The sequence below is a fragment of the Emydura macquarii genome, unplaced genomic scaffold (genome assembly GCF_026122565.2).
Source record: "Emydura macquarii macquarii isolate MOO-44397 ecotype Brisbane River unplaced genomic scaffold, CSIRO-AGI_Emac_v2 contig_3305, whole genome shotgun sequence".
In the NCBI taxonomy this organism is placed as follows: Eukaryota; Metazoa; Chordata; order Testudines; family Chelidae; genus Emydura; species Emydura macquarii.
Window position 1 is genome coordinate 3,946,336 of NW_027133442.1, and position 144,179 is coordinate 4,090,514.

General features: G+C 43.7%; 1 protein-coding gene across 1 annotated transcript; it reads right to left on the reverse strand.

The window, feature by feature from the left end:
* Positions 1-17,387: 17,387 nt before the first annotated feature.
* On the reverse strand, positions 17,388-114,760 carry ZC3H6 (zinc finger CCCH-type containing 6). Its single transcript, XM_067532833.1, has 12 exons — positions 114,275-114,760; positions 74,514-74,697; positions 67,085-67,207; positions 62,374-62,629; positions 54,850-54,965; positions 50,518-50,634; positions 48,543-48,656; positions 45,912-46,019; positions 44,984-45,237; positions 42,282-42,799; positions 35,903-36,139; positions 17,388-19,791 (listed from the first exon to the last, which is right to left on the reverse strand). The coding sequence occupies exons 1-12, from the start codon at positions 114,364-114,366 to the stop codon at positions 18,287-18,289; spliced, it is 3,624 nt and encodes a 1,207-aa protein (XP_067388934.1). The 5' UTR covers positions 114,367-114,760; the 3' UTR covers positions 17,388-18,286.
* Positions 114,761-144,179: the final 29,419 nt, after the last annotated feature.

Consider the following 144,179-nt stretch of genomic DNA (forward strand, 5'->3'; position numbering starts at 1 on the left):
CGGCATCGACCACCAAAGTCCCTGGGGCAGGGTGAATATATACAAAATCAAAACCCTCCTTGGGGACATAGTATTTTCGCTCGGCGCCCTTGGAGGTGGGGGCCACCGAGGAAGGGGTCTGCCACAGGGCCTTAGCCAACTTCATGACCCTGTCATGCACTGGCAGGGCGACTCTTGATGGGGGGGTCCTCCTCCTCCGACATTTCTTTGAGCTCCAGGTTAAGATTGCTCTCCACCCTTCTAAGAAGGTCCTGGTGACCCTTAAAGTCATAAAGAGGAGCCCTGTGGTCCCTGGCAGCCGCATCATCCGGGGACGAGGAGGAGGATTGCAGGAGGGGCCCCATAGAGGGAACTTCCTCTGGGTCTGAACCCTCATCCGAGGGGTGGCCCTAGTCCTGTTGGCTGAGAGGGGGGGCACGGTTGGGCCACAGAGGATTGGACTGAGGTGGTACCCTGTCCCACCTGGGTACCCCAAGGCCCCAGTATGGCCACTGCCAGGGGCCTTGAGCCCACGCCGGAGCAGGCATGGACGTTTGCTGGGGTCGCCTTAGGGTGGTGGCCCCGGGACCCAGAGCCACTGGACCTTCTTTGTGGCTCTTGGGTGGTGACCGGCCCCGCGATGATGAAGATGAGGGCGACCGCCGGTGCCGACGTCTGCGGGACGAGCAGCTGGAGGAGCTAGATGATGCTCGTCTCCTCCTCGAGCTCTTGCGGTGCCACTTCCCACCTCGGGACAGGGAGTGGTGCCGTCGATGTTGCCGCGGCGCCGACTGCGAGTGTGATTGGCTCTGTGGTGCTGAGGCGAGCCGTGCCGAGGCAGTCGGCGCAGCAGCCGGTGCCGAGGCTGTCAGTGCTGGAGTGATCGGGGTCGTGGTCGGTGCCGAGGCGATCGGTACCTGACGGCGGCAAGGACTGCCTGGAAGGGATCTCGCCCAGTGCCGTCCCCACGTCAGACTGTGCACTGGGGTTGGAGATTGGTGCCAGGCCGGGCTCTGTACCGGGGCATGTGAGCTGGAGCTATGATCTCTGCGCAAGGCGGAACTGGAGTGGCGTCGCCTCGTGCGTGTACCTCTCAACCGCCCTTGGTGCTGTGGTGTCAAAGAGCTCGATGACTCGGAGTTGGAGCCCGCACTCTCGACCCTCCTTGACCGTTTGGGGGGAGACCTCGACTCCTGTCTCCTCCACCCACCGGGGGCACCCAGCGCGGGTTTACCCGGAGACACCTGCCCTTGCACCCTTGGCCAAGGGGGGGATGGAGGCGTGGGCATGCCCATGAGGGCACGTGCTGCTGCGAACGCCTCCGGTGTCGACGGCCCTTGCAGAGGCGCTTCCCCACCCCCAGGAGTCGGGGGAGGCCCTCTGCGAGGAGATGCTGGTGCCGGAGTACTCTCCACGGCACGTGGCTGGGGCATCTCCTGGGTGACCCCCTGCTGTACCGGTCGCAGGGGGAAGTCCATGCGGGCGGCCTCGGGCTGCTTCTTCTTCTTCGGCACCGAAGTCCTCGGTGCCGGTGCCGGCGGAGTGCTCCGCACCGAGGAGATGCTTGGTGCCGCCGGGGATCGGGATGGTTCAGAGTCCAGGCGAAGCGCGGACTCCATCAATATCGCCTTTAGCTGGGAGTCCCGTTCTTTCTGGGTCCGGGGCTTGAAGGCTTTACAAAGCTTACATTTGTCCTTTCTATGCTGCTCTCCGAGGCATCGGAGGCAGCAATTGTGAGGGTCACTCACAGGGAAAGCCTCAGCACAGGATGTGCAGGCTTTGAAACCGGTGGAGCCAGGCATGGCTCAACCGCAAGCCCCTAAGGGCAACACTTACTTAACTCGAACAATAAACTGCTAAAGGGTGCTACTTGCAACAGCAAGAGGCAAACGTTCCAGCAACCGTCACAGGTGGAAAGAAGGAACTGAGGGCCTGCAGGGTCGGCGGTGCCCTATATACTGCAGCATGAGCACGGTACTCCAGGGGGCGCCTGAGTTGACCCTACGGGGCTCGCTAAGGGGAAAAAAGTTCCAGGAATCTGTGCATGGGGCGCGCACACACCTATAATGGAATGGATATGAGCAATCACTCGAAGAGAGAACTTCCTTCAGATCAATCTCTTGTTTCTGCAGCTACCACAGGATGGCTATACAACTCCCGGGCTGCACTGATAGTTACTGTTATCACTACTAACCTTCAGTCTGATCTTGCTTACAGATGCACATGGACCCCCAAGAAGGGACCTCTGTTGAGGCCCCTCATCAGTGGGAAGGGATGCCACCACCCACCGTGCCTCTCCAGTCCTCCTCCTCTTCCCCAGACGAGGTGGTCACGCAAGGACACTTGGTGCCCCTGGATGATTTCAGGACGCATCAAGAGCTTCTCAAGAGGGTGGCTTCCAACTTGGGGTTGGAAGCAGAGGAGCTGAAGGAGGCGCCAGACAGTCTCTTAATGTCCTGGCAGCTGCCACCCCAGCCCGGGTTGCCCTCCCTGTGCATGAGGGGGTATTGAAGATGGTGAAGGCCCTGTGGCAGACCACTTCATCAGTGGCCCCAACCTCTAAGGGGGGCCAAGAAAAAATATGATGTCCCGGCCAAAGGATTCGAGTACCTTTTCACCCACCCCTCTCCCGGTACCCTGGTGGTAGATGCAGCCAACCAGTGGGACAGGCAGGGACAGCCTAGTTCCATGCCAAAAAACAAAGATAATAAGATATTTGACCTGTTCAGGAGAAAGGTTTATTCGACAGCAAGCCTGCAGTTTTGAATTGCCAATCAGCAGTGTAGAAGATCCCCTGGTAGGGGGCGGCGCCGGCGGCTCTCCCTCGGTGTCAATCCCCGAGGGAGGCCACACCTCCCGGCGCCTACACCCTTTGGGAGTCCAAATTAAAGGGCCTGCCTCCGGCCCTTAGTAGGGCATTCCTTGGGTTCAGGCTGCTCCTAAAGGGAAATAATCTCTTGTCCTCATGGGCAGTCAAACAGTCTAGGGCCCGGCCCTCAGCCAGAGACAGGCCAGCAGCCGGAAAAGCAGTCTCTAGCCTCAGAGGGCGAGGAAACAGTCTATCACCTAGCCCTTTGGCAGGGCAAGCCAGCAAGCACAGTCTCGAGCCCTGGGCAGGACGAGTAAGCAGTCTATGGCCTGGCCATCCTGTAGGGCAGGCAGACAAACACAAACTCGAGCCCTTGGCAGGGCAAGCAGCAGTCTATAGTCCAAGTGGGCAAGGAAATGGTACAAGGCCCAGGCCCTTAGGCAGGGCAGAGGGGCAACAGTCTCTAGCCCTTAGCAGGGCGAGTAAGTAGTCTATACCCGGCCCTTTGGCAGGGCATGAAAGGCAGTAAGCGACAGGCTTTGGCCCTCAATGGGCATTCACCCCAGGTCAGGGTAGGAAGGGGGGAAGGGGATGAAGGCCAACCCGTCTCCACTGCGTCCCAGCCCGGTGCCGTCAGTGACGGGGTGTCTCGTCACTGGGTCAGCGGGGCTCCGGCCGAAACGCGCTGACTCACAGCGAGCACAAGCTCAGCCGGACCGTAGTTGGCTTCCCTGGGCTTCTTCTCCTCCCACCCACTCCCTAGAATACCTGTGGCCAGTTGTCTCCCTCTGGGTTGCTGGGGTAGACGCTGAGCAGGACTCCAATGAGTCCCTCACCATCGACCGGCGGCAGGTCTGGAAACGGTTCGGGGTCCTCTGCGGAGGGCAGTTCCTCTAGGTCCCAGGATCCATGTGTCCCTTCTGGCTCACTACGGGTTGGTAGCTCGGGCAGCTCCTCCAGGTCCTCAGGGCCCCATGCAGTAGGCAGCCCTGGCAGGTCCCTCAGGGCCCCAGGCAGTAGGCAGTCCCAGCAGCCCCTCCTCTGGATTGTAGGATCTGGGGGTCTCCGGCAGCTCATCCGGTTCAGTCAGCTCCTCCAGGTCCTCAGGGCCCCACGCCATGGGTAGATCTGGCAGCGTCTCCTCTGGATAGCAGTCGGGTGCGACTGTAGGCTTGAGCACCAAGGGAGAGGCATCCTTCTCCCTTAACTGCTGGGCTCTGACTGAGCGGGCAGACCTGGGTTTTATAGGTCTAGCCTCACCTACCTGCTTCTGGTCAGCTGTTGCCTTCCTGGATTCCAACCCCCAGGGGGGTTTGGCTCTCCCTCGGTGTCAATCTCTGACGGAGTCCACACCTCCCGGCTACAAGCAGGCTCTCCTGGGCAGGTACAACTTCAATCTCTGGGACTCGCTAATGCGTTTTGTGGACACTTTGCCCCAGGACCAGGCGCTGGACTTTAGCACCATCCTGGAGGAGGGTGTCACGGTGGCCAGAGCAGAGCTGCAGGTGTCTTTGGATGCAGCAGACTCAGCGGACAGAGGCCTGGCCTCCGCCATCTGCATGCACAGGTGCTTGTGGCTGCAATCCTTGGGGCTGTCCCAGGAGGTCAAATAGTCCATCCAGGACCTTCCCTTCGACAGATCAGCCTCGTTTTCAGACCAGACAGATGCGAAGTTGCATGGTCTGAAAGACTCAAGGGACACACTCCGCTCCTTGGGTCTTTATAAGCCCCAGACCTCTAGGCACCAGTTCCGTCCTCAGGGGCCAGCAACAGCAGGGGTACCAGCCACAGTGGTTCATGCCCTACAGACAGAAGGACAGAAATAAGGGGTCTAGAAGATGTCAACCAATGCCAGGGTCCTCCTCAGACCCCCAGCAACAGTCGTCTAGGCAATCTGGTAATCAAAGGCGGTCATTTTGAAGGTTCACCCAAGGGCGGCGTTCCAGCCTGTTCCCCGGATCCCTCCCGGCCCTTCTTGAACCGCTTAGCTCCCTTCCTGTCCAAATGGACCAAAGTCACTTCAGATCGCTGGGTCCTTGGCATAGTTTCGGCAGGCTATGCCCTCCAGTTTGCTTCTACCCCTCCCAACGACCTTCCTTCCCCATCCCTCTTCAGGGACCCCTCTCATGAGCAACTCCTCATGGAAGAGGTAGAGACCCTTCTCAGCCAGGGGGCTGTAGAAGGGGTTCCACCGAACCTGAGGGGAAAGGGGATTTACTCAAGGTTCTTCTTCATCCCCAAAGCAAAAAGGGGTCTAAGACCCATACTACACCTGTGTTGTCTCAACAAATATCTCAAGAGGCTGAAATGTCGCATGGTCTCCCTTGCCTCCATCATCCACTCCCTGGATCCAGGAGACTGGTATGACGCCCTCAAGCTAAAGGACGCCTACTTCCACATTTCTATCTTCCCCAGCCATAGGCGTTTCCTCCATTTTGTGGTGGCTGGCTCCCACTACAGTTTGCAACGTTGCCCTTTGGCCTTTCCTTGGCCCCGAGGGTGTTTATGAAAGGTATGGCAGTGGGAGCGGCGCACCTGAGGCACAAAGAGGTCCAAATTTCCTCCTACGTGGACGACTGGCTGATCAGCGGCAGGTCCAGAGCAGTGTAGATCTGACATGTGCCACTGGCTGTACCTGCTAATAAATGAGCAAAAGTCCACATTAACCCCAGTGCAGTGGATAGAGTTCATCAGGGCGGTCCTGGACGCATCCCAAGCCAGACCTTTCCTACCCCAGCCACGCTTCGAGGCGATGTCTGCCGTCATTGCTCACCTGCACCTCGGCCTGACGACAACAGCCAGGCACTGTCTGCAGCTGTTAGGCCACATGGCAGCCTGCACTTACGTGGTGAGGCTGGCTTGCCTAAGACTCAGACCACTTCAGTCATGGCTGGCCTCGGTTTATGCCCCAAACAGACATTCCCTGGATCGGGTGGTCACAGTCCCCCGCACATCCTGGCTGCACTAGACTGGTGGCAGAGTTCCCGGGCAGTGTTGAGGGGTGTGCCGTTCAAAGAGCTAGTCCCCTCGGTCACTCTGGTATCAAATGCCTCGGACTTGGGGGGGAAGGGAGGGGGAGCCATATCAGTGCCAACCTCGGCACACGAGTCTGGTCGAGGCAGGAGAGGTGCATGCACATTAACATGAGAGAGTTACAGGCTATTTGATTAGCCTATGGAGTGTTCTTCCACTTTACTGCGGGCGAGGTGGTGCAGGCACTGACAGACAATACAGCGGCCATGTACTACATCAACAAGCAGAGGGAAGCCCGTTCCTCAGCCCTCTGCGAGGAAGCCATTTGTCTGTGGGATCTGGCGGTGTGGCACAATTTTCACATAATAGCCTCTCACCTCCTGGGAGTGAGGAACAACAAGGCGGACTGCCTCAGCAGGTCGGGGGGGCTCTCACCAGGTGGACCTGGTCGCATCAGCATGGAACAAGAAATGCCCGCAGTTCTGCTCCCTCTGTGGTCTGGAGGCCGGGTCACTCTCTGACGCCTTCCTTCTGCAGTGGTCGGGGAGCTTCATGTATGAGTTTCCACCCATTCCTCTCCTTCACAAAGTCCTGCTGAAAATCAAGAGGGACAAGGCAGACTTTATCTTAATGGCACTGGCTTGGCTGCGCCAGCAGTGGTTCAGCATGTTGCTGGACCTATTGATCGCCCCCCTGCTGGAGCTTCCGAGATGGCATGATCTCCTGTCCCAGGATCACAGTCGCTTGCTACACCTGGACCTGGACTCCCTACATCTCACGGTGTGGAGGCTCCGTGGCTGAGCGCAGATGAGCGAGTCTGTTCGACGCAAGTCCAGCAAATCCTGCTGGGTAGCAGGAAACTTTCCACGCAGGTCGCATATCGGGCAAAATGGAAGCAATTTATCTGTTGGGCAGAGTCCCAGGGGATTTCGCTTGGGTTGTCACCAATACAGGTGATCCTGGAGCACTTGTTACAACTAAAACTCCAGGGACTAGCTGTGGCCTCCTTCTAGGTCCACCTAGCAGCTATATCGGCGTTCCACCAGCCTTTGTTTTCTCCCACCCTATGACAATTAGGTTCCTGAAAGGGGTGGAGAGGCTCTATCCACAGGTCCGTGACCAGGTGCCTCCCCAGGAGCTCAACCGGGTCCTCTTGTGGCTCATGGGGCCCCCCTTCGAGCCCATGGTTACATGCCCTTTACTGCTGCTGTCATGGAAGGTGGCCTTCCTGGTGGCCATTACCTCAGAAAGAAGGGTCTCCGAGATTAGGGCGCTGACCTCGAAGCCTCCTTATATTGTGTTCTATAAAGACAAAATTCAGTTGCGGCTGCATCTAGCCTTCCTGCCTAAGGTAGTTTCCCAATTTCATTATAACCAAGACATTTTTCTCCCTGTGTTTTTTCCCAAACTGTTTGGAGGAGGAGAGGAGATGGCACACACTAGACGTCAGATGGGCGTTGGCATTCTACATCGAGTGCATGAGACCGTTCCGGAGATCTACACAACTCTTCATCGCGGTGGCTGATTGGATGAAACACTCACCTGTCTCCGCCCAGCGAATCTCATCGTGGATAACTTCCTGCATCGAGTTCTGCTATGAGCAGGCGAAGGTGCGACTTCCAGGGATGATTATAGCCCACTCAACCAGAGCTCAAGCTGCGTCTACAGCCTTCCTAGAGAGAGTGCCTATGTGAGACAACTGCAGGGCCGCTACCTGGTTGTCTGTTCACACCTTCAGATCCCACTAAGCCACCGTCCAGCAGGCGTGGGACGACGTGGGCTTCGGCATAGCAGTGCTGCAGGCAGTTCATCTGTAACTCCGGCCCACCTCCAATGCATTGCTTATGAGTCACCTGCAATGGAACGGACATGAGCAAGCACTCGAAGAAGACGGTTACTTACCTTGTAACTGTTGTTGAGATATGTTGCTCATGACCATTCCACGACCCACCCCGTCCCCACTGCTGGAGTTGGCAGCTAGAAGGAACTGAGGGGCCAGCAGCGCCTTATATACTATGGCATGTGCATGGGGCTCTAGGGGACGCCGGAGCCAGCCCTACGGGAACTGCTAAAAGGAAAAAAGTTCCAGTAACCATGCACGAAGGTGCGCACACACCTACAATGGAATGGACATGAGCAAGCACTTGAAGAACCAGCAGGCTGCCAGCTGAGCTCCTCCCCCACCACAGGGGACTGCTTCGCCTTCCCTGCTGTGGGAGTGCTCCAGCAAGGCTCCGTGATGCTGTCTCCCCCTCAGCCAGCCTCTTCCCTTGCCAGGACCCGGGAACAGCAAACTGAATTTTTTTTTAGCACATAGCTGAGCCGCAGCTTTGTGCTAATTGGGCTGCAAGGGCCTGGGGGCTGCATGTTGAGAACCGCTGCTCTAGGGCCTGATCCTTTTTATTTCGATCTGCTTAAACTTTGTCAGGGGATGTTTAAGTCCCAAGACTGAGGTGTCCAGGTCCACCTGGATTACCCAGCTCCTTCTCATGGAAGAATTTGAACACACTCTGCACATGGACTCTCTATTGGACTTTAACCTATTGAACTGATCCTGGAAGGACTTCTACAAATCAGCAGCTCACCATCTCTGCTATGAAACTGATCTAAGAACTTTATTCATATCTGTATATATAATGATTTTTTAACCATAATAACTTCTCTTTTAAAATAAATCTTAAATCTCAGAATTGGCTGTAAGTGTGTATTTGGGTAAGATCTGAAACATTCACTGACCTGGTGGGGTTAATGTGTCTGATCTCTTGGGATTGGTAGAACTGTACATGTGGTGAATAAAATTTTAAGTAATCCTCACCATATCAGAATTGGGTGTCTGGGTGGGAACCAAAATCTGGATTACTTAAGGAGAACCATATTTTAGCTTCTTGGTAACCAGTAAGCTATTGCAGAAGCTGTTTTGGTACTGGCTTGGTGAATCTAATTATTAGACTAAACCACAAGTTTTAGGGATCGTCTGCCCTATTCTTTGCTGTTTGCCCTGATTAAGCATTCTCAGTGTGGTCCCTCCAATGACCACGTTCTCAATATGGGAAGTGCATTTAGCTTATGGAAATGTCTGATATTGTCTTCTAGAGTTTAACAGCCAGATCCAGCATGCTCTCTTTTTGATTCTGCTGCACATCAACTCCACATCTGTGTTTTTCTGGCATAGCACATACTTGCCCCAGGCATGCAACATCTCTGTTGATGAAGCAGGCTCTTGGGCAAGCGTTTATCTCTTTAACATGTTTGAAGCACTAGTAATAGCCAACAATAATCCAATATCTTTTGCTACTGTGTACAATTAATATTATCCAATCACCAAGCAGCTTTCACATAATCAATGTAGCATCTGAAAAAAACAAGAGAAATGTGATTAAATTCTGCCAAGACCACACTGAGAATCAAAATCAAAACCAAGAATACATTCCTTGTATGTCCAACTATAAAAAACAAGGTTACTTACCAGTAACTGTTGTTCTTTGAGATGTGTTGCTCATATCCATTCCAATGTAGGTGTGTGCGCGCCCCGTGCACAGATTCCCGGAACTTTTTTCCCTAGCAAGCCCCGCATGGCCAGCTCAGGCGCCCCCTGGAGTGCCGCGCTCATGTCGCGGTATAAAGGGCGCTGCTGGCTGCGCGGGTCCCCAGTCCCTTCTTTCTGCCAACTCCGACAGTGGGGAGGGGGTGGGTTTGGAATGGATATGAGCAACACATCTCGAAGAACAACAGTTACTGGTAAGTAACCTTGTTTTCTCTCTTCGAGTGATTGCTCATATGCATTCCAATGTAGGTGATTGCGTAGCCGTACCTTGGAGGAGGGTAGGAGTTATCGGTGACCTGCTCTAGACAGCACGGCTCTGCCGAACCCTGCGTCTTTCCTCGCTTGTTCCACGATGGCGTAATGCGACGTGAACGTATGGACTGACGACCAGGTCGCTGCCCTGCAGATGTCCTGCAGGGGAACCCTCTCTAGAAAGGCTGCGGAAGAGGCCTGGGCCCTAGTGGAGTGCGCTCTCACCGGCCCTGGGAGGGGAACTCCTGCCTGCTCATAGCATGCTTTAATGCAGGTAGTAATCCACTTGGAGATGCGCTGGGTGGAGACAGGCAAGCCCTTCATCCTATCCGCCACAGCTACGAAGAGCTGTGTCGACTTCCGGAAAGGCTTGGTCCTCTCGAGATAGAAGGCCAAGGCTCGCCTGACGTCCAGCGAATGTCCCCTCCTTTCCTCCTCCGACCCATGGGGTTTTGGGAAGAACACAGGAAGGAAAATGTCCTGGTTACAGTGGAACTGAGACACCACCTTAGGCATAAAAGCCAGGTGGGGCCTCAGCCGGACCTTATCCTTATAAAAAACCGTGTAGGGGGCTCCGAGGTTAACGCCCTCAGTTCGGAGACCCTTCTGGCCGAGGTGATAGCCACTAGGAAGGCCACCTTCCATGACAAGAGTAGAAGGGAGCATGTAGCCAAGGGCTCGAATGGGTGACCCATCAGCCCGTTAAGGACCAAGTTGAGGTCCCAGGGTGGCACCGGGTCCCGCACCTGAGGGAAAGTCCTCTCCACCCCCTTAAGGAACCTCACCGACATAGGGTGAGAAAACAGGGAGCGGCCCTCCATGGGTTGGTAGAAGGCCGAGATGGCTGCTAGGTGGACCTTGAGGGAGGCCAAAGCCAGGCCCTGCAGTTTAAGCTGCAGTAAGTACTCCAAGATGGCCTGAATAGGGGAGATGCTAGGGTGTAACCCTCTCGCTTCTGCCCACCCCGAAAACCTCCGCCACTTAGCTTTGTATGTTACTTGCGTGGACGGCTTCCTGCTGCCCAGGAGGACCTGTTGAACCTGCATGGAACAGGCTCTCTCTCCCTCCGTCAGCCACAAAGTCTCCAGGCGGTGAGGTGGAGGGAGGCCAGGTCGGGGTGCAACAATCTCCCATGGTCCTGGGAGATCAGGTCGCACCGTCTGGGTAGCGGAATCGGTTCGGTGATGGAGAGGTCGAGCAGCATGCTGTACCAATGCTGCCTCGGCCACGCTGGGGCAATCAGGATAACGTCCGCCCTGTCCCTCTTGATTTTTAGGAGGACTTGGGGCAGGAGCGGGACAGGGGGAAAAACATACATTAACTCCCCTGTCCAGGGAACCAAAAAGGCATCGGACAGAGAGCCCGGCTCGCGACCCCTGAGCGAGCAAAACCTCGGGCATTTCCTGTTCTCCGCTGTAGCGAACAGGTCCAGACGGGGAGTACCCCACCGTTGGAAAAGGGAAGCCACTATGTCCTGGTGTAAGGACCATTCGTGGCGGGGAGAAAAAATCCTGCTGAGGCGGTCCGCCTCGCTGTTTCGTACCCCCGGGAGGTGAGAGGCAGATAAATGAAAACCGTGTCTCACCACGAAGTTCCAGAGGTGAATGGCTTCCTGGCAAAGTGCCGAGGAGCGTGCCCCCCCCGCCTGTTCATGTAGAACATGGCTGCCGTATTGTCCGTAAGGACTTGGACCTCTCTGCCCCTGAGGAAGGGGAGAAAGGCCTTGCAGGCCAACCGGACCGCTCTGAGCTCGCGCACATTGATGTGCAGAGCTCTTTCCTCCAGAGACCAAAGCCCTTGGGTGCCCTGATCGTGAGAGATGTGGGCTCCCCAACCCCGATCGGATGCGTCTGTGATGAGCGTCACAGATGGGGCGGACTCTCTGAAGGGGACGCCCATCATCACTTCCCTGGGGTCCCTCCACCAATCGAGGGACGACAGCACCTGTGGGGGAACCAGGACCACTCTAGTTAGAGAATGCCTGTGTGGTACATACACCGAAGTCAACCACGCCTGGAGGGGTCTAAGCCTCAATCGGGCCAGTCTCACTACATATGTAGAAGCCGCCATATGTCCCAACAGCTGCAGGCAGTGCCTGGCTGTCGTCATGGGGGACAAGTGGAGATCCGATATTATGGCTGCCATCGCCTCAAATCTTGCTTGAGGCAGGAAGGCTCTGGCTTGTACTGCATCTAGCCTGGCTCCAATAAACTCAATACATTGTACCGGAGTGAGTGTGGACTTTTGCTCATTGATAATCAGCCCCAGTCTATCACACAAGTCGCGTGTGAGGAACAGACTATGTCTCACATGGGCACTCGACCTCCCCCTGATTAACCAGTCATCCAGGTAGGGGAAGACTTGAACACCTTTACGGTGCAGGTGGGCTACCACCACAGCCATGCACTTAGTAAAAACCCTAGGTGCTGAGGAGAGCCCAAAGGGTAGGGATCGAAACTGATAATGGCGTCCCGCTACCACAAACCTCAAAAACCGCCTATGGGCCGGTAATATTGAGATGTGGAAGTATGCATCCTTCAAGTCAAGGGCGGCATACCAATCCCCTGGGTCAAGGACCGGAATGATTGTGGCGAGAGAGACCATACGAAACTTCACTCGCCTAATATACCTATTTAGGCCACGGAGGTCCAGAATGGGCCTAAGGCCTCCCTTCGCCTTGGGGATTAAGAAATACTTAGAATAAAAGCCCCTGCCCTCCTCGGCCAGTGGGACTTCCTCCACTGCCCCCAACGTGAGGAGCGACCCAATCTCCTGCACCAGGAGTTGAACCGAGGCCGGATCCCCAATGGGGGACAGCCTTGGGGGGTGTTGGGAGGGGAGGTTGTAAGCTGGAGGGCGTACCCCTTAGCAATCACCTCCAGGACCCAGCGGTCCGTAGTGATGGCTTCCCATTCTGAAAGGAAAGGGCGAAGCCTGTCCCCAAACGGCCGACCAGGATCCCAGAGAGAAGGAAGAGTACTACCCTCCTGCTCTGGGTCAAAAATGTTTATTAGTCTGATTACCCCCTTTTGCAGGCCCCTGCTGGCCCCTCGCAGAGGACCCCTGGCGGCCTCCCCTGCTGGGACCGCGGTAGCGCTCACGACCCCTCCTCTGCTGGGGTGGTCGAGGAGCCGGCCTGGGCGGGGGCGGTGGTTGCCCTTGGGCCTGCGGTCTGGACTGCTGCCTGGAGGCCTGAGGAGTATACAACCCCAAAGACTTCAGGGTGGCCCCAGAGTCCTTGAGGGCGTGGAGCTTGTCGTCTGTCTTTTCCAAGAACAGACCCAGGCCATCAAACGGCAAGTCCTGGATAGCCTGCTGAACCTCTTGAGTGAGGCCAGAGGCTTGAAGCCACGAGCAGCGGCGCATCACCACCGCCGAGGCCATTGCCCTACTGGCTGTGTCCGCCGCGTCGCTAGCCGCCTGCAGCGCAGCGGTAGCCACCGCAGATCCCTCATGCAGAACCGTGGAAAAATCCGCCTCCTGGTCAGGGGGCAGCTGGGAAGCAAACCTCTGCATCGAGGCCCACAGGTTCTTATTGTACTTCCCAAACAGGGCCTGGTGGTTCGCTACTCTAAACTGCAGCGCCGCAGTAGAGTAGATCTTCCTCCCGAACAAGTCCAGCTTACGGCCCTCCTTGTCCTTAGGGGTGCTACCCTGACCCCCTGACGGTCCCTCTGGTTGGCCGCATCAACCACCAGAGAACTGGGCGCAGGGTGGCTGTACAAAAATTCGAAAGGTTCCTTGGGGACATAATACTTTTGTTCCACCCCCTTGGAGGTGGAGGGCAGGGAGGAAGGGGTCTGCCAAAGCTTCCTCGCTATCTTCATGACATTGTCATGCACTGGCAAGGTCGCCCGGGAGGGTCCCAGGGAGCCCGAGGGCCCAAAGAGGGAGTCCTCCTCCTCAGACATGAGCTTAAACTCCATGCCCAAGTTCTCAGCAGCCCTCTTGAGGAGGTCTTGGTGGGCCCTGAAGTCAAACAGGGGCCCTTTACGGTCCCTTGCTGCTGCCTCATCCGGTGACGATGAGGAAGAGAAGGGTAGGGTTGCGGAAGAGGGTCCCTCCCCAGGGTCCGAGTCCTCCGAACCCTGCTCATGAACCTTAGGGGCCGGAGGGACTGGGGGGGCCACCACTGAGTGGAGTGACACCGAGCCCTGGGGCATAGAGGCATTCCAGGGTCCCCAATACGGCCACTGCCAAGGTCCCTGGGCCCACCCCGCGGCCTGCAGGGAAGGCTGATGCAGCCGCACCGCCTTCATGTCACCAGAGCCCCCCGTGCGTCGCTTATGCCGCCGACGCGTGGAGCGGTCCGATGAGGACGACGTGGACCGGTGCCGACGTCTGCGGTGCCGGCGATGAGAGGAGGACGGGGACAACGACGACGACGCACCCGATCTGCCCCTGCGGCGAGAGGACTTGCGATGCCGCTTGCCCCCTCGAGACCGAGAGCGGTGCTGACGATGGTGACGCTGAGGGGAGTCCCGCCGTCCCAAGTTCGGTGCCGGTGCCATCACCGGTGCCGTTAACTGCCATCATCGGTGCCGGCTGCATGCCATCATCGGTGCCGGTTGCACCGGTGCCGCCGGAGCCGGCAACAGTGCCGAAGCAGGCGTCGGTGCCGGGATCAGCGGTGCCGCCAGATGTGAGTCGCTGCCTCTCGAAACGACCGACAGTGACCTCGATCGGTGCCGGGACGGGCTCCGCACCGTAGATCGTGAGCCCGAATCCCGGTCCCCGCTCAAATCGGAGCTGGATCTGCGGCGACGGACTCGGGACCGCCCACGGTGCCGCGGTGCCGAGTCGCTCGACGACCTGGAGTCGGAGCTCGGAGGGGAGCCGACGCTCTCCACCTCCCGTGACCGTCTGGCAGGAGACTTAGATTGGGAGCGTCTCCAACCACCGGGACCACCCAGCGCGGGTTTGCCCCGAGACGCGGGTCCCTTGTCCCTCGGCCGAGGGGGGGACGGAGGCGTGGGCAAGGCCATGAGGGCTCGTGCCGCAGTAAACGCCTCCGGCGTCGACGGCCCTTGCAGGTGCACTCCCCCACTACCAGGAGTCGGGGGAGGCAGCCCGCGCGGAGACCCCGGTGCCGGAGTAATCTCAACGGCGCTTGGCTGGGGCGTCTCCGTACTCCCTCCACCCTGCGCGGGCCGGAGGGAGATCTTGGGTGCGGCCGAAGGCCATGCCGTCTTCTTGGCCACTTTAGAGGCCCGCGGCGGTGCCGAAAGCGGTGCTGGTGGGGGGGCGCTCCGCACCGACGACACACTCGGTGCCGACGGAGACCGGGACGGCTTGGAAGCCGGACGGAGCGCCGACTCCATTAGAATCGCCTTTAGCCTCGCGTCTCGTTCTTTCTGGGTCCGAGGCTTAAAGGACTTACAAATCTTACATTTGTCTCGACGGTGTTCTTCTCCAAGGCACCGGAGACAGCGGTCATGCGGGTCACTAATAGGAAAGGCTTTAGTACACAAGACACAGTTCTTAAAGCCTGTGGACCCCGGCATGACTCCGAGCAGAAGAGGACCCCGTCCGGGGTTCTAACTTATCACTACAACTATGAACTAACGAACTCTATAACTACTACTATAACAAGAAACTTTGAAAACAGTCAAACAACTAGGGAATGAGCTACTTGCACACAGCAAGAGGCGATAGTTCCAGTAACCGTCACAGGCGGAAAGAAGGAACTGGGGACCCGCGCAGCCAGCAGCGCCCTTTATACCGCGACATGAGCGCGGCACTCCAGGGGGCGCCTGAGCTGGCCATGCGGGGCTTGCTAGGGAAAAAAGTTCCGGGAATCTGTGCACGGGGCACGCACACACCTACATTGGAATGCATATGAGCAATCACTCGAAGAGAGAACAAAATTATTTGCCAATTATGACAATGTTGTTAAAATGGCTGCCAAAGCCAACCTGATGAGTTGGCAGTGGCCCCAAATCTGAAAATCTTTATTAGGTCATCCCCTAGGAGAGTAGCAAAGTTCATGCTTTTGTCACAAAACCCACAATTCAATCATATATCTCTATCTATATTTTAAACACAAATCTGATCAGCTAATTTAAAGACCTCAAGTGATGGCAAATCCACCACATCCTTAGGCAAGCTGTTTTGATGGTTAGTTACACTTGCCATTAAAAACATTTGTATCTTATTTCCAGTTTGAACTTTGCCAACTTAAAATTTGAGCCATTGGCTCTTGATATTCCTTTATCTGGTATTGAAGAACCATCCGATACCTTTTCCCTGTGTAGGTATTTACAGCCATGGTAAGTTTGGTAAGTTAAATAGGCCCGGGTTCTTAAAAATCTCTCACTTTAGGGTTGTTATCCTCAAATCATTCTGGAAGCTCTTCTCTGAACCCTCACTAGTTTTTTAACATCTTTTTAAAACTGCGGGCACTAGAGCTGGACACAGTACTCTAGTAATGGTTTCATTAATGTTATACACAGAGGTAATATCACCTCCCTATTCCTGCTAGATATTCTCTAAGTATAGTGTTAGCCCATTTTGCTATAGCATCACACTGCAAGTTCACATTCAGTTGGTTATCTACAATAATCCATAAATCCTTTTCAGAATAATAACTTTCAAGAATACAGTCCCCATCTGGTGATGTGACCTGTATTCTTTGTTGCTAGATGTAAAGCCTTGCATTTGGCTGTACTATGCTGAGCTTAGCAAGCACTCCAGGTCACTCACCTGTAAAAGTAATTATTTTTAACAACCCCACCAATCTTTGTGTCATCTGCAAACTTTATTAGTTTGTATTATTTATCTTTTTTCCAGATCATTAGATATGGCACAGCACTGGGTCATGTAGGATTCCACTAATTGATAACTCTGAAATAACTTTTTTTTTCCAGATCTACGAGCAAGCCAGCTTTTAATCCATTTAATGTGCGCCATATTGATTTTGAATAGTGCTACTTTATTCATACAGCATTTGATTCAGAAATTAATCAGAAAGTCAAATTGAAAAGTGGAGTTCCCATAAGCAATGTTAACTCCACTACATAGCACATATGTAATATTTCTCATCAGATTGTCTTCCTGATTCTTCCAGGTTTTGTTCATGAAGGTACGATAGATATAGAACCTGTCTGGAATATTGCTTTCACACGGGCACAACAGACACTTACAATGGTCACCTGTGACCAACATTAAGGTGCTGCTTCAGCCATGACACTACCCATGACAAAATGGAACTCAATGGAAATTCACAAAATGGAAAAGAAAAAAAAAGTCCAACGAAGAGGGGATATAATGAAAGGGAGTAACCCAAGAAGGCTGGAGCCACAATAACTGCAGCAGAGAAGGCATCAAAATCTAGTTTTTAAACAGAACAAAAAACAATCTAACTAGCTACATAACAACTGAACTATATATAAAAACAGCCCAAAAAGAGGAGCAAAAGACAGTGAGGAGAGCTGTGATCTGAGCAAGCTACACCATGAGTGGTCAAAGAAGAGTCATGACACTGCCGACACTCCATATGGAATGTGTCGTGCATAGCCATCCGGATATTTTTAGTTTATATAAACAAACCCAACCCCACCTCACAAAAAAACCCAACCCTCTCTCTTCTCTTACTAAAGATTTGACTCTGAAGCCAGGACTCAGCTAACACACCCTTTGGAGCTAATGAGAGTTTTGCCTACAAAAGGACTGCAGGATTGGGACGCAAGTTCTTGTGTCAGTTGAGTATAATACTGCAAGTCTAATCATCACCACTGCTTCAGACTTGTTCCATTACTGTTTTCCCTGTATTTAACTATCTGGTATTTTGGCAGGCGTATCAATTTAACAGTGACTACCAAACTTTGATAGTATCCTTTTTTAATTTTTTGTTAAAAATGTCATAAAGACACAATGAATACAAGTACTGCAGTTACATCAATACAAAAAAGCAATACAAATTAAGCAGCTGAATACAAAAATACATTGAAATACATGAACACCAAAATGAAAGCTATCGCACTAATTCAGAACTGTGTATGAATGAAAAATTAAATAAACTTTTTTGTATTAGACAACTTAAGTATTCTCCACTTTAACAGTAATGTTCTTCTAGTTATGTACTTCACAATTTCTTCTATATACAGTATAGAATAAAATACTTTAAAAAGATATGACATTTTAACTCCTCAATATGTGATAGGTATCTTTTACACTAAGAATATTGACTGCATGAATAAAAACAATGCCTTACACATCAACTGCTCTGAAAAGGAGGATCAACATTTTCCTTTCACTTCATTTATGTATATATCAGTTAATAGGTTTGGCTTGATAAATAAGACAATCCTTGTCTTAGTTTCTATCACAGTAATGTACATCATATTGCTTGAATCTATACAATCATACAAAAGTGGCAATCATATCTGTTGATTATGAAAGAGACAGCTTACACATATACAGCTCTTCCAAGTTGAATTCTTAATGACTTATTTACAATGAAAGTGCTTTTATCAGATCTAACATGATAAAGGGTCTTTTCTACATGTCAATTATTAGTCTCCCTGAAATTGGAAAAGTATAATATAGAAAATACCACAGCTTTGCAAACACTATAGCATACTGTGAAACTGCATGTGGTTCTGAGATTAGCAGCTGAAAAGTGTTGATAATTATAATTTAAAAATAAATAAAGCAAATAGGTAAACCAGTTACAAAACGGCAGAAAACTGCAATATTCACAACAGTAAAAAGACTTAATAAATCAATTGCTAACAAAATGGTGAAGCAGTTGGATCAAAAGTCTTGAAAACATCTTTTAGTGACTTATCATCAGATTCCCCACTTGGATCGTTATCTTGCATTTGATTTACCTGTCCAGGCTGTCTAACTTGCCTTGGATCACTATACTGTGGTCTGATCAATCCTGATAAAGCTTGGATAGGAAGATTATGCACTGCTGGTGCAGTACTGGAGTGCTTAGCCTGAGATTTATTGATGTTGTTTGCTTTTTCTGAATTGGCCTCTGCTGATCCTTCTGTACTTTTTTCCATATTTGGGAGAGACTTCTGTGGCAACATGTCTTCTGACAGAGTGGATTCATTTTTGCTAGTGTTTTTCAAAATACTTTTTTTCTGGTTCTCTCCATTCTCTCCTGAATTAACTGGAGCTGGGTCTAATGAAGATGAACTGTGGTCTCTTGGATCATACAAACTAATTCCACTAAGTATCGAGCTTGGAGTTCCCAATCTAACACTCGCTGATGATAGTTTGGGTGCATAAGGAGGCAGAACGTCCGGGTCAGATTTACAAATTACAGCTTCTGAGGACTGTGATGAACCAATACCAGATTTGGCTAGACGAGGGTCAAATTTTGGAGGATGAGAATCCTTTGTGATTCCCTGGTGAGTATCTGTACTTGATAGTCTGTGGAGTCTGGGATCAACATTTTTTTGTAAGCGAGGATCTCCTAATTTGCTTGAACTACTAGCATGCAAATCTGCAGATTGATCCAAATAGCCACTTCTGCTTGTTACATTATTTTTTGCTTTTGCTGCCAGTCTGGGGTCAGCTGGCACTGCATTTGGATGGGGATCACTTTTTAAATTACGTAATTTATTTAGCCTCTGGTCAGCTATAAGTGGAGGAAGAGGTAAATTAATTGAAGACACTGGATCAGGTTTAGGCAAGGGTATTGGAAGTAGGTCTTCAGGAGCCCATACAATATGTTTAGCAAAGTTTGGTTTGGTCAGGATAATATCCATTTTAATGTGGCTAAACTGTCTAAGCTGAGATCTTGGATCCCTTAACGTTACACCAGGTAAAGGTTCCAAAGGAATGAGAAAAGCTCGCTCTCTCAATTCTCGTTCTGTATCCTCTTCATCATCATCCATTCCTTTTTGTTTGACCTTAACTCCAGTGTGTGCATGATGTAAATTTAACTTTGTTCCACCAACAGATGAGCCTGCAAGACCACTTTCATTAACCTTTAACATTCTGGGATCCCGTGCAAGCCTTGGGTCAAAAGATGATGACTCAGTGGGTTTCCTAGTATTTGATCTTGGAGTGGACCTCAGTCTTGGATCAACAGCCTGGTTTCCTGTGCCTTTTTCTTTAGCAAGTCTTGGGTCAGTAGGAATAATAACCATATGTTGTTCTGTGGAATGTTGTTGCCGATTCCTAATATTCTCAGTTTGTTTCTTTAAGGTTTTTAATATTGATTTAACACTGCTTCCCTCTTCCTCTTCACTACTGGAATACCAGTTTACGTTATCATCTAAATGAAAAACAAAAATCGGTCAAACAAATTATCACTGTCGATACAACAGACTTTGCATTTTCTGAACTAAGTATAATTTCTTAATAACTGGCTTTTGTCTGACGTTAAGACTTAGCGAAATAAGATAATAGCAACTATAAGTTAGAATCACATATATCAGTTTAATTAGTGAAAGTGAGCAAAAAATACTAGTTATAATAACTTGAGAGACTAAACACTCAATTGCTGCATTCTCTTCTCTTGTACACCTCTCCCAATACTTTTGTGAGAAAATAACTTTTCCTGTCAACAATTCTGTTTAACTTAAATTTATTAAAAATGTATTTTTAAACACAAGTCCTGATGCAAATGACCTTTATTGTTGGTTGAGGGTGGAAGATACTGCTTGCTGCAGTCTTAAATGGTAAAGTGGAAATGCTGAACTGCTGCTCTATTTCCCTTTGATATTTGCAACCCAAAATGTAAGGGATTCAGGGAGAAAACAGGAGAGAATGGGAGATAAGGGAAGGTATTTAAACACTATTTGATTATAGAGGACAAATTATCAACCACTACTGCAGTTAATGGGAAGCCCTCTAATTGTAGCCTGATCTCCCAGCCAATCAACATTGCCTCAGTCATATCTGGATTAAGTTTCAACCAACTGACTCTCAATCCATGGCCCAGTCTCACCCAGACACTGAATAAGACCACTGGCTGTTTTGGTCCAGTCAGATGAACTCAAGGCAAAGTGGAGTTGTATTTGTATACTGAAAGCACCATAGCCCATGTTCCCTTACTAAATCTTATAGCTCCATATAAACATTAAACAATAGGTAGGACAAAATGGAATCGTGTGGAACTCCATGTATAAGCACCCTAAGAAAGGAGGAGCAGTTTCCTACTACTGCCTTCTGAGGATGCTCTACAGAAAGAACTGAGTCACTCTAAAGCAGCCCATCTGCCACTCCTGTGATTTGCAGGTTAGTCAGCAACACTTCATGATCAACAGCCCTGAAGACAGCTGATAGATTTAATGCCAGCATAAACACTATCTTCATCCATTGCCAGGAAGAGATAATCTACCAATGCGGTCTATGTCCTAGACCCAAGATCGTACCCAGATTATCATGGAGGTCTGAGATCACTAGATATTAGGAGCCTGCCACAACCTTTCTAATAATCTTAAACAAAAATGTAAGACAGGACACAGAGTGGTAGCTGGCCAATTTGTCAGCATCTGCTGATGGTTTCCCAGGTAGCAGCTGTACCGATCCTTCTTTAACAGAAGCAGGTAATCTGCCCTCCCTTCAGGGAAGCAAGAGTCAGAGTTTAGGGCCAGAAGAGACCACCAGATCATTTTTAATCTGACCTGCTGTAGATCACAGGCCACCAACACCACCTAGCACCTGAAATTAGATCAAAAGATTATAGCCCATAGGAGACTAGACTATTATGTGCCACAGAGAAACAATATGAGGTCCTGAGGTGCAACAATTCCCAAGGCACCTGCAATAGCAGGGAAATGATTAAGTGAGCTATATCCAGATAATCCCTGTAAAATGACAGCATCAACACTCTGCAGAGGAAAGTGAAAAAATCCCCAAGGTCACTGCCCATCTGACCTGGGGGAAAATACCTTCCTGACCTCTGTGAAGGGAAAAGAAGATGGGGTCTCTGTTTCTTATCAGAACTGATCAATAGAAATGGCTGCAAAAGCCTGAGATTGAAAGTGCCTTTCTAGCAGAAGTTTAAATCTTAGAATGTTAAGGGTTAACAAGATAGTTATGGAACCTAGACACCAGCAGGAATGGAATGCAGAGAAAGACTTTGTAACTTGGATACGGAAAGTTGAAAATACTGAGCTAAGAAAATTCCTAGATAAGTAGTTTTTTTAGTATGTATGACCATGGAAACTGTGACGTATAAAGACCTGTTTGTGTGAAGCTATAAAAGCTGTTAGGATTTTATGTTAAGTTGTCGCCCCTTACATCTGAAGGGACCACCTTCTTTACGTAAAGAATAAACTCTGACTTTGCTAATCTGTTGTTTGGCTAATAGTGGACTATCCGCTGGGCAATGGACTTGTAAGTAAGGACCCCTGAGTTTGGGTTCTTCCTCACCTCACATATGGCAATCAGCTAGACCCTGAGCATATGAGCAAGAACCTACCAGCCAAATACCTGAATGCTTGGTGCCACCTCAGAGCACTGGTCCATCCTGCCTAGTGTCCCATCTCCAATGGTGGCATTCTCTGATGCTTCCGAGAAAGGAGACGAGACCAAACCTTCCCCCTCAAAATATACTGGGAGGGAGAACCCCTTCCTGACCCCTGCAGATGGCTGTCTGAAGCCCTGATGCATGAGCTTTTAGGAACACATGACATAAACCAGGCGTGAGCCCCAGCGCTGCTAAGTTCTGTCCCCCAACATCACAAGAAACTCCTTCTTAGGCCTTGTCTATCCTACAGAGTTTTGTTGAGAAAAGTCCACTTTCGTCAACAAAACAGTGGAGGTGTACGCACTGAAATGCTCCTCCAGCCAATATAACTCTCCTGCTATGCTGACAAAATAAAACCAATTCGATGAGCGGCACAGAACGTTTTGCAACATACTTAGAGCAATGCAGCGTCAGTGTAGATACTGCACTTGGTTATGTTGCCCTAATTTATGTTGCTCCAGGAGGTGTCCCACAATGCCCATCACGATCGGTCTGTTCAGCGGCTTGAACTCTGCTGCCTTGAAGATACACAGATATGCGCCCCTCCCCTATTTAAATGCCTGGGAAATTTGAAATTCTTCTTCCTGTTTGCTCACCATGCACAGTTCACACAACGTCTACCCAGCTGATTATGCTGGCAGTATGCATCAGATGCTCTCCTGCATGAAGCACACCGGAGCTGTTGGCTCTGCTGAGTATATGTAGAGAGGAGGCTGCGCAGTTGCAGCTTTGCATAGCCATAGAAATTTTGATATTTACAGGCTGATTGCAAGTAACATGAAAGAGAAGGAGCATGAGAAGGACTTAGCAGTGCCATGCTAAAAACAAGGAGCTGTGGTAGGCATACTAGAAGGCAAAGGAGGGCAACCGTTGCTCTTGTGCAGTGCTGAAGACATGCTGCTTCTATAAGGAGCTGCATGCCATCCTCGGTGGCGACCCCATCTTCACCGCCAAGAGCCCCGTGGATACTTTGGGGGGACTGGAGGCAGCAGCCAGAGAACTCAACCCTGATGATGAAGTGGTGGACGAGGAAGTGGAGCTGGAGGCTGATGTGGAGCACACAGCAGGGTCATCCAGTGGCATGGCGAGTCAGGACCTCTTTTCCACTTCAGAGTGGTCTAACCAGTCCTAGCACTCCGGCTCTGGAGCACAGGATGAAGGAGAGGGGAGTTTTAGTGAAAGCTCATTTTGCTTTGATACTGCATGGAGACTGAGCTCTCATGTACTTTGTTATATGGTACAGGAGGGATAAGGGACAGAAATTAAGACCAGAGCCTGTCCATCTATGCAGCAGGGCCACGGTGGAAAAGTTTGTTAATGTACATGGGGATGTCCTGGGAATCCTCCATAGAGATCTCTAGGAAACTTTCCTGTAGGTATTCTGCAATCCTCTGCTGAAGGTTCCTTGGGAGAGTTCCCTTGTTTCTCCCCTGCTGTAGGAAATTTTGCCACGCCACCCGGCAATTATTTCTGTAGGGACCAGAGCGGCATATGGAGCCGCTCAGAAGCCATACACATGCAGGAGATGCACCCTTGCATGCTGGCTTACCCTTAGGAGTGAGATACCGGGTTCAACTGTCCTTGCCTGTAGAAAAGGGTACCAATATTCAGAATAGGTTCCCTAGCTGCTTATAGTAACCCCCTTTGCAAACCATCCTTTGTCCCTTCTTGCCCATTTCCCTCTGCCCACTGCCTCCTCCCTGTGAACTCACCATATTTGGGACTCATGCTGACCTGTGTGCTGGCCAAAGGACAGTGAGAAATAGGTGTGTGTAACTTTTGTGCTTCATGGCTGTGAGTGCACTCACAATACTGTCTCTGTTCATTGTTTTACTTTGCCTTTTGCAGATGTGCCCCTGAAGACTCACTCCTCCACACTGAAAGAGTGTCTCTGACAGACAAGGCGCAGAACCAGGAGGAATAAGGAGGATATGTTTTGCAAAGTGCTGCAGTCAACAGATGCAGCACATAGCGAAACAAGAGCGTGGAGGGAGACAATAATGAGAGACTCAGGCTGGATAACTAGGAAAGGACACAGGAACAAGAGTGGATAATAAAGCTCCTGGAGGGCCAAACAGATGTTGAAGTCCCTTATTAACCTTCAATCTGAGTACATTCATTCCAGATCATCCTTCCAACCACTACAGAACTCTGGCCCATGCCCTTCCCAAACCACTCATCGCATTCCTCGTGTTCCTGGTTCCTCACAGTACCCGTGCACTCCATGCTTAGGGACTGGCTTCCCAATGAAAACTGGAATTACACCAAGCAGTGAGAGCCCTAACTGCTAGACTGTCATGTCCCCTGGCTGATCAAAAGTTTGTGTTTGATCCTGTTATAGTAAACTTGAGTCTTTGAAATTAAATGAGTATTTATTTGTGAAATACATACATACACCGCTCAGTGCTAACACTGAAACACAGTGGCTACAGGTTGGAATATTTGCTCCTTGCAATTAACACTCAGGAAGCAAACACTACAGGAGTAATTTAAGGCAGCAAGTAAAACATTGGCTGGCCAATGTATTGCACAAAGACACACTACTGGGAATCACTGTTAAAATGCTCCTTCAAAGCCTCCCTGATTTGAATAGCCTCTCGTTGCACTCCTCTGATTGCCCTTGTATGCAATCCAACCCTGGGGAAACTTTTCCCCCTTTGATTTGCAAATATAATGGAGAATGCAACAGGTTGCAATGACCAGGGGAATATTTTCCTCACTGAAGTCTATGAGGACCAAAAAGACAGCACCAGCACCCTTTTAATCACCCAAACGCGAATCCAACGATTATTCAGCACCTGCTGAGCCTGTTGTTGAAGCACTTCATGCTGATGTCCAGGTTCCCGGTGTAAGGCTTCATGAGCCACGGGAGCAAGGGGTAAGTGGGGGTCTTCCAGGATCACAATGGACATTTCCACATCCCGCATTGGACTCTTCAGTCTGGAAAGAAAGTCCCAGCATGCAGCTTTCTATAGAGTCCAGTGTTTTGAAAGATGCATGCATCATGTACTTTCCTTGACCACCCTGCATTGATGTAAGTGAAATGGCCCTGGTGATCCACCAGCGCCTGCAAGAGTAGCTAAAAGTAGCTCTCTTAGTTGATGTACTCCGTCACAGGATGGTTGGGAGCCAAAATTGGAATATGCATTCCATCTATTGCCCTTTTGCAGTTAGGGAATCCCACTGCCTCAAAGCCATCAATTATTTCCTGCACATTATCGAGAGTCAGAATCCTTCACAGCAGAAGGCGATTAACAGCCCTGCACACTTACATCACAGCAACACCCACAGTGGACTTTCCAACTCCAAACTGATTTGCGACTGACCAGTAGCACTCTGGAGTTGCTAGCTTCCACAAAGTGATCACCATTCGTTTTTCCACAGTGAGGGCAGCTCTTATTCTGGTGTCCTCGCACAGCATTGCTAGTGTGAGCTCTGGAGACATTTCATTAAGGTGGATTTGAACATCCAACAGTTCTGCAGCCAGTGCTTGTCATCCCATACATGCATCACGATGCGATCCCACCACTCAGTACTTGTTTCTTGAGCCAAGGACTGGCAGTCCACTGTGGCAAATTGTTGCATGAATGCCAGTAGCAATCTTGAATTATTTGTCTCCATGGCAGACATCAATCTTTGTCTCATAGCTCTTGAAATACTGCAGGACCAGCCACATTGTGTTCATAACGCTCATCACCACAATGATCAGCAGATCATGATCCATGCTGTCAGGCAGAGACGGAGGGTGCACAGTTTACAGGGGCTGTTAAAAAACGGTGAGAAATGAAGAGAGAGGCCCATGGAACCATAGGACAGAAAGAACAACATGATGGGATGGCGAACACATCCCCAAGATGCATTGCAATCCATTCCCATAGCTCCCAGTGGCAGAGTGTGGCAAGTTGCACAGTGGGATAGCTACTCACGATGCAGTGCTCTCTTTGTCGATGCAAGAGTAACAATTGTGGACGCGCACAGCCGACAAAAGGAGCGATGTATGGATGTGTTCAACCGATGTTATTTAAGCAACTTATAATTGTCGGCATAACTTAAATTGATGTAACTCTATAGTTTAGACATGGCCATAACAATCACACTCATAAAATTGTCCAGCTCCCTCATAAAACTGATTAAGTTGTTTGCCCCATCCTCCTATTGGGAGATTATTCCATAACCTTACCTCTTTGATGCCTAGAAACCTTCTAATTTCCAGCTTCAATTTGTTCATGGCCACTTTATACCCACTTGTTCTTGTGCCAGCATTGTCTTTTAGCTTAAATAGCTTTTCTCCCTCCTTGATGTTTGCCCCCAATGTATTTATAGACAGCAATCATATCCCCTTCTCGGCCTTCTTTTTGCCAGACTAAACAAGCCAAGCTCTTTCAGGGTCTGTCTACTCTGCAGTTAAAAACCCATGGCTGGCCCATGTCAGCTGACTCAGCTTGTGGAGTTCAGACTGTGGGGGTGTTACATTGCAGTGTACACTTCAGGGTTCAGGGACCCTGCAAAGATTTTAACTACAGTGTAGACATACCCTCAGTCTCCTCTTATAAGATAGGCCATCCATTCCCCTGATCATCCTAGGAGCTCTCCTCTGTGCCTGTTCAAGAAAGATGAATTCAAACTGGAAAATGAGTGACCAGAATTGTACACAGTATTCCAAATGGCATTGGTAAGACCTCTTGTACAATGGCACTAATGCTTCTTCATCTCTACTAGAAATGCCTTGCTTGATATATCCTAGGATTAGATTTGCCTTTTTCACAACCACATCACCTTGATGGCTCATATTATCCTGTGATCAACCCACAAAGCCTGGTGTGCCTCCTCCTCTGTTGCTTCCAACTGATGAGCCCCCAGCTTGTAACTGAAAATCAGGGTTACTTACCAGTAACTGTTGTTCTTCGAGATGTGTTGCTCATATCCATTCCAATATAGGTGAGTGCGTGGCCATGCACTAGTTCCTGGAACCTTTTCCCCTTGGCAAGCCCCATAGGGCCGACTCAGGTGCCCCTGGAGTGCTGCACTCATGCCACGGTATATGAGGCGCCGCCGGCCCTGTGGGCCCTCAGTCCCTCCTTTCTGCCGACTCCGACAGTGGGGATGGAGGGTGGGTTTGAAATGGATATGAGCAACACATCTCGAAGAACAACAGTTACTGGTAAGTAACCCTGTTTTCTCTCTTCGAGTGATTGCTCATATCCATTCTAATATAGGTGATTAAACAGCCATACCTTGGAGGTGGGTAGGAGTCAGCGTCGAGCTACTCTCATGAGCACGTCCCTGCTGAATCCCACGTCCTCTCATCTGCTGCACGATGGCGTACTGGGACGTGAAGGTGTGGACCCATGACCAGGTCGCTGCCCTGCAGATGTCCTGCAGGGGCACCCTTTCCAGGAAGGCCATTGACGAGGCCTGGGCTCTGGTTGAGTGTGCTGAAACTGCTCCTGGAAGTGGCACCTTTGCCTGCTCGTAGCAGGTCCTGATGCAGGCGGTGAACCAGGCAGAGATGTGCTGGGTGGAGACAGGTGAGCCCTTCATCCGGTCTGCCACTGCCACGAACAGCTGCTTTGATTTCCGGAATGGCCTCGTCCGCTCGATATAGTAGGCCAGGGCATGTCTCATGTCCAGCGAGTGCCATCTCTGCTCCTCCTCAGACCCGTGCGGTTTGGGAAAGAACACGGGGAGGAAAATATCCTGATTATAATGAAACTGGGACACCACCTTAGGCAGGAAGGCCGGATGGGGTCTCAGTCGCACCTTGTCTTTATAAGAAAGTGTAGAGGGGCTCCGAGGTCAGTTGGGGAACACCCCAACTTGTGGAAAATGAAAGTCACCACCTCCAGGTGCAGTGACCAGTCGTGGCGGGGTAGAAACGACTTGCTGAGGTGATCCGCCTTGTCGTTCCTGACCCCCGGGAGGTGAGAGGCAGATATGTGGAAGTCATGCCTTACCGCAAAGTCCCAAAGTTGAATGGCCTCCTGGCAAAGGGCTGAAGAGCGCGCGCACGCGCCCCCCACCCCCGTTCATGTAAAACATGGCTGCTGTGTTGTCCGTGAGGACCTGCACCATCCTGCCCCTCAGGAATCTGAGGAACACCTTGCAGGCCAGGCGGACTGCCCTGAGCTCCCGGACGTTGATGTGGAGATACCTCTCCTGTGCCAACCAGAGCCCCTGGGTGCTGAGGTCGCTGCTGATGTGGGCCCCCCAGCCCACATCCAAGGCATCCATGATAAGAGTTACTGATGGTGACAAGTCTAGGAAGGGAACACCCCTCAGTACCTCCCCTGGGTCCCTCCACCAATCCAGGGAGGTCAGTACCTGAGTGGAAACCGTGACCACTCTGGTCAACGAATGCCTGGCTGACGCATACACCAAGGCCAGCCACGCCTGGAGAAGCCTGAGTTTGAGGCAAGCCAGGCTGCCATATGTTCCAACAGCTGAAGGCAATGCCTGGCTGTCATCGTGGGGGACCTGTGGAAATTGTCTATTATAGCAGCCATCGCCTCGAAGCGAGGCTGTGGGAAGAAGGCTCTGGCCTGGGTGGCATCCAGGGTGGCCCCGATGAAGTTATGCGCTGCACCGGGGTGAGAGTAGACTTCTGCTCATTGACGAGCAGCCCCAGTTCGGTGCATGTCGCATAGGTGAGTGCCAGGCTGTTTCTCACGTGGGCCCTGGACTTGCCCCGAATCAGCCAGTCGTCCGGGTAGAGGAAGATCTGAACCCCTCTGCAGCGCAGGTGTGCCGCCACCACCACCATGCATTTTGTGAACACTCTGGGGGTGGATGAGAGGCCGAAGGGTAGGGCCGAGAACTGGTAGTGGCAGCCAGCTACCACAAACCGGAGAAACTGTCTGTGACCGGGAAGGATAGTAATATGAAAATAAGCATCCTTTAAGTCGAGGACAGCATACCAGTACCCTGGATCCAGAGCGGGAATGATGGAGGCTAGGGAAACCATACGGAACCTGAGGCATCTGATTAATTTGTTCAGACGGCAGAGGTCTAATATGGGCCTCAGGCCCCCCTTTGCCTTGGGAATGAGGAAATATCCTGAGTAGAACCTCTTTCCCCTTTCCTGTGAAGGAACCTCTTCCACAGCTCTGAGAAGGAGGAGAGAGTTCACCTCCTGTATGAGGAGTTGCTCGTGAGAGGGGTCCCTGAAGAGGGACAGGGTAGGGGGAGAGTCCAGGGGGAAGGCCGTGAGTTGCAGGGCGTAGCCCCTGTGGACTACACCGAGGACCCAGCGGTCTGAGGTGATGTTTTGCCACTCAGTGTAGTACGGCCTGAGTCTGTGGGTGAATGGTAGGGTCAGATACAGTGGGACGGTGAAAGTGCCACCGTTGGGCGCACCATCAAAATCACCGCTTGTTGTTATGCTCCTTGGCTGGGCCTTGTTGGGGGCCCGCCGACGACCCCTGGCGGTCACGCCGGTTAGGCGGTCTATATCTGTCCCGATCCCTCCTGGGTTGAGTGGGTCTGGGAGGCGGCCTAGGGGCAGGCTGGGGCTGGCGTTGGGCTTGCGGCCGAGACTGACACCTCGAGGCCTGAGGGGTGTAGAGCCTTAACGATCTTAATGTAGCCCTGGAGTCTTTTAAGGCGTGCAGTTTGTCATCGGTCTTTTCAGAGAAGAGGCCAGTGCTATCGAAAGGCAGGTCCTGGATGGACTGCTGGACCCCTTGAGACAGCCCCGATGACTGCAGCCAGGAACACTGCCGCATCACAATGCCCAAAGCCATGGCTTTGCTAGCGGCATCTGATGCATTGCTGGCCGTTTGTAAGGCTTCCCCTGCCACTGCAGCGCCTTCCTCTATGACAGTAGCGAAGTTCACTGCTTGATCCTGTGGCAATCCCTGCATGAACCTCTGCAAGGAGGACCAGAGATTCAGGTTGTAATGGCCAAGGAGCACCTGCTGGTTGGCGATCCTCAGCTGCAGGGCCCCCATAGAATAGACCTTGCGGCCGAAAAGGTCTAGCTTTTTATTATCCTTATTCTTGGCGGTATTGCCCTGGGCCCCCTGCCTGTCTCGTTGGTTGGCGGCATCAACCACGAGAGTCCCTGGAGCAGGGTGGTTATAGAGAAATTCAAACCCCTCCGCGGGGACATAATATTTCTTTTCGGCGCCCTTGAACGTAGGCAACCCCAACCAAGGCAGGGGTTTGCCAGAGGGCCTCGGCCAGCTTCAAAACCCTCTCGTGCACTAGCAGGGCGACTCTGGATGGCCCTGCTGACCCTGACACACCAAAGAGGGGGTCCTCTTCCTAAGAGAGCTCTTTGAGCTCAGGTTCAAGTTGCTGGCCAGCCTCTTAAGCAGTTCCTGGTATGCCTTAAAGTCAGGCAGGGGTGCCCCATGGTCCCTGGTGGCCGCATCGTCAGAGGAAGACGAGGAGGATTGTGGGAGGGGCCCCGTGGAGGGACCCTCCTGAGGGTCCGATTCCTCTTCCGAGGAATGGCCCTTGTCCAGCTGGCTCGGTGGGGGCGGTGCTGGTTGGGCCACTGAGGACTGGACCGAGACCATACCCTGGCCCAACTGGGCCCCCCAAGGCCCGCAGTAGGGCCACTGCCAGGGCCCTTGTGGCCATGCTGGTGCCAGCAACGGTGCCAACTGGGAAGCCTCCCGATGGGCATGGAATCCTGAGCTGCTGGAGTGGTGTCTATGACATTTGTGGTCCCAGCCAGCCCTGCTCCGAGATGACGAGGAGGATTGTCGGTGTCGACGCCTGTGGTGCCAGCGGGGGGGGTGAGCGGCTGGAGCAGCTGGAATATGATCTCCTCCTTGCCGCTGAGGTCTTGCAAAGGCGCTTGCCCCTAGGAGATCGGGAGTGGTGCCGGCCGTGACCTTTCCTCCCTGGCTCCGAGGATCTTGACCGGTGGCGCGGTGCCGAGTCCTTCGGTACCAGGATCCTCGCTGGGCTACGGCCCAGGGATTGGGACCGATACCGTTGAGTCTCTGCCGGTGCCGGGAGTTGTGCCGGGGATTTGGACCAGCGTTGCTTGGCTGTGTCGTCGGGCACCGGGATGGGCACCGGGCTGCGTGCCGGGGACTGAGACCAGTGCCACACTGGAGTCGGTGCTTGCGTGTGAGATCCTGAACTGCAATCCCCACGAGAGGCGGAACTGAAGTGGCATCGCCTCGCATGTGAGCCTCTAGACTGTCCTCCGTGTCGAGGAGCTTGACAACTCAGAGTCGGAGCTGGGAGGGGAACCCACACTCTCTACCCTCCACAACCGTCTGGGGGGAAACCTGGACACCTGTCTTGACCACCCACCGGGGCCACCCAGCGCGGATTTACCCCAAGACACCGGTCCCTGCGCCCTCGGCCTAGGGGGGGACGGAGACGTGGGCCTGCCAAGGAGGGCACGTGCCGCAGCAAACACCTCTGGCGTCGATGGCCCTTGCAGGGGTGCTCCCCTACCCCCAGGAGTCAGGGGAGGCTCCCTGCAAGGAGATGCCAGTGCCGGAGTACTCTCCACGGCACGTGACTGGGGAATCTCCTGACTGGCCCCCGGCCCGACTGGCGGTGCGGGGGAGTCCTTGCGGGTGGCTTCCTGCCACTTCTATTTTCTTGGCACCGAAGGTTGCTGACAGGACGACTCCGGTGCCGGTGGAGCGCTCCGCACTGAGGAGACATTCAGTGCCGCAGGGGATCGCGTTGGTTCGGAGTCCGGCCGGAGCATGGACTCCATCAGGATGGTCTTCAAGCATCTCCTTCTCTCTCCTTCTGGGTTCACCGCTTGAAGGCCTTGCAAATTTTGCACTTGTCCTTGAGGTGCTGCTCCCCGAGGCAACAGAGGCAGCGGTCGTGAGGGTCGCTCACTGGGAGAAAGCCTTGCCGCAAGCGGCACAGGACCTGAAACCGGTTGAGCCAGGCATGGCCCAACCTTAAGCCCCTGAGGGCTATCTATCTATTGTCTAACTATACTACTTAACTATTCAAACTAAACTGCTATACTTAACAACTATTTACTAATTAACAATAAAACAATGGGGAAGCTACTTGCTGTTAGCAAGAGGCACATGTTCCAGCAACCGTCAACAGACGGAAAGAAGGAACTGAGGGCCCGCAGGGCTGGCAGCGCCTCATATACCGTGGCATGAGTGCGGCACTCCAGGGGGTGCCTGAGCCGGCCCTATGGGGCTTGCTAAGGGGACAAAGGTTCCGGGAACCAGTGCACGGAGCGCACACTCACCTATATTGGAATGGATATGAGCAATCACTCAAAGTAGAATTGACCTTTCAGCACAACCTGTTGCCTTTATCCACCTTATTATTATCCACCTTCTTCTTCTTCTTCTAAACCCCATCTTCTCTCATTTAAACTCCCATGACAATCTCCGCCAACAATGAATGTCATAAATCCCTATTGACCTTCATCATCTACTAAAGACACGGATCTTATGTATGTTATTACACAAAATGTTCTGAACTCCTCCAGTACATCACAGAACAACACTGGCCAAGTAGCAAAAATTGGACAATTGTTTTCTCAAGTCCTTGCCCTGCTCCCACATAGGCAGATTACTGCAAGTGAAATGACAGATTTTATCTGCCAGTAAGAAGAAAATTCCTACACTCAACACAGCACCTGAAAGGTGGCAACTTGAATTATCACCCAGAAAAATTCTGCTGACCAAGCCTTTGCACATGCTATGGTGGAGGCAAAGAAACTTCCAGAAGACATTAAAATATTCTTTATGAAACAATAAATTAACTTTGGCCCAAGACTTCCATCACTGATATTCTAACAAGTCTTTCCTTCTGCTTCAGTTGTATGGCTCTAGCATCAATCAATCAATCAATCAATGAATGAAGGTCATCTGTAAACTAATGGGCTACCTGAAGCTGAAGCTACTAGGGAAGAGAATGGTTAAGAACAGCAAAGCATTATAAAATTTCACCAAACTATCGATAGAATAAGCTGTTGGAGAAGCAATTTTCTGCCTTAAAATCCTCTGGGAATGCTCTGGTTCCATCATTTTCAGGAACTGGACCATGAAAACTGGTTCACTGCCCAGACAGGAGAGTTTTAAAGATCTTAAGGCCAGAATGGACTAATACTCTTGCCTGACTTCCTACATAATACTGGCTAGAGAATTTCATGATCCCTACCCAAGCCCAGTAACTTCTGGTTGAACTAGAACGTATTTTTAGAAAGATGGAGCACCAACAACTCCTTTAGTATGCTCTTTCAATGGCTAATTGCCCTTACTGTTAAAAATTTTGCATTTTATTTACACGTTGAATTGGTTATCCAACAATGATCTCTCAGTTCTTTTTGGATTCACTGTATTCCAGAATACAGTCTCCCATCTTGTAAGCAAAAATGGCATACATTATTTGTTCCTAGATGTATGACCTTGCATTTGGCTGAGTTAAAATGCATGTTTTTTGTTAGATGTGGGTCCCAACCTGAAACTGAAGGAAGTAATGGTTGGTTCATGACATAATTTCAATATCTCACTTTCCTACCACACCTATCCTAAGCACTAAATCCAAAATATGTCCAGGTGTATTGAGTTGAACCAACGACCTCTTGTGATAGTTATGGTGACCATGAAATCCTGAGCTGTTTTAGAAAAGTTGCCATCCATGTAGACACTAAAGTCACCAAGAGTCTTGGTGACTCCCAATGCCATAATGAAGAGGAATTTCATTTGCTCATGGAAGGACTCCACAGTCTAACAGGATTATCAGTACACTAGGACTAATCCCCATCTTCACTTCACAAGGTGAACACACTGTACTAGATCCAGTGATGGGGGTGGGTTTCGACCTACATTTCAGAATGGAAACAAACAACACTTACAGGATTATAATATAAAAAGAGGAATAAGCAAGTAGGAGACAGTGAATTTCTAATGTATAAAAGGTAATGTCTGACCTATGAATTAGTTTTAATTCCTTGTATGTCAGCCCAGCAGTGGGTAAGGATTCCTTCCCAGAGATGGAGTCAAAATATGTTTTTGTAATATCACTTCCCCCAAATTATGGGGTTACATTGGCTAAGAGCTGATTTAGACTATCTGAGCAATAAAAATCCAACTCACAAAACTGAAAAAAAATCACTCTAAAATTATAAGAAATAACAAAATCAACATTGTCACAACTCAACAGAAATCATAACTGTGCCAACAATGTCCCAACACAACAAAACAGAATGGGATGTTTGGAGTGGCAGAGGGAGATGTTAATTTTCTAATTGTTCATTTATTTCTGAAATGCCTCCCGATGCCAACCAAGGCAATTCCTTCACGTGCTCAAGCGGCAGAAGGAAGATAGTGTAGATGCCTAGAAAATATAAGAGAGTAGCACCCACTATCCATTGATGAAATCCACAGTAGCTACCACATTAAGTCTACAATGAAGTTTAATGTAACAGGACACCCAAGCTGTTGGTTTAAAACAAATCAAGACCAGAAGTATCAGAGTCTTTATGAAATGAAAGCTTTACTGCTCCAAGCTTTTTAGATGACTCAGTTTTGTTTTGAAACTCCCTTCCTTAAAAAGCCCATTAGGCAAAGGGCATGTGGAGGAGAGGAAAGAAGGGAATCTTGTCAGGGTATTGAGGAAAACAGAGGGAGTAATATTGAGACGCAGGGTATATCTATACTTCAAACTGGAGGTGTAAATTTCAATTCGAGGAGACATACCAGCACTAGAATATGCTAAAAATAGAGAGTAGCTGTGGCACTGAGCGGGCTTGCAACCCCAAGTATATACCTACCACAGGGTATGTACCTGGGGCTAGCCCCTCCTGCAAAAAACCTCTATTTTTAGCATGCTACTCAAGCCGAGCTAGTGCGGGTAATGTCTCCTCTAACTGGAAATTACACCTCTAACTCAAAGTGTAGACATACCCACATATCCATAAGGGCTAGCTGTTAGGGAGAGAGAAATTTTGGCCAAGTACAACAGGAGAGTAAGTATTCCAAAACAGATGCTTATACCACAACCTATGTAGGATCTTTTCAGGATCAGGTGATCAGATTTAGAGTACAGACCAATTGCTTACACATAGCCAAATTTTCTAACGAAGTATGATTTCACAGGTATCAGACTTCCCTTTGTAAAGAATTTCTATTTGGGGTCATTAGTCCTTGAACGATTGCCGGTTTCAGGTAATCCTGTATGTAGATACTGAGCTACTGGAGGAAGAGAATTCTTTTCCCATTTGACAGGAATGGAAGAAAACAAGTCTATAGAGACAAAGGAGTACTTCTATTAACAAGGATTGAGACTGCAGAGGGAGAGAGGAACAGGGAAAGAAAATGCAGAAGGACCTATCCTTCTTCAAGTCACTGGTATATTGGTTCATTCGAGCATCCCTGGAAGGAACAGCTAGACCCTCTGGAAGGCAGCAAGGCACCTAAATCTGATATATTGTCATCTCCTGCTCCTTTGCAAAATGGGCAAATGAAAGTATTCTGATAATAGCTGGCAAACAAGGCACATTGATGTAAATGGCTAATGCTGTGTGTTTTACATGCTGGCACAAGTTGCACAAGACTTGGAGAAAATGGTACCAATTTGATATCTGAACTCAGAAGATTTGATGTGCAAGTGATTGAAGGACTATGAATGGGACCACCATTAAGCCTCTTTTAAAAAGTCACTTTTTAGCATAGAATATTTTAAACTGGTAAGCAAATTATATTCAGAAAGCACTTTATTCACAAATAAATCTTTCACATTTCAGCTGAAAGGCAGCAACTCTTTAAAGAGCCCACAGAAAAACTGCAAAAGGTTAGGAAAAGAAGGAATAAGTTATTCAGTTGAAATTACAGGAGGAGCTAATAGAGGCATAGTGTAATTAATTAATTGAAATATTTGCAAAATAAAATGGGAATATTATACTAAACACAATATAAGATAATATTTTTGTTTAGAATGTAACAGTCAACACTACCTTCTTCCTTGCTCATTGCCCTCTGAGAGTGACTACTGATTGGTTCTCCATCTTCTTGCTGTTTTTGACTCAGTCTTACAAAAAGGGCTTTCTGCATTGCTGGAAGAAAATCTGGTACATTAATAACAGGTTTATGGCCTGTTTTACTGATGCGATCTGACTCATTTCCACTCTTATGTGAATCTTGAGCAATGAGGTGAGCCTGGTGATCTGTAAATTCTCCATGCCATGTTCCATCTGCATATACAATATTAAAAAAGAATCAGCTAATTTACTGGTAATAAGTAGCCAGAGAAGACTTTACATGGCAATATTAACTGAAATAAATTTGAGAACATTTATAAATCCCACCTTATAAGGGTTAATCTTTCAACTATTTCATACTGAAAGGAGGCTGAAAAATGACATACAAACTGCAGTCAGCTCTGATTTTTTCCCCAATAGAAAAACTTTAATTTGCAGGAAAAAAAATCATAAATTGTGACAAAATTTTACAATTCTCAAACTTTCAGATGACTCTTCACCGATCTATACACATATAGTGAGCTAAAATAAACTAGAAAAGGATACTGTCACCGTAGGCTAGAACACCTGTAAAAAAGGGTTTTAGCAAATCTAATGTGAATAGAAATGTGTTTTTATAGGAATATCTATCAAATGCTACATTAAAAATATTTTAAAATTGCAAAGACAAGCATGCAAAAAATTAGGAAACACTGAAATTAAGGTAACCACTGCAACCTTACCTCTGTCTCTTTGTGAGTATACTTGCATTATAATACAATTTTGTTCTAACACTAAATTCTGGAAGTTTTGAGAGGAGGATAAAACTTCTCTACTGCCTTGATAAATCAGGAAGATTGAGGGTCAAAAGCAGATTTTACCAGACAATACCTGCAGGGTTCACAAAACAGCCATATGAACCCACTTGTCCATTTTCGCTGCCCTCCAATTGTGAAAGAAGTGGGTGAGGCAATCACCCAAGTTTTAGGGGGCAGTGTAAAATGGCATCAACAGAGGCATGTGGCTCTTGAATGTTCTGTCAAAAGAAACGAGTGGGAAAACACTTTAATTCCCCAGGGCATTCTGTCTCTGACCTGAAAGTTGCTGTACTTCTTCAAAAAAACTCCAAAAACAGACTTCAAAGAGAAACTGCTGAGTTAGAAATAATTTGAAAACTTGACACATTCAAACTGGGTTTAAACAGAGACTTGGAGTGGCTCTCTCACTACCTAAGGTAAATTACTTTGCTCACCCATTCTCACCTCCTACTCAATGGTCGTCATTAGGTCTTAAGTACCGGACTCCACCTCCCCCATTGTTCTCAATGCATCTGGATATCTATAAGATGCCTCTGTGTTACCTATTTTCTGTATTACTGCATCTGAAGAAGAGAGCTGAAGTCTCTTGAAAGCTTATGTCTTCAAATATTAAATTTGTTAGTCTTTAAAGTGCCACAGAACTCTCGTTGTTTTTGCTGTACACAGACTAACACGGCTACCCCTCTGAAAAAGAAACCTTAGGTAGTGGGTGGGGTTGGGCTGCTGCAGTAGATGTGGAGGAAACTATATAACTGGATCTCTACCCTCTGGCATTTGCATAATAGTTTGTAAGAGTGCTGATGATAAACACTTGAGGGGGTGGTCTTGGTTTGTACACCTGCTTATGGTGGTTTTTCTTGGGAACGTGGGTATAAATGCCCAAGGAATGGAGAACGTTCTGGAGTCTTTCAGCAAATGAAAGGATTCATCAATTTTTTCACCGAACAGGTTAGCATTGTCAAAGGGTATGTCCTCAATGATATTCTGTACCTTCCTGGGGAACCCAGGGAGCAGAGCCATGACTAGGGCCTCATAACAGTTGCTGTAGATATCCCACTGCAAGTGGTGACATCAGCATTCACTGCAGCCTGAAGATGTTTTAGCTATCAATCTGCCCTCATCAAAGAAGGCTTGGAATTGGGCCTGTCCTCCTGAGGGAACTTGTCCTTAAAGTCCAAGAATTTGTTACAGTTGATGAAATCATACTTTGTTAACAGGACATGGTAGTTAGCAAGTCAAAATTGAAGGCTGATGGAAGAAAATAACTTCCTTCCTAGGAGGTCAAGGTGATTAACACCATTGTCAGTAGGCGTTGCCTTGGGATGCTGTAGCTTAAATCTCTCAGTAGCTGCTTGTACCACCAGGGAGTTGGGTGCTAGGTGTGTAAATAGGAACTCTGCTCTCTTAGCTGATACAAAGTAATGCCTCTCAGCCTGTTTTTAGGGGTGGGAGTGCAGGAAGCAGGAATATGTCAAACTACCCTGGCTGGTTCCCTAATAGCATCATTCAGAGGAAGGGCCAAACAAGTAGGACCAGAAGGCTGCAGTACATTCTGTATTAGAATCTATGCTGAGGATCCTGTAACTTCTTGGGTTGGATCTGGCACTCAATTGCCACCCTCTGCAGGAGCTACTGATACTGTGTGTGGTCATCAGGTGGAAATGGCAAAGGTAAGATGAGCCCATATCTGGCGAGGAGGATACATCCGTTGGAATCATTGGTCCATGTGGGTCCAGATCAATTCCTTCTTTCTCCTAGTCCAATGGAGTTGGATGGTATTAGCTAGGAGAGGGTGCATCCAGGGTGTGTAGCATAACGATCCCATGGACCCCATGAAGGATTGACCAGTGTAGGGGTATCACTGGTCCCCTGGATAGTCATATCAAAGTGGAGGATGGATCCCAGACCTTCAGGAGCCTCTGTCTGGGCTAGCCTCCCTACATAGAGGTGATGTTCTGTCTGGAGCTCCAACTGAGCAGGTAGGTTCCAGTTCAATCGGTGGAGCCGTCAGTGCTGGTGGAAAAATGCTTTGGATAGGCAGAATAATGGAGTATTCCTGTCTCTTCAAGGTTTCTTCCTTTGGAGTCATGAAGTCTCAGAGTAGGGGTGAACCCGAAAGGAGAGAAGATTATGATTAAGATAGAATAAAGATATCCTCTTGGGAAGTGTAGATTTTGGTCCATCCTTAAGTGTGGGGTGTTCTGATGGTCAGGATCAATGGATCTGGTGTGCTCCTAGTTCTGATGGATGTCAGTTTCTTATAGGATTAGACCAGTGCCAGAGCAGAGCATAAACTGGAGCTCTTTGATAGTGTTGGCGGATGCTGATCCTTGGACTTATGCATTGGAACCAAAGACAGGAACCAACAGATCCTTACTGCTTTGCACAATACCCTCATGTTCAAAAGTTTTGAGTGGATCTAAGTTGACTCATGCGCAAGGACTCACCCACTTGGATGGAGCCAGGGAGGGATTTCTTTGTTTATGAAATTTGTCCTTGTGGGCATACCTCACTATTGCAAGAAACCCTTGGTAATAATTCTTTGGACTTAGCAGCTCTAGCCTTGGCTCCAGAGCTTGTGCTCAGAGAGGCTCTGCCTGCTTAGGCAGTTTGTAAAGTGGGTGGGGAGTTTCCTCAGCTCGGATCAGACTGAGGTCTCACAGACTTCTCCATGGGATGTTTCTTTAGTTGACACTCTTGTCCCTCCCAGCTTCATGGAGGGAAGGAGAGACAAATGTTGCACTTAATGCAGATGTGAGCTAAGGCAGTAAAAACAACACTGGTGTTCATCATTCATGGAGGAGTGGGGGCAAGATATACAATTTTTAAACCCTAAAACTCTGGACATAGTCCTTGTCTGCAAGGAAAGATGCCCTTAGACAGGGAGGACTCACTACACTAAAACACTAAAGCTAACACCACTAAGAATAATAAAAGCAACTATTTATTTTGAAGAATAAACATGGAGGTCGTTTCAGACACAGGATTCTGACTTAGGCCATGAGGCTATACGGAGGAACTGGAGGGCACTGGTCCACACCATCCTGATATGTTCGGTTCAGAACACGAGGAGAATAACTGTGCATGTGCAGACCAACTGACAAGATTTGCTAGAAATGTCCAATCTCAGGAGCATGGTGCACATGTCTACCCATGTGAGGACTATACAAAGGGACTAGCACTCAAAAAAGACTTGAACCCTGCACCAGCAGATATTCAGTTGGCAGTAACTACCAGGGAGGACATATCAAATGTCACTTGGATAGGACAACCTATGTTATTTTGACTTATTTTTCTAATGTAGATAAGGCCTAAAATATCAATGCAGTTTAGAGCATCCCTGCAGCCAGTGTATTTATCTGAAGTATTTCCCCTAAGTCTGAACACTCTCAGAAGACTGTCCAGAGAACGCAGTCTTCCCTCTGGTATTAAATTGTATTGTTAACATAGGTGTGCTTGATTACAAGGTGATAAAGTGAATGGGACTTAGGCTCCTACGTCACTTAAGGCTTTTGAAAATTTCCTTCTTTTGAGTTTTTAACTAATTAAAGACATTGATTAGGATTTTTAAAAGTGTTTGTCACTATCCATTGGGTATGCTGTTATGAGTTTTGACAGGAACTTCAGGGATTTTTCTGCTCTTTCTTCTAGGTTTGCTATTCCTATTTATGCAATATATAGTCACAGTTGTACTATTCAAGTTTCCTTACAGTCCTTTCATATGAAGTTTTCACAATCAGATCAGATGCCACAGGAAAAAAAATCAGTTTCAGGCTGTTTGGATTTCTCTTCACTGGATAACAGAGGCTGGAACACCACATTAACTTGCTGTATCAGTTGCAGTATTTGCTGCTTTTTCAGAATCTAGATTCTCTTAATTGTGACAATTTTCAGCCTCCCCTTGGGGAATGAACCTTAAATGTCTGATTTCTCCTTATATTACTCGTCAGTCCCTATAAAATATGATCTTGGTGAAACTCTTCTCTCATCATTGTAATGAACATATTACTATAGCACTATACCTAGAAAAGGCAGCCTTCTCATGGCTCTCCATGAAATTGAGAAGGCTGCCCCTGCTCCCAGCTCTGAGTGGAGACCAGGCACCTGGGTGTCCTGCTCCGGAGATCAGCAGCTCAGTTCTCATGGGGGCTTTCATGACAGCCCATAGCAGACGTAAGAGATGCAGTGTCTATATTGACACTGCATTGCCCTAACTTAGCCAACAAATCCTAGACCTCTGGTTGAAGTAGTTTTATTATGTTGGCATAGCAGGGGAATTACACTGGTGGGAGGAGCATTTTAGTCTGTACACACCTTCACTGTTTTTTCACTTTTTTTTCACTTTTGTTGACAAAACTCTCTAGTGTAGACCAGTCCTTATTTTCAATTTCTTACTTCCTTGGTTTTGGAGAATACCTGCTAATTACCGAACCTTTGCCGAACCTCCATTTTTCTCTGGACATGCCCTCTCTATTCCCTAGGCCAGAGAAAAATATAGGAGGTGGCATATATGTCCTTAACCCCCCTTTAAACAGATGATGAATCAGGCAGCTATAAATTAAACCACATGAACAGGATTAATCTCTGAATAGGCAAGGTCCATTATATACTTTGACAGATAAATCTGGCCCCATGGTATGTAGTATTTTCTGTTAAGTGTGCTGCTTTTATACATACATTGCTAAATTCATACCATAAAGTACCCACGACAAGCAATAAGACTAAGTCTACATGGCTGTAGAAGTCTGAGATTTGCATATCCTGACTGACGAATGGCTACATCTAAACCAGTGATACTCAGATTTCAGTGGTTCAGGAGCCAAATTGGCATTCAACATTACCCAAAAGAGCCACAGTAGTGTGAATTCATTGTTTCATTTACTATAGTACTATAGATTCATATTTAAACAGTATGAGAGGGAAAATATTTAGTTTGGAGAGCCACAATCTGAGTATCACTGATCTAGACATTTGATTTACAATCTTCATGTAATACTTCTAAAATTTGTTATATATTATTCCTGTCTGAATAACTTACATGGCAAGAGACAAAGTGAGGTAATATCTTTTATTGGATCAACTTCTGTTAGCGAGAGAACTTTTCTCTCTCACCAAAAGAAGTTGGTCCAATAAAAGATGCTACTTCACCCACCTTGTCTTCCTCATATCATGGGACATGGCTACAACCACACTGCATGTTATATGGTAAGTACAGAACGAAGAGCTAAAGAAGCCAGAGGGAAGAAAATTGACCAGTTTGTTTAGTCTGGTGCATTAGAATTCTTGTAAATGCTAAGTTTACATGTACTAGTCCTAGTGTCTTTGCTTCAGTCAGCTATACAGAAGGGCTCTCTGCACAGATTTTTTTCTCTTTATTGAAAGTTCTAGAATAGCTTTTTTCAAAAATAAGGTTGTTTCACAATATTCTGTAAGGCTATATCTCAAACAGGCTAATTTTCTCTAATATTTCTCTCAATTCTTCTAGAGGTGCCGTAATACTTCAGAAAACAGAAACATGTCTCACTAAGGAACAAAAACAATTTTGAACACAAACTTACCTCCCGTATTATTAGTTGGCTGAAAGCTATGTACAGCTTGATGTGAATAGTAATTGTCATAGAAATCAGCTGGGTTCTGAATAGATTCATAATTTATATTCTGCTGTCGTTCACCAGGAATTTGCTGATACAGTGGGCCTGGTGGGCAATGATTCTCTCTGGGTATATTCATCATATGTCCCTGAACTCCTGGAGTACTGTATGGTGCACCAATGCCTGGTGGTGTTAAAGGTGGACCAGCCTGTGCTTGAACTGGCATGCCAGTTTGACCCTGTGGTCCTAAAAAGCCTGGTGGAACAGGCTGCAAAGGAGGGCTCTGTGGCATTGCTGGACCTTGAGGTCCTGTACACTGGTGATGCCCAGGAGAACCTGGATGCATTACCGGTCCATTATGTCCTTGTGATATGCTGGGACCAGGCCCTGGACTTGACCCTGGATTATACATATGCTGAGGATGTGGGTCATTTCCCTGAAACTGTGGTCTTGGTGGTGATGTGCTGTTATAGAAAGTTGGTGGCCTGTAGGTAGAAAATTGACAAGTAAACAACAAGCACATCTACATGCTACATAAAATCAGATCACAGTACATATAATTAATACATTTTAAAAAGGCAGTATTTTAAAAAATACACTTTCCTCTCCTTGCCAGACCTTTTTATAAATTCTGAATGACAACTCTCTTCCATAATATTTTACCCTGTCCTATGGTAAACAAGTCACTGCTTTACTAAGTATGATGTGGAACAGAATGATTGGCTTTACATCAGAGGAAGAACAGGAAGCAGCAAAATTTGGATTGAAAATAAATGCAGATATAACCAAGATTATAAAGGTAGAAAACTGGACAACACATGCAAATGTGTACATAGATGGAAAAGAAATTAAACAGGAGTTTTGCTCTCTGGGGAGTATGACAACACTTGAAGATAGCTGCAGTAAAGACATCCATGAGATTAGGAAAAGCAAACATCACTTTTGAAAGGATGAACATCATCTTGTCAACAGAGGTTTCCACACAAAACTAAAGGTCAGATATCATGCTATTGTATTGAGCATGCTAGCGTACAGAGCGGAGACTTGGCCGATGACAGTGGCTAACAAAAGAGATTGGAGGAGGCTGATCACAGATGGCTAAGGAAGACACTACACATTTAATGGAAAGACAAAACAACAAATGCAAGACTAAGGGAGCTGACAGAGCAGAACATATTAGGAAATAACATCAAAGAAAGAAAACTCATGTGATTGGGACATGTATAAGCAAACACTGAATTTGGTACCTATAGAAGGAAAGAGAAAGCTAGGAAGGCCAAGGAAGAACTGGAAGAAGACAGTAAACAAAGAATATAGAATGTGCTAGCATGACCTGGGAAGATGTATTACAACTCACGAGCGACTGTAACCAGTGGAGGAATTGGACTACCTGATGTGTCAGTTGCATAGGAAAAACTAAGGTCTAAGTAAGATCTATGGTAAACACTACAGCTTAATACTGCAAGATATCTTCTGTTCACTTTAACTTGCACCAAATGTCACTGATGTATGGATGTGAACAGCACTGGGAACTGTGTTTTCTTATTCGAGTTTTTCCATACTATAATGGCTTCCCTTACTGTTTTGTTCCCTGCGAACAAGAGTTCTGTGCAAGCTTGTCTCTTTCACCAACAAAGGTTGGTTCAATGAAAAATATTACCTTACCCACCTTGTCTCTCTAATATCCTGGGACCAACATGGACACAAAAACACTGCAGACAAATTTTTTTCGCCTAACAAGAGTATGGGAGTTAGAAAAAGCTGTTTAGATTCCAAATGTCAACAGCTTATTAGTGCATTACCTTCTCACCCTTGGAGACACCTGATCAAATCTTTTTGGTTCCAAGTAGATATGAGGTTTGCATAGCAAACTAATTCTTATAGTGAATGCCTGTCCACATTACAATCATCAGTGTGTGCCACAAATCCATTACAAATGGCCGTCCTGAACAGCCCATGAGTGGAGCAGCTGAATAGTTTTTCAGTCAATGCCAAGGTGTACTGGCAGAATTGCATATGGACGTTTGCGTAACACCTGCCCAAATTACCAGTTTAAAACACCCCAAGACCAACAAAGAAAGACCTGAACTCAAAGAGTTTTGAAGAAACCCAACCCACCCAGACCAGAGAAAACTTTGTATCTAACAATTAGGTCTAAGTTTTATGGGAGGCATCTGGGTAAGAGGAACAGCTCAGGTAAAGGGTACACAAACCTGAAAGGCAGTGACATCTGGCAGAGTTGGAATGGCAACAACAAAGACGTTGCACACAATTTCATCAGGGAGTTCCTTAATTGACTGAAGTCAAGAAAGAGCTGACTATAAAGAAGACTAGAGGGAGCTGGAGGCTTGTTCACCATGCAAAGGGAGGTGGGCTCAGAGTCATACAGAGGATTAGAAAAAACAGCAAAGGGAGTGAATTCCTTGCCTGTTTCTTACGGAAAGCTCAAGACCCAGGAGTAGTAATCCTGAGTCCAGGGTATTAGATAAATGAAATATATTATAATTGCAAATAGTGGAAATACTTCCCCCACACCATTAGATAGCAAATTCTGAAATCCTCAAGGCTATCAATTTCTTCTAAAAATTGTAGTGTGGTTCATTTCTCAAATGTTTATAAAGCCATTTTTCAGTCTTATGCGCAATTCTATAGACCATTTTAAAACCTACTTTTTCCCAATCTTGTGTGCTAAATCCACAGTAGGCTTCACAACTATCTCAAACAGAGATGGAATTTTCTTGAATTCACCAGAAGGATCTTGAAAATTTTCTGTATCAGACTCAGAAAATGAAAATTGCTCTGGTGGAGTTGGCAGAAGTCCCACTCCTGGAGGCGGTTTAGGAAGAGGAACTATGCCACGCTTCCTGAGTTCCTCCAGTTCTTTTTCATCTTCATTTTGTGGTTCCTCTTCAGTATTCAAAACCTAAAACAAAGCAATGCAGAGAAAGTCCTTATTGTACTACGTTTGCATTGAACTTAACATTTCATTGTAGCATTTCATTTTATATTTAAAAAGAATTAAGCTGCTCTGTAATTGTAGGTCTATTATATATTGTTTGCCATTAACATCAAATTCAGATGAATTCTAAATCCCACCTTAAAATTTCTTCTAGGTCACTGACACAAAACCAGGAATTAAACAGTTTCTGCAATATGGAAAGTACAATTCTAGGAGGTTCATTTCCTTTGATCAGTAACTTCAGATTGTGCAAAGCACTAATATGTTCTAAAATTCCCATAAAACATTTCCTGCCATATGAGTATACATTTAAAAATGAGAGAAATAAGGAAGTTCACAAAGAAGATGGGGTAGAGGAGAGTGAAAAAGAGTATAGCAGAAAAGTGAGATGATGAAGAGGAGAAGAGAGGTGAAAAAAATGATGGGGGAAAAAGAGAGAAGGAAAAAAGAATTCATTGTGTAGCATGTAATCACAGAGCCAAACTTTAGGGCTGCGATTTTCTAATGGAGCTAGGGATGTTAATAGGCGCCTATCTCCCTTAGGCCCCTTGAGAGATCCTAGCCTAAATTTATTCCATTTGACTACCTTACCACTAGAAATAATTTTCACTTATTCTGACAGTATAAACATTACTCACCTTATCTAGCAGTTCTTTTGTTTCTTTAGTTAGTGGAGCATGAGAAAACTTGCACTTATCTCCCTGGTAACATTTTGCTCCTGTATGATAGAACTTGCAAGGAAATTCATGTAAACAAAAATATTAAGGACTCTAACAGGTAGCAACATTTAATTTGCATAGTTTAGAACAGTTTTACAAATTAATTTTCAGTTAGACTTTCCCTGCTCCTAAATACTTACCATTTCCAGAATCGTATTTTAGGCATGACAAGACTAATAAGCACTGTTTAATCCCATTTGACACTGTATTCATAGCTAATTTATTATGTTGTAATCATTCTACTTTTGACATGATCCTAAATACTGTGATTAAAAACCAAAGGCCCTAATAGTGCAATGAAACAAAGAAAAGCAGCTAGACTGATTATATGCATTTAACCGGCCCCCACAAACAAAAAAACAAAATCTCTCAAGACCCCTACGAAAGCCTAATTTAAAGTCTTTATTAATCTTTTAATATATGCAATAACCTTATCTCTTAAACTAAAGCCAATAACCTCAGAAAAAGATGAAGTTCTCTCCTTAAACTATTTAATGTTTCCTACTGTAAGCGTCTCAATATAGTGAAGTTATATATTATTAGGTATAGTCTTTTCTTGAAGAAAGGGAAATGTGATCCTTTAAATGATATATTAATTATGACAGGGATTAAATATGGAGTTTTTTCCTGGACTTTAAATTTCCAGGTATTTATCTGTTTAAACTCAAAATTGTACAATTGTAGTATCAACAAATATCAAAATCTGTTTGTTTGTATAAAGAAACATGTTCTGGTCCATGTAATTTAGGGACAGATTATATGTAAGCATAGGGAATCCTCGCTGAAGTGGAGGGTTTGGGGGAGAATGGTTGAAACTGCAGCTCTCTCTCTCTGTATATATATATTCTTAGTATTATACAGTGTGTTTCTGCTCTAAAAAATGATCATCAAGAGTTCTTGTGAGGTTCCAGGTTTGTTGTGTACGATTTCAAATGTACTGTTTGCAAATAAATACTTTTTCTAATTGCCAGACTTACAAACTTACCCTAGCTTTTAAGTGTTAAACTATGTTCTTTCCTTGTTATGGATCATCAGTAGAAAAAGTTTGCAGGACAAATTATACCCTCAGCGACACTCATGCAACCCTGATTAAAACTCAGTAAACATTTCTGTTGAGGAAGCAATGAAAGAAAAGACTCCTGCTGCTCTTTTTTAGTTGTGTTGCTAAATGGAATGAAGAGCAGCAAAAACTCATTTATTCATTAAAGCAAGCTGATCTGACTCTGAATTCCCACACAAAAATCTTTAACTTATATTTTAGACTGGTAAGTGCATTTCAAAACAAGACATCCCATTATCTACATCACTAAAAACATCACACACTTAAAACTAAAGCAATCAAGATAAGATTCCATAAGTAAAAGCAACCATAACATACATTTCTCTCCCTCGTACATAAACCTCTCCATCCAAATTCAGCAGAAAATGTTTCCACTGATCAGCAACCAAACTTAACTGTTTGCAGTTAAAACAACTCCAGTGAATACAAAATATGAATCAGTGTTAACCATTCATCACACAACCACACATAAAAACTAATACCTTACTTTTATTCATGAAATAGTTGCATCAACTCTGTGGCTTTGTACTGGATATCCATCACAATCCACAGAAAATGATATTTTAACAATTCAAGACTGCAGGTCTAATTTGTTTAGTCATCTGTGCAATATATAAGCAAAGCAGGTGTACAGTGCTATTCAATGAGGAGTGTTTTATACTCACTTTACACAAGTGCAAGTATCCCATCCCCCCTCTTCAACTCCAAAGTGTTTTTGTTTGTGTTTGTTTTGGGGAAAGCCACCCTTTCCCCATCCAGCTCTTCTCCTCTCACACACACCGCCGTCCTGCCCCCTCATTCAGAAACAGGATCAAATAATGATGTACACCAGCTCTCTGTGCTAAGGAGGTATAGAATGGTCCTCAACTCTACCTTCTGCTCCAGACTGGAAGGACAAGTAGATCTTGAGGTTCTCATATCTCACTCTTACCACAGAAAGCTGGCTGCTGTGTTTACTAGTTCCCCTGAAGGAACCAAGAGGTGCCTATGGTGTTGCAAACTCCCAACATATGTCTTTATTGGATACCAAACAGACACACAAAATATGTGGTAAAAAGTAGACTTGTTTTTAAGAGTTCTCAGTTATATCTTTCAATACCACCTTAATAATAAAAAGGATTTAAAAAATGATATATTCTATAATTTTATCTTGTCAATGTTGCTTTCAAAAAACAAACAAATTCATGGGATAAAAGCTTATGAACCAAATGTAATGTTTAGATTTTTTTAATATATAATCAATTTATAAACCTCAAAAGAAAAATTGTGAAGAATCCATGGAAAATACCTAACTATGGTTAAATCAGTAGACACCTTTTTTGAAAAACAACTCTCTCTTTCACGCACATACCATCATCCACAAACTGTACTTAGAGCAAGAACTTTGCAAATGATATTTTACAATAAAAACAGTCAGTGTGTTTATATAAAGTGTCTAAAAAAAACCTTTAACTAGGATTTTAATTCAAATACAATTTTTCCCAAAGGATATTATGCAAATAAATGCAGTTCTCTCCTTTGGTACAATAACCCTGTATGTAAAACTTGCAGATCTCCTTTTTCTTCTCTATCTCTGCATCATGATCAAATTTACACTGGTCTCCCTGTAAATATGACAAAGAAGGAGAGACAAACAGATGATCAATTCTAAATGCTGAATCATTCAACTTCATATTTTAACAATGATGTTTTTATCCTGTTTATCCAGTTCTGAACTTTTCTCTATTGACAATAAGTGTTTAACAAGTGTGTCAGTTTTCTTCAGATTCCAAAAAGAAGGGGAGACAAAGAACATTTTAGCACAGGGCAGTGATTCTCAGACTTAAGTCCACAGAATATACGCTGGTGATTCATGGAGAGTAGGCTAGTCACATGGCACTGGTTCTTTTCCTTGATTCCATCTGGTAACTTGCATTAAAAGAAGCTAGAAATGGAGAGGTTACTCACCTTGTGCAGTGACTGGAGTACTTTGAGATGTGTCCCCTTGTGGATGTTCCACTTCAGATGTGCCTGCATAGAGGTGGCATGCACACTTGAAGTGGAGCACCCATAGTGATACTACTCGAAGAAATATTAAATACTTTCCTAATATTATTTTTCAATTTAAGCAAATGCTGTAGTTGTCGCAAGAAAATTATATGATCACAAATGCAAGGGGAGGTGGTTCATGTTATGAAAAAGTATTAGAATCTATTAGGGGCTGCCCATTTAGACACTATAAAAAGTCATAAACTGTATTACCTTACATTAGGACTAATTCCCTATAAAGTTTTACACAATAATAATTTTTGTAAGTACGTTCAAAAAAATAAATTAAGTTACCTTACAGCTATTTGTTTTATAACTGTAGGTGGCACTAAATATCCATCATATTGGGAACCATGGGATTTAAATACCATAACAGACAAAGCCATGAAAATGTTCAAGATATTTTATGGCTATCACCTTACATATCGACCAGGAATTTGGAAAAAAGCCTAATTACTTTTTTTTTTTTTACTTTGGAAGTATAGTAATTGAAGAAATAAGATTCATAATCATGAAAAAAGACACAAAATTGTGTACCTCCAAATTCATGGTGGAATTAGGAATAACTGACAAAAAACATTTTTGACACACACACACACACACACATCAGCTTGAGAGCAAATATGTAAATTTTTGCTAATTTGTTTCAAATTTCTATATTATCTCTTATAATTGATTGAAATATTAACTTTGGCATCAGAGGATTAAGATACATTGTATTATTTGTTTCAGAATGATGCGATACCAGCGTACAAAATCTCTACGTAATGGCAGGCTAGCATACCATGGATTATTTTTTGCTCACTAATATTCTAATTCAATTTCTTTTCTTCCTGCTTCCCAACCCCCTTCTGACTGCTGAGAGGGAACCTGTTTTTTTATGTCTGCCTTTCTTGGATGTTTGGGAAAACGTATTTTCCCCCCTTCTTAGGCTGGAGAGAGAAGTACTCTTTGTGCTCAGTTAAAGCAGTGATTTTCATTATGTCTCAAAATCTATAATATCCAAGAAAAGATTTTTTTTAAACCAGAAATGAATCACTAAATCTACCTACTAAATCACACCACATATGTCCAAAATTAAATATAAAAAATATAGATGACATATTATACTAATTTTGGACTGTTATATTGCTGAACACAGGTGTATTTATCATACTGTACCTGCTAATAAAATAAGTGATCAATAGTATATCATTTTATATAATTTACATTGCATAGTGAAAGGATATGTAGTTTGGTAGTTTTTCCTTAAAAATTTCTCTAGCATTTATTTTATTTATACTTCCTGGCAAAAAATATTATGGCAAAAAAAAAAAAAAAATAAAGTTACTTACAAGATGTTTTCCTGATATTAGCTAAACTGAAATAGAATGCCCAACCTTTTCCCCCACTCCCACTAGACACACATACATACACACATATAAAGTATATATTTACCTTAATACATCTTCCCTCAAGAAAATATTTACAAATTTGTTTTCCTTTATGTTCCACTGTATGTTGATTTATGAATTCCTGACTCATATTCACCCATTTCTTTACTGGTTTGCCTTCCTATAAAAGAAAATAAAGTATTTTAAATTAATGTATTATAATTGCTCATTTTAAGTGCAATTGCAAAACAACAATTACAACATTCAAAGCAGTAGTTTTCCCAAAGTGGGATAAAATGTCAAAATAAAATGACAGCAAATCATGACTTGAGTGTTCTCAGATTACTGTAAGCAGTTCAGAGAAAGGCTATTCTGCCACAAAATAAAACTAAATATGCATTATAAATTTTCTTGGATGTTCAAGTATTGTTCTGTAAGACTAACTAATGTAAAATTCTTGGGTGAAAATAGCAAGCTTTTTGTTATAAATTCAACAAATTTAGAATATTCTTTCAGATACCATAAAGATTTGTGTATCTGTTTTGCGAATGTATGCAGCAAAAAAAAAAAAAAGAAATCTTCCTCTGTTGTATGGGACACAGTAACTAATACTTATTGTATTCAATTATCTCAAGATAATAACGATACAGTTACAGTTAGCAGATGAGGGGTCAAATACAGGAACTAGGAGTTCCCTCAGGAACGCCAGAATACTAACAGTTAACAGCCAACCAGTCAGTATGAGCCAACTCTCAATCCTGATATGGAGTCTCCTTCCATTATGCATTTTAAAGTAAACTTTTTTAGTGGTTAGTATTTAATTCTTAAGGAGGAAAATCTGAAAAAAGACAAGAGAATGGTGCTGATGGGGCCTTCACCACCTTCTTCAGCGACTTTCCCAATCTCAGCACCCCCCTTTCAGGAAAGGATACCCCTCTGGCTGGGACTTTATTTTCCAACTCAGATTGAGAATAATCAACCAGGCCCACTACAGAACTGTTTGCCTCTATCCAATTAGGGGGGGAAGGCATATCTCAGGTGATCCTTCCATTACAGCAGGAGGGCATCTCCCTTTAAGTCCCTGTCTAAGGCTGCTCTGGAGCAGTATAGGGGAAGTTCCTTGCCCACCTGAGGCAAAAAGGTCCAAGGATGGTGAACCCCATTGGGTGAAGACCTTGTTGAGAACCAAACTGTGCATCTCCTAAAATTGTGGTCTGTGGAAAAATATCTGCTGAGACTGTCTGCTAAGGAGTTCTGCACCCTGGTAAGTATCCTGCTGAAAGGGTTATGTGATGGCTGATGCACCAGTTCCAGAGGTTGACTGATTCTATACAAAGAGAGCAGGATCTCATTCCCCGTTTGTTTTCTTTTATAAAGAGTTAATTATTATATTGTTTGACATTATTTGGACATGCTAAGATTGGATGAGTGGGACGAAGGCAGTGCAGGCTCAACAGACTGCCCTGAATTCTAGAAAACTGATATGCATTCTGGACTCCTGAAGCATCCAGTTGCCTTGAGCCATATGATCTCCCATATGAGATCCCCAAGCTAAGAGGGAGGCACTGGTAACGATGGTTCCTTCAGAAACTGGTGTGAGGAAAGGGATCCCTACCCGAACTTTCTTCGATTTTGTCCATCAGACAAAACTTTGGACAGAATTGTCACTTTGTTGTTAATGTTGCTTCTCTCTAGTGAGTAGATGGACAGAAGCCAGGCTTGAAGACAACAGAGATGAAGCCTGGCAAATGGCATCACGTGTGCATGCGCCCATGTGGCCAAGGAGGGAAAGGCAAGTTCGAGGTCTGAGAGTGGTCTGAAATATGAGGTCTGAGAGTGACCTGGTTTATGAGAGTGCCCATCGCCCAGAACCTCTTGAGAGGTAGATTAACTCTTGCTGTTGTCGAGTCCACTGCCATCCTTTGTGTAGTTTATGGACTTTGTGGGGGTCAATGTAGATTTCTCATGGTTGACACAAATACCTAGAAGTAATTAGATGGGAAAGGAATTGGGCTGCCAACTGGACTGCCTATCAGGAGCCAGTTGTCGAGGTATGAGAAGATGGTAAATCTTTCTTCTCATCCAAACTGCCATCACTGAAAAAACTTTTGTAAAGACCCTGAGTTCTATGGATTATATAACAGGGAAGACTCTGAATTAGTAATGGTCTTAACTGAAGAGGAACCTAAGAAACCTCCTGTGGGATGGGTGAATGTCTATGTGAAAGTATGGTTCTTCCATGTCAAAAGCCAGGAACCATGTGCCCTCTTCCAGAGAGGGAATTATTGATGCCAATGAGATCATATGGAATTTTAGTTTTTGGATGCATATGTTCAATTGTTGTAGGTCGAGAAAAGGCCTCCATCGCCAGTTCTTTTTGGGGACCAAGAACTGTCGGATCCGCTTTTCTGACAGTGCGGTTGGTGCTGGCCAAGAGGTGGCAAACAGGGCTTATGCACCAATCCTGGGTGTTTAGGGGTAGGGACCCCACAGGACCCAATAGTACCAGTAGGATGAATCAAATGGCAGGGTGGACCCAATGGCATAGGGTTGTCCCTTGGCAAATCATGCGTGGTTGGAGGATGGAACCATGATCTCGTAGGGCTTCTGTCTGGGACTGTCTCTGCCTGGTGCAGAAGAGACTCCTGAAGAGTTTCCGACACATTGGAAGAAAAAGCTAGATCCCAGATTACTAGTGGAACCAACAGTACCGATGGTTACATAGCAAGGCTCACAGGTAGACTGGGATTATGCCCAGAGTCCAGGAGTTAAAAAATTGTTTCTTGCCCTCATTTCTGTGAGTGATGAACATCAACGCTACATCTACTGCCCCAGGGGAAGAAAAATTCCATGGGGTGGGGAAAAAGGGGGAAAAACTAACTACATTATACTAGAGTCTAAAAAAGAGAAAAGTATTAAAACCAAACACAATATATTTATAGAAATGACACAGTAGCAGAAGAGATGAGGACACAGAAGATTCTGAGACAGACCGTGCATTGGTAAGAAGAAACTGCAGAGGCACTGGTCCACAGTGGCCCTTATATCTTCAGTTCAGAGCACGAGGAGCGCTATGGAGCATGTGTGGACCAATGGACACGGCTTACTAAAAAATTCCAGACTGGGTATGCATGGAATACACATAAGGACCATCACTTGAAAAAGAATAGAGTAAGAGGCCTGACAACTGAGAAGACGAACAGCTGATGCTGACTACAGGATACTCTTTTCTCAAGCACATAGGGAAAGGAGATTCTGTACTGGATTCCCCACTAAACAACGTAACTGCTGAACTCCAGAGAGGTAGGACATTTGCAGAACACAGTGCACACACACAAAAAAAATCCATTGCTGAACTGTACATTAACAAATATTTTCAATTCTGAGCCGCAGTCATGTGTGTCTGGGTTTGGGATGGATGAGAATAATGTGTATTACACAAGATGTGTAGGTCAACACTGATACACAATTTAGGAGTTCTTGCCTTAGAATTTAGGATTGCCTGCCACAGAATTTTGGCTGCAGAGTGCATGAAGCCATGCTTATATTAATTACAGTTTTTTCATTCATAGATACGTTTGTTCTAGTCGTTGATAGTTTTACTGGCTTTTCTTTTATTTACACAGCTAACATTTATGTACGACTAGGGCAAAAGACATACAATACATAGAGGTTCTTTTATAAAAATGCCCAAGAGTAAGTGATTGCTAAAAAGAGTTGTTCATATGTTCTGCAAGATATATGTGGTTCTTGTGAACTTATCTATACTACTGCCACTCTGCTCTGAGTCCACCCACACTCTACCACTCAGATCACTACATCAGCATGCAAAAGTAATGAGTGAGAGCTAACTTCACACAAATGGAGATGCTGCATAATATTTACAGGGCTATTAGAAAAGTAGGAATCCAAATCATGCTCGTTTCCACAAGAAATAGCTGAGGCAAATGGAGCAGAATCCATCAAAATGTAAATAAAAGTGAGCAAAAGTCGTGAGGAAGACCAATGGGAGTAGGCAGCGAGGAACTGAATCATGTCTCCCAATCTAATCATATTGGCTGAAAACCCCCCAGTGATTTGGTGCCAGCAGGTAAATCAATTCCTCAGAACTGAATTAATGCTCAATTAATTAAGATGATATTAAAGCTTCAAAGTTAACATCCCATTAAAAAGTGAAGCTTGTAATTCTCTTGCTAGTATTGTTTCAGTCCTTCTGGGTTCTTATCCGGATGGGCTAGGAACTTCCTTTTTTAGGAAAGAGTTTGCTTTACCTCTGGAGAACAGAGCAAAATAGGTAGAAAACATAATTATGCAATTCTATCTACATTTCTATTAACAAGGAGTATCAAAGTGTTTGCAAATACACATATCTGTTTTTAACTTCAATTCCATGTACCTCTTGAAAACCATCAGATCCTTTATTGGCCCCTCTTCCTCTTCCACGATCTTTACGCTTCAACTTCTTCTGAATTCCACGCCCTCGACCAACACCAAAACCCCTTTGTGCAATACCTGAAAAATATTAAAACGTATTTCAGATACCTCAGAGAAAAATGACTATTCTCCAGAAGCAAAAAGCTCTTTAACGTGGCCTCCTCTTTAAATGACATGAGAAATAGACGGGAGAGTAGATATATTAAAAAAGCAGCAAATGAAGAGAATGCTAATGGTAATTATGTTTACCTCTCTGCATATTGATGGGTGAATGAATCTCTAAATAACTTGCATTATAAACTGATGTGAATGGCTTCAATAGCCAAATAAAATTTTATGAAATTACCTGCAACTCTTAAAGTGAACAACAGATTGGTAAAATTAATATATCATTTATTCTGTGAAAAGTAGGCTTTTATAACTTAGTTCAGACATACCATATTTGAGAGGAATGCAAATGTTTGCGTATTTCAGACTTGGTGATCTACAAATAATGCTACATTTCAGCTCTGAATTCCTTAACATAAAACATAACATTAACTCCCTTTAAATACCCTTAATATTTAAAGAGCACGTATAAAAATCACAGAACTATTGATGCTACCTTTATATGCACATGACAAAATACTATTTTCTTCAGCCACAGATCTCTCTCTCTTTTACACTTGATGCAATCTATATAATAATAGGCTTGGAAGGATTAGGTTTTTAATCAGTAAATGTCGATAAACATCAATTTCAGTGTGCACACACAAACCAACGGAAAACATTTCCATTGACGATAATCTAAATTTACAGATAGGCAAATAAAATAAGAAAAATGCTGCTTGAGAACTTAAGAGTTTGATTTAAGGCTATTTACTTTGTATATTTTGACATATAATTGTTGACAATTTGTATTTAACAGTTATAAAAGCTTTAATATGGTGAATCTCAATAAATCTTATAAAACTGAAATGTTCCCAGAGAACAGCAACAGATGAAGGCAATTTACAAAGGCTAAGTGCCTATTTCTTCGGGACTGAATGCTCCTGTAAAGTGCCATGCAACCTCAGCTTCCACTAGAGGCAGAGGCTAAAATGATTGGATGAAATCATATGGACTACATGATGCAAGAAATTAGACAAAATTATTATGGTTCCTTCTGTTCTCAAAAATCTGTGAATTGACTTCAACAGTTTTGGGTGTTCAGCACTTCACAAGAGGCACTCTGCCACCCAGAGAAAGAAACCTTAACTATATTTTAAAAATTCAGCTTGAAAAAGGCAAACATGTAAATGTTTTAGCATAATGCTGTGTGAAAGTGAATACATTTCTGTGAAAATTCACACAAACTTCTAATCTTTTTATTCTGGAATATTTTATGTGCCTTGTAATTTCATCTTTTCACAAAATTTTACCACCATATATTTTTGTCTGCAGCAAATCTTTCAAAAGCCACTTTTGCAAAAATATATTACGTGAAACTGGTGTAACAGCAATTTTTATGACTACTTCATGACACTGACAGGTAAGAAAGATGGAAGAAAAAAGAAGAGTAGCAGCAAATATTTAACAAATATACAGAAGCACAGAGACTGAGGTGAAGGAGAATATGGGAAGAAAAGAAGATAAAACATGACAGTAGTCAAGAAGGGTACAGTTGAAAGATGCATGTGCATCTATTTTATATTTATGACACAGAGGCAGGATGTACACAATGACTAGGAATGGGGGTTGAATTACAGTCCCAGACCATAGCATGGCACAGCATGTACAGATGTAAGTAACCTTAAGACAATGCACAGGACAGGGTCAAGGAAGGCCAACACTGCAAACACCAGCAGACATGCACATCTTGTAGCATAGTGACAGTAAGATCTTGTTTTTCACAGCTGGACAAGATGCTGTTCTGGTTAAAAATTCTGGTTATGCACTCATCAGCAATACAGTTCAGTGACTAAAGAGAGAGAATCTATAGCTCAATGTGTCTCAAAGTGAGAAGTGATCAGAGGTTTGTGTGTATTAATGGGAGACTGGTTGTAGCAACACCTGAGTAAGAGCCTGGGTTAACTCTGCAGTGAAAATACACCTTTATTGATGAACATAAGCCCTTTTTATCTTTTGGCTGTACCTGCCTGCTTTTATCTTGCTGCTCAACAACTGTTGATGATATTTACATTTTAACTTTAGAAGAATTATCTGTTTTCATTATTTCAATCCTTCATTGCTTGTTTCCTACCACTTTCTCTACCTTCAGATATGTTGAGTGAGAAACATGCACTGATAAGGGTAGTTGACAAATATTAAATCACCCACATGAAATATCGATCAGCAACTTTCAATCTTACTACAGCCAGATGGAGAAACCATCAGCTAACACATTCAACATTGTGAAAACTGAAAAATATCATGTTAGCCTGTTTTATATGGAACTGTGCTGTCAGAAGCCTTGCCCACCTTCCTGAAGTTTCCTATATTCTAGATTAAATCCACTGCTGGCCCACCCCCAGTCTCTAACATCTAGAATCTACTCCAACCACTCAACATGCTGCCACTCAACTATCAGTAATTCTACTCCACTCCCGTTCCCTCTAGGCTTCTAGACAGTTTTATAATTTTTATTGTTTCCTAAAAGGCATAACAAGAAACTAGCTACTTATCAGTAACTGTTGTTCTTCAAGAGTATTCACACTTGTGCCACTGGCACAGAGCTGTGGAATCTTCCAGCAAGTTGTGTCTGTTGGGACCAATCACCATCAACCACACGTTACTGTGGAGGATTCCATGGGTATAAAAGACTGGCCTTAGCTGCCCTTCAGTTACTTTCTTAATTTCAGAATTCTTTACTCAAAACTCTGAAGAGGTAAGGAGGGTAAGGTGGGCAATGTGAATATGCAGAGTGACATGCTTGGAAAAACAACAGTCACTGGTAAATAACCTCTCTTTCTTTGTCTAGTGTCCTCTGCATATTTCCACTTGTGAGAGATTAGTGAACAGTACAACCTTCAGAAGGTGAATTAAGGAGTTCTAGATGAACAAAGACCGCAAAACTGCTAAAATGAGCATCAGTTCTGGATGATAGGTCAAGAAGGTATTAGAAGTATCCACAATTTCACTCCCCCAGATCAGATTCCCCAGTGAAGGACAAACTTTTGCTTCAAAAACATATATAGCTTCAAATTAACAGCTTCGCAAGATCTATAAAAATACCCAAATCCTGAAGGCCTGCGATTTATGCTGCCTTCGGATTAAGTTGAATATCTTTTGATTTCTGCAGGTGAATGGACAGCTGGTGAATTGAAACAAGTGTGTAAAAGAAACTTGGGGAAATATGAACAAGTTACCAGCCAGTTGCAAGATGGAAACAGATGACTTGAGACTGGAAGTGAGAATAAGCACATTAACAGAATCATATTTCCCACATGGATTACAGTTTACAAATGATTGGCCATTAGTGAGACTGGTTCTCACTAAGTCTGTATGCAATGCCCTTTTCCCTGGTATATGATACTGATCGTACTCTGGCAAACAGCAGATCAGAGGTACCAAGTGCTTTGTGAAGTAAGATTTGAATCCCAAAGCAAAAAAGATACACATGCACCAGGGAAAAACTCCCTCAGGTCACTTAAATGACTATGAGTATCTTGTGGTACTCATAGTACAACCAAGTCCGCTGCATAAAGAAATCTAGTTTTCTTTATTGCAGTCATGAAGGCAAAGCAGTTACTACAAGGAACTACAAGGAGTGGTTACATTAGGATATTGCAAGGTCAGTGAAGACTGTTACCCCAAGCATGAGTGTGTGGAAGCTGAATTCAGAATCCATGCAGCCGGGTAGAATTCAAACACAGTTTTTAATATTCAAAGTGTCATAGATGGCAACATTAAAAGCAAGAGAGGCTGGTTTGGTCAAAAACTCATTTTTAATAGGATTTATTAGACTTCAGAGAACATTCTCATCCAGCATGTCAGAAATCCAGAATTCATGATGTCAACCCAAGAATGAGGCTTATTGAGAGTACTCAACTCAATTTGAAGACAGAGTGGTGCTAACATCACACCTTTGTGTGATGTCTGAATACCAAACAAAATGCCAGGACTTGGTTAAGTCAACTGACAATATCTTGGCTTCAACTCAATTAACCAATTAATTAACGGAATCAGAAGAAACATGTAGAGGAATTCCTGATTCAATCCAAGAAAAGGGATTCTGACAACAATACTGGATCTTGTTTAACCCAGAAGCAAAACTGGACATAACAGGTGTTCTGCTCGTTAACAGATCTAGCTATGACTTAGTCCTTTTGCATAACACAATGTCAGACTGAGACTTAAGACTACTAACTAACTAACTTATTTGTTAGTCTTTAAGGTGCTACAGGACTCTCGTTGTTTTCGCTGTATACAGACTAACATGGCTACCTCTCTGAGACTTAAGACAGACATTTGTGCTGTTGTAAAAATCTCTGCTCAAAGAATTGGTCTGGACATAGTTTTTCTCTGGCAGGTGAGCCTTGGGTTTTGATTCTGCAGGTTATTCAAACAGCTTTCAAATCCAGCATCCTGATGTGAAGCTTTCATCAACTAGAGTCCACAAGTCTTGAAAAGGATGGAGGAACAGGGTGAACATTCCAGTCCACCATCTGGAAAGATCACTGTAGATGGTAATGATGAGGAGAAAGGAATTCCATGATGAGCATGTGTAGCCTTTACCTTCTGCTTCTTGAACGTCATGAGTGGCTCAGGTGTAAACAATATCAAAAGGATGGGTGATCCCTTTGTAATCAGTGTTATGGATGCCACAGATGCAGGGATGATAAAGGTATCATCCAATTAGATTGTTAGGAACCTGTACGAGGACCGAAGTCCAAATGCAGACATGAATGCCCTAATGGTCGAAACAGATGAAATCGCTGTCTCCCTTTTTTAAAGTGGGCATCTTAAAAGGAAAGCCTTTCAGGGTATCTGTGATCACATGGCTGGCGTTTGTCCCATGAAGAGATGTGATATAATGCCAGTCACCTTATAGATAACAATTTTCATGTGCTGCACATGCAAGGAATAGCGCGCGCTCTCCCTCTCCCTATATATATATATATATATATATATATAAACAATTCCAAGGAACTGGAGCTCTTAATCTCAGTTGAGAATCTCAAATTTACAAGTTAAGTGCTTTCTCACAGGGCATTGTTGCTATTTGAGAATTCAGGTTCAGGTAAGAGTTAAACAAACAGTTTAAGACCTCTCTACCGAGACAACTGCACCTTAGCAGATTTGCCTGCTACGTCCAAATGGAAGATGAAAGTCCAAAAGCTCTTCTTGGCATTACAGTAGAATAAGTACCAAGGCTAAAGCATTCGCCTCTCACACACATGGCCACTATGACTTCACTGACTTCATTCTCATCCCCTTTCTGACCCTCCATTTCCCCATCCCTAAACTACTAAGCCAATATACCCCACAAAAAAGAGACACCCGAATTTTAAGACTCATTTATAAACATGGTATTTAAGTAAAAAATAGCAGAGTGTTCAAGACATGTACACTCCTAACCAAAGCAAATACATGCTCTTGTTATTGCATAACCCTTCTCATCCACCCTTGTTTATTATCATCACGGACATGTTATGTCTAAACTTAAACTGTAAGCTCTTCATGACAAGAACCATCTCTTATCTATCAGAAAAACTGTCATGCACATTTATGCCAGTGGAAATAAAATAAGAAGTGTTTAATTGTTAGAAGCACAACCTGTATGATTGAAAAAATATCAGTCTTGGGCAAGACAAAATGGTAAATCCAGTATTTTCTCCATTTAAATTTACTGAAACCACTGTATTTCCTATTTACCTGGGCAAGAAGAATTGTTTATGACATCAACAAAACAATGGGACTCAAGTGCCCACAACCTGATAGTTGAAGGAACCATACTGGAGATACCAATACTAATTCCTGTAATTTTGTGAAACTTGAAAAAAGTAACTTAGTGAATATTCAACAAAATTGCATATTAGTTTTGTATTTTGTGATTTTAAATAACTGACAGATCAATCAAAACCTGTGGACAGGCACTTTAGACCCATTTTAAACTGAAAAAAAAACAAACAAAATGAAACCATAGCAACAACAGCGAAAAAAATAATTTTATGAATTAGATGATAGCCATGTTTTAGAATCAGGTTATTTTCATGATCATCTTGTCCCTGGCAAACCTTCTCAAACAGAGACCCCTCTAGTGAGGAATAGATCTTCTCCACCCCATATCTGTTTCTCTCCATAACTACCTTACTGCCTCCCTTATTCACTCACAACCCTCAAGGTTAATTTCTTAAGTGGCCACTACATTACATCAATGTCATGCATAATTTAATTTGTCATGCAAATTGTTTTAGGTATGGTTCCAGGATTTATTTTCCATGAACATTCAACAGAATTTTGAACATATGAAAATTTGTGAAAAAAATGAACAAAAAGGGGTATGTATGAACATGACTAAGGGCCACATTTTTAAAGGTATTTAGCTGCCTATGGGGTTAGGCACCTTAAGCACTTTTGAAAATCCCATTAGGTATCCATCTGTATTTTTAGGTGCTTAAATACTTTTACAAACTTGTCCCTAAATCAAGATATATTTTATAAGTCATATTTGCAATTTTTCCCACCCAGCTCTATTTATGACACTTTCATGCAGTACATCATATAGAAAATAATTTTGAAGCAATATTACTCCTCAAATACTTACACAATTTCCAACAATTGGCAAGATTTAATTTTAAAAATTACACTATCATTGTAGAACATGGAATATCAACCTGGATATACAGCACTGATCTGCAACCATGTAATTTTTATTTTGATGATACAGTATGATACTTGCTGATTTGAATTTGCTAGCTGCATATAAGAAGAGGAGAGTTACTATCAGCACTTCACATTTAATTACCAACACAATCCATAGATGCCACCTGGTAGAAAAACTACCAGCACCCATCTACTGTTTGTATAGCTCCTACAATTGGATGGTAGAGGAGAGATGCACTGAGGGGAGAAGCAAGACAAGAAAAAGCAACCCATACACAAAAAGACAACAACAAAAACACAAGAGACGATAAAACAAGAAACAATGGATCCTATCAGCTATAGATAAGAAATGCTGTCACCAGAAAAACAGTTCAGATGTCAGAAATCAGCAGGAGTTATAGGAGACAGCTGAAATACTGAACTTAAACTAAGAGAAACAACTGAAAAATTGGGTCTGACCTAAAATTTTGAAGTGTTGTTGTAGCTGTATTGGTCCTAGGATATGAGAGAGACAAGGTAGATGAGGTAATCATCTTTTATTAGACCAACTTCTGTTAATGAAAGAGACAAGCTTGTAAAAGATATTACCTAACTTACCTTGTCTCTCTAAAATTTTCAACTTTTTCACCATTAGTAGAACACTATCCCATTCTGACACGTCTCTGAAATGAACTAAGTTAGTTATTAAACCAAACCTTACCTTTCTGGATTCCTTTCATCCCCTGTTTTTTCATTGGTTCTTTAGGAAATGGAGCTCCTATATCAGTATTTGAAGTTTCTTTAGCTTTTCTGTACTGTTTTAATTGGTCAGCAAAATCCTCCTCCTTTTCTGCCTCATTATAGTTACCAAAGTTGTCATCACTGTAATTAGTGTATTCATCATATTCCTTATTTTTTAATTTTTTATTATGTTGTGCCTTCTGTGAAGTCATGTAGTTTCCTGATAAATGTCCATGCTGCATGAAAGGGGTACTGGCAATTAGAAGCAGTTTAACATCTCAGCCTCCCAAACTCCCCCTCTCTCCCACTTTATTAAGACAGTTATTTCTACACAATTGTTTTACTGTCAAATGTTTTCACCATTTCCACGATTTTTCAATGATTTGCACAAGCAAACCTATTGTTGTAAAGTGCAATTTAATTATTCAATAACAAAATTACTATCACACGATATTGTAAATTGTCTATTATGTAGTTTTTACACCTCCCTCAGAACTTCGGTTATAAATCGCTGTCTGAGACTGAATAATGGACTAAATGGACATTAGTCTGATCTGCTACTGCAATCCCTTTGTTATATTGCACTGCCAGGAGAATGTTATTCCTTTAAAAATAAAATAAAAGTCATGGAAATATGTCTATTGATGTTGTGTTTTGAAAAAAAGCTTTTCACAAAAAATAAAATTAGTACCTAAATTGATTTAGCAATGTATGTTTCACCTAGCTCAAATATACTTTAGATTTGTATAAATACAAAATTTTCTAGCATATCGTATTTTTTACTATGATCAATTTACTTGAAAAGTAAGTTACATATTAGTGGTCATCATAATGCATTTAAAAAGAGAAATGTTGGTGCCTATTTCTGATAAATTAACAGGTTTTTTTGTGACACTGAATTACAATTAAACATGTAAATATTTCTTTGAATTTTAGTTGTAATTACCAAAGCAATAAAAGCATGGGAGAAGTGATAGGCTGCCTTGGCTATTGATCAATAAACACACATTAGATACATAGAAAATAAAAAACATACTTTTTACAGCTACTGATATGCCTGAAACTAATAAATAAAATCATATAAATGAATTTTAGAATCTGATGGAAAAGGAGAAATGTGATACTCCAATATAAAAATCGTAAATACGAGATTATGTCTACAATAAAATCTAGAAAATTCAAGTAAAATCACATTTCTTAACTCTCTTAATGTTTTCCCATAGCACGATGACATTGATACAAACAAGTGTGTCTCTCTCTCTCTCAGTGAATCAGACAAGGTGATGCCAATTAGATGGAAGCATGCTCAGCTTCACCCTTTTTCCACTTTCTGCAGGCATGCTCTTGAGTTTGATGACTAGACTAACTAGAATATCAATAAATTAGGCTATCCAAAGGGTTTTTGAAGAGGTTTTGAACTCAAGTCTTGATGAAAATCTGCTATTAAGGAAGAATTGGTAGGAGTAGAAGTGGGTGGCAAACTGGGCAGCAGCAACCATGAGATGATAGAGTTGAGGATCCCGACAAAAGAAAGAAAGAACAGAATATGGACCCTGGACTTCAGAAAAGCAGACTTTGATTCCCTCAGGAAGCTGATGGGCACGACCCCCTGGGAGGCTAATATGAGGGAGAAAGGAATCCAAGAGAGCTGGCTCTATTTTAAAGAAACCTTCTTGAGAGCGCAGGAACAAACTATTCTGATGTGCAGAAAGAATAGCAAATATGGCAGGTGACTAGCTTGGCTTAAAGAAATCTTCGATGAGCTTAAACATACAAAGGAAGCTTACAAGAAGTGTAAGCTTGGCCAGATGAATAGGGAGGAGTATAAATATACTGCTTGAGCATGCAGGAGGGAAATCAGGAAGATCAAAGCACAATTGGAGTTGCATCTAGCAAGGAATGTGAAGGGTAACAAGAAGGGTTTCGATAGCTATGTTGGCAACAAGAAGGTGGTCAGGGAAAGTGTGGGCTCCTTACCAAATGGAGGAGGCAACCTAGTGACAGATTATGTGGAAAAAGCTGAAGTATTCAATGCTTTTTTGGCCTCTGTCTTCACAGACAAGGTCAGCTCACAGACTACTGCACTGGGCAGCACAGAATGGGAGGAGGTGAGCAGTCCTCAGTGCTGAAAGAACAGGTTCAGGACTATTTAGAAAAGCTGGACATACACAAGTCACTAGGGCCAGATGCAATGCATCCGAGGGTACTGAGGGAGTTGGCTAATGTGATTGCAGAGCCATTGGCCATTACCTTTGGAAACTCATCGGGGGAGGTCCTAGATGATTGGAAAAAGGCAAATATAGTGTCCATCTTTAAAAAAGGGAAGGAGGAGGATCTGGGGAACTACAGACCAGTCAGCCTCACCTCAGTCCTGGAAAAATCACGGAGCAGGTCCTCAAGGAATCCATTTGGAAGCACTTGGAAGAGAGGAAGGTGATCAGGAACAGTCAGCATGGATTCACCAAGGGCAAGTCATGCCTAACCAACCTGATTGCCCTATATGATGAGATGACTGGCTCTGTGGATGTGAGGAAAGTGGTGGATGTGATATGTCTTGACTTTAGCAAAGATTTTGATATGGTCTCCCACAGTATTCTTGCCAGCAAGTTACAGAGGTATGGGTTGGATGAATGGAGTATAAGGTGGATAGAAAGCTGGCTAGTGATCAATGGCTCAATATCTAGATGGCAACCAGTATCAAGTAGAGTGCCCCAGGGGACAGTTTTGTTCAGCATCTTTATTAATGATCTGGAGGATGGAGTGGATTGTACCTCAGCAAGTTTGCAGATGACACTAAGCTGGGGGGAGTGGTAGATATGCTGGAGGGTAGGGATAGGATACAGAGTGACCTAGATAAATTGGGAGGATCGGACCAAAAGAAATCTGATGAGGTCCAACAAGGACAAGTGCAAAGTCCTGCACTTAAGACAGAATAATCCCATGCACTGCTACAGACTGAGGACCAACTGGCTCTGTAGAAGAGGACCTGGGGGTTACAGCGGACAAGAAGCTGGATATGACAGTACCCTTATTGCCAAGAAAGCTAATGGCATATTGGGCTGCATTAGTAGGAGCATTGCCAGCAGATCAAGGAAAGTGATTGTTCCCCTCTATTTGGCACTGGTGAGGCCACAATTGGAGTACTGGGTCCAGTTTTGGGTCCCCCATTACAGAAAGGATGTGGACAAATTGGAGAGTCCAGTGGAGGACAACAAAAATGATTGGGGGGCTGAAGCACATGACTTATAAAGTGAGATTAAGGGAACTGGGCTTGTTTAGTCTGCAGGAGAGAAGAGTGAGCGGGGATAGCAGCTTTTCAACTACCTGAAGGGGGAGATCCAGGGAAGATGGAGCTAGACGGTTCTCAGTGGTGGCAGATGACAGAATAAGGAGCAATGGTTACAAGGTGCAGTGGGGGAGGTCTAGGTTGGATATTAGGAAAAAAACTTTTTCCCTAGGAGAGTGCTGAAGCACTGGAATCAGTTACCTAGGGAGATGGTGGAATCTCCATCCTTAGAGGTTTTTCAGATGTGGCTTGACAAAGCCCTGGCTGGGATGATTTAGTTAGGGTTGGTCCTGCTTTGGGCAGGGGGTTGGAACAGATGACCTCCTGAGGTCCCTTCCAACCCTAATCTTCTATGATTCTCCAGTTTCTCAGTCAGAGATCCAATGCCTCCAGCTTCTCTGTCCCTCCTTCAGGGGAAACAAAGAGTCAATTTCTTCTGTTGGCTTCTAGAGCAGTGGTTCTCAACCAGGGGTATGCAGAAGTCTTCCATGGGGGTACATCAACTCATCTAAATCTTTGCCTAGTTTTACAACAGGTTACATAAAAAGCACTAGCGATGTCAGTACAAACTAAAATGTCATTCAATGACATGTTTATATTGCTCTATTTACTACACACTGAAATGTAAGCACAATATTTATATTCCAATTATTTTATAATTTATGGTAAAAATGAAAAAATAAGCAATTTTTCAGTAGTAGTGTGCTATGACACTTTTGTATTTTTATGTCTGCCTTCATAAGCAAGTAGTTTTTAAGTTAAGTGAAATGTGGGGACATGCAAGACAAATCAGACTCCTGAAAGGGGTACAGTAGTCTGGAAAGGTTGAGAGCTACTGTTCTAGAGGGATATCTGGTGGTCTGAACTGAAAAAGCCAGGACAAATTACGCTAATAAAACAGCATGCAAGCTGTATATTTTTATTGGTAGCTTCTAGAGAGAACCACTGCCATATCCACAGAAGCACAGCCCATTTCCACCATACTAACTATGGAGGGATAAAAGGGGCCCTCTTAGAACTACTCCCTGGAGGTAGGTTGGGGGATGGGAGTGAGAATGCCAAGAAGGATCGGAAAAGGGCAGAAATGAAAGCTATTTAATTCTCATTGGTACCTTCTTTTCTGATAGAGAAAAAGATGCTCCCACTTGCCTGTATCATTGAAACTCGTGCTCAGGAAATATTAGATTGTAAAATCAGAGTTACTCTATAATAGTATAGGTTCATTAAATATGTAATACTGTAGTACATCTGGAAACTTACCCAATGGGATTGAGATCTAAATATATTGCCAGAATGAAATCTTTCTTGAGCATGGATTAGGGACACATGCATTTATAAATAGGACAGTGCTAATTATGTAAAAATTATGGATAAATGGAAGAAATGAAAATTTTAGAAGCTATACCTGAAGGAATGAGCTATCATAATCTCTGTACAAACCAGCTCCCTTCTTATGTGATCTTTCTGTACGTTCAATATCAGAATCAAGGCTGTAGTCTGAACTGTCATCACTGGAGGGGGAATTATGCTGAAAAAGAGAACCAATGTTATTTCTAAAATGTTTTTATACAAAGGCCTGTATATATTAATTAATATATAATATACAAAATATTAGCTTATGATATCAAATCTCTCCCTGATTTCAGAGACAACCTAGGAAGGTGCATGGTTCATTGCCACTAATCTCTTTCCTTGCCTTGACAGAGCTGATCATGCTTGGTAAGGATCTACAAGCAAAGCTAAATCCAGAAAGATGCCCATGAATTTGTTTTAGAGGATTGGAGTCCTGCATTCTAAAGGGGCTGCTAGAAGAGCTGGAACAGCCTCTCCACTCAAGGTGGGAGGACTACGGGAGTACTTATTCTTAGAACTGCTGCTGCCTGAACAGTCTGTACTTTTTCTGGCTTCCTGATCTCTCACTGAGGATGAATCCTTTTCATGGAAAACCATCTGTTGTCAGAATTGCTCTTGCCTTCTGGAGGAAAGTGGATTGGGGGTCAGATGAACTTAAATAGCAGATCAGGCCAGGATGCTTAGGTCGATGAAAGAGGAACTTCCTGCCCTCTCGGTGTCCTTTCCCAGGAACAATGCCTTTTTAAGGGCAGGAGCCAAGTCTTTGTCCAAGGCAGAAGCAGGGTTAAGAGTGCATCTGTACTCTAACCATCCCTTTATTCTGGGAGCTGGAGCAGCTGACCTCCAGTGAGCCTGCTTGAGTCTGAGAGGCAGTAATCCATTTGGGTAGCTCCTAAATTCCCTCCTACTCTAGAGGGGCTGAATCTCTGGTAGGAGAAGGGGAGGTATTCTTCACAGGGCTTCCTAATCTGTAAGGGATTTCTGAGGAGACTTTCATCCCTGCTCTTCCCTTTTGAGTCTAAGCTGCCCCTGAACTTCAAGCAGAAATGTCTGGTAATGCTAGGATGATTCTTACCCTTGCTCCTTGCCAGCCATTTTGGAAACCTGGTAAGGAGGTTGGGAGCACAGGGGAAAAGGGAGGCACAGGGTCCTCTGCTGCTTATGGGATTGAGGGTCCCAAGCTGTCAGTGCCTCACACGTGCTGCTGTACCAACTGATCACTACAGCTTCCTGCAAGTGTCTGAGGACTGCTTCTTTGTCCTCTAGCGAGGTTATTGTTACAGGAAAAGACTGTTCTCCATCTGCTGGAGACTAACAGAAATCTGAGTTATGGCTAGAACTTTATATGCAAGGGGTATGACAATACAAGAGAGTGTTCTGTCTTCATGTGCAGACCTGTATGTGTTTAGATTGGTTTAGAAGACTAAAGAGAGAATTTATTTTGTTACGAGTGGTCCCATCAAAAATTCCCAATAAACAGCTTCAGAATATCAGCTTTCATTTATAAAATCAGTTTCTTGTCTTTACGGTTAATGATATAACACTGAAAACAACTGACTAAACTGATGCACTGACTGATGCCTTAGTCCACAGACAGCCTGAAATAATGGCCCCAAGTCATGCAAACTATCCTATTAATTTCAATCAGCGTACTGTGGAATCTGCAACTGCACAATCATGGCATCTAGCGTTTCCCAAGGTGCCATGTAATTCAGAATTTTTGCCATCAAATTCATTATCTTGCTGCATCCAGGCCCCTCAGATTTTGTTGTCTCTGACTAGTGGGGATTTGTCTGCAAATGCTCCTCTCTCCAGTCCTCCCCTACCCCAAAAAGCACTTAAATGGGACTACAATGTATGCTGACTACACTGTTCCATGAAGCCAGGCAGCAGGGTCAGGGAGACATTGCTGAAGTCCTGCTTATAGGCAAGGAATGGGGATAGCAAAAAGAGTAGTGGAAAACAACACAGCAGCGAAGGTCTGGATAGCTGGAGATTTGAGCCACAAACTCCCTTCCAAGGGACATGCTGGCAGGAGGTGCGGCATAATAAGGTTCTGAGCTGGACCACCCACACAAAACTTTCCAGGATGTAGGGAATTAAAAAAATGGGCCATCAGGAAAGTGCACAAAAAAATTTTTCCCAAAAAAAAAAAAAAAAAAAAAAAAAAAAAAGCCACACTCAAAAATAATCAGACAAAACTTATATGAATAAGTACTTTATCTCTGAGGCATAGCTGTTTGTATGATGGGTGCATGGGACTGAAGCAAGTTCCATAGCAACAGAATAAATTAATATTATCATAGAAGTTAGTGATTCTTTGCACACTGAGCCCTGATCATCATCTACTACTGTTCCACAATAGATATCAATTAAAAAGTAGTCACACACTGCTGCCTGACATTTTTTGTACCTGCTATTGTGCCTTACATAAAAATACTCTGGCAAGATGGGCCTGTTTTGCCCCGTGGGTCTGCGCTCCTTAAGGCCATGCCGGTGGTGTGGCTGGGTGGGAGCAAGGGGGAGGGGCGGTCCCGCCCTCTACCCTGGGCCCCGACCCAGGACCCTGCGAGGAGTAGCCTCAAACAGCTTAGTCCAAGGGGCTACTACCTTCCCTGGGTCACTCTTCTGTAGCCCCCCCTGGCTTGTGGCTCTCCTTCAGGCTCTTTGGGGCTGGCGTCCTCTGGTCTTGGTTGCACAGGCTCCTTCTTACCTCCCGTGGCTGGGTGTTCTCGCCACACCCACACTAGCTCCTCCACCGGCTCCACACCTTGCAGCAGCTCCGCTCCGCTCCGCTCCTCTACTGACTCCACACCTTGTAGCAGCTCTACTCAACTCCCCCTCAGCTGCCCCCACCTGCCTGACTGGGAGGCTTTTAACTGCTGGGGCAAGTTCCTTGATTGGCCCCAGCTGGCCTGATTAGCCTAATTGTCCTGGATGGCCACAGCTGGCCTAATTGGCCTGATTGCCCTGGAGTGGCTGCAGCTGGATCACCCAGGGAACAAAGATTTGCTATGCCTGGGGCTGATATATATGCCTTCCAGCACCCTCCTATAGCCATCAGGGCTAGCCCCGTCACAATACCCAAAACAACACATTATGTTAAAAGGAAGTTCATAGATTCCAAGGGCAGAAGGGATCATTGTGATCAGCTAGTTTGACCTCCTCTATAACACAGGCCATACAACTTCCCCAAAATAATTCCTAGAGCATCTCTTTTAGAAAAACATCTAATCCCGATTTAAACATTGTCAGTGCTGGAGAATACACTATAATCCTTGGTAAATTGTTTCAATGGTTAATTATCTCCCATGGTTAAAAATGTACACCTTATTTCCAGGTCTGAATTTGTCCAGCTAAAACTTCCAGTCATTGGATCGTGTTAGACCTTTCATTGCTAGACTGAAGACCCCCATTATTAAATACTTGTTCCTCATGGAGATACTTATGGATTGTCATCAAGTCATCCCTTAACCTTCTCTTTCTTAAGCTAAATAGCTTGAGTTCTTTGAGTCTTTCACTGTTAGGGATGTTTTCTAATCTTTAAATCATTCTTGGGGCACTTCTCTGAACCAACATCCTTCTTGAATTGTGGGGACCAGAAACTGGACACAGTATTCCACCAGCAGTCACACCATTACCAATACAGAGGCAAAATAACCTACGCTCCTACTTGAGATTTCTCTGTTTATGCATCCCGGGATCACATTTAGTTATTTAGGTTGCAAAGTCAAGCACCTGAAAATTAGGAAATGCCAGATCTACAGTTGCCTATGCAAGCTTAACTCTGCCCCCTTGTGCATCTTAGCTGGGAACTGCAGTGGGATCCTATGGAAAAAAATAGTATGCAATTGTGTAATTAAAGACTGAATAGTATTTAATCATGCATAAAAAGGTAGAATTAAGGATGCACAGGCAACTGTAAATCTGGCATTATTTAACTTTCAAGTGCTTGACTTTGCAAACTACATAAGTTTCTTTTAACATACGTTTTTGTATGTGGTTTTCTAATTGTTGTTTAAAGGGAAAAAACAAGTTCTATTATACACAACTTTAAAAAACCAACCCGCATCATCATATGGATTTCAACTCTGAATTTTCAGCTCTGCAGCACAGACTTCTAATACTTACACTACCGGATATTAGCTGGCAGCAGGAGCAAGCTATTTATTTCAGAGGGGTAATGTGCTTTTTGTGCCAGGTTCTGAGTATCGGGAGTGGTCAGGGAAAGGCCTGCTTGTAGTTTAAGTCCTCTTTGTATACTTTTTTATACATACATAGAATCTGTATCTTTGTATTTGTATCTTTCAGATCTCGTATAACTTTATAATTAAAACCAAATTCACTTAGTTCTTCAGAATCCTAAAATTCTTCTGCTAGATGAAGCAAAAAGGTAAGAGAAAATAAAGTGAGGCTGGGAAATGCTGTATTATAGTTATAGTAGGAGACTTGGAATCAGGAAATCTAGGTTCTGTTCCCATCTCTGCGTGACCTTGAGCAAGTTTTTCATTCCCCCGCCCCTATATTAAATGGTATACTTTCCAACCTTTCAAAATACGTAGAAATGATCTGATGACTATACTAGATTAATTGTAAAGAACAGTCAGTACCTCCTCACATATTAAATAAAATATAACTCCCATGAAATCTCTGTAATTTACATGGATATTAAAACATTACACAATCTCAATGGTTCCCATCTCTGGCTTATGAAAATATTAATAAGTTCTGAGTGGACAGGTATAATTACACTGCCTCGACTTGTTTCTTTAAGTTATTCAATGTTAAATTTCAGAGTGCTGTATGGGTGTAATGCATACTCAAAGATGCCTGCGCTAGATGTTTTCTCTAAAAATTTCCCACCATTGCTACCACTGGATCAGCTGCACTAGTGGTAACAAGCACAGGAGCGCTAGCGTGAAATCCTGGCCCCACTGAAGTCAGCCAGGATTTCACCCCAAGACTCCAGGTAGGCGCCAGCATTTTAAGCACCAAGTCAACTAACTCTGCTCACAATGAGTCTATAGTGCCCCAGATATGAAAGAGCTCCTGCCCCCATGTGATGCCTCCAGAGGAGAGATGGGACACTGGGTCCCCATGTGCAAGGACCAGGATGTATGGTCAAAGGCAGAGTGCAGGAAGGACCTGAGCCCAGCTGCCCCACAAACTTCTGTGACAGCTGTTCTGACAGCTCTCAGGCATACTGCTGCTCTGGCTGCTGGTAAGCTAGCTCTTTAGAATATTTGTTTTCAGTTATTATTTTGCAATGCTGCCAAAATTTTCCCGCTATACACAAGCAACAGAAGAGAAATGGAGATTTTAAACAATGTATAACTCAGCTTAACCTGAACAGGGACTAATGTGGTAGTAATATAGTGAACAATAGTGAAAGTGAACTACCTGAAAGTACTTTTATTAACCATTTGGAACTTGATTTGATTTGAAATTGGTGTAAAAATCATGGATTTACAAAATCAAATGCTATAACCCTAGAATTAATTTACTCAACAAACTATAGAAATAGAGGATTTATTTGATCAAAACGTTGTCCACGTACAATTCTTCCACTGTACATTGTCAGGTGCAGTGGATACACATAGGGTGGAACTGTTTATCTGAATGTTCATATGCCTGGTATTACCTATATTTTATTATTTTCAGTTTGTATATACGAAAATCACTAGAAAAAGTGAAAAGCCCCAGATAAGACTGGAATGGGAGTGTTTCATTAATATCTAGCATATTAGAATCTTGTCTACACCAGATTTTTGCTCCAAAAATTTCTCACCATTGCTAACATCAACTCAGCTCGTGTAACACTGGCTCCTAACAGCAATGATGGTAGTCAATGTTATAATCACAGTGCCCCATCTCCAGCTGTAGCCATCCCTGATGCTTCAGTGGAAGAAGAAAATGAACAAACAAAATAAAGCAATAAAAAAACCCCATTAGAACACATGGGAGTGGAGGAGTCCAATCCTGACCCTCAGGAAGCTGGCTGAAACCCTAAAGTATGAGCTTTTAGGAACATAAGACACACACTGGAAGCGAGCCCCAGGGCTGCTGAGCCCTGCCCCATACCATCACAAACAAATCCTTTGTTGGACTCGTAAATTTGTCCAGCTCTCTCTCCAAACTAATTCAGTTGTTTGCCCCTACAGCGCCTATTGGGAAACTATTCCAGAACCTCACCCCTGGTTTAAGAAATGTTCTTCTAATTTCCAGCTTCAATTTGTTCATGGCCAGTTTATTCCCATTTGTTCTTGTGTTAACACTATCCTTTAGTTTAAAGAGCTCTTTATGTTCCTGGGGCTTAGTCAGCAATGTATTTATAGAGAGTAATCATATGCCTCTCTCATCCTTCTTTTTGCTAGGTTAAAAAAGCCAAGCTCTTTCAGTCTCCTCTTATAAGATAGGCCCTCCATTACCCTGATCTTCCTAGTAACTCTTCTCTGCACCTATTCTAGTGTGAATTCATCTTTCTTGAACATGGATGACTAGAACTGTGCACAGTACTCCAAATGAAGTCTTACCAGTGTTTTGCACAATGGCATTAATACTCCCATAACTCTACTGGAAATGCCTCGCCTCAAATACCCTAGAATTACATTAGCCTTTTTCACAGCTGCATCACATTGATGGCTCAGTCATCCCATCATCAACCCAAACACCCACATCTCTCTCCTCCTCTGTCACTTCCAAGTGATGAGCTTGCAGCAGAAATTCTTATTATTAGGCCCTAAGTGCATGACTTTGCACTTTGTACTATGAATTTCATCCCATTTCTGTCATTCCAGTCTTCAAGGACCCCCAGATCTTCCTATATACTATTCTGATCCTCCTCTATATTGACAATGCCTCCCAACTTTGTGTCAGCAGCAAATTTCCTAAGTACGCTTCTTCTTTTTGTGATAAGGTAATTAATAAAAATTTGAGTAAGACTGATCCCAACCCCAATTCTTTAAGAACACCACTAGTAACATTCCTCCAGTCCAATAATTTACCTTTCAGCACAACCCATTGCCTTTTTTTCATTAGTCAGTTTTTTATCCACTTTACAAGAAAGTGTTGAAGTGTGACCACTGCACACTGGAAGCAGAAATTTATCAATGAGTTTGAGTTTATTAAAAACTAGCAGCTGAGTTTCTGAAACTAAGTTTTTACAGTGCAGCAGCCAGAAGAATTGTTGACCTACCATTTCTTGTCCTGGAAAAATTAACTGCCACTGAAGTAAGTGGAGTTACAACTGTTTATGAAAGAGTGAATACAACCCAATATTTTTAATCAAAATGCCTTGATAATTTTTTCTGAGGGGCCTTTAATAGTGGCCCAAATTTTTCTATCATTCATATAGTGTCAAAAGATGTGGTAGGTGCTTAGGGATAAAACAGCTTTCAGATATGTCACATTTCCTGGATGAGAACAAATAATCTGAGTAGTTACAATAATCAGCTCCAACATTTTGGTTTGCATTTTCTAACCTTATGTTTATCCCGTCTTCTCCTTTTTGATTTTTTCTTTTCCTTTTCTTTTTTGCGTTTCTTTCGTGATTTTCTATGTGCTTTTTCATTTTTCTGTTTATCTTCCCCTTTTGTATCCCGTTCTTGCTGAACTTCTTCAAATCCTGCATCATCTATTTCACCATCTTCTAGCTCACCATCTTCTCTGTATGGGAAAAGTATGATTTAGATTAAATATGAATTTCTAAAATTAAAAGCATGTAGTACAACTCATCTGCCCCATTTTCAACTGAAGTCACTAAAGAACTTTTTTTTTTAATCACCAAGTCTCTCTCTTTTCTTCAACTAAATGTATTAAACAATAAATCTTTAAACAACATTCTCCCAAAAAGTTACTATGGTTTTCTCCCATAGTTTAAGAAATGATGGTATACAAATTATAAATTGGTCTCAGTACCAGTAGTTTATATACAAATAAAAATTATAATAAATTTAAACAAAGGTCCTTTCTACACTACGAATACAGCCACATCAGGGCACTGGCAATTGCCCTAGCCTGGTTACAAACAGTTTCAATTTGTAGTATACAGTGGACCTTTAACTATTTTTCATAATCAGGCTAAAGTCTTGGTCAGACTACAGCTTTCACGAGATAATTGAAGAGAGTTATGGTCCAATTTATGTTATCAACTGTAATAATGTTGTCACTGAATTAAACAACATTGCCATCAGGTGCCCTAATTTTGTTGTATATATAGCACAGACAGGGCCTACATTAAAGATGAGTAAGGCTCTTAGAAAGATGAATAATAAGTGAAACTGTACAATAAACATATGGCAGTGCTTCACCCTTGGGAAAACACTACATTTTATATGAATGAATTTTCTTAATTTTAGGAACAAAATTCATCATAAAATTGAGATTGGGCCCATGACAATAGCAACTTTGCAATGCTTACCCCATGTGAAAAATCTCACGGAAGACAAAGGAACTGTTTGCATAAGTCAGGATTACAGAAACTTGCCCTATAACTCTGATGATAAAGCAGCTATTCCGAAAAGCAAACTGGCTTTAACAGTCCTAAATAAAGTTAATTAAAGGGGAACTAATTTCACACATTCCACTACATTAACTCTATCTAGGTTAGAAAAAGAACACTACGGTGTCATAAAAACTTAAAAACTGCCAAACTGGCTCAGACCAGTAGCCTTTCTTCATCAGTGGCCAGTACCAAAGTTGCAAGGGGAGTGTACAGAACAGGGTAATTTTGGAGAGATTCACCCCTATTTTCCCCTCCTGGCTTCTGGCAGTCCAAGTTTTAGGGACACCCAAAGCATGGCATTGCATCCCTGACCATCTTGGCTAATAGTCATTGATGGACCTATCCTCCATGAACTTATCTATTTCTTTTTTGAACCCAGTCATACTTTTGCCCATCACAATTTCCCACAGCAATAAATTCCACAGATTAACTGTGCATTATGTGAAAAAGTACTTCCTCTTGTTTGTACTAAGCCTGTTGCCTATTAATTTCATCAGATGACTCCTGGTTTTGTACTGTGAGAAAGGGTAAATAACACTTCTCTATTCACTTTTTCCACATCATTCATGATTTTATAAACTTCTATCATACTCCCTTTTAATCATTCCTATTCTAAGATGAACAGCTCTAATCTTTAGTCTCTCCTCATATGGAAGCCTTTCCTTACCCATGACCATCTTTGTTGCCCTTCTCTGAACTTTCTCCAGTTCTACTATATCCTTTTGAGATGGGGTGACCAGACCTGGACACAGCATTCAAGGTGTGAGAACACTATGGGTTTATATTGTGGCATTATGATATTTTCTATCCTTTTCTTAATAGTTCCTAGCATTCTGTCAGCCTTTTGACGGCCGCTGCACATTGAGCTGAAGTTTTGAGAACTATCCATGACTGACTTTCTTGAGTGGTAATAGCTAATTTGGAACCCTTCATTTTATATATGTAGTTGGGATTATTTTTTCCAACACACATTATTTCACATTTATCAATGTGCAATTTAATCTGCCATTTTGTTGCCCAGTCACTCACTTTAACGAGACCCCTTTGTAATGCTCTGCAGGCAGTTTTGGACTTAACTAACTTGAGTAATTTTGTATCATCTGCAAATTTTGCCACTTCACTGTTCACTCTATTTTCCACATTGTTAATGAATATTTTGAACTGCACAGATCCCAGTACAGATCCACTGTGAAAACCGACCATTTATCCCTACCCTTTGTTTCTCGTCTTTTAACAAGTTACTGATCCATGAGAGAGGACCTTCCCTCTTATCTCATGACTACATAGTTTTCTTAAGAGCTTTTGGCGAGGGACCTTGTCAAAGTTTCTGAAAGTCCAAATACACTATATCCACTGAATTACCCTTGTCCACATGTTTGTTGACCAGTTCAAAGAATTCTAATAGATTGATGAGGCATGATTTCCCTTTACAAAACCCATGTTGATTTTTCTCCAACAAATCATGTTTATCTATATGACTGATAATTGTGTTCTGTACTACAGCTCCAATCAGTCTACCCAGTACTCAAGTTAAGCTCACTGGCATATAATTGCTAGGATTGCCTCTGGAGACCTTTTTAAAAATTGGTGTTATATTAGCTACTTTCCCATCATCTGATACAGAAGCTTATTTCAGTGATAGGTTACATACTACAGTTAATAGTTCTGCAATTTCATATCTGAAGGAACTCAGATGAAGATCATCTGATCCTGGTGACTTATTAGTGTTGTGTTTATCAATTTGTTCTCAAACCTCTTCTATTGACACATCAATAAGTGACAGTACTTCAGATCTGTCACCCCAAAAGAATAGCTCTGATGTATCTCCCCCAGCTCTCTGCAGTGAAGACTGATGCAAAGAATCCATTTAGCTTCTCTGCAATGGCTTTGTCTTCCCTGAGTACTCCTTTAACACCTTGGTTGTCTCTAGTGTCCCCATGGCCTATTTGGCAGGCTTCCTGCTTCTGAGATATGTTAAAAAAAAAAAAAATCTTACTGTTAGTTTTTGCATCTTTAACAAGTTGCCATCTAAACAAACTCAAACTTTATAGGCCATCTACATTACTGACTTGATAACTCCAATTAGTGGAAATTTAGTCTGTGTGTACATTTCTATGATCATATACCAAAAAGATTAATAGATTTGCTAGTGGTGAACATTATACAGAGCCAAGTTACATTAGATAGAAAATGAAGGGCTTCTTTGTTGAAGCAGCAAACTACATATGAGGTTTTAAATCTTTTTTATTAAAACACAGATTGCATTGATCGTTACTGTATAAATTAGGCCATGCATATTATTTTGTGTAAAAACATAGTTGCTTTTCCTCTCCCGCAAAATGCTTAATTCAGTGATTCTTTTCAGGTTTTATCAAGGGTTGTGGGTTTTTTTGTTTTTGAATTTGTATCACTCTTCAGTACTTTCACAATCTGTATTTGAAAGCTGTTAGACACCAGAAATATCAAATTATAATTTCAATCTGTGAATGAAAAAGGATGGTTGCTTAGCTTATAGTAACTGAATTTCTTCAAGATACCTGGCTCTTATGGCTATTTACTGTGGATATGCCTGCCTCCTTGTGCTCCCAAGTGAGGGCAGAAAAGGTGGCATGGACCAACCGCCTCTTCCGTTTTGACTCTACTGTGAATCACATGATAACCTGATCACAGGGGAAGAAGGGCGGGTTGTGAATACACATACAGACTATACATCTCAAAGAACTGCAGTTACGAGATGGTAAGTAACCTTCCTTTCTTCTTTGAATGCTGGTCCCTAGGGATATTCACTGTGGGTGACTTCCAAGCAGTGCTTGTTGAGGAGCAGGGTGTAAGTAAATATGCTATACTACAGAGTGGAGGACTACTGAGCACAAAGAAGGCATTCCCAGCCAAAACTTGAACCAGATTGTAAAGTGGGGTAAAGTTGTGAATAGAGTACCAAGTGACTGCTCTGCATAATTCCAAAGGCTCTCATACTGTAGGTCCTAACAGTTTGAGGAAGGGTTTTTATAAGATCCTAGCAAAAGAAAATGCATGAGGAAATCTAGTTAGAGAGCCACTGGGAAGTGATCACTTTCCCCTTCATTCTTTTGGCAATAGTGACGAACAACCTTGCAGACTTCAGAAAGGGTGCTGTTCTGTGAAAGTAAAGGGCTAGAGCCTGGCGCATGCCCAGGAAATAGAGTTTTGTCTCCACCATGTTGTGATGAGGTTTAGGGTAAAGCACTGGAAGGTGAATAGTTTGGTTAAAGTGAAACTCAGAAGGCACTTTAAGGATGTATATTGGATACAGTCAAAAAGAAACCCTGTCCTTGTGAAAAATTGTATACAATGAGTCCGCCATAAGAGCTACAAGCTCCCCCATCCTTGTAGCAGAGGTAATCGCTGTCAGGAATATGACCTGCAAAGGAAGGTGCAGGAGGGAACAGAGGCCAAAGATACAAATGGTGGTCTTGTGAGGGCAGAAAGGATGAGGTTTAGATTGCAGGAAGGGACCAGTTTTGAGACTGGAGGGAATGTCTTCATAATGCCCTTTAGGAACGTTGAAGTAGTGGGATGGGTAAAGACTGAATAGACCTTTTTAGGGGGCTGGAAAGCGCTGATGGCTGCAAAATGTACCCATAGGGAGCTGAGAGACAAGCTCGATGTCTTCAGTGAGAGAAGATATTCCAGCATGAGAAGGATTCCTGATGCCTTAAGAGGTAAGTGGTGCTGCTGGCATCAAAGAGAATTGTTTCCATTTATCGGCACAGTATTTCCGCGTAGAGGGTCTCCTGCTGTTATTCAGAATGGAGTAAACTCTGAGAGCATGATCTTTTCTTTACATTCATTAACCATCCAAAAACAACACTACCTGATACAGAGAAAAGTTGGGTTGAGGTGGTTCATCCAGCCCCTGTTCTGGGATAACATGCCCAATAATGATTGTAGGTGAACTCATGAATGGAAAGATAGCTGTAGGGTGGTGTTGAACCACAAATTCCTGGCCACCAGAGTGTTATCAGGATTACTGTCACTCTGTAGAGCTTGAGGAGTTGAGGCCTTGAGTGGCCTGGGAGTAGCACTCGCTTGCAAAGAGATCCCAAGATAGGAACACCGCTGCTGAAAGACATGCTGCTCTACCAACGAATGGAATTCTCACTCATCTGTGTGAAAAGCCTGCTGAAGCTGTCTGCCAGGGAATTCGTTACCTCTTGAATGTGAACAGTTGAGAAGGTGATCTGGTGCCTAATGCACCAATTCCAGAGGTGAAGTGGTCAAACTGCCTAACCTGACCTGAATGTGTGTTGACCAAATAATGGGTAAAAACATCTTGCCTGCTTTGTGAACTGCTTGGAACGTGAGTAGGTTGATATGCAGCTTGGACTCCTGTGAGGACCAGAAGCTGTGGGCTGAATGATCATCGAGATGTGCTCTCCACTCCAGCAAGGAAGCATCTGTGATGAGTGTCTCTTGCAGGTGGTGAGACAATGAAGGGGACTTCTTGTAATTCAAGAAGTCAGATTATGATATCAATGTTTGGTATTGCACTATTTGGCATGTTAAATCGGCCAAAAAAAATTCTTTCCAAAAAGGTCTAGCCAGTTGGTGCCTTTGTCCAGCAAGTGGACTTGGGCTGGTATAAACAGCTCCTCTCTGTGACAGCCTAGACCATCAAGGAATTGAGATTAGGGTCAGAAAACAAAAATTCCACTCCCTTTGGGGGAATGAAGTGACGTTTCATAGCTTATCTTCGGGGTTGGGGCACAGGTAGCAGGTGTATGCCAAACCACTTTCGTAGGTTCCAGAATGGCCTCATTAATCAGGAGTGCCACTTTAGAAGTCAGCAGAATGTCCAGAAGCTTGTGGGTCAGATCCAGGATCTCCATTAGCAGAATCTAGAGAGAGAGTCCACAATTCTCCTGAGAAGGTTCTAGTATCACTTAAAATCATCTGAAGATATGGGAAAGGCTGGTGATACTACCTCATCTGTAGAAGATGGAAAGTGCCACTGGTGGATCCAATGGTTCTGGCAGTACCAGATGTTCCTGTGGAGACTGTGGTTTTTCACCCCATGGCAGCCATTGCTGGGTGTAGTACACAGAGACCTTGTACTCAGCTGCTCGAAAGTATGAGTCCCAGGGGCCCCAGTATGGTCAATGGGCATAAGAGTATGGAGTTGGATCTGACAGGAGGTACCACGAGGCCAGAAATGCTGTTGGTGAGGACACGAGGACAAGACAGTGGATCTGAACTGATCTGTCTGAACTGATAGTTCTCAGTTAGGTAGCTGGGGGGACTGTTGGTACTGGCTCATTCTTATCTGATGAAAAAGAATCCTCATGCTCCAACAGTGAGGCTGAAGGTGCCATGGGATCCGATCCCAACCAACCAGTAATGGGAGATGGTGGGTAGCATGGTGACTGTACATGGCTGGGCTCCGGTACCAGCAAGTGCCAAGTGGATGGCATCAAGACTTTCCACAGCAGGACCAGTTATGAGAAAATTGGAAATTTCAGGTCTGTATAGATAGGCCCTCGAGGAGAACAGATTGAGGTCCTGCCTAAGGTAACCTGTGCAGGGGTAGTAATGTCAAACAGAGGGAGAACAATCCCTTCTGCTGTGCAGATGTTACCACCATCCTTTCAATGCATGGTTTTGGGGTCCTGGGAGCTCCCAGTACCATCCGCTCCTCTTCCTTCCTGTGAGTTCCAGGTGTACCCATTCTGGGACATGGAGTCTTGGGTGGCGAGGAGATCCTCTTTTTAGAGGAGATTCATCCTTCTTCCTGTGGGGGTGTTTGCCCTTGTTTTCTCTTCCTGGAATGCCTATGCTTCCTTGAGGAATTTGATCCCTTGGGACTGGACTCTGAAGAGGCACTGTCCAGAGGCTCTGGATCGGTGAATGGGCAGCAGGAGGGCCCAGGACCCAAGCAAGGCCTCAGGAAAAGCTCCATAAGGTGTGTCTAGATGAGATTGCCATACTCTCGTCCCACCTACAGACAGATGCTGTACTTTGAAAGGATGTGAGATTCCCTTAGGCAATACAGGTAGATTTTGTATGGGTTGCTCATTGAGAAAATCCGGGGACAGGCCATGCAAAGCTTGAAGCCTGGAACATTCAGCCTAATAGGTGCCTGAAATGGTAGGGGAGTTGAGGGACCCTCCAAAGCCCCAACTAATTAACTAGCACTAAAAAACTAAACTAACCATCCAAATTTAACAACTATTTAGCGATTTGAAGAAGCAAGAATGTTAAAGAGCAGAAATGGACATAGGGAGGTTCCAGCCCAGACCATGAGAGGTAGAAAAGGACCTGGAGAAATGGTTCATCCACATGGCTTAGGCCCTCACTTGGGAGCATGAGGAGGTGTAGGCACAGACCAACGGACACTGCTACCGAAGTATTACTGGTCCTGGGCATACGTGCACCCACAGTGAATACCCATAGGAACCTGGACTCGAAAAAGAACAAACTATTCTCAAAAAAATAAAAATCATGAAAACATCAAGGTACTTGTTGTGCCTATAAGAAATTATAAGATAGTTAAAGAACAGGGTAAGAAAGTTAGAGAACTGCCTAAAAAGCTAAGAACGAGTGAAGACACTAGTGATTTCAGAGAGGTGGATGGATGGTGGATGGATCAATTATCAGTGGTTCTTGAAAAAAGTGTGTGTGGGGGTAAGTTCTGAACTGTTAGGTGACTTGATGTGCTAAATTCTAGAAACTTTTTGGAGGTGGATATCTGATAAAAGATCCATATGAAGCTGGCTAGCTCATCTAGTTTTTAGTCTTCAGAGTGCTGAATTTACTAGGCAGTGATTTCTCATTCTAACTGGAGTAAACATGAAAACTGCTAACCAATATTACAAACAGTGATATCAAACTTCACTGTATAAATTTCTGACTCAACATGCCTGAAGTTGGAGCTGCAGGAAACAAATGATTTAATATAAAATGAAAATAAATAATTCTCCTAACGTAAATGAAATGTACAGTAGCAAGATGGAAAGGGTTTATGCTTGTAAGGCTTGAGACTGTTTTCAGCTAACAAGTTATACATTAAAACTCATGTAAATGGCTAGTGCAAACATCCGATGACTCAGGTAGCCAGAGGTCCTCTTAGGATTCTAATTCCAATAAGAACAGCACATTTGCTTTTAGAAATTCCCGTCTGACACCTATCTGTAAGGATCCCCCCCTTCTTCCTCCACCGTACCCCTCACCGAGTGTAACCCTAGCATCCTTGATGTAAGTAAAGTGATTAAAAGTGTCTCTGCATGTATGTAATGACCATTATCACTGTTGTTCTCTCCGGATGGGATAGTGTCTGTATTTGTAAGTGAATAGATAAAGAATTTTAAACGTACTATGTAATCAATAGGAAAGGGTATATAATTGATCACTGTAACATCATGAAGTTGAAGCTGATTTATCAGACTTCCCAGTATCGTGAATAAACCTCTCCACTATTGTCTGTGGTGCCTGATTCTTGGAGAAAGAATCCTTCATGTTTTACATGCTTATTTCAAATGGTGCTGAAAATCAGACTCTTCATGATCAAATGAGCCACTGAATGAGACTGTGTTTACTGAAGTGCATTAATAAGTCTGATGACCCTGCAGTCAAATAATTTTTTATGCTATCATTGCCACTGAAACATCCAAGATTGCCTGAAATTGGGATATGAAATAGACTTTCTAGCAGCTCCTCAACATTCTCTTTATTCAAGAGCCATCTCTGCTCCTCTATCACACCAAAATTAGGAAAAATCTATTGGGAGGGGGAGGAGGAGATGGTTGTTATGATTCTGAGGAGTTATACGTTCCTACAATCTGATTAGTTGCAACATTCTTTTTTGTTCTGATAAGGGGATTGGTCTGTTTGGGAACCTTGTAGTCAGTTACAATGGAAATAAGTAAGGAAAAAAACTGCAAAACGTGATGGAACTGACTTTTGCATACCATGACTCTGTTATGCAGTGGAGCTTACCCACATTACCTTGTCCCACTACAGACAGATAATTTTAGCTTTACATCTTCTCTAAAAGTCTATGTCGCAGTTGAGGAAGAAGTTGAGTCTGTAACGGAAAATAATCAACCCTGGACTTTCATGTGGACAGTGACAAAAAATGGCTAATCATGTGGACTCAGATGGCCACCAAAGAAGAAGAAGGAAGTGAAATGTCCAGGCTCACCAAATGTTTAATGAAAAAGAACTCCCAAACAGAAAAAGAGAAGCATATATCAGAAAACTAGATGAAAGCTCAACATTTTCAATTCCTAAGTTCTTTTTCAAGTCACCTAAAACTGATATAATCAATATCCTCTTTTGCTTTAGCATATCTATTTGCAAATTTGAAAGGGACAACACTGGCCATACCATCCATACTAATACTAAAGACAAACTTGGAATCCTTAAAGCAGTTAAAATAGCAGGTGACATCATCTACCGAAGCAACAAAAAGGAAGTATGTTTCCTTACCTGTAAATTTTAATGTTTCATAATAGAGGGCATCCAGTGGGTCAGGCATACTATTTATGGGTTGGACCTGCTCATTCCACCACAGTGGAAACTCCCCACCCCCACACTTTGATTTCAAATCTCTCTGCTGTACTGCTGTAACACTGCACTATGACTCCAGGACATTACCTTCCAGATCTGAAAACTACACAAACTACACAGAAAACATCAACATCTCCTTTGCAAAAAATATTAATATAATTTAAAATGCATGACATCTACAAATTTAATCTTATAAAAATGTTGATCTGTAGAGAGGTTTATCAATACTAAGGGATGCGCTCCATAATGAGAAATGGAAATTATCAGTACAGAAAATAATTTGTACTTCATACATGGGTATCCACTGATCTGGACACGGCTTATAGAAAATAGCATGCCATAAGAGCTAATTCTTAGGGAGGGAGAAATCAATACAAGGCAAAATAAAACCTTCTAAGAAAACAGAACATTTACATTAATTTTTATAATTTTAATGTTATTTTCTTGCTTCTTGGTTATCCTAGAAGAACAAGTGAATGTCAGCGTAGTACACCCTGAAAGGATCACAAGTATCACTGGGAAAAGCTGCTAAAGGCTCTGAGGAGCCCCTTGGAGAGTGTATTTTGATGTGTCAAGGAACAATCATACTGGATGCTAATGGCATGGTTGGTATATTTTGATGCAATTTACTGAGAAACTGAGTACTGGAGACCATCAAGCTTGTTTTGAGACCTTCCAATTAAGGAAGAATAACATTCTTTAACTTTTGCAACTTTTTGGTCCACTGCAGATAGTCTATAAAATCTATTTCACAATTAAAGTGTGAAAACTATATTTCTAAAGATTTTTGAGTACGGGGGAAATTAAGAGAAATAAATTGGTCTAACCAGAATTTTACCCTTTTGGGGCTATGTACAAAGTAAGAATCTAGACTGTATACCATCTTTTAAAGAAAAGATGTCTTTAATAGACAAGAGATCTGACATACTTCTGACTGAAGTAATTGCTATAAGGAATGAAAATGAAATAAACAGTGAGCCCTCCACTACAGCATTAAATGAGGTTGAAGTGTCATGGCTCCACTGAGAGTTTTTCTTGTGCACCAGCCTGGAAGAAATGGGAGAAAGCCAATACTAGGAATCTTGGGGACAGTGGATTGAACATAATAGATATGTCTACGCAGCCTGTGGCAGAAAACCTCCTAGTCCAGGTCAACAGACTTGGGCTTGAGGGGCTTGTGCTAGTTCTCTAAAAGTAGCTGTGCAAACAGCACTTTGAAGTTGCAGAGTGGGCTCTGGCCTTCCCCCCCCCCCCCCACTTAGGGCAACTTAAAAATGCTTCTACAAAGCTATTTCCAGAGTGCTAGCAATGAGTCCCAAAAACTCAAGGCTGTAGACTCAGGCTGGGAAGCTCACTGCTGTGGGCTAAGCTATGGTACCTAAGACATAATCTCTTACGAAGGCCAGGATATCTCTAAGAAACAACACAAACATATTTAGGCTCAGGTCTATGAATCAGGTCAACAAGTCCTACAAGCCTTGTATATTCTTGGTAAGGAAGACTTCTGATATTATAATAGAAAGGTGACCAACCAATCAGGTTGCTGAAGACACAGACTCTGAGGCTAACTGGGGGAATGGTGGGGAACGTGGAAGCAGCTGGTAAATAACTAGAAACTTCCAAGCATAGCAGACTACCATCTTTATAAGCCTACAAAACTAAGATCTATGTTATAGAGATTACAGAAATTCAATCTTATGAAACTGAGGAAAGTCAATACATGAATATACCTGTCCATTGAAAGGAGAGGTGTCCATCTAACATACTTAGGGATGCCATTGTCAAAAGTAAAATACAAGTACAATTCCTGTTGTTCTCAGGATAGACTTCACCTATTTTCACTGGGACCAAATGATGTGAAAAAATATTGGGATGATGTTCTCAGGATGACATTGCGATTTTGGCTTCTATGACTAAATCTTATATATAGCATATATAGTAAGAGAGGAGCAATTGCTTTAAATTTTGTAAGATATCCAATTTTTGTATGATACAGAATGCATCTGAGGTGGAACTGGTCCAGAGGAGAAAATCAAATGTTTAAGCTTTGAAGATTCCTGAGTAGATTATTTTTTGTTTGAGTTGAAGGAAGGAAGGAAGGAAGATCTATGTAAAGCCGGAAAAACAAGCTTCAGTAAAACAAGATGGTGGGAATGACTGCATGTTCCATAAGGAGGCTCATTTGTACTTTTGTCACAATGGTTTTTCATCCCTGATTAAAAAGCTATACTGAGAAAGCAGGTTGTTCAGACTGGATTAAACCCCAAGACAGCTTTCTAAGGGATCGTCCAAGTAACTTAGTTACACAGAAAAGGACACCATAATACAGATGGGGTTTGTGTCAAGGATCTTACATTTCTTTTTTTATTGGTGAATTTTGGACCGAGGTAACTTTTGCAGAGATGATGCAGGACATTTCAATTTGCACCCAGCCACTTCAATCAAGAACTCAACTATTTTTAAGGAGCTGAGCAGTACTGGTAATATTTATATTTTCCCCACAGACATACTAGCTCCACATACTAGCACTAAATTTTTTTGAAACTGATGACAGTCCAGACTAAGGAAAAATAATATGTTTCAGAATAAGGTACTCTATTGAAAGGGACAGAGCATCACTATCTGCCAAGATGGAAGCTGAAATTATTGGCAGAATAAATAAAGTGGCAGTCTAGGTGGCTCCGGTATACACGTGGAGGAAGCTGGAAAACGAGAAATTCAGACTTAGCTGGAATCTGAAGGATAAGCTATTTGGATGGTCTGGTGGCACAGGCAGACTAGCGGAATGGGCTAGACTGCTCTGCTATACTGTTGAAGAAAGCCAGTGTAATGTGTGCTAAAATGGCAGGCAGGGTTAGGCCACTGTGAGACACATTCTGAGGGAGGGGAACCGGAAGGAATGAAGATTCAGCACACAGGATCCTCAGGCTGCTCTAAAACGAAAGTCAACAGGTTATGATTATTAAGCCCTGGTCCACACTCACCTGGCGATTCGGCGGCAGTCGACAGTTGTTACGCAAACTACGCAGAGTAGCTTGCGTAACTCACATCGACTGCTCTGCTTTCCTTCCCTTCTGCGCGCTTCCCTTCTCCTGCTTCCCTTCTGCGCACTGTCTACACTGCGCTGACGGGAACAGCGTTACGCAGCAGCGCTACGGTACTTGAGGGGATGGTTTTACTCAGTCGACTTCCTGATCGATTGAGCGGGTCTACACTGACCGCTCAATCGATCCAGAAAGATCGATCTGGTGGCGGCAAATTTGCCGCTGTCAGTATAGACATGGCCTGAAAATACATTAGATCTGCAGTTCAACAGTCTGTGAGAAAAAATTTCCACATTCAAAAGCTCTTTGTTGTTGAATAGCAATGAGCCTAATGCTGCTCAGATGAAGACAGAGTAAACCAAGACTGGAATGCCATGCTTCAGTAGTCCAGCAGAGAGATTCTGAACTTAAAGGACAAAAGGAATAAAACAAGTCTAAACTATCTTAACTGTGGTGAAATGAGGTCTAATCCATGAGTAGTACACATGCCAGAGGATGTCCATTATGAGAAAACTTTATATTCCCTGACATAAATCTTATTACATAGCCTACGCAGCTACAGAGAATTTCTTCCCTTCAAGCAGAAGATTGGAGAAGTGGGTGTTGAGGCTACTATATTTTTTCCAAAGTCCTCCATGAGGAAAAGTTTTATATTTTTGGGACAATTCAGCCAAAAGCCCTACTGGAGAAAACCTGTCAGACTAATGAATATAGTAATATACATTACTCAGTATCTCAGAAGAAAAGGGATATGAGCATGCAATTTAGAACTTTAAATTAAAGCACTTAATATTTAAAAAAACTTGTTCCATAATACTTGATTTTAAGTTTCAGTTAACAAAAAAAAAAAGACACAAAAAGTGTAATTATTCATAAGAGGTATACGCTGTCTTTTCTAAATGTGTTTTTAGTCTTCTGATTCTTGTTATGGACATTGTACAAGACTGTTCTGTATATTCAAATCAGTAAAAACATTCATAAAAAAGATCAGCAGAAAGGCTATAAAACAGAAAATTCAAAGATGAACTTGATAAGGAAGATGTAATCTTCTTTTATAATTATATCAATCCCTCCATTGGAGCACAAAATAAACAGTTTTAAGAAATTATTGAAGCACTTTGTTCTGAATATATTCTTCCAGAACGATTTTAAAAAGTGAAATAGAGAAAGAATAAAAATTAATGTTAATGCAAGATGGTAGGTCAAACACGAGAAATGACCCGAGAATGGAATGTATTATAGCCCCTTGTAACATGCAGATAACTTTCTGAGACCTTTACACTCCAAGTTGAAATTCTCATGTGCTTGATTTCTGCCCAGAGGTGATTTTTTTTTGGGAAGACTAAGAAAAATCCTTTTAGTTGTTTTTGAGTTATGAGAGTGTGAAAGATACATTTTTCCAATTTAGTAAAATATCTCCCCTTCCTCCCTCCCCCCTTCTTTTAAAGTAAGTGGGTTACAGCAACAACAGCCAAAGTTTAAAACATGAAACTTAGCATAGATATGCTGCTGTCCTCACTGAGGAGTAAATACAATGCTTTGAAGGAGAAAAGTTAGTTATAAATGACTGCAAAAAATCCAAAGGATATCCACCACAGGGCATGCTCAATCCCATGATATCTTTGCACTTTCTCTCTTGCCAGCTTAACAGATAGAGGAGCTGCTGATAGAGAAATATATGTGAGGAAAATAAGTGTCTCACAAAAACAAAAATACAGAAATCGCTTTCCTAATTAAAACAAAAAGCACTTGCTTAATATCCAGGACAAGAACATAGACCATTGGTCTGACCCAGTACGGCTGCTATCTAGCCCAGTATCCTGTCTTCCATAGAACAGGCAATCTTCATGTGATCCATCCACTATTGCAGTGTTTCTCAACCTTTTAAGTAGCAAGTACCCCCTAACATCTGAAAATTTTAATAAGTACCCCAACACTCAATTTTCCATGGGATTTTATATTTACAGACTAATGTGAGCCATACGTTGGAAGAGGGGCTGAGTATATAAGGCCATGATATGACAGATGTCAGATCTAGTGTGGGTAGGGTTACCACCTTTACACCAGGGGTATGCAACCCAAGTATGTACCTGGGCAAGAGGTGATGTTGGTCAAAGCTAGGAGGCTTTGAGCAGCATGCCAATGCTGAGGAATTTAAAGCGCCGTGCCAAATTTTATGCCATAGAATTGAGAGGAGGAATGGGTGAGAGAGAGAGACAGGGAAGGAGGGTGAGAGAGAGAGAGGAAAAGAGGGTAACTGGTGAAATCTGGAGCTGTCATAGTTGTCAATTTCACTGCTCAGCTAGAGCAGTTAAATTGACAAGTTTTCTGGGCACTGGGTTTTGAGCCAGGGAGGGGGGCTGCCACCTGGACAAGTTGCAGGTGGCTGCCGCCTGGCTGCCAGCCCAGGAGGTGGGTGACTGCCACCCAATCCGAGCTGGGACAGAGAAGGCTTCTGCATGAACTGGGACCCAGGGATGTGGGCAGGCAGTTGCTGCCCATCTTCAAGCAGGGACGCTGGAGGCTGCCACCCAGCTGCGAGGCCAGCTTGTGAGACACAGGAGGCTGCCATCGGGCTCCCACTTGGGAGCTGGGACCAGCAGGAAGCAGGGGGGCTGCACCCGCCTCTCCCAGGAGCTAGTAGCTGCCGCCTGCCTCCCAGCTGGGAGCTGTGCCCAGGCGGGAAGCAGGGAGCTGCCACCCGCCTTCCCCAGAAGCCGGGGCTACCACACACCTCCTATCTGGGAGCTGGGACCAGGTGGGGAGTAGACAGCTGCTGCCTGGCTTCCCCAGAAGTCGGCAGCTGCCGCCTGCCTCCCTTCACTCTGTTTTTCCCCGGGTACTCCCTGCTTGTGTCTCGCATACCCCTGGGGGTACGCGTACCACAGGCTGAGAAACTATGCACTATTGTACTCTCCCAGCTTCTGGCAATCAAAAGCTAAGGGCACAGAGAGCATGGTGTTGCATCCTGACCATCCTGTTTAATAGCTATCCTCCCTGAATGTATCTAGTTCTTTTTGAGCCCCGTTACACAGTTTTGCTTTCACAGCATCGCTTGGCAACAAGTTCCACAGGTTGACTTTGCGTTATGTGAAGATGTACTTCCTTTTGTTTATTTTAAACATGCTGCCTATCAAATTCATTGAGTGACCCCTAGTTCTTGTGTGACGTGAAGGAGTAAATAACATTTCTTTATTCACTTTCTCCAAACCTGTCAAGATTTTATAGACCTCTGTCATATCCCCTCTTAGCTGTCTCTTTTCCAAGTTGAACAGCCCTGGTCTTTTTAATCTCTCCTCATATGGAAGTTGTTCCATACCCCAAATAATTTCTGTTGTCCTTCTCTGTACCTTTTCCAATTCTGTATATCTTTTTTGTGATGGGCGACCAGATCGGCACACGGTATTCAAGATTTGGATATATCATAGATTTATATACAGGCATTATGATATATTGTCTTATTATCTATTCCTTTCCTAATGGTTCCTAACATTCTCTGACCTTTTTTGACAGCCACTGCACATTGAACAGATGTTTTCAGAGACTATCCACAATAACTCCAGGATTTCTTTCTTGAGTGGTAACAGCTAATTTGGAATTCCTCATTTTATATATGTAGTTGGGATTATTTTTTCCATCTTGCATTACTTTGCACTTATCAATGGGGAATGTGATTTGCCATTTCGTTGCCAGACACTCAGTTTAGTGAAATCCCTTTTCGAATCTTCGCAGTCTGCTTTGGACTTAACTATCTTGAGTAATTTTGTATCGTTTGCAAATTATGTCACCTCACTGTTCATCCATTTCCAGATCATTTATGAATATGTTGAACAGACTGGTCCCAGCACAGACCCCTGGGGGACACCACTATTTACCTGTCCATTCTGAAAACTGACCGTTTGTCCCCACCCTCCAAGTTACTGATCTAGGAGAGGACCTTCCCTCATATCCCATGACTGCTTACTTTGCTTAACAGCCTTTGGTGAGGGATCTTGTCAAAGGCTTTCTGAAATTCCAAGTATGCCATATCCACTGGATCAACCTTGTCCACATTTGTTGACACCCTCAAACAATTCTCATAGCTTGGTGAGGTATGAGTTCCCATTATAAAAGCCCTGTTGACTTTTCCCCAACAAACTGTGTTCATCTATGGTCTGATAATTCTGTTCTTTACTATAGTTTCAACCAATTAGCTTGGTACTAAAGTTAGGCTTACTGGCTTGTAATTGCTAGGATCGCCTTTGGAGCCTTTTAAAAAAATTGGCGTCACATTAGCTATTTTCCACTCACCTGGTACAGAAGCTAGATGATACAGAAGCTACATTTAGATGATAGGTTAATACCATAGTTGGTAGTTCTGCAATTTCATATTTGAATTCCTTCAGAACTTTTGGGTGAATCCCATCTGGTCCTGGTGACTTGTTATTGTTTAAATTTATCTATTTGTTCTAAAACCACCTTTAATAATTCAATCTGGGACAAGGTCTCACATTTGTTACCTAAAAAGAATGGCTCACATCCACTGCAATGAAGACTGACACAAAATTCATTTAGTTTCTCTGCAATGGCTGTATCTTCCTTGAGTGCTCCATTAGCACCTCGATAGTCCAGTAGCCCCACTGACTGTTTAGCAGGCTTCCTGCTTTTGATGCACTTAAAAATATTTTTGCTGTTAGTTTTCGAGTCTTTAGCTAGTTGAGCTCTTCAAATTCCATTTTGGCCTGCCTAATTATGCTTTACACTTGACTTGCCAGCATGTATGCTCCTTCCTATTTTTCTCTGTAGGATTTAACTTCCTATTTTTATGTCTTTTTGCCTTTAACTGCTTCTATTACTTTGTTGTTTAGCCAGGGTGGCACTTTTTTGGTCCTCTTACTATGTTTTTTTATTTGGGGTATACATTTAAATTTGAGCCTCTATTGTAGTGTTTTTAAAAAGTTTCCATGCAGCTTGCAGACATTTCACTTTTGGGACTGTATCTTTTAATTTCCATTTAACCAGCTTCCCCATTTTTGTGCAGTTTTCCTTTCCAAAGTTAAATACTACTATGGTGGGCTTCTTTGATGTTTTCCATACATAGCATGTTAAATTTAATTATATTGTGGTTGCTGTTACCAAGCAGTTCAGCTATATTCACCTCTTGGAACAGATCCTGTGCTCCATTTTAGGAGCAAATCAAGAATTTCCTCTCCTCTTGTGGGTTCCAGAACTAGATGCTGCAAGAAGCAGTAATTTATGGTGTCACAAAACTTAATCTTGGCATCTTGTCCTGAAGTGACACGCACCGAGTCAATATGGGATAGCTGAAATACCCCATTATTATTGAGTTTTCTAATTTTACAACCTCTCTAATCTCCCTGAACATTTCACAGTCACCATCACCATCCTGGTCAGGTGATAGTACATCCCTACCATTATATTCTTATTATTCAAGTCTGGAATTTTTATCCGCAGAGATTCTATGGTACAATTTGGTTCATTTAAGATTTGTACTATATTTGACTTTATGCTTTCTTTCACATTTAGTGCCACTCCCCCACCAGGCATGACCTATTCTGCCATTCCCATATATTTTGTATCAAGGCCCACTGATTATCATCATTCTACCAAGTTTCTGTGATGCCTATTATGTTAATATCCTCATTTAATAGCAGGCATTCAAATTTACCCATCTTAGTATTTAGATTTCTAGTATTTGTATGTAAGCACTTATAACATTTTTCACTTTTTAGCTGTCTGCCACTATGTGATGAAATTAAATGGGACTCTTTCATTTGACTATTTCTGTTCAGATCCTACCTGTACTTTAACATCTTCCATCCTCTCTTCCTTACTAGGATACAGAGATCCTCATTAACATATCCTCCCTAAGGTATGTGTCTGTCTGAACCGTGTGCTCCTCCGTACTCGTCGACTTTTTCAGAAGAAAACTGAGTATAAAAAATTGAGATCCAACAATTTTAGGATCTCCACAATATTTTTTGTATTCTCCAATGTTCTGCAAATTTGAAAAAAAGTTTCACTATCACATTTTCATTACACAGATACATCCCAACATAAACAGAAGTGCAGCTGCACTGTTGACGGAATCTTGCAGAAAACTGTTTCTAACCAAACAGCAGAAATTAACAAAGTAACATCTCATTCAATTCAATGAAGTGCAAGAGTCAAAGTCTAACTGGAAATAAATATAAATCAGAAGTAGATTTTGCTACAACTTTAAAATTGCCATTAAAAATAATAAAATGTCAGTAAATACAAAAATTAAGTTTTCAAAGGCAAAATTAATCTGTCACATTGCACATAAAAAGTATTCACATTTCCATTTGCCTAGTTAACCTATTCTTTTACTGTTTAAGTTGTAAAAATGTATACTACATCATAAAACAAAATGTGCAATGTATCTATTAGATTGTCTGAATGTACAATAACACACCCTTTACACAACATATAATTTGTGTGATTTCTTGAGATTTTTGTTTGCAGGTGAATTTTGGATGGGTTAGATATACATTACTATACTATGCCAAAAAGTAAGACAAAATTTCAACTCTCAATAAAGAAAACAATACATTCTCTTAATTGTCCTGTATTTTATGCCATTTAAAATATTTCTTATCTACATATCTTATTCTGTTTAAACTTGTTTCATGAAGAGAAATAAATTACACAACTTTTTTCTTCTGAGTCATTTATGGCTCTTGTGGAAATATAGTGAAAGGAATCTCTCACATTAAATAGTGAAAGGAATCTCTCACATTAAATATAGATATATTCAAAATTACAGCTACTAGCCACTTGTTCAGTCTTCATTTGAACAAAAGGAAGTGAGGGTATATTAGTTTCCCTTCTCCATACTTTATTTACATGTTATTTAGTTATGAAATAAACTCACCTGCATAAAGTATAGCACATAAAACAAATACAAGAATAATTTTACCTTTTTACCCCCACTCAAAAACCCATCTATAAAAAGAGCACAAATTTCAGAGATCACAAACAAGGAACAGGGGGCAAAATATTTGACAATCTCAGTTCAACTCTGTTGACAGACCTACATATCCCTGGAATGTATTTCAGGGGTTTGCACTGTAGCTACAACAGATGAACAATTAGAATCCACTGAGTCCAAGCAAAGAAAAGTGTGAAACCCGTATTACGGCAGTGAAGAAAACAAAGCTATATTTTTCAATATACAGAGAATGGAATTAATTGTACCATAATGAATAATCACATACAAAATATTCCATACAAAAAAGGAGAGAGCTCAACCATCATGACATTTTCAAACAATTAAACTAATAAAAACTTGCAACAACAACATTTGGAAATGAAAATCATGCCTTTCTAATATCAGCATTCTTTGAAGAGTCCCAGTAAAACAGGAGAAGAAAACAAACAGAAAGGGCACAGATAATTTATTTGGACTTTGGAACAAGAGGATTAATTCTCTGGACATCAACTAATAAGAACTTTAAGGACAGGTCGGTTTTTAAGAGCTGTCTAGGGCCCACTTGGAAGTATTATGGCAGAAAAAGGTGGTTTTGGCCACTGGTAGAGCAACTGGCCCTGTCATCCCTGCTGGAAACATCCACCGTAAGCCTGTGCCAACATTGTATTATCAACACACACTGATGTCAGTTGCTGACCACTCTGAGTAGGAATCTAGGACAGAAAGCCACAATCTTTCTTGGCTCCCCTTTATGTTCTACTGCAAATACACATCCACACTCCATCCTCCTTGTGACCTTTACTTCTGAGACGACCTGCCTGATGCCATCCATACCCAACCTCTCTTGAGTTATGAACCAGCTGGGGGAGCATCACTACATGGAAAACCAACGATAGGTACAAATTGTCTAGGACCCCAGAACAATTCTGTGCAAGGCAGCAGGCTGGCTATCTTAACTGCAGTGAGATGGAGGAGTATATTCCACCACTACTGAAGGGGTAAGGAGAGCAAAGATGAGCAAAATCTTGATTTTCCCAGCAGAAGGAGAAAACAGAAGTGAACAGAGAAGCAGGAAGGGTTGTGAGGAACTCCAAAATAACAAAATTAGAAAACTGAGCAATATGAAAACAGATCAAATTTAATTTAGAACAATTACAATAATCAACACCAAAAGGAGCCATTTAAATTTAATTGCTTACACTGATGGGCAAGCTTAAGGGAATCAGAAACTGAAAGTCACTGGAAGTTGGGCATCTTTTTAAAATATCACCCTGTTTTATGAAAAGATCTAGGTATTATCATGGACAGCTCAGTAAGTCATCCTCTTAATACGCAGCAAAGGTCAAAATCAAATAAGGTGTTATGATGCAGTAAGAAGGGGACAGCAAATAATACGGAAAATATGGTATTTAAATCCAGGGTAAATCCTCACTTTGAATACTGGATTTAGTGTTAGTGACCTGATTTCACCCAGGACACAACAGAAATAGAAAAAAAGTCCAGATAAGAAAACAAAATTATAATCGAATGTGGAACTGTGGAAGAGAAAGTTTAAAAGAATGATTATTTTTCATAAAACATATGTATTAGACATATAAAAGAAAGGCACAGAAAGGCAACTCAATCTAGTGAGGCGCTGAAGTATTAAACAAAGATACCAGAGTCATCTATAGTTCTAAAAATAGTTTCCACTCCCACACACAAATCCTAATTCCAAAGTTTAGAATTTGGAAATACAGCCAAATAAACCTGTCTCAAGACTGTGCTTATCAATATCAAGTTCAAAATACGTCTACGTTATCAAAACATCACACTACAGACTTTAAAAGTTACCAAAATCCACTCCTCCTAGATATGTTAAATCACCTCATATCAAGATACCTAAAATTGGGCTATGGCACCAACAGCATTAGAGCCAGTGGCAACCCTACACTCCTTTGGTAGAGTAGGTTGAGAAGACTTCAGTTCATAGCTCAACACTAGAGCTATCTCAGGTACAAGATTAGTGACCAACTGAGACATCTGTATCTATCAATTGTTGTTGGTTCTCCAATCTTTCTAGGTGAAATCACTTTGAGATGGGATATTACACAAGCCCTCTATGTTGCCTTGCACTTGCCTTGGCACAGTTTGTCATCTTTTCTGTTCATTTTTTCTTCTATCCTTTTCTGCCTTTGTTCTTTGGTTTTCTCTTCATCTGCATTTATTTTCTAGTTTTTGTTCTTTTATGTTCTCTTGTTTTCTGACCCCCCCCCTCCGTTTCCCATTAACCAGAACTACATGCTACTTAGATGGGGGCATGCATTAATGGTGCTATAAAACCACAACCAACTGGTTTTCAGATGAATGGAATGTACTGGGAATAGAGCAGAGAAGTTTTGGCCTGGAGGTTATTATTCAAGCCTGCAGCCTTATGCATTTGATCTGCCCCTGCAGCAGGGTGCATTAGAGGATGCTGCTTCACCTCCATCTGCTGTAGCACATTTGCATCTGCGAAGACATTTGGGGTCCTGCAAGTTTCTCTAACTCCACTGTTGTTCATTCATCCCCTCACTAGTCTGGACTGACCCCTCAAGGGTGGGAAACAATAACTGAGATTTCTACATTCTACTCACCACTGTACTTGACAGAAAATGTAAAAACACAAAGCTGTTAGTTCAGAATTATTTCTATAAAATTAAGCTGAGAAATCATACTTTTTTTTACTCATGTATTTCAATTAGTCTCAGGGAACAGGCATTTTCATAGCAGAATGCCATTCAAACAAGAAAAAACTGCTAAAATAGGATAATGGATTGTAGTCTTTAATCCATTAAGCAACATATGATTTTTGGATGCTTCTCCCTCTTAGCATAAGCTAAATAAAACTTTTAAACTTGCTTCTTACCATCCCTGGAATGCAATCTGTGTTGATTTGGGGAAACAAAATTTCCACTGAATTTAAATTGTTCAAATTCTGTGACAATACTTCATAATTTTTTAAATGTAAGATCACACAAAATTTGAGATCAGTACTTGTTCACTGTGCCAGAAGCCACAGATGTGAGCAGTTAGCTATAATAGGTCTTGATAGCTCTGAAAAAACAAGAAAAACACAGTCCTTAACACAGGACAGCGAAATCTGGTTTAGCTATCTAGTTACATTTCAAATGCAAAGAGAAAAGAGAATGAATTCAACATCATTCTTGGTTATAATGTTAAAATGCATTTTATAGCAAGAAACAATTAAACTGTCAGGCTTTCTAAAGAAATCATTATTCTGCTTCAGAAAGTCTTGTTTCATTGCAAGTCAAAAATGATGGGAGTCTGAAGAGACAAGATTTTGATCAAATGGAACAGTCGCAAAACCAAAATAATACCCATGCCTCTAGCCAAGAATAGGAAACTAGAGAAGTGGTTTCAGAACAAAGAGGAAATTTTAAAAGGTGCTTTCCTGGGGCTGTGCATAAAGTTCTTGAAATGACAAAAGGAGGTTGTCCCTTCCTACCTGAGGGCCCAAGGGTCTTCAGAAGACTCATCCCAAGAAAACAAGAACACAGGACTTAGGACTGGAAGGGATTTTGTGGATCCAGACCAGTTCCCTGCTGGCAACATCATCATATAAACACATTCATAAATTTATCAAGATCCATCCTAGAACAAGTTAGGTTTACCTCCACTCCTCTTATTGGAAGGCTGTTCTAGAACCTCACACCTCTGATTATTAGAAATCTTTTAATTTCCAGCCTATATTTATTCATGGCCAGTTTATACCCATTTGATCTTGTACCAACTTTGTCCGTTAGCTTAAATAGCTCTTCTCTCTCCCTGATGTCTACCCCACAAGGTATTTATAGACAACAATCAGATTCCCTCTCAGCCTTTGTTTTGCTAGGCTAAAAACAAGCCAACTTCTTTTAGCCTCCTCTCATGAGAGGGCCTCTCAATTCTCTGATCATTCTAATAGGCCTTCTCTGCACCTGTTCCACTTTGAATTAATCTTTCTTGAACATGGGTGACCAGAATAATGCACACTGTTCCAGATGAGGTTTTGCTAGTTCCTTGTACAGTGGCATTAATACTTCTCTCTCTCTGGAAATACTGTAATACTGGAAATACCTTGCCTGATACATCCTAGGATTACATTTGCCTTTTCCAAGGCTGCACCACCAATGGCTCAAATGGAGGTCATATTAAAGCTGCTAGGACTGTGTTAAGGTCCTGCAAAGGAACCAGCTCTTGGACCAGATGACGGAGATGAAGAAGCCCTTTTAAAAATCTTGCTACCATGGTATGAGAGAAGACTGATCTTTCCTGAATGGGGGGATGAAATGCTGGTAGCACTGCCAACTGCACTCTCAATGACCTAAGTGCAAGTCCTGATAACTAAAGGTGCAGCAAGTACTCCAAATTGTCCTGGATACAAGCCAGAGCCAGTTGAATTCCATGGGCCAACAACCACACTAAAAATTGCTTTCATTTTGCTGAACAGGCTATTCTGGTAGAGGGCTTTGTACTGTTGAGTAGACTATGTTGAACAGCTGCCAAACACCGCCCTCCCTCTTCATTTAGCATGAAGCAGCCACACCATGAGATGCAGGGCCTGGGTGTGGGATGCAAGATGCTGCTGTGTTCCTGAGTGAATAGATCGGGATGGAGAAAAAGCAGTACGAGAGGCTGAACTGACAATATGAGAAGGTCAAGAACCAGCACTGCCTCGGCCATGCTGAGGCAATGAGAATGAGCTTGGCCCGACCTGCCTTCAGCTTGAGAATGACCTGTGAGATGGTCAGGATTGGGTGAAAAGCGTACAGGAGAGCTGACTGTCAGCTGAGATGGAAAGCGTTGGACAGGAAGCCTGGACTGAGGCCCATTCGAGAGACAAACAGATGGCATTTCCTGTTGTTCCTCACAGCAAACAAGATTATCGTCAGAATGTCCCAAACTGTGAAGATGATCCGGAGGACACTTGTCTTCAGAGGCCACTTGTGACTCAGGGAAAAATTCCTGCTGAGATGGTCCATGAGATGATTCGGGACACTGGGCAAGTGGTTGGTTATTGGAGTGGTGCTCTCCTTGGTGCAGAACAGCCTCAACCTAATTGTCTCCTGGCAGAGCATCCTGGAGTGTGCTTCCCCGTGCTTGTTCACACATCACGTGGTATTGTCGGCAAGTATGTGAACCACTGAGCCTCTAATACGATCCAGAAAAACATGATATGCACTGCATTTGGCGTGAAGCTCCAGCATGTTGATATGATGTGAGGATTCCTGCTCCAACCACAGATCTTGAACTTTCAGCAACTTCAAGTATGCTCCCCAACCCATCAGAGGAGATGGTGAAAACAGACCTAGTTGATAAGGACCAGATGAAGGGAAAGCCCTGGCACACCATCTCTGGACACATTCATCATTGCAAGGAGTCAGTTGAGGAAGACGGACCAATCTGTCCAGGGAGCAAGGAGTCAGATGGTACACTGTCTTGAACCACATTTGGAGGGGGTAAAGGCACAACCTTGCAAACTGCACCACCTGCATGCAAATGGACATGTGGCCCAAGAGCCTCAGGCACATCGAAACTGTCATGGAAGGCTGAGACAACAAGCTAAGACTGCAGACTAAGGCAAAGCTGGCAAATTGCCTTAAAATCGTGAGTGAGACCGAGAGCCTCCCTGTTTATGTAAAACATGCAGGCTATATTGTCCGTCATGATCTGGATTGATTTGTGCCTTATCTGCAGCAGGAAGTAAGCGCATGCTTTGCATACTGCTCTTGGTTCAAGTAAATTGATGTGTAACTGGGTTTCCGGCAGAGTCCATTTGCCCTGGACAGTAAGACCTTGCATGTGTGTCTCCCACCCTGTTAGTGAGGCATCGGTAGTAATTATGTTTGATGGTATGTGTTTTTGGAATAGTACACCCCTGCATAAGTTGTCTGGGTTTATCCACCAGTCTAGGGAGCCTTTGATTTTGGAGGTACTGTTAGTTGATTTGCTCAGTCTGTGTCTCCTTGGAATGAAGACTGAATGTAACCATCCTTGTAGGCCACTCATGTGCAGTCTGGCATATTGTACCACGAAGATGCTGGCTGTCATATGGGCCAACAGCTGGAGGCAAGTGCTGGCTGTGACGTAAGGGCTGGTTTTGATTTCCAGTATGAAGTTCGAGATTATTTGAAACCTTTGAGTAGATAGACTGGCTGTGGCCGTGGTTGAGTCTAGATGTACCCCTATGAATTCTAGGGGCTGGGTTGGTACCAGGACAGATTTTTGATTATTTATCTGTAAGCCTAGCTCTTGGAAAATATGTATTTTCTGTGGTTCTCTGTGTATTGTATTCTGCCTCCGTGTAGGTTGGTCTTCGGAGGAGGCAGTCATCTAGGTATGGAAAAATTATCACATCTAAGTGTCGTAGGTGTGCTGTGACCACAGAGAGCACTTTGGAAAAAGTGGGGCAGTGGACAGGCCAAAGGGTAGCACCGCATATTGGTAGTGCTCTGTACCAGCCATAAATCGAAGGAATCGTCGATGGGATAGAGATATGGTAATATGAAAGTAAGTGTCCTTTAGGTCAAGGGCTGAGAACCAATCTCACCGTTCTAATACAGGAATTATTGTTGCTAGAGTAACCATTTTGAATTTTTGGACCCGAATGAACTTTTTGAGCGCTCTTAGATCTAGAATTGGTCTCCATCCCCCATTCTTCTTCTGCGTAAGGAAATATTGGGAGTAGAATCCTCTGTCCCTGCATTGAAGTGGGACCTTCTCTATCGCTCCCAACTGTAGTAAATGGAGTACCTCCTGCTGCAGGAGTTGCTCGTGGGAGGGGTCCCTGAAGAGGGATGGGAAGGGTGGGTGGGTGGTATGGATGTTAAGGGGATGACGTAGCCCTTGTCGATGATTTCTAGGTCCCATCTGTCTGTGGTAATTTCTGCTCACTTTGTGAAAAATGGGCGTAATTGGCGTCCGAAAATAGCTGATGTTCCTGCTAGTGGGGTTTGTCTCAGACCCTCAACTCCCTCAGCACCCTCGGTGCATTTGCATCCGGCCCCATGGACTTGTGAATGTCCAATCCAAGCCTCAAAACGATTGTTTGGGTTGAGTCGGTTGAGAGGAATCAGAATTGTTGGATGGCTGTCTTTTTCTCTGTGGTCTCTGCTTTTGCCTATACAGCCTTTGTATGACACGGTTGGAAGAGAAATCACTCCTCTGGTATGGCTGACACCTTTTACGTTTGAACAATGGGATATATATCCACAAGGTTCTAAGTGTCATCCTGGAGTCTTTCATGGACTGTAAGGTATCATCAGTCTTGGCCAAGAATAGTTTGTCCTTATCAAACAGTAAATCTTCCAGCTTTGTTTGAAGGTCTCTCGGAATGCCAGAAGACTTGAGCCAGGAGGCGCGGCGCATAGCAACGGCTGTCGCTGTCATGTGAGCTGACGTGTCTGCTATGTCGAGGGCTGCCTGCAGAGCTGTTCATGCGATCAACTGGCCCTCATCTACCAGTGACTTCAATTGTGTCTGCTTGTCTTCGGGTAAGTATTGTTTCAGTTAGTTGATCTTCCTGTAATTATCATGATCATAGTTGGCTAATAGGGCATAATAATTAGCCACTCTAAATTGTAGGGGTGCCGAGGAGTATACTTTGCACCCAAACAGGTCTAGGCGTTTGTTGTCTTTATCACCTGGGGTGAATTTAGGCTGTGATTGTTTAGATTTGTGATGTACTGCGTCTATCACAAGGAAGTTAGGAGGAGGGTGAGTGAATAGGAACTCCCTTTTCTTTAATGGAACGTAATACTTCCTATCAGCCTTTTTACAGGTTGGTGATATTGATACCGTGTTTGCCAGATGGAGTCAGCAGGTTGCATTATGGTATCGTTAATCGGTAGGGCTATTTTTGTATTGGCTGATGTGTGTAATATTTGAAGTAGCTTATGTTGGTTTTCGTCAACCTCCTGTAGAGGTGTGTCCTGGCTTATTGCTACTCGTTTAAACAACTCTTGGAATTGTTTGAAATCATCAGCCATAGTTGGTGGGGGGGAAGGGGAGCATTACTGCCTATCCAGAGATGAAGATGAATTGTGAGTTGTGGAGTTTTCCTCTTGCATCCCATCATCTGACTCCTCCAGGTCTGCATCCTGTCCAGGGGATGGTGGAGGAGGTTTTTCTATGGCTTTGGCTGATGTTGAAGGTGTGCCCTGTTGCAGACTATGAGATGTACACGGTTCCTCTGAAATGTTGTGTGATGGGAGAGCAGTTTCATCTGTTCAATCCACTCCCTCATGGTCCTTTCAATTTGATCCAATGATCTTAGTGATGATATAGAATCTCTTCTGGCTGCGGAAGACTGGTATGGGGAGAAAATTCCTTTCTGAGGCTTCTTCATCATCACTCGATAATGGAGTGGGAATGAGTGAAATGGATGACTGTGATGTCTGCATATAGGGCGATCTGTTGGTGCCATAAAGAGGGGAATACGACGGAGGAGTATCTTCCCAGGTATGGTGCCGCGAATGCTTTATCGGTACCGCTGGCACCGAGGCCGGTTGCTCTTTCGATGGAGTAGTTGGTACTGCAGGTTTTATCTTTTTCCTCACCGGTGCCGATGGCGGAGACAGCACTGATGGCGGTGCTAAGGGTGGTGGCATGTGTGCCGATGCAGTCTTCGGTACCGACTTGGCTGGTGTTGACAGTGCGGTAGCCGTTATCATTTTCTGGGTTGGTGCCAATGTGTTTTTGGTTCTGACGGTGCCAGAAGAGGCACCATAGCTAATCTCTCCCTTGAGGTGGATGGTATGGGAGGTGAAGACCTGGCCGGAGACCACTTTCGTTTGGGCATGTCTCTAACGGGCGAGGTCATGGCTGTCTTCCTTTTTATGATGGAGGACTGAGCCATAGTTTTGTCTTTGTCTCCTGTGTCAGGCTCAGACATAGGCTGTAGGCACTTTTCCATGAGGATAAGCTTAAGGTTCTGGCTTTAAGCTTGGCACAGTGAGTGCACTTAGCAGGGAAATGTCCCTCTCCCAGGCACCTGACACAGAGACTGTGCCTGTCTGATATTGAGATTGTGTCCCTGCAAGATTCACATCTCTAAATCCTGGTGATCCCAGCATTTCTCCGTTTCTAATTAAACTAGTTATATTAACAGAAGAACTATTTTTTTTACACTATATAGGTTAACTAACTTAACTAACTTATTTTATGAATAAAGGCTATGACTAAACTATTCCTAAACTAACTATTTTTTTAACTTTTATCTTAGAGTGAAAGGAGTGCTGCAGAATTCTGTCTCAGGCCGGGGACGGTTGAGAAGGAACTGAGGGGGGCAGGCTGCGCGCACAGCGGTCAGGGTGCCAACAATGCCGAGAACACCCTCCGCACATGTGCAGCCCGTACAGGCACGGCTGCAGAAATCTCCGATCAACGGCACCGGGACGCACCGACACCTGAAGTGGAGCACCCATAGGGACATCACTCGAAGAAGAATTGGAATTATCCAGGGACAAAGATGAAGCAGTTAAGTATGCCAGAGCCGGATCCTATTCCAGGATTGATGGGCCTGGATCGGAGGACTCCGGAGGCTCCATGAGGGGAAGGCTCACCAGTGTCTGGGCCTGACATGGCTCGATAGTAAATGCCAGAGAGCTAGTCGGTGATTTCACCTTCAAGCAAGACCATGAATGAGACATCCTCAACCGAGGAGTGTCCCACAGATTCTATGGAGGCCACTAGTATGAATAGGGCATTGGTGGCTGGTAGGCACCAGGCTAAGGGCCCATGTCCTATCCACAAGATGAGCTCCAATCCTGGTACCCACTGCACTCCATGAACGGCCCCCCGATGTGGGTCAGGCCATAGAGAGTGAGAGGGGGAAGATCCTGACCCAGATGCCGAAGAGTCTTGGGCTTCAGGGGATAAAGTTTTGGGCGTCAGAGGATAAAGGTGAAGGTTCGGCAGCCCGCCCAGCTAACAGGTCTATAAAAGACGCAGCCCTGGCAAAGTCATGACCAACGGCGAGTTCGGGACAGAAAGGCAGAGGAGGTACAGTGCCACCTGATATGCTGCCGGTGCAGAAACAGCCAGTGCCAGCATCACCCTCGTCGGTACCAGAATCAACGGACACCCTGGGGACAGAAGCAGAGTCAATGGTACAGGATCTCTGATCTCCTTGCTTGTTACCAAGGAGCAGCTGACAGCACCTGCTCCATCCACACACCACACCGTGCCAATCCAGGCTGCTTCTGGAGGAGGAAGATGAGTTTCCACATGACCTGGAATGGCCTCAGTCGGTCTTATACAACCTTTTCCTCCGTGCACAGAACAGGGAATGATTCATCAATCTTTTCAGAGAGGCGCTGGCTCATGAAGTGGCAGCACTCTCAGAACCCAAGGCAACCTCCAATTTGACAAGGGCTTTGGTGCCAAAGCAGGCCACGTGGCCTAGTCAACAAGTGCTGCTTCAGATGATGCTCCCTCACCACCTGGGTCCGTTTGGTAAATGATCTGCAAACTGAACACTGCTTGTTGATGTGGTCGTCACCTAAGCACAGCAAGCATCCTGTGTCGGGATCATTGCTGGGGGTCGCTTCCCCACATGACAACGTTTAAACCCTGGTGAAGGAACCACCAGAGAAATACTTAAACAACACCTAACTAACACTAAATCTAATTAACACTATACTAAGGGTACTAATTAACTATACACAACTAGAAAAGTCACTAAAAATAGAGGGATTGTGAAGTGAAAACCACACATAGGTCCAACTCCAACCACAGTCAATAAGAAGAAACTGAGGGGGATATGGGTGGCGCTGCCTCATATAGCAAGGGAATGGGTCAGGGCTTTGAGGCGCAAGTGCCATCCCGTTATGGGTACTGCTAGGCAAAATTCTCCAGATCTGGTGCGCTGGGCTTGCACACATATAAGTGGAATACATGGCTGCATCTACTTGAAGAAGGTGGTTTCCCTGTGGGAGTGCAGACATTTTCCTGGCCTCTGTACTGGACTATACCTGGATCCATTACTCCATCATGAAACCACTACCGCACACACACTATTATATTTTATGATTAAACTTTAAATTTTTATTAACAGACATCTTTGCCCTTTGTTTAAACCTATTTTTGACCAGATGTGATGTGAAGTAAGGAGAGGGTCTCATTTAAAAAATAATTAAGTATTTTGCTTTAAAATAGGGTGCTGCCATTTACAACTTTCAAGTTATAGGAAGCCTTAAAGGGAAACAATTACCAATAGTTTGCAGGACATTATTAAGACTAGAAAAAATATTAAGTACATACAAGTTAACAAGCCTTAAAACTCTACATCCAATTTATCGCTTAGAGAGATGCATAATAGACAAAGTAAAAGATAAAAAGATCACAAGATTGCAAACCTTACAGCAACGTTTTAACTACTCAAACTTGCTTTCTTAATCTTTACACGCTACAAGAACAGAACTCCTACAACTCAAACAATTTCTTAGAAAATTTCAGAAACCTAATTATTTTGGTAATTCCAGTATATGTCCATTCAACAAAACTGATGCCTTTTCTTCCTAAATTAGAATTCAATGCTGAAACTTCAGTCTTGCCCATTATCTGAAACTTAATTTGGGAGTAAAAATGGGTTTTTCTGTTAAGACCGACCAGTTCTTACACATGCATATTTTGTATACTTTGGAAATATTAATATGGAAGAAATGTGTGATAGGAAGTTGTGGTTACTAAAATCATATAGATCACATATAAGAGCACTAAAACAGACTGGATAATGGAATGGAGGCGATAGGTACACGACTTAATTTACCAAAAAATCCAGCAGAAAAATAATTAGTCCTACAGACAGCAAATAGGCTGCTGCGCAAGATTTGCAAGATCTACACAAGTATGACCAGGATGGGAGTTAAAGACAAGGAACATCCAGTTTGATAATGAGTACTCCCTGCAATAACAAAGTGAAATATTCAAGCCAACTGTTAAAAAGTTTTCTGACATCCCTCTATGTAATACCCCTCCACACAAAAACTTTGCTAACTTTGAACTAAAAGTTGCTCAAGTCCATTTCCTACAAGCCAAATAATAAAAATATAACAAGTTAATCACCAGTTAAGCCAATATTCACATTTACAGCCACCTCTACTCCCGTAACTTTATTACTGAAACACATCCACAAACATTGCAACTTCATACAAAACTCACTTGTAATTCTAACACAAAGCCATTCTGTATACATATGTCCAATTCCTCATAATTACACTCAAACACAAAAGCTAAACTTTAACCTAAATGACATCTAGACTTTAGTGTAAGATAGCAATCTTCAGAGTTTAGGGTTTTTGCATTTCAATCTGACTCAGAAGAATTGGATATCAGCATTGTGAGTGCTTTATGCTGGAACTGAAAGTAAATATGTGGATTGTGTATATTTGGGTGGTATTTTATGAGAGTTGTGATTAGTCTCAATGAAAATGTTTGCTGATAATTTCTTTGTTTTTATTGATTGTACTGATAGGAAATACACTTGATTAGCCTTAATTTATGTGTGTGAATTTCCCTAGTTTTTAAATTGGCAAGAAAATTTTAAAACTATTTTTATACAAATTCTGCAGAAACACAGCAGTGCTCTAACTGGTCGTATGAGGTTCAATGCAGCGAGGATGGTAACTGGACTAGGTTTACCTTCTGTAGATGTCTGGACATCTGTAGGGGAGCGTGTGTGTTTGGATGTTGGGTTATAACTGGTAGAATACCCGTTGGGGGCACTTAAGGAGGATAATTTTATCAACATTGAACGTATCAAATGTTTTAAGCCAATCAAGTTTAACACAATCATGGTGAATACAATCCCCATTTCCATGCCTACCTCCTTTCCCATTCTGCCCCCTTTTCATATCTGTAAACATCCCTTGTAATTACCTTCTACACTCCGCCAACTTGTGCACTTTCTCTCCCTTTCCTATAGTCCTCCAAAATACCTTTCTACCCAACTCTTCCATTCATGGTTCCCTGTCCCCTACAGCTTCTTTCACACACCCAGCTTTCATGACTACATGTCCCCTGGAAGGCCCAGTGACATACAGAAGGTGTATGGTTCCATGGACTTTTACTCCTACTACACATATGTTCACACTGTCACCAGTTATGAAGAAATGATAAATATAGCTGCAACTTAATGGAAAAGCTATAGTTTTAAAGCAGAATTTTGTACTCTGTAAAATTCCCAAGAAAAGTCAGATCAACCTGAAAATTGGTCAGTTGGGTCAAAGGCCAAGCTGGATCTAGAGGGCAAAATCCAAAGTCATTTGAACAAGAGGGGGGGGGTGTCTCAAGATAGGGCATCCTAAAGTGAGCTGTTTCCAAAGTTGCAGTAAGTTTTTTAAAGGTATGCCTACACAGGGAAATTTACCAACATAACTACACCAGTATAATTATACCACTGTAGCTATGCAGGTGTAACTTCCCATGCACGTGCTCTCTTTCAGAGTGTCTTTTTTCACTTTAGCTTAAAGCACCCCCAAAGGAGACATACAAGCTAAACTGAAAAAGGCACTCTAAATCTCAAAAGAGCATGTCTTCCGGAGTAGTTATACTGGCACAGCTGTAGCAGTATAATTATACCAGTACAGTTCAGCTGGAAAATTTCTCCATGTAGACAAGTCCTCATGCTTTTTTACATACACCTAGGGAAGAAACTGGGCAAGAACTGCATAAAAAATATATCACTCAACTTTCCTAGCCAAGATCTGGTGTATGGTACCAAAAGAGAAGGTCCATAGTTGTAATCATGAAGTTAATAGACCTTTTGGGAACTAGAGAGTGATAAAAGATAGAGCTGGCAATCCTTTTATGGATTACTAGCATGGAACACACACTCCTTGATGGAACTCTTGACATAGCTTCAACACCAGCTCCCCTTTGAACCTAAAAGGGAACACATGAGACAGGAAAAATGCTTCTCTGCAGGGATTTGAACCTAAGACCTCTAACATCACAAAGCAGACCTCTATTACATCATGCTTTTACTTGGTTGCAGTAGTCTTTTGTAGGTAAAGAGAGAGACATAACACACACTGAACTAGCAAATTTCTTACCTGCCCCCATAAAAATATCCCTTTTAGGCTACACAAGCACTCCACTGGAAGTCAGCAACCCTACACTCCCTTCTTCCAATAACTGGCATTAATAAATCCCTTCGCAACTTACTGGGAAAAGCTTCATATAGATTTAACCTAGAAAGGAGGCAAGTATTCATCCCCTTTTACAGATGGGAGAACTGAGGACCATGGAGATTTCACAAGGTCACTTCTGGCATAGCCAGAAACAGAATCCATGTGTTTCATACGTAGGCTTGGAAGACTAGCTGTTTATAGATAAATGTCAGTAAACAATTTCACCATACCCACAAACTTATGAAAAAATATTTCCATGAATAATAATCAAAGTGTACAGATAGGAAAATAAGAAAAATTCCTCCTGAGAATTCAGTTTCATTTAAGGATATTTACTTTTATATTTTGACATTTGATTTTGACAATGTATTTTAACAGCTATAAAGCATTAACATTTTGAATCTCAATGTTTACTTTCATTAAATAATTGTCTGATCCCCCATGTCTGAACTCCACATAATTTCTCACAAATATGAAAATGTAAATCAATAAAACTTCTTAAAGCCCATAATTTTGCACAACTGTGAAAGTTTAAATCCATAAAAATAAAAAAATGCTTAAAAATAAACATTGAGATTATCTATTGAGATTATTTAAAAAAAAAAAAATTCAAAGTCAAGCCTATTGCGAAGCCAAGTTTCATCCACTAAGCCATGCTGCCACTCAGAAAAATCAGGTCAAATCTACATGCTTGGCCAAGCTGTCCACACAACACGGCCAAGGCTGCAACCCAGCCTCTATACATCACTAACATACATACAGCTAAACTTGCCCTAGCAAATAGCTGCACATGATAGAATTTCTGATTGAACAGTGACGGGAGATGCAGGAAGAGAAAATATGGCTGTAGTGAAGGTGACAAAACTCAGGAGAACTGACTTTGCTACAGACTTCCTGTGTGATGTGTCGGGCAAGTAACTTGTCAGAATTTTCAAGTGGCCACTAGTTTTCAAATGCAAGGGCAGGCAGAAAAATAATCTGGGGAAGGATTGCTGCTCTTCTGCCACAGAGCTGGCTGGGCTCTAGTCTGCCTTTCATAGGTAGGACATTGGAAAGCTCACCTCCAAATTGGCTAAGTGGACATGAGAGAAGGGGGGTTCTGCCCAGAAGAGCAATTACAAGCTGTCAGGAACAAAGGAAGTTAGGGATCTCTTCCCCTAACCCCAGGTTCCACTGCTCTCCAATCCCATCTTATCATTATTTAAAATAATGAAGGAAATTCAGCAGACAAAAAACTTTTCTAGGATGGAGTTAAGGTTGCAGTCACATGACACTGCGTTGAGTAGTTATCTTGCATGCTGTCACCTTAGTTCCCCACTTTCCAGTTTTCTAGCATTTGCCGTTCCTTTACAGTAAGAGAAAAGTGGAGTGAACTTAACTCTGCATTTTCTGGTTTTCTAATGTTTGAACTTGGACATTTAAACTGATCTCCAGAAAGAGTATGACCACCACAAGGCAGTGTTACATGGTCACAAATTTAACTCTACCTTAATTTTTTCCTCTGGTGAATAAATCTTTATATGTTTTAAAATTTTCAAAGTAACCTGTCATGGCAAATATTTGCACTTTCAAAAGGGAGCAGAGACTTCTAACGCTGAATGACTAAAAAGAGTGAGCATGAAGAGAAGGCAGGGGCCTGCAGGAGTGAGAGGGCATGAAAAAGGGGAGCAATTAGACAGCAGAGAGTGAAGCAGGATGAATGAATAGAGGAGCAAGAAAGCAGAGAAGGAGGACTAGGAGGTGGAATGCTGGATAGCAAGAATGTCTCGTACTGTGGCACTCCAGCCCCTCAGCTTTTCTGCTTTTTGGCTCTCCAGCTCAATGTCTTTTCAACTCTCTTGCTCCCTGAGTTCCCTGTACTACAATCCTCCACTGCTCCATGCAACTGGGGATCCAGTGGGACCCAGCTAGGCTGAGGAACTTGCAAACTACAGTGGCCCAGAGAATGATGGAGACTGTATGCCAGACTTAAGCTCACTATTGCTCAGCCTAATTTCTCCCACCACAACCTGTACTTCTCTCCAGCACCTACTGACCTTATGACTTATCAGAGCAGAGCACCACTCTGGTGAACCACAGGAAATTTGTCAGACAAGCACTGTTTCAGTAGCAGACCTAGAAGTTATGCATGCCTGGGTGTGAAGGAAAACGTGCCTGGGGATGTCAGAAGGGAGCAAGAAATTCCTGGGATAGCTGGAGTGGAGGAGCCACAGGGAACAGGAAAGGCAGAAAGCCTGTGAGTTAGGAGCAAGGCTCACTGCTGCCCAGCCTGTCTATCTGGCTCACCTGGATATGCACAGATGACAGCTGATGAGAGCAGGGCAGCATCAGAAAATGGTAGTAGCAGAATGACCTGAACAGTTCCATTGGTTAACCTCAGTGAAACTCAAATAGCTAACCTTGTGAGTTTAATTTTCAAATGTCAGAAATTTTCTACCTCAAAGATACTATTAGAATGTGCACAGGATATCAGAATATGTATTTGTGTGATGAATGGGGTTTGTGGCTGTTAGCAAAAGGAACCAAAAACATGAAAAAAGCCAACTCTCTGCAAAAATTCATAAAATTTCACTGCAAAAGTTACACAGGAAGTTCAACTGTCCCATGGAGAGTTATATTGTCAAATTTGGAGACTAAATTAAATCATTAGCATATAAAACAGAGGTACTATATTTTAGTTCTGCTTTAAATGGATATCACAACACAAAATTAACTAAAGAATCACTAGTAAAGCCTCATAATTAGTGTCTAACCATTCTGACATACCACCTTTGTTTTGTGTAGTTATTGGTATAAAATAAATCACACAGTCTGACTATATACTTAAAGAGGTGCAAACATGGCCTTATACACTTGCAGAAATGGAACCAGTACCTTGATCTAAACTTTCAAATAAAATATTCATCCCAAGCCATGGAAAGATCTTTCCTGTTGTTGAAATCAGGGCCCTACTTATTGCAATCAAGACCCTATGAGCCTGTGACTCAATATTATTCAGGAAACCAAAGTAGTCAGAGGGTTCAACTCAGTACTGGTGCCATATTCTGTTGTATCTGTAAAAACTAAGTATTCAATTCCTATGCCAGACATGCAGAGATATATTTAGTAAAATCATCTACTGTGTGATTAACAAGATGCATGCCTGTGGATCAGTTTAAAAGCCAGGCCCTGATCCTGCAACTGACTGGTGCACAGGCAGACTGCTGTACCCATGCCAAGCCCCACTGACTTCAGTGGGGCTCTAAGGGGCAATGTAGCAATCTGTCCATATCATTTGTTGCAGGATTTGGGCCCATTTTTATTTATTTAGATCACAGACTTTTCTTCACTTATCCTCTTAAGACATTCTGCTTTATCACAGATTGCATAAATTTTGTGGTTGTTCTTTGTATATGTAAATGTATTTTTGTGTTTGGTGTTTGCTGTAGTTTCAATTTGTTTGTTGCCTGTCTGTCTGTGTAAGGAAGGGGGTATTTCTATTGTCCATATTTTTTAAAAATGCACACCATGAGTAACATGAGAACTAGCTTCATGTGTAAGTTGAGCTTTTTTAAAATGTAGTTAGCTTGGCATCTAAAAAGAGTCCTGCACAGCTCTTTGGGGAAAAAAGCATTTCCTCCCACATTCAGTCAAAAGAGGTAAATAAATTTTCTTCATTTAAAAAAAATATATCTTTAAAGCAAGGCTATGAAAAGTTTCAGCCCAAAGTACTATTTTCCTCTTAAAAAACAAACGAAGTAAAACAGGTAATTGTGAAAGGTATTTGCAATTATCTATAGCTATAATGCTAAACCTCATTTTTGTAATTCTAAAGATTAGATCAATGCCAAGATTGTATATGTTAATAAAAGTGTCATTGATTTACATAAAATCAGTACCTGCAACCTTTTGTGAACTGGTTACCTACCATATTGCCACCCTTATTTACCTATGGGACTACTTGTATAGTAAAGTCATACTACTGATTTACTTATGTAGTAAAACATTCAGTGCAAGATAGAACTGGCTCAGAGGACACACTCTAATTTTAGAATACTAGAATATGTTATAGTAATATTTCTATTAATTTCTTCAATATGAAATGGACATTCATCAGTTACTCAGATTTTATCCAGAGTAACGATCTAAAATCACTATATTTTTCTTTTCAACAAGATAATGCAAGGGACAGTGAAAGCAAAAACTATTTCACCTAAAGATGTTCAAACTGAAATCCACACCTCTCAAGTGTTAATCATTTTTTGGGACTGTATTTTTTTTAGATGAGTTTGTGCTTTTTTCAGAGCAATCAATCCATAAAAAGAATTTGTAAACTTCCTAAAATGTACAATGTTGCATTTTGACTGGGTTGAATTTGTACATCTACTGTAAAATGAGGAGGCATATATTTTATCTCTGTTATTGTTCTTTTCATTATGCTAAGCATATGGTGAACACACCTTGCTATAAACTATTAATTGGGGGGAGAATCCACCATCAGTAGGATTGTCTATAAATGTATTATTTATAAGGCATGCTTAATTTGTTTATTGTTAGGGCATTATGTTCTTTAGAATTAAAAATACTATGTAGGTTAAGAAATGTAATAAGTTAACAATACAATTAACCTAGCAAATGATATATATTTAAACAAAGCTATAAAATAAGAATTTACCAGTTTTCACAGTGTAGGAATAAATACACTAGTGAGCATAATTTTAAAAGGACACTTTACATGCAATAATTTAAGCTATAATGCCAATAGTGAAGAATTTCAAATTAGAAATACTAGCCTCTAGTAAAACAGTGGGAAAGAATTCTTGGGCCCCTGGCAACACCACCAATTCTTAATGAAAATGTGAATCAACTATTTACAAAACCCAAAACAATGTTCTAGGGTAAAATATTCAAGTGCCATTAATATTTGACTAGTATGCAAGTTTGTTTTTTAAGCAAGTTTTTTTTTGGGACAACTTATGATGCTATCACAGTTAAAGACTAGTGACACATTGAAAAGTAACAATAATTTATGTGCTCTTTAACCCTTCAAATTTATTTAAATGTAGCCTTCTGCATCATTATTTAACTTCTATATTGCAGTAGCACTTACATTACTTTAAAATTAAATGTGAGAGGAGTAATCATGAAACTAAAAATTAGCAGGGGGGTTTCCAGATCAGGGACCCAATGTGTGTTTTAGGCAAGACATTTAACCTTTGTAGGACTCAGTTTCCCCACCAATAAAATAATAGGATTAATAATTCTGATCCCACAGTGGTATTGTGAGGTTTAATTAGAGGTTGTGTCATGTTTTTAAATCATTTGATCAGAGTACTGAAAATGGTTGTGGAAGTCTGCGGGAAGGCTGGGCTACTGTTGAAAATCACCATTGCAACTGCACTAATGCTCTCTACGCACACGTGCCCTGAATGACGGGGAGTGGTGAGGCTAGAAGAGAATTTTGGGGCATTGGCTCGGAAGGCCAGAGCTGTCTGAGCAGAGGATCTGGATTTCCAACAGTTGTTGCAGAAAAGCAGAGGGAGGGAGGAACAGAGCTCCTTACACCAGGAAAAGGACTCTGGTTTGCTGTGCAGGGGGAGGGGACTGAGAGGTGGCAAAGATAACGTCAGTCAGACCTTAATCTGCATAAAAAAGATCCAGTTAAATGTGGGGGGTGTAATCTGGCGAGAAAATGAGGTTAAATCTGGCCCTAGTGCGAGGCTCCCTCCCTGTCTAGATAAAAACATTCTCTACCACCTGACTGGCAGCACGGGGTGGGGGATTAATCAGAACCACGGTGACAGTTAACAGACACCCGCTGCAAAGTGCATTGCATGGCAAGAGATGGAACCAAAAAAATGAGATGTCAAATGCATGCAAGAAAATGCCCCTCTACTCAGGAGTCCCGCGCCCCCCACCCCGCGCCGGATTCACACCCCCCCCCCACTTCGCAGCCTGGAGGTGACCTGCCCTCCCCCCCCACGCCCCAGACCCCCTTAACCCGCTCGGCACATTAACCCACAGCATCACCGTTATGAGTCGCGGAGAGAGAAGAATGTTACTCGACCTTTCGTCCCCCGCAGGGTGCCTGTCAGAGTCGGGCATGTTTGGGTCAAGGACTGGGTTTGGGGGGTTGGCGAACAGGCTTTCAAAGGCCATGGTGCGGGCCCTGGGGTGAGCGAGGAGGGAGGTGGAGGAGGAAGGCAGGACACTGCTGCTGCCCGTGGTGGTGGTGGTGGTGAGGAGAAGGAGGAGGCGGCGCGCACTCGGCGGCGCAGGAGGAGGAGGAGGAGGGTCGGTCCCTCAGCGAGGAGAGATGATGAAGGTTTCACTCACGGTTACTTAGTGAGACACTAACAGTCACTCTGTGCAGGAGGCTGCACAGGGTGAGCCCAGCCGCCCCGCTGCCCGCTCTGGCAGTCCGCGCGGGCAGGCGGGGCCGGCGGCGCGGCGGTGCGGTGCGGCCCGGAGGAGCAGGCCCGGGGCACAGGAGAAGGAGGAGGACACACGGGGGGTAGGGAGTGCTGGTGGCCCGGAGATGCCCGGTTATTTCTTCCTTACAAACATGGCGCCCGCCCGCCCGAGACACTCTCACAAAATGGCGGCGGCGCGGCGCGGCCCGAACGCGCTCAGCGCCTGGGCCAACAACAACAGCAGCTTCTTCCGCGCCAGGAGCAGTCGAGTCGGTCGGCCCCGGGCGATGGGCAAAATGGCGTCGTGCTGCCACCGCCCAGCCCCGCCCCTGCGCTCCCATTGAGCCGCTCCTCTAGCGTCACGGAGCGGGAGGCCAACCATTGGGAGACTTGGCTGCCAATCGCAGGACGCGAGAGGGGGCGGGCCTTATCGATCACCGCCCTCCCCTTGGTGAAATTGACGGGCCTCTCTAGGACCAGGTCCTCCTCCGCGGCGCAGGGATATCTGAAGGCACGGAGAAAAAAAAGTTCGCTTGCGTCACGTATCTCAGTCCCGTAAAAGGGGAGAGGGTGGGGATGGCCCAGGCTCACCCAGGATGGGGCGGGGTCCCTATGGCAGGGGCTAGGGCTGAGGGCACAGGCACAGTGGCAGGGTCTGGCACACATACTGATGTTATAGGGACAGTCCCACTATTCAGGGCTTTATCTTATATAGGTGCCTATTACCTCCCACCCCCTCCTGATTTTTCACACGTGCTATCGGTCAGTCACCCTAGGCACACACCCCTATTGCCAGTGCCCAGGAGTCCTGGGCGGAGCCCGAATCCCTGCAGATAACTAACATGCTGGGTGGTTGTGACAAACCCGCTATCTTGGGGAGCCGCCTGATCCACACTTGTGAGCAGCCCCCTCCTGTCCACAGCCCAGCCTCCTGTGGCTGAGCATACGGTGACACAGACCTTGTGGCTCCAGTGACTTTCTTCTCTGCTGGGGCTCTCTGCCCTCTCAGAGCACTGTCCCTATGCCACCCACCTCAAAGGTTCCCACATCACATCACTGGCCCACCGCCATGTCGGGGGGTGATGATGCTCCCACATAGGTACTTGGTAAGGTGATTTTTGGACCTTGCTGGAGGAGATCTATTTGTACCCCCAAATCAACCCTGTCTTTCTAGTCCCTACATCAGTGCTCATCCCACACTGAAATTACTGATACATATTCTACATTTCTGAAAAATGCCCCCCCCGCTTTTGCTATTTTTGTTTAACATAAGACCCAGCCTGAGAGTCCTACAAGTTTGCTGACTATTTTGTAACTTTTGGGTCATTATAAAGATATTAGATCTTGTCAGTGTCTTGTTTTTTTTTTATTCTAATTGACCAATGTGACTGCAAAGATTTTATAATTAGGCCAATCAACTTTAAAGCTTTATTTTTCTGGCCTTTTTCATTGCAAAGTCATGAATTAGCCTTCCAAAGTCAATTTCTCTTGCAAGTTCACACTCAATAGACAAGATAGCTAGGTGGCTTAACTGTTCTTGCCCCATTGTAGAATGCCTGCAGTTTTTGATGAGTGCTAGCTTACTGAAACTTCTTTCAGCTTCTGCCACAGTCACTGGCAGTGTGCAAAAAATCCGTAGGGCTATGCATACTTCACTGAAAATTAGTTGCAGTTGTTTTTTGTAAATCTCATTTAATAAGATAAGTGGAGGTAGTTCATATTCTGTGTTGTTTAAGCCTCCCTTCAGGAAACAGCCAATATGGAAAACAATACAGTGCTTGGTTGGTAGCACTCCAAACAAGCCAGTCTCCTGGTATCTTTTCTCTTGTCAGAAGTCTTACATTTGAGAAGAAATTCAGGAAAATTATGCCCATCAACATCTTTTGGCATTAACTTTGCTAGCGTCCGCATTTCTTCAAAAGTCAGGGCACCAGATAGAACAATTTTTTGACAGATGGAATCTATTATGTTTTCAGGCCACAAGCCTGGATCTTTGAAAAGACAAGAATCAGATAGTGTAGCACTGCTCTCTCCTGCTTCTTGTAAACCTTCTGAATGTGGTGGTGCTAATGGTGATAATACCTATCTTCAAGCATTAGATTGGAGCCACATGATGCATGTTCTGGCAGCTTTTCTTTGTCATCAATTGTTAGTGCCACAGACAGTCTCTATATTGAAATCATTTTCATCTTGATTTTGTTCATCTGCTTCCCTAGTTAGTATATTGCCTTACTGCAGAAAGGCCTTGTCTGATTTGAAAAACTGGAGGATAGATTGGTATCCTTTAGCTTCTTTTAGTTCTCTTTCTTTTACCTCCTTATGTTTCTGGCTGCCTGATTTGTATTTATAGCCACCACCAGACATGGCAGCATGGGGTGTGTGTGTGACTGTGAGTGAATTAGATACTTACTCACATATATTTTGGGCCTGCGAATCTTACCAGAAGAAGCAGCAGCAGCACTGGCTCCCACTGTCTTATGGTGCTTTGCTTTGCCCCTCCCACCAGCTGTCCCTCCCTCCTGCCTATGCACAAGGAACTCTGGGACTGGTAGTTCTTGGTCTTGAGATGCTAGACCATGTCACAGAGAGGAGCCCAAATCTCTCTGTCTTCTCGGTCTCAAACGACAAGTCCTAGTTTAACTGCACAAGCACACACTCTCTATTCTAGAGAAGGGCCTGGGCTGGGCCAGCAGGCCCAGCAACTCACTATTCGCAATGTTGCTTGAGACTGCTCTAACACCGCTTCGGATTGGCACCAGCAAATCTCACAAGATCTGCACAATAGAGACATAAATACAGGGAAATAAGTTTCTATAAATATCCTCAGGCATGATCTACAATTTAGGCTCAATTTTTTTCTCATGGTAATGGGGGTTTCAGCCTGGGCCAGGCCCTGGTAAAATGTACCCTTCCCCACCATGTGGGGGGACCCTGAAGCCAGGTGATGCAGGGATAGAGGGGTGCAGGGAGCTCACAGGAGGGGGGGAAGGGCAGAGGAGGCCTTGCTCAGAGGAAAGGGTGGAGCTGCCCTGAGCTGCTGGGCTCTTTCTGCTCTTCTCCATGAGGAGAGGAGGGAAAGTTCTGCCTGCTTCCCATAGTAGCCCTGACTGACTGCTCTTCCCCAGGAGGTGGAGAAGTGAAGAAAGCAGCCAATCAGAGGACTTTTCCCTTCAGTAGGGCTGAAATTTGCTAGTGCGCTGGAGCATCTCCATTATCACCAGATTGGCTCTAGCTCCGTCCAATCCAGGAGAGGGGTGTGGTTTAAGTCCCACCCCTCAAAGGGAGTTAGGCACCAGCTTCTGAGTGCAGGGAGGCACCTTCCTCTGCTTGAATTTCACAGCCATGAACCTGATCTCTTGGAGTTAGGCACCCCAGTCACGTCAGCCCTTTCGTGCAACAAAACCGAGGAGGAGGGTTTGGTGCCCCCCCGCATACGCTGTAGCTCGGTGGTTAGCGTGCCCACCCAGGACGTGGGAGACATGGGAATGCACACTTTAGTGTGAGGATCATGCCAGGGCTTCAATGTGATCTTGGGGCTGGGCGTCAGGACTTGGGCAGCTTTGGGCATGCCCAGCAGCAGATATTTAGGCACCCAGGGGACTTTACTGGTGGAAACGTAGGCACCTAGGGAATTTAAGTGCCGGCATGGTGGGTGAGATAACAGAAGTTGGTCCAATAAAAGATATTACCTCATCCACCTTCTCTCTTTCATATCCTGGGACTGACACGGCTACAACTACACTTATGTAGCAGCTGAGCAGGGGGGTTGAGAATCTACCTTTTGGATTTAAGCACCTAACATGGCAATTAGGGGCCTAAGTTAGAGGTCAAGTCTTTGGCCACTCTCATATTCTCCCTCTATTCTCCTCATGAGTCTTCTGTCCTCCACCTGCCCCTCACTTCACTTACCTCCGTGTTTTCCTTCTTTTCTCCTCAAAGCCTCCTACCCCTCACATTCTCCTTCCCTGCCTCTCTATTGCTCCATCCACTCTTACTCGTCAAATTCCCTGCCTCTTCGGTCTCATTTCTGCACACAACATTCTCTTGCAGCCAGTGCCCAGTCAGTCTCCCTCTATTTTATTTTTTTCAGATGGTTGTGCTGTAACCATCATTGTGCTGAGTATTTCCAGTAAGCCTTAAATGATGTGATTAGCATGTGTCACATAACTCTCCTTCTTTCTCTCTTCCTCACCCTTAGAAGGAAAATTATGTGTGTTTTAAAGAAAATATTTTATGTCTGCTGTGCTATGTGATTTTATTAATGAAAGCAAGATATATAAGTGTGTCTTGCAGTTTAATGGCAAGAGGTGAGTTTTGAGGTAATCCTTAGTTCCTGCGTAGTGTGTATAGTAGTCCCAGTCATGGGTCAGGACCCTATTGTGGTAGGTGCTGTACAAACAGAACAAAAAGAGGATACCTGCCCCAAAGAGTTTATATTCTTTGAAGTGTCTTTGTCTCGGGCCTGGGCTACACTATAAAGTTATGGCAACAGAAACTGCCTTGCATCAACCTCATCATGCAGTGTCTACGCTTAAATTTGTCTCTCACTGATATGAGTGCCCTGTTATGCCAATATAAAACCATCTCCTTGAACGGCACTGAGCCATGGTCGATGTATGGAGGTTGACACAGTATGCGTGTAGACACTCGTTATCTATGTTGACCTAATGGTCCTCCATCAGCTGTCCCACAATACTCCACCTTGACTGCTCTGGTCATTGCCCAGGGGTCACATAGACTGGAAGTTTCCCCTCCTCTTTAAAGCCCTGGGAATTTTTGAAATTCCATTTCCTGATTGCCTGGCTTGGCGGGTGCACCTAGCTGCTCTCCATTTTTGAATGCAACTGCTCAGCTGACCACTCTCCAGATGGATTCCTGCCTGGAGTAGACGAGATATTGGATCTTCTGGGCCTGTGGGGAGAAGAGGCTGTGCAGGCACAGCTCTGAACCAGCCGCAGAAACATCAAAATCTACATGTAGGTTGGTCAGGGGATGCAGGAGAAGGGGTATGAAAGGGACAGCAGCAGTGCTGCATGAAAGCCAAGGAGCTGCAGCAGGCATATCCGAAGACCAGGGAGGCCAACAATTGATCCAGTGTCAAGCTGCAGACCTGCCACTTTTACAAAGAGCTGCAGGCCATACTCAGTGGAGGACCTTCCCCCAACACACCACTGTGGATACCTCCAAGGAGCCTGAGTCACAGGCCCCTGCTGTGACCAGTGAGAAAGAGGAGTATGGGGGACAAGCATCCATGTGATCTAGCTGCAGTGAACCAGGACCTGTTTTTGACTCCACTGCAGTTCTGCCAGTCAAGCACAGGTGAGCCTGATGTATAAGGCCTGAGGCCTTGTTTTTGGGCTAAGCAGTAGCAGCCATATTAGGAGAGACAGCAGCCATAAGCTAAGTAGCATGTAGTCACATCTTCACATTCCTGCAATTACACCAAGACAATGTAGAATCTGGCTGTTAAGAAGGTGCTACTGTTCTAATAATACCTACCACCACCAGATAAAGAAACATATCTTAAAAGGTGTAAAGAAAACTTTATTTAATAGCATTCTGTCTGGCGAGGAATCACTTTTCAATTGCTATGGTTGTAAAATCACCACTTCTTATTGCTTTGTCTTTATGGCATCCAATTCTCTATTTTTTATCTAAATAATTTCTATCTGGTTCTTTGTTTCATAATGAGGTGTGAAATATGTAAATCAAGTAAGGTGGTCAGGTATGATTGGTTAAATAATTATTTTGCTACATGTTAGGATTGGTCAAAGAATTATTTTGTAATATGATTGGTTAAAATATAGCTAAGCAGGACTCAAATTTCACTATAAAAACTGGGGTCCAAGAGGGAGACCAGGAGGAAGGAAGGGGAACAAGAAGAATAAGAAGGAAAGACCTGAAGGAAGAAGAAGAATCCACCTCCAAGACACAGCCCAAGATCAGAGCTGCTAGAATCCTCTGCATGACCGTGATGTGCAGCAACCAGAATCCAGACAAAACTGACCTTGCCTGGCTAACAGGGAAAGTCCGCCTGCCTGATCAGGATTGGTGAACATAGCACTGGATGCTTAGCATGTGTACTGTGTTTGGTAATTGTTAATAAATAGAGGTTAAGGTTATTACTATGTAAGACTCAGTCACTGGTAAAAGATCCTGCAAACCCATAGTAGTATACACCTGGAGCCCTAGGACTTGGGAAAGGGTGTGGGTACTTATATTAACCAGGTCAGTTTCACTCCAAGTCCTACGAATTGGGTACGGGTGATCCCGAGCCCTAGAGTGTGAATTGGGTAAGGGTAGTTGCCTTTCTCCCAGAGCCCTATGGACTGGGAAAGGGTGGGGGAGAAGGGGGTGCCTAAATTAACTGGGTTATGCCTGGAGCCCTACTGACTGGGAAAAGATGGGGTGCCCTAGTGTGCAGGTAACAGATGCAGGGGAAGGAACCTGGGGTAAGTGTGTAGATAAACTTTACATTACAGGGATGGCCCTTTCAAAACAACTTTTGGGTTTTCATTAAGTTACTTGTGTTGGAAGAGGTAGTGGTACAACCGAGAGAGATAGAGTTGCTATCTGCTTTTCAGTCCCTCTAAAGTTGGGCAGAAGGGCCAGGCGAAACAGTTTGTATATGTGCACAGGGATGTCCCTTGAATCCTCCTGAGAGATCTCGATGAAACTTTCATGGAGGTGCGCTACAATCCTCTCCTGAAGATTTCTGGGGATAACTGCCTTATTTCTTCCTCCTCGCTCGCACACTTTTCCACACCAGTCACCAATAACTTTGGCAGGCACCACTGCAGTGCACAGGCTAGCAGCATCCAGCCCCAGCGGTATATGGGACGCCAGCAGCAGCTGGGCTCTCTCAGCCTTTGTTACCCTCACAAGTGAGATATCAGCTAAAATCACCCTCCCCCGTGGAAAACGGTGTCAATATTCAGTGCTGTTGCCCATACCACTAGACGGGGGAGAGGGTGATTTTAGCCTAGATTCATGCAACTGAGCAATTCCCTCCTCATTTCCCTAACCTCCAGCAGGCCATGCTCACCATGGCTAGTGCAGTGAATGGTGCAGAGCACAAGTAATCCCCAGCAGAAGTGAGAATGCAGTGCTTAAAACTTTAGGGGAGCCAGGGGAATGAGTTCTGCATCTTAAGTTTCGTTTTCCATATTGGATAGTCTGACAATGATACTTCAGTGTGTTCTATCTGCAGCTGCTGCCATTGTGACCTTCAGGGTCTCCCCCGCCATACCCGCAGAATGCCAGAGCCAGATAAGGAGGATGAAGAAGAGGACTCAGGATAATATGTTCAATGAGATCCTGCAAGCCAAGGCTGCATCAGGGCGTGAGCCCAGGGCCTCAAGGATGAACACTGTGGACAGCCTGGAGAAGGAACGAGTGGAGACAAGAAAGGCCCAGGAGTCCCAGTGAGAAAAGGAGAGGGAGATGCACCAGGCCATGATGGGGCTGTCAGGTAGCAAATGCTGATGCTGCAGATGCTGGTAGACCTGTAGGGTCAACAACCCCGGCCTCCCCACCCTCTGCAGCCCATTGAAAACTCAATATCGGGACCTCCCTGTACCCTCTGCCCCCCACATTCCACATGACATCAGCAGTCACTGTCCTCTGCCTACCATTCCACCAGAGGGGATGTTAAAGACAATCCCAGCTTCAAATACACTGACCTGGGAGAGCCATGGTTGCTGTATGTGTAGCTGAAATGGACATGAATATTGGTCCCAGGTAGTCTTTTACTCTCTAAGTGTGCATATTCAGGTGATGGAGATGGTCAGCAAAGTTCTGCTGGAGATCACCAAGACCAAGCCTGCATATCTGTTGCTATAGACATTGCTGCACAACCTCTAATAAGCACTTAAAGATTCCTGAGTCACTGAGAGAACAATAGCCCTTGTCCCTTTGCAAGGATAGTGTTCTTCTGCTCTAATACAAATGTTGTAGGAACTGGCAGATTCTCACCAGCCCCAGGGGGTTCAGCAGACCATCATTAACACACTAATTCTAATAAAAGGGCTGAATCAGTATTTAATTTATCATTATCTACATCCAAGACTGTAAACCTCTGAGTCCTCTTATCTTTGTGGGAAGGCCACAGTTTCCTGGGGACAGAGTCCCCAGCCTGTGCTCTTCTCTCCTCAAACCTTTTTCCTAGCTGGTATTTGTCTCTTCTTCTGCCCCTTTCTGGAGATATTTTGTTTCCTAGCTGCTACTACTTTAGCTTCACAAAGTCCACCCTCATTTCTCCTACCTTGAAAAGATATGGGTCTGGGTTATATAGGACCAGACCCTTCCCACTCCCAGTCTCTGAATAGTCTGCTTAATTGAAGTCAGGTGCTTGGGTTTTTTACTTTCCCCCTGCTCCCTCATGTGAAAAGTTCACTCTGCCACATGTTGGTTTTATTGATTTCTTCAAATTTCTAAAATACAACTAATTAAAGCCTCATCTTATTAACTCACAGAAGGTGCCATCACTGGCAATGCATGGAATTATTTTTGACTGTTGGTAACTAGAGAAGGGTACTGGATGGCTTTTCAGAAAGGTATAAAAACCAGGCTAGATGCTCAACTGGGGAAGCTCCCCTGAAGACCATGGAGAAACATTGATACAGACAAGCTGAGAATGTTGTATCTCCATAACAAACAGCTCAGCAGCAGCTGCTGCTTTTCTGCAAACTTTGTTTCTCAGCCAGATAAAGCATAACGTGACTGTTGTCCTTAGTATGCTAAACAGTCTGAACTAGAGCTTCAGCATCAGGCTTCTGAAGTGAAATCATTTATTTTAAAAGCCTTTGCCCAAAGAGAAGTGATTTATGTCTGAAATTGACCAACAGTAGACAGCACTTCTTCCTACAGCATCGACTTCTCCAGCCAGGCTTCTGGTGTGCCAAAAAAGCCTTCTAATCATCTAGAGAGCACCCTACCTTTACTAACACCCAAAGAACTGACAAGATGTCAGAAGGGAAGAAGATACCAGCCCTTTGATGCAAACCCTGCACCAAAAACTCTATTTCTAACTGAACAGTATGAAGGGGCATTTTATATAAAGTCAGTTCTCAGAAGAGATGGAGTATGAGAGTAAAGTATTGATTAATGGGCATTTGCTGACAGTGAAAGAAAGGATTTAGATTACTCTTCTTGTTAAAGGGAAAACTCAGCCAGAAGGTGATAAAAGTAGATTTCTGCAGAACAACACTGCAGTAAGTAGCATAACTCTGTCATGTAGCAGGGTGCTGCACTATGGAAAATTAAGCAAGTTTGATTGTAACAATAAGTGAATGGGACCTAAAAAAATGGAGGCTGGCTGTGAAAACATTGGTTCCTAAAAATAAATGTAGTATAGCCCAAATGGTATCAGAGCAAAAGATCCAACTTCCCATATCTCTGATATGTGGCATTTTTGCTAAGCATTCCCAGGACAATCCATTCTGGAATAATCTTTCAGATGATGTGTCATAACTCTAGTCTTTTAGCAAGAACATACATTTACTTAAGATAGTATCAGGGAGGATCAGTGTACTTTCAAGTTACAAAACTAGGGAGGTTGTTATATGCTTGGAGGCACAACATGGTACCTTACATGAACAGCAAAGAAGCTAAACCCTAGATACAGTGCTAGCTGTTGGCTCATAATGCATTTCTGAAATGCAATGCAAATTGCTGGTGCTGCCAGGCACAGAGTGAAATCTACACTTATGAAAGGGCAGAACCCCACAGCAGTCAAGCTACCTTTATAGCATTCAGAAATCTGGCAGCATTTTCAGGGTTTGCATTTTTTTCCTACAAAAAGGCAGAATATGTCCTGCAGTGTTTCCTTGTTTCTTTGATCTTCTATCTGTTGTTTTGGCTTCTTCTGATTTGGGGTTTTATATGTATATTTTCAGTGTAACCTTTTTTATTTGCTTTTAGGGTTGTAAGCAGTTTTTCTTTGATCTTGTTTCCAACTGTAATGACTTTTCTCTTTCTGCCTCCCTCACTAATTCCTTCCTGTATGTATTTTTCCTACTTCTAATAATAGATAAAATATGCATTAGCTGTAAGAACTAGACTGAACTTGACTGTGCATGGACTTAATGGTCCTAGAGTTTATTGGTGCTGCTAGCCATGAGAACACTATAAAACTGTGACTCTGGGAGCCATTCAGTGCCACCTTACAGAGGGCATCTCATACTATAACTCACATCAGGCCTGATGCACTCATTGTCCCAACAGATTGTTGTCATGCTATATGTCTCAACGGTGTCATGTAAGATATCATGTGTAAACTGGTGACACGCTGCTCTCATAATCATTGTATGACGTATGTATGGGTTGTGTACACAGGGTTATGGATGTATGCTGGAAATACATTCTTAAAATGTGTTTGGGAGGCAGTGTGAGAAGCCAGCCTGCCCTAGACAAAGACATGTGGATTTATGTCTCTAACCAACTTGGTTACAGGCAGAAGACAATGAAAGTACATATACAGTAACAAAGGAGACCATTTAACAATCATGCTGGAGGACAGAGTCTGCACCCCAGGAAGCTTTCCTGGCTCTTGAGGCAGAGACAATGGCAGTGCAAACAGCATTCATGAACTTATTGAGCCAAACCCATCCCAGAGTACGGGGCGTGTCCTTCACCTCCCCCTTCCTTCTTTCCCCTGTACTGACTGTCGTAGTTGCAATGTCCACCTCTCGGGTGTGGCTCCACCCCCTATGCCGCTCCTGTCCAACACAGGCTAGACCAAGCCCCCCTCTGCTGCTGTCTCCTACTGCCTTCGGGCCTCGCTGAGTCCCCGACCGCTGGCAGTGACCATGTCGGGCTCCCGCTGACACACCTGGCTGGCACCGACCGCGCCTGTCTCCCGCTGGCACCGACTGCACCTGGCTCCCGCTGACTGCACTGGGCTGGCACCGACTGTGCCGGCACCGACCAGGCCGCCTCCCTGCTGACCAGGCTGGCACTGACTGCACCTGGCTCCCGCCGACACCGACCGCGCCTTGCTCCCACCAACCGCTGGCCCCCACTGTGCTATCCTCTCTGCTGATCGCTGACCAGGCTGGCGCCAACCATGCCAGCCTCTCTGCCAACCATACTGGGCTGGCACCAACTGTGCTAGCCTCCCACCAGAGTTAGCTGTTGCTCACTCAGCTCTGTTAGTTGCCAGATAAGGTTTCCCAGATCCTCTACTAGTTCAGTTCTTTAGGGATTTCAGCTCTTAGTAATTTCAGCTCATGGGTAAACCTTCTGCTAACACACAGCCAATGTCCCTGCTTTCAAGAATCGAAAGACTCCAAAAGGAATGATTAATTCTACCTTTTTAACAATGGGAGGAAAGAGTCACTGCAGGGGGTGGGGCAGCCCTTGGTCAAGGCCAATGCAATCCCACTAGGAAACTTCTTCTTCTTTACCAGGCTGAAACATCTGTCTTGTGGAGTTCTGTTTAGTTTAGGGTGAAGTATTCTATCATAACAGACTAAGCACAGTTTTGTTGACATCTGTTCATACAATTGAAGGACAACATTTCATTACCCCAGCAGTTAACACAAAAGTGGTTTGTAGCCCAAAACCAGCCCTGCTAACCATTTCCTATTATGCTCAGCACCTAGGTGAATTATGCTAAATACTTAATTGTACTCATGCAGATACAAAGCCCATGCAAATAAAGTGCCCCCCTTTACTCAGACTCTCAGACCTTGCTTACATTTATTTGTAACCATCCCTGTCTCTTTTATCCTTGCTTAGCATCACTTAAATCTCTGTTCTTTTTAAAAACAGCGAGAGTCCTGTGACATCTTGAAGACTAACAAATTTATTTGGGCATAAGATTTCGTGGACAGAAACCCACTTCGTTGGATGCATGAACATCTGGATCCATCCAATGAAGTGTGTTTCGGCCCATGAAAGCTTATGCCCAAATAAATGTGTTAGTCTTTAAGGTGCCCCAGGACTCTCGCTGTTTTGCTAAAAACAGACTAACATGGCGACCCTTCTGGAACTGTTCTTTAATACGCAGCACTGACATGGTTTTGTAATAAAACAAGAAAAAGTGTGTTTAATAAAGTGAGATGTGAGTCTTCAGCCAAACTAACAGGCTGGTGTGGGCTCAGTCTCTTTGAATACTGCAGGGACATATGTCTGGGGAACTCAGGACCTGGGATTCACTGATTGTTCCCTGCAAGGAAAGGTCTGGCAGAGTCTCGAGGAGTTTGCTGGCAATGCAGACAGACTGGAGTGTCAGGGAGCTGACACAGCTTAGCAGCAGCACAACTCTCACTATTGCTAAGCCAAAGATTAGCCTAGTGGCTCACAGTTGGGGTGTCCTGAGCAAGATGTCACAAAACAACAATAAAGATTTTACACTTTTTTCCTAGACTACACTTGGAATTCTGGTAAAATAGGTGCCAAAACAAATTCCTGGGCTTGTTTTGCTATAACCAATCTCTGAATTATTTGAATATGTCAATAAAGAATGAATATTGAATATGTCAATAAAGTAGTGGATAAAGAAGAACAGGTTGGCATAGTTTGTTTAGACTTCCTGGAGACCTTCAGCAAGGTCACGCACAAGAGGCTACTGAAGAAGCTAAGCAGTCACAGGATGAGAGGCAAAGTATTGCAACGGGTCCAAACCTGGCTAGGAGACTGAAAGCGAAGAGTAGAATTAAATAGTCAATTTTTGATCATGGTAAAAGATGAACAGCAGGGCCTCAAGGATCCAAACTAGGTTTCATGTTGTTTAATATATATATTAATGATCTGTAAAGTAGGGGAGTAGTGATGTAGCAAAATCTGCAAAGACACAGAGTTATTTAGGTTAGTCAGGACCAGAAAGGACTGTTAGGAATTTCAGAGAAACCAAGACAAGCTAGGAGAATGGGCCACATGATGGCAAATAAAATCCAATGTCAATAAATGCAAAATAATGCACATTAGAGGGTAAATTTTAAACTACTCATACACCTCACAGGGTCCCAAGCTAAATGTATCAATTCCAGAAAGGAACTGTGATCAAGAAAGGAAACAAGACATTTGGATGCATAAGGAAAGAGAAGGTGCACAATACAGACAATATTCTAATGTCTCACCCAGATACTGTGTGCTGTACAGGACATCCCATCTCAAACAGGAAATTGCAGAACTAGAGGGTCAGAGAAGAGGGCCCTAGAAAAAATCTCCTATGAAGAGAGATTGAAAAGATTGGGATTGTTACCTGATAAAAAAGATGAGTAAGAGGGGACATGATAAAACACATAATGAGAGAAACATCTGTTCTCTCTGTCTTGTAACACAAGAACAAGGGGACTTTCAATAAATGAAATTAAAAGGTGGGAAATTCAAATCTGATAAAAGGATCTTACTGCTACAGGAAACTATTGAGGCCAAAATCTTAAGATTCAAAAAGCGTTTGAACATTTATATGGATAACAAGAATATTCAGAGTTATAATTAGTGATGACAAGGGATATTAAACCTCCTGCTTCAGGTCTTAAAGGTGATCACTAATTATTAGAGATCAGGATGAGACCCAGTATGTGGAGCAGATTGTCCAACATCTGCAACTGGGGTTTTTTACACCTTCCTCTGAAGTATCTCATGTTGGCCATTGTTCAAGACAGGATTCAGGATGAGATGGACTTCAAGTCTTATCCAGTCTGGCAGGTGCTATGTTCCAGGTAATTTATAAGCCAGCAATGTGTTTGAGTAATTCAAATTATTGCTTCCAATGCATATTTTCAACCATGGATTTAATCTGCCACCATGTTGCCGTATCATGTAACTTAGAAAGGTTCCTTTGAGGTTCTTCACAATCATCTCAGTTTTGGTTAAGCACCTTAATTTTAGGCTAGTAGCCTTGACTGAATGAAATAATTTAGTGTCATCTGCGAATGCTGCCACCTCATTGCTCACCTCTTTTTCTTTAAAATGTATATCCATCTTCCTAACCACCACACTGGGCCTAATATAACTCTGTGGGACACCTCACTTTAAACCGACCATCTATTCCTCATCTATGTTTTTTGTGTTTTAGCCAGTGTCTAGTCCATGACAGAACTTTATCTGTGAGTCTGTAACTACGTGACCAGTATTTCTTAAATAGCCTATTGTGCGGGATTTTGTCAAAGGCTATTTGGAAATCCAAATTAATTTGGTCGACCTATTATCGTTGTAGAGCAGCCTGGAGTGGTTCTGAAGCTATCATGTGTATGTGAGTAGGTGTTTTTCTGGCGCTGGCGCACACTAGCAAAAAATAGGTAAATTTTGACTCATCTTGCGGAAAAACCCTGTTGTCCAACTCCTGTGAGCCAGCATCAGACAAAGGTTTTTTTCTCCACACCAAATGCACTGCAATTCTTTTCTAACAGCCTGGAAAGCTACATTTCAATATGACTGTGGCTATGGTATGTTAAGACCCCAATAAGGAAGAGTTTGTCTGTGCATCTCTCCTATAGTGCGACAGTTGCATGGCATAATTTGCTCATTGCTTGACATTCATTTTGTGCCCATCAGGTGGCATCTGTGAACTATCCATGCTCAGCTGTTCTTTCAGGAGTTGTGAATACCCTGATGGTGATGATGGCTTCTTTAAACAGCATTAGACTCCTAACTCTCACACTGCTCAGCAATATAAAAGTAGTAATTCTGTGAATAATTACAAAGCAAACAGCATCATCATGGATTTACTTTGCAAGAAAACAAAGGCCTGGAGAAATCTTGAAAGACACTTTTATCAGTGTTCATTGTCATCAGCCAACATGGGACAATGCCTGTCCCTGTGTCTCCCCACATCACCCTTAAAGCTAGATGAGCCGTGTTATCTCCCCGATGACACCTCCACAGTGGAGCCGTCTACTTGAACCACTAGGCCAATTCATTTTCATCCATCTGCCTGACATCACGCCCCCATGCCCTGACTTCCATATATAGCAGGGTCAGGCTTGGGCATCCTCAGAGCATGTGAGGCCAGGCCTCGGAGGAGTTGATTTGCCTCAGTAGCCCCGGAGCCTCAGTGAGCCCCAGAGTCCTAGGGACGCTGTGCTCCAGTGGTGCCTTCAGTGTGAATCAGGGCTGGGACTTTCTAAGGGAGTTTGGTTTTTGGGGCACCTATGTTTCCTCAGGCCCATTTGACACTCCCAGCCACAGCCTTTCATGTGGGGGAGCCCACAACATTGTGCAGCATTGTGCGCACCTCTCATCGCACACTGGGACTTGACTGGCATATGAAAACACAACTTGTTTGCTGCTGATGAAACAATTCAGCAGGCCACATCCAATAGAGGAGATCAGCTCAGAGCCAGTTAATATGTCTTCTGGTTTACACACCTTCCTTACCCATTTAAGTCCTCATTAAGCATATGCATAACTTTAAGCAAGTGAATAGTCCCATTGACTACAATGCACCACACATATGCTTAAAATTAGGCACATACTTAAATGCTAAAAGATTAGAGCTGGGATTACTCATAGATGCTTAACATGAAGCGTGTGCTTCAATGCATTGTTGAATCAGGGCCTTAGACAGTTAGTATGGAATCTCTGCCCTCCTGGAGACCACAGCACAATATTCAATGATTTTTTGGGACAGTTTTGCTTCCAAATATTTTCTGTATAATTGAAGTGCCAAAGGTCTTACATTTCTGAGCATGGAGAATTCTGGTTCACCCTAGGTATGCAGTGTGAGCTTCTCCATGACTTAGCAGGGGATAGCAGGCTAAAATCCTTTTTGTGCATTTGACTCGCTGCGCATCTTGCAATTCTACTGTCTGAGCACCCATTTTCAAAACCTATATTTAATTTGCATTAAAAAAAAAGCAAACACTCTGTAATCCTTTTATTTTTTAAAGACTAGCCACAGATCACATGTTCCAATGTCCAAAGTGGTATGACTACTATTATTGACTGCCTAATGCTTCTTCTTTTGCCTGTACCGTCACAATATTTTCTCTCTTAGCCATATAAGAGTTTGCAGACTCTCTGTGCACTGTAAAATTATAATTCCACTTGGCAAGAATTACTACTTTGTATGTAACAGTGTATAATAGCAAAAACAATGAGAGTTCTGTGGCACTTTAAAGACTAACAAATTTAATATTTGCAGACATAAGCTTTCGAGAGACTTCAGCTCTCTTCTTCAGATGCAGTAATATAGAAAATAGGTAACACAGAGGCATCTTATAGATATCAAAGTGCATCGAGAACAATGGGGGAGGTGGAGTCTGGTACTTAAGACCTAATGAGGACCATTGAGTAGGAGGTGAGAATGGGTGAGCAAAGTAATTTACCTTCGGTAGTGAGATAGCCACTCCAAGTCTCTGTTTAAACCCAATTTGAATGTGTCAAGTTTGCAGATCATTTCTAACTCAGCAGTTTCTCTTTGAAGTCTGTTTTTGGAGTTTTTTTGGAGAAGTACAGCAACTTTCAAGTCAGAGACAGAAAGCCCTGGGGAATTAAAGTGTTCTCCCACTGGTTTATGGATGTTGTTATTTTTTATGTCTGATTTGTGTCCATTTATCATTGTGCGTAGTGATAGTCCAGTTTGGCCAAGTAGTGGAAGCAGGTAACGGAGGAAGGCTGTGGAATCACTGGAGGAGTTTAAGAGCAGGTTGAAAGCATACCTGCCAGGTATGGTCTAGGTTTTCTTGGTTCGGACTCGGGGTTGGGGGTGGACTAAATGACCTCTTGAAATCTCTTCCAGCCTTGTGTTTCTATGGTTCTATAAGACAACTACAAAGCCACAAAAGCAAGGAATTAAAAACTTAACAGTCTATACCTGTGACCATAAGCACCCATCTATTCACACCCCACACACTAATGTAATAGTCATTGTACAAAATATACCTTGTGAGATATCATTTGAAAACTAACAACTCGCTGGTCAATGACATCAGGGTGAAATGTCTGTAGCAACATTATATGTAAAGTTATGAATTCCCCTTGTATGATGTTACTAGCACATGTTCAAGATCAGATAGCCTGGCCTAGGTAAATATATTGTACAGGCCTGTCCTAAACAAAGCCATGTGGGTTTACCTCAATTTACATATAAGCAGTAAACAGGGCCATCAAACTAACAAGTGGAGGAGATTGCAGGAGACAGAACAATTTGCATTTTAGCAAACACCAGCCAGGGAAGAAAACAGCAGGGAGCTTCCTTCACCACCAGGCTCCATGTTGCTTTCCTCACAGGTTGAATAAACTTTACTTTGAAGGGTAACCTTCAGAAGAATCCATTTCAAAAGTTCACTAGCCTATAAAAGAAAGGGGCAAAGACCCCAAGTTATCTCTTTTACCTAAGAAGACAAAGGAACCAGCACTTTGGGCTTCTGGAGGAGATCCTGACAGAGCCGGAGTGTGTGTCAGCCTCTTTGCTGGAAGACTGTGGGTGAGAAAAGCCATCTTGAACAAAGAGTGTATCTTGCTAGGTTAAGTTTAAGTCACTAGAAAGCATGTTTCACTTTTATTTGCTTGTAATCACTTCTACCTTTATCTCTTATACTTGAACTCACTTAAAATCTGATCTTTTGTTAATAAACTTGTTTTACTTTTACTGTAAAACCAATGGTGCTGTGTTTGAATGAAAGTATTAGTTAACACCAATTAAAATGATAAGCTGTGCAGTTTGTCTCGTTAGAGGAGCAAAAGGACCTTATGATTCCTCTGAATGATGCAAGAGAGGGCTGGACGGTACAGAACACATGGGTTTGGAAAAGTTCCAGACTGGGGCTGCTTTGGGGGTCACCTGCTAACATTAACCAAGTCTGGTAAAGACAAGAATATGTCTGTGATGACTGCTGGATTAAAAGTAGTTGAATCAGAGATGTACATTTTACCAAACCCGGAGTGCAGGCTGGCTCCTAGTGTGCCCTAGGCAGGGAGCCACAGGAGCAGAAGCATTTTGAGGCACTGGGGGTTATAATACAAGCAGTGACACAACCTCAAGAGGTCTGAATTGCACCCCAAATCATGACAGTATCTTCCCTTCTTTCATCCACAGGCACACACCTTATTTCTACCTCAACTTCCATACACTACTAGGTTAATTCTAACCCACGTACCAGCTCTATGAGAGCGGAGTAAAGTTTATGGCCTCTTATAAGGAGATACGAAGACTATTGGAGCGATATTAACCTTCAGCCTGCAGGTTTTATAGTCTTACTATCGATTTCTGCTGTAGTTCCTACTTTGAACAGACAGTACTTTACTGGACCACAGCATTAGCTGTGTGCAAAGGAGGGCTATAATGATAGATTAACAGCACAGTATTGGGTAATCCTAAGGCATCCCAGTGTATTGTTCCTCTTCCATAGAGGAGATACATAAGCCCTATTCTATATGTAATATACAACCTGCATGACCAGTGAGTAACCTCACACTGCACGGAAAACTAATGCTCAGCCATGTGAACCCCCTTTGTTACCAGTCACAACCTCTTTGATAGCAACTCTGTCCAGGGATTGGAAAGGAACACTGAAGAGTTATGCTTGGGCTGGGCAATTTACACAGGCTACAAATAAGGTTGTCAGTGTGACTGGGAAGAGCTATAACTAGAAAAGACGTACTGTCGTGCTAGAGCAGTTGGCTAGGAGTCAGAAAACCTGCTTCTGTCGCCCCGTTCTACTGACCGAGTCAATTTACTCATCTGTTTTTCAGCTTCCTACCATGTGCAATGGAATGTGATACTGTATTGTGCTTTGAGATCTATGGATAGCAAGTGCTATTTAAATGTTGTGTTACTATATTCATTGGTCTGGGGCAAGCCGCTCCCTAAGGTTGTGCAGTCAAGGGATGTGAGATACAGATCTGACTCGTCCTTTCTAAACTGTGTCTACTTTGTCTCCCCACAGCTTTCTTGTTGCATTATGCCTTTATGTATTTCCAAGTTCTTCATGCTCCCCACACCTCTTTGCAGGGTACAGTAGCTTTCCTTGCAGTGGTATTACAGAGGCCAGGACCGCCACTAAACTCTGACAAAAGCTAGGGAGATTTCCCCCTTCCCCCACTAGTATGCCTGATTTTTCTCTCACTTATACAGGAATCAGTCAGGAGTAACTCCACAAAAGGCAATGGAGTTACACACAGTGAGGCACAAGGGGCGATGCAGGTGTTCTTCACTTGCATCCTTAATTCCAGGTTGGTGTCCAGTGTCTCCACACTGTGAGTTTATAGATACCGAGATTTCAAGCCCAGAAGGACACTTAGATCACCTCGGCTGATCTCCTGTCTAACACAGGCCAGTTCCTGTACTGAGCCTGAAATTATTATGCAAGGCCCATTTTCAACATACAGCGAGCTCACATTGCATCACAGAAGGGAGATTTGGTGCAAACACGTTTTCTTCTTTCTGAAAATTTTGCCTGCCAAGTCCACATGACAATTGAGAAAATTGCATCCATTGGAGTGATTAGAAAAGAACATAAGTCAAGATGGAGGAAGGACTTCCTTAACAATGCTGACCCTGCTTTGAGTGAGAGGGTCTGTTTGAAATAAAGGAGAATGGAGTGAAGCATCGTTAGAAGTTCATTTTACTCTGATGTACTTGCAATGCATGGTTCTGGTTCATAATTTGCACTGGGTGTTTGGAAATCTTTCACACATTCAGATGCTCAGTTGACAAAGCTTGTTTGTCAGTAGCGTTTCCCTCTCATCAATGCAACCTCTGAATCTAACTGCGACCGCATAGACATATTGGGCCAAATCCTCAATTGGCGTAAATCATCCTTTTTACATCAGTTGAGGCGCTGGCCAATTTTTTAGCGTTGAATTGGATGATTGTGAGGTCAGTAAGTCAATAACTTGCCCCGTGGATGAATAGGGGAAATTGCCCAGTCACAGCCGAATTAGTATATTTTCAAAGAAAGCTGGCTGTGGCAGGATTGTGACACCCATTTGTGTTCCTGGCTTTGGGTTCAGTGAGAGGATATTTTTTTTCTAACATTCATTTTTAGGGGGGTTAGCCTTTGCCTGTGAAATTTCACTCTAAGCTGGAAAACAGCAAGCAAGAGCAGAGCCCTGGACATAGCCCTATGTGCTACGCCTCTCTAGGAGAAGGAAGTAGCATGCGCTGGGTGCCATCTGATTCCCTCCCGGCTTTGACTGGGTCATGCACCCCAGGCCCCCTCTCCCTGCCTGCAACCTCAGTCATGTTCTAATACTGCTGCCTCCTCTTCCTCCTCCTGTGAGACACAATGTGGCCTTTTGTGAGGCCCAGACACATGGACCAGGGAGCCAGGAAATTCAGGGTCACAGATGAAGAGTTGGGAAGGAGCCTGTGGATGGTGGGTTGGGTGTGATGGTTTGATGCAGAGCCCACTGCAGCTGAAATGCTGTGCCTGTCTAAATTATCTGTGTAAACACATTAGTATGAGAATGCCTTTCAGTTAATCTAAACACAAAGACTTCTTCCTTACACTGGTGTAAACCAGAAGTTAAATTGGTGTGATAAGAGAATCAGGTCCTATCACTCTCCATATGTAGGGAAAAGAATCCGAAAATAGCTAAGTAACCTCCCAGCGCGTACACACTGCACGAGGGGGCTAACAAGCAGCTAAACAACTTGCAGGGAAATTAGTTTAGATATTTTCTCTTTTTTACCCCTAAGATCTGATTCTCCCACCTGCTGTAAACATATTTGTTGTCTGTTTTATTAACACGCTAGGGTGGAGGACTGAAGTTCTCTCTTGAGTGATTGACAGATGAAAAACACTATATAAGAGCTAGGTATTATTAGTGTAAGTCCAGCCCAAATGGATTTTTACAACTGAGATCCAATCCTCTAAACATATGAGTTTACTATAGACATTTCTTCTTTATCTATAATTTATATGGATGCTGTGGTAGGATTAGAACAAATGAACAGACCAGTACAGGTTTTAGCTCAGCACTGTGAACATCGCAAAGATTAGGACAGTCCCAGCTGTCAGGACTAAAGTCCAAGCATTATGCTATGAGAAAAAAGTTATGCTAGTGCAACAGAATTAAAAAAACCCAGTCCTGGAAGTCCTGTAACTATTAGAGAAAAACTAACAGGCTACAGCCATTGCCACCATCTCTATCTATCTGCATATAAAAAAAATTAGGGGTAAAAAGGAATTCTGGAAGAATTCAGGAACAAAGGCCCCCATTGCAGATGTAGCAGGAACTTTTTTCTGCATAGATGTATAATGAAACTGTAATACACAAACACACACACACACACACACACACACACACACAGAGTAGGTCAGATCCAATATACACAGCTCATAGCTGCATACAACAAGCTGATGGCAACACCTACTGTCTAGATGGAGAGTTCATCAAAGAATTAAATCGACATTCATGATTATGGCTCTTGAACATTAATGTGTGGCTTGTTCTCACTGAGTGAAATTCACCCTCTGCCGATCCATAAGCACTCTTGAATTTCCATTTGAGCTTACAGGACAGGGATTAAGTGGTGCACAGACTTTCTGCTGTCTTTCTGCAAAAGGGTTAATGTCACCTAGCGTTCTTAACTGCCTTGTTAATTACAAAAACCAACCTAATACTGCTAAAGAAACTGAGTAAAAGAGGGACAGATTGGGCTGGTTCCTACACAGGTATGCAAGATGTTCAGGGGAGAATGCAAATGAGCACATGTGCAGTCCTTGAGCACAACACTAACATGGCAAGATACCCCTGAAGAGGAGATGAGGAGAGGGGTGATAGCCCTTCTCCTCTTCCCTCTCCCAACAGGGCCAGCCAGCTAATCATCTACAGAGGGGAGTGGCTAAAACTCCTCCTTAAGAGGTGTCAGTGGCTGTGCTCCCTCTGCATGCCTGGTAACAACTGGAGATGGTAACTGGTGTACTCTCCGGGAAGTACAGTGCCTCCTCCTGCTCCTGCTGGGCAGTGTGACCCCTCCCCACTGCATCCCACCCCCAATACAAGACTATGGCTTAATGCCACACTTCAGTTCAACATTTGGGCTCGATCCTGCAATCCCCCAGCACCCCAATCTCATACGGATCAGAAACCACTGGAAGTTCTGGATGCACAAGGAATGCAGGACTAGATTCTGTGTCTTCAAGCAAGGAAGAAAAAGACCATTTTTCTACCATTAAAACAGAGACTTTGGGCACTGCTGAGACAACTAAGGCCTGGTCTACACTAGAAAATTTTGTCAACAAAAGTCACCATTTGTTGACAAAACAATGCTGGTGTACACAGTGCATCGACCCTTTTGTCGACAAAACTGCTCTGTTTTGTTGACAAAATAATGCCACCTCGATGAGAGGCATAGAGCTTTTTGTGACAATGTTTTAGCGACAAAGCAGCAGTGTAGATACTGCTGTATGTTTTTGTCGCAGTAATTGGCCTCCGGAAATGTCCCACAATGCCAGTCCTGGCCACTCTGAACATCCGTTTGCATTCTGCTGCTCTGCAGCCACCTGCCCCCCCTCCCTCCCCAGAAAGTCATGGGAAGTTTTGAAATTTTTATTCTACTTCCTGCTTGGTCAGCGTGGAGAGCTTGCATCTCATCTTCCCAGCTGACCATGGTGGCTCCATGCAGCAAACGCTCTCCTGTTTGGAGCACACCAGAACTGCTGGACCTGATCAGCATTTAGGGGGAGTCTGCCGTGCAGTCCCAGCTCTGCTCTAGTTGAAAAAACTTTGATACCTACAGCCAGATTTCTCGTGTCATGGCGGAGAAGGGCTATGAGCAGGACATGCTGCAGTGCCAAGCTAAAAATCAAGGAGATGCACCAGAGCTACCACAAGGCCAGGGAGGCAAACCGTCCCTTTGGTGCAGAGCCAATGAGCTGCTGCTTCTACAAAGAGCTGGAATCCATCCTCAGCGGTGGCCCCACATCCACTCCCAAGATGTCCGTAGTCACCTCCGCGGCCCAGGGGCCACCGGATACTGGACTGAACCTCGACGAAGAGGTCATCAATGAGGAAGTGGATCTGGAGGATGACCCGGAGCCAGGGAACGGTTTGGTTGCTGAGGTTGGGAGTCAGGAGCTGTTCTCGACCCCAGAAGGCTACAGACAACCCCAGTCCTTCAGCGCAGGCGCTCAGGATGCAGGAGAGGGGAACTCTGACAACTGTTAGGAAGCTGATGCAGCTTGTGTACTGGAGGCATGAGCGTCCTTAGCTTGGCTAAAACATACAAGTAGTTGAAGGGATAGAAATGCACAGAAGTAGCTGTGTTTGCATGTGCTTTCCCATTCCCTTGCACATCTAGGCAGTACGGCTGAGAAGCACATTAATGCACGCTGATATTTCGCGGGTATCCTCCAATGTGACCTCTAGGATACTTTCTTGGAGGTACTCCCTGATTCTCTGCCTCAGATTCCTGGGCACAGCAGCTATGTTTCTGCCCACATTGTAGGTCATTTTCCCACACCAGTTGGCACTCACTTGAGTGGGGACCAAAGCAGTGCACAGTTGTGCAGCCTAGGGACCCAGTTTGAAGCTGTTTGTATGGAGGAGATGTACCCTAGCATCCTTCCTGACTCTAAGGAGCGAGATATCAGCTTCTATGGCCCTGCCTGTGAAGAATGGTGGCACAATTTGAAATTTGTTTTCCCAATGTACCTGCATTTATGCCCCAAGTGAGCACCCACCCAAAACCCAGATCTACCTGGATGGTCTGCTGCCCCCTCCCTCCTTCCCCCCAACTCAGCATTCTTAGGTTCATCAAGGAGTTGTACTCTGCGCAGGAGGACAGTGAGAATGGGGTGTGTTTAACAGTGATTCATGTGTACTGTTAGGGCACTCACAATAATGGTTTTGTTAATTGTTTCTTGTTCTTACACACATGTGACCTTTTCAGCCAAGGCCCTTACGCCGGCAGACTGCCTACAACTGATAAGGAAGCGACCCGAGAGAAGCAAGGAGATGTTCCAGGAACTCCTCCTGTCCTCTGAGGTGTCCAAAAGAGAGAAAAGGGCATGGAGACAATGGATGTCAGAATCTCAGATGATGGATAGACAGGAATGGAAGGAAAACCAGGAGAGAATTTTAGCTGGCCATGAGCAAATGATCAAGGCCATGGAGGATCAGACAGAGCTTCTAAAGACAACAGTGTCACTGCAGACACAGTTCATGCAAGCTTGGCCTCCCCTTCAACTGCAACTCCCCTTCTTCCTTTCACTCCACCAACTCCCCCTACACATTCCTATCAAAGTCATGGATCATCTTGCTACCCCCTTCATTCCACCCCCTCAGACAGCTATCAGAGTGACAGTTGGACTTACAAGCAGTCATAGCTGGCACTGCCCCCCACTACTTTACCCCCTCTAGGATTTTGTTGTGTTGTGTTTAATAATAAAACTAAGCTTTCAAAAAAGCACTCTATTTATGTGTTAAACATGATATGTGCACCTACCACTGACATACATGTACAGCTATATAGCAGTCATAGAATGTCACAGCGCAATTTCAAAAAACACCTGATGGGTTCTCATTGTCAAAATGGGCCCTCAATGACTCCCTTATGTGTATGACCCCCCATTGTGCCCCTCTAATATCTCTGGCATCTGTCTGCTCACATCCAGATGCAAGGCAATCTACCTATGCAGTCCACCCAGGGGCAAACTTCTCGCCTTAGCTTCACATAAATTATGGAGCACACAACAGGCAGCTATAACCTCAGGAATATTGTCCTCATTTAAGTCCAGCCTGCCATAAAGTCATCTCCAGCATGCCTTTAACCTGCCAAACGCACATTCAACAGACATTCGGCACCTGCTCAGCCTGTTATTCAAGCGCTCCTTGCTGCTGTCCAGGTTGCCTGTGTAAGGCTTCATGAGCCATGGCATTAATGTGTAGGCTGGGTCTCCCAGGATCACTATGGGCATCTCAATATCCCCTATTGGAATCTTTTCATCTGGAAAAAAATTCCTGCTTGTAGCTTCCAGTACAGGCCAGTGTTCCTGAAGATACGAGCATCATGCACCTTTCCTGACCAATCCGTATTGATATCAGTGAAATGCCCATGGTGATCCACAAGCTCCTGCAATACCATAGAGAAGTACCCCTTTCTATTGATATACTCCATCACAAGATGGTCTGGGGCCAAAACTGGGATGTGTGTGCCATCTATTGCCCTGCCACTGTTAGGGAACCCCATTGCTGCGAATCCATCCACTATTTCATGCACATTGCCCAGAGTCACAGTCCTTAGCAGCACAATGCAATTAATGGCCCTGCACACTTGCAATAACACAGTTCCAATGGTGCACTTGCCGACTCCAAACTGATTACTGAATGACCGGTGGCAGTATGGAGTTGCCAGCTTCTACACAGTGATTGCCATGCATTTCTCCACCGAGAGGGCAGCTCTCATTCTGGTGTCTTTGCGCCACGGGCCAGGGGCCAGCTCTGCACAGAGTTCCATGAAGGTGGCTTTGTGCATTCGAAAGTTCTGCAGCCCCTGCTCATCATCCCAGACCTGCAGAACGATGCCATCCCACCACTCAGTGCTTGTCTCACACACCCAGAATCGGTGGTTCACCGTGTGCAGATGCTCTGTGAATGACAACAGTAATGTGGTGCTGTTTGTCTGCATGTCACACAGCAGGTCAGGCTCCTCAGATTCCTGTTCTGATTCGGAGCTCATGATGTACTGTGTGACCAGCCACAATGTGTTCAGAATGCTGAAAGCAACAGTGGAGAGTAGCGCGGGATCCATCTTTTCAGAGAGAGATGGCGGGCACTCACTAAATGGTGCAGGGCTGTTGAAAAAATGACACGAGTTGCTTCCAGAAATGCAATGAATGATGGCACAGAAACGCAATGCACCATGGGACATTGAGCCAGCACCCATGCTGCGCTGCGCTCCTCTCCCCCATCCCAAAATTCCTAGTGGCAGAAGCGGCCAAGTTGCATGGTGGGATAGCTGCCCACAATGCACTGCTCTCACTGTCGATACTTCAGCACCATGTGTGGACGCGTTTTTGCAACAAAATGAGTGCTGTGTGGACTGGGTGGGAGCTGTAATTATAGTGCTTTTTTATCACCGAAAAACCTACCATCGACAAAACTTTCAAGTGTAGACAAGGCCTAAGATGTGAAATATTTCATTATTCAACTAACTGCTAATGAGCTGTTGAGCGTCAGTTGTCTGTCATGAAGTACAGCATCAGCAAGGTAGGATTTGTTTGTTTCATTATTAAAAGTCAAACTCATCATCTGACAGATGATGGTTCACAGACTCTTCGGCTGGTGGAATATGAGGGCAGAAAGGGGAAGAGCTAAGAACTCATCAGTAAGTTGAATAAATTACAATCGACGCAACAGGCCTGGTTCAGCTCAGCTACCTTGCAGGAAATCCATATTAGCTCCACTGAAGTACATTGTTCTCATATGTAAAGCATCATTCAACCTTATTTCAAACCCTCCTGTGCAAAACAAGACATTTAAATAGACATCACATTATAACAACACACCAAATGACTCAGAAGGGAAACACAGGGGAGTCGGTATTAGACTGAAAGGCAGCTGTATTCTGACTTTCTTTACATGTCCAAACATCTTTTTCACTGTGGATCTTTTACTTTTCTAGGTGGGTATGTGGACTGTTTATTCTGCTCTTCAAAGCAAGGTATTGAGTATTGATACCTGGGGCTCCAATATCATTGTGAATTCTGCTTCCAAGGTATCTTTATTTATATTGTAAAAGCATTATGTACAGCTCCCTGCACTGGATAAATGACTTTTTTACCATGTCAGTTTATTGTGCAAATTCACATGTATAATCTTCAGTCATTTTTTTCCCTAGCATGACAAAACTAATTCTAAAGTAACAGAAAAGTGTGTCAAGAACAGGCACTGTTAAACTGTTTGTTTAACTATACTTACATGTGTTTATGTTGTCAAGGAAAAAAGGGTATATTCATAGGAAGTTAATAAATGGTTCTTCTTTCATAGTTTTCAAAGTATAACTAAATTTGGAAAAATCAGCTAAACAAATTCCCCAGTATATGCTCTCAGATATCACAAATATACTTGGAGGCAGTGTATGATGTGTCTAACATAGTTACATACCTAGCAACCATAACAAATAAAAATATTATGGTTCAATGTTTTATTAAAGGCTGTAACAGGATTAATAAGTGTTTTGGAATGTGTTCTTGCTTACTGGATCTAGTAAACATCTTTAACTGTGATCTAAATCTATTTAAAGTGAGGAGACAACATAAAATTAATGCATGCACTATGCTTAGAGAGTAATTATTTTTAAAATATGCCTGCTTCCTTATTAAATTAACAAAACATAATTTTTAGCACGCAATTTAAGATTAATTTGTTTGATGAATTTTGCTTACATATTTAATCTTCTTTCCCCTCAGTTAGAAAACTGAATTTATTACTAAACAACTATTCTCTTATCCAGCTACATTTAGTCTAAACTTTTATTTATGTAATTTACTATGAATGGCACTAGAGATTTATATTGTATGGGATGGGTGGAAGGAGCAGTGACCCCTTATTAAGATTACCGCAACATTTTTTCAGAATAAAAGATTCTTGTGACCCTTTTTTTCTGAAGCTCTCTGAGACCTGCATGGTTTGCATCGTGACTGAAATTCTTAGGGGAATGGTCCTGGGGTAAGGGAAATGCCTTTAGCTGGCTCCGTATAAATATATTCAGATATAGCTAAATTATAAGCTGTTGAATATCACAATTTCTAGTCTGTGATTTGCTTAGAAATAAAGGTAACTTACCAGCAACTGGAATTCTTTCAGTGGCTGCTGCATAGTCACACTTGTGGGACCAAGGTGCCTGCCCCACGAGCTTCCGGTGCTTTCTAGAGAGCAGTGTCTATTGGGACCCCTTGCCACTCCCGCCTCCTCTCATCCTCTCATCCTTCAGTTCCTTCCACCCATTCGGGAATTCCTAACCCAGTGGTTCCCAACCTGTGGCCCGCCGGGTCTTTCAAAGTGGCCCACAGCTCCCCTCCCACTGGCTGCAGAAGGGAGCCGCTGCCTAAGGACCCAGGCAGAGCATGTTGCTGCAGGGCTACAAGACTGGTGCAGACTTCTTGTTGCAGCCAAGGGGACAGAAGATCAGTGCTGCCCTCCCCCTGGCTGTAGCAGGGAGGAGGGCAAAGCACTCCGCCTGGGTCCCTAGGCGCTGGGGTCCCTACTGGAGCCAGAGGGAGGGGATCACTGATCTCCTGTCCCCCTGGCTGCAGATGAGAGCCACTGCCTAGGGACCCAGGTAGAGCGCACGGGGCTACAGGATGCATGCGCTTTCCCTGCTTCATCTGGGGGGACGGGAGATCAGTGCGGAGGGAGTCAGCCTCCTCTCTGGACTCCTTCTGTCTGGCTGCAGTGGGGGGAAGTGGGGAGTGCTGCTGGCGGGGACAGGTGGCCCTTCAGGGTTGTAATAATGATATTTGTGGCCCTTGAGAGAAGAAGGTTGGGAACCACTGTGCTGACCTGAGACTTTGGAAGAAATGGGGAAGATGGACAGGATGTGTGAATACGCAGAGGCTTATCTCAAAGGACTCCGGGAGGGGAAGGGGAGCTTAGCACAATCTTCTTTTGTCAGCCTCTCCCACTGGCTGGCTTAGGTGGCTCCCTGCTTAGCATGCTGGCTTTTGGGGATCCCATTCTTAGGCGCCCGTCTCTCCCCGTGCATCACACAGGGAGCACCTAGCTCAGGCTCTGTGCATCTGTGATTTGCTAGGTGCCCCAGCAGCATGGCACCTGAATGCAGCTGTGAATCTAGCCCTCAGTGATTGGCTAAAGGCTAGAGGGGAAGCCTATGGCAAGGGAGGGAATTCAGCCTAGGCTGCCTTAAGCTAGAAACTTATCCATCGGATCATCCTCCTTCTGCTGTTCACAACCCTTAGAAAGCAAGAGCCAGGCTTGCTCTGGTTGCACATGGTAGACTGGAGTCCAGGAGGCCAATACGGCAGGCCCGATCCCATCACGTTGCCACGCTGGCTCTCCAAAAGGACCTGCCACATGTTTATCCTTGGCTGTGTTGTTTGTTAAGGGGCTCGCTTTTGTCCTCCTTTAGTGGCTCATTCATACAGGATAACAGCTTTTTCCTTGTGGCCAGTTTCCCTGGGATGTGATGGATTCTGCTTCACTTGAAGGTTTTAAATCAAGATTGGATGTCTCTTTCTGAAATATATGCTCTAGTTCAGACAGATGACATGGGTCTGATGCAGCAGTCACTGGGTGAAATTCTCTGGCCTGTGATATACAGGAGGTCAGGCTAGATGATCTACGGGTCCCTTCTGGCCATCGAATCCTCTGAATCGATGAAAAAGATTTGATTTTGAATATAAACCGGAGAGAGATTGCGTGATTGCACCCCTCCCCCCCCGCACACACACACACATGAGCATTTGACAAAAGTGCAGTGGAGAGAAGTCCAGAACTAGATTTTCTACATGTCAGTCTGAACAAAAAACCCAACCAACAAACCAACCTGTATTATCTCAGATGTACTGTGGCCTGTGATTGCCAGAGTTCCAGCTCAGGATGACAGCCTGTAGAAAGCAATTAAGGCTATTAGCACAGGGTATTCCCAGCTCCTGTTATCAATTGGAGGGGGCGCTCTCAGTCCTAGATGGGATATTG

Excerpts from the sequence above, each read along its gene's own strand:
- ZC3H6 (XM_067532833.1), bottom strand. The coding sequence starts at position 114,366 with ATGGCCTTTGAAAGCCTGTTCGCCAACCCCCCAAACCCAGTCCTTGAC. Across the intron at positions 50,635-54,849 it reads GATCTGATGGTTTTCAAGAG|GAAGGCAAACCAGTAAAGAA; the intron begins GTACATGGAATT and ends TTTCTTTTATAG. Across the intron at positions 19,792-35,902 it reads GGCAATGAGCAAGGAAGAAG|ATGATAACGTAAACTGGTAT; the intron begins GTAGTGTTGACT and ends TTTTTCATTTAG.